The sequence below is a fragment of the Pezoporus wallicus genome, unplaced genomic scaffold, assembly GCF_028554395.1.
Source record: "Pezoporus wallicus isolate ANWC-B61680 ecotype Strahan unplaced genomic scaffold, APGP_CSIRO_Pwel_v1 contig_3858, whole genome shotgun sequence".
NCBI lineage: Eukaryota > Metazoa > Chordata > Aves > Psittaciformes > Psittacidae > Pezoporus > Pezoporus wallicus.
The window spans coordinates 1,293,546-1,437,724 of NW_026638754.1; the positions used below are offsets into that span (position 1 = coordinate 1,293,546).

At 37.5% G+C, this 144,179-nt stretch overlaps 1 protein-coding gene across 4 annotated transcripts; it reads right to left on the bottom strand.

Moving 5' to 3' along the window:
• Positions 1 to 40,240: 40,240 nt before the first annotated feature.
• Positions 40,241 to 101,648, bottom strand: TFEC (transcription factor EC). Of its 4 annotated transcripts, none has more exons than XM_057412188.1 (8): positions 101,521 to 101,648; positions 74,946 to 75,197; positions 72,181 to 72,276; positions 55,882 to 55,993; positions 54,969 to 55,022; positions 53,779 to 53,854; positions 46,019 to 46,166; positions 40,241 to 45,071 (listed from the first exon to the last, which is right to left on the bottom strand). In XM_057412188.1, the coding sequence occupies exons 2-8, from the start codon at positions 75,024 to 75,026 to the stop codon at positions 44,691 to 44,693; spliced, it is 948 nt and encodes a 315-aa protein (XP_057268171.1). In that variant the 5' UTR covers positions 75,027 to 75,197; positions 101,521 to 101,648; the 3' UTR covers positions 40,241 to 44,690. The 4 variants fall into 4 exon arrangements, with proteins under 4 accessions (XP_057268171.1, XP_057268170.1, XP_057268173.1 ...); XM_057412187.1 differs by having other exon boundaries at positions 54,969 to 55,025; XM_057412190.1 differs by lacking the exons at positions 72,181 to 72,276; positions 74,946 to 75,197; positions 101,521 to 101,648 and adding an exon at positions 66,241 to 66,353.
• Between the last annotated feature and the right edge of the window lie 42,531 nt (positions 101,649 to 144,179).

Here is a 144,179-nt window from a genome sequence, read left to right on the forward strand (position 1 = left end):
CAACCTATTCCAGTGCCCCACCACCCTTACAGGAAAGAACTTCCTCCTCATATCCATCCTAAAATTCCCCTGTTTAAGTTTGAACCCATTACCCCTTGTCCTATCACTACAGTCCCTAATGAAGAGTCCCTCCCCACCATCCCTACAGGCCCCCTTCAGATACTGGAAGGCTGCTATGAGGTCTCCATGCAGCCTTCTCTTCTCCAGCCTGAGCAGCCCCAACTTCCCCAGCATGTCTTCATACAGGAGGTGTTCCAGTCCCCTGATCATCCTCGTGGCCCTCCTCTGGACTTGTTCCAACAGTTCCATGTCCTTTTCATGTTGAGGACACCAGAACTGCACACAATACTCCAGGTGAGGTCTCACAAACTTCATTTGCCAGCTCCTTCACGACCCACAGTTGGATTTCATCATGTCCCATGGACTTGTGCACGTTCAGGTTCTTAAGATGGTCTTGAACCTGTTCCTCTCCTACAGTGGGTACAAGGTCTTCATTCTCACAGTCCATGCATCTGCCTTCCAAGACTTGGGTGGTTTGGTCAGAGCATTTGGCAGTGAAGACTGAGGCAAAGAAGTCATTCAGAACCTCAGCCTTCTCCAAATCCTGTGTAACCAGTTCTCCTGAAAACCTCCAGAGAGGGCGTACATTGTCCCTAGTCTGTCTTTTATTTCCAATGTAACTATAGAATCCCTTCCTGTTATCTTTAATATCCCTAGCAATGTTTAATTCTAACTGAGCCTTAGCTTTCCTAACCTGGTCCCTAGCTTCCCAGACAACATCCCTGTACTCTTCCCATGCCACCTGTCCTTGCTTCCACTTATTATAAGCCTCTTTTTTTATTTGAGTTTTCCTCAGCAGCTCCTTATCCATCCAAGGAGGTCTCCTGGCCCTCCTGCTGCACTTCCTTCTGGTTGGGATGCAACACTCCTGAGCTTGCAGCAGGTGATCCTTGAATACCAACCAACAGTCTTGGGGCCCCCATGCCCTCTAGGGCTGTATCCCATGGAACCTTACTAAGCAGGTTCCTGAAGAGGCCAGAGTCTGCTCTTTTGAATTCCAGGGCAGTGAGCTTGCTGCATGCTCTTCTCACTGTCCTGAGGATCTCAAATTCGACCACCTCATGATTGCTGCATCCAAGGCTGCCCTGGAGAGTCACATTTCCAACGAGCCCTTCCCTGTTGGTGAGCACGAGGTCAAGCATGGCACTTCTTCTTGTCGGCTCCTCTGTTACTTGCAGAAGGAAGTTGTCTTCTACACAATCGGGGAGCCTCCTGGATTGCTTGTGCCGGGCCGTACCATCCTTCCAACAGATATCAGGGTGGTTGAAGTCACCCATGAGAACAAGGGCCTGTGAGCGTGAGGCTGTTCCGATCTGTCTATGGAGTGCTTCATCCGCAGGTTCTCCTTGACCAGGCGGTCTGTAACAGATCCCCACAGTAATGTCTCCCATAGCTATATTCCCTTTAACCCTGACCCACAGACTCTCTGTGGACTGCTCACCTGTCCCCAGACAGAGTTCCATACTCTCCAGCCTATCCCTAACATAAAGGACAACCCCCCCTCCCCGCCTGCCAGCCCTGTCTTTTCTAAAAAGCCTGTAACCTTCCATTCCAACACTCCAGTCATAGGAGCCATCCTATGTGTTTATCAGTTGAAGCTGCAATTACAAGAGTGTAATGGATTCCTGTGTAAGTCTATACATCTCTCTCACTGATGTAGGTGTATCTTTGGTAATACTTATCATAGCTGCCACCATACAAGTGTCTACTGCTGTCTGAAATGCCCTGGATTACCTGAGACATTCAAGGCTAGTTAAAGTCACACTAGAGCTATTCTTCTCTAGATCGCAAAAGTATCAGATATGATTTTATGAAAATACCAACGTCTTCAATTAATGTGTTTTTTAGTATTGATGGAAGTGGTTCTTTCTTCTAATCTAAACCCTTAATTTTCATGTCCAAAAGCAGTGATTTCACTATTTTGCCCTGAGTAGGTCACCTCCACTGTAATTAAGGCTGTTTAACACACTGAAAATTAAATAAAAAGGAAGAATGTGTTGTAGTAAAAGGCTTTACATTCACTAAGGTAATCACTGTACTTCATGTGCTCCTTCTTAAAGTGCTTGTTCCTCTCCTTTGGAGGTGACCTGCAAGTAAGCTAGCAATAAGACTTTCAGCTTCATGCTTTGATCACTTAATAAAACATTTAATTTACTTGTTTCTCTGTTCTGGTATGTGATAGAGCAAATCAATTCCATGAAAGTTGAGGGACCTTGGCAAGCAACACGACTGTTGAAAGAAGGACTTAGAATAAAGCCAAGCTGCTTAGAAGTCAGTGAAGGCAAGGTCTTCAGAACAGAGAAAGTAGCTAACAAGCTGGGTAATTCCAATCTATTTCCTTTAGCAGAACTCTTAACTTCATTCCTTTCTCATTTAAATTAGGAAGCACTCTACTAGAGTCATCAAAGTTATACTAAGAAAACAAAACAAGAAAATCAAAATCAGATTTGGCCTTTTAATTGGCCTCAAATTGGGCCCAAAATTAGGTCCAGGGAAATGATCACTGGTCTTTGCACTGACCCATCTGAAAAATAAGTAATACCTCATTACAGTCCCCATGAGGAAAAAAAAAAAAAATTCTACATTTAATGGGCACTGGGACTGCAGTTCTGCTCTTAGTTTTAGATAATAATATGGAGCTCAGAGGAGTGCCTTTAAATTAAAATAGTTAAATGAAAACTTAATTTCCTAGATGTACAAACAAGTTACCAAAGGGTAACAAATTCCTGTGTATCCACTAACCTATGGTAACTACAGAAGTTCATGCCACTGGCCCATTCATGCACCATTACTCCCTTCAACTCCTTTTTTGAAGGTCTGATTTGCTAACGTGCATCATTCGCAGCTGTGCTGAGGAACAAACGCAGGATCCAAAATATGAATAGTCAGGAATACCTGGTTCAGTGAGCCTCTGTGCTTTCTCAAGGCATTTTCCTTTATGTACAGAAAGCACTTTTATATTTTAAAAGGTGATATACCCAGAGAAGATACACAGCAGCTCCATACATAAGACATGCTTCCCTGCCTTTCAGCAGCTAGTGGAAAACCTGGGGCTATGGTATTGGGAACATTTGCCCCAGCCTTTTCCACTGCTGTCATCTGAAGAAGACTATCCCTGCATGCAGGAACCGCTCCAATGGGAACAGCTGAGTTTTACTTTATCATAGGACTATGAACAAATCAAAGACAATTGGTGAGATTTCTCAGTTGTCTCTACATTCACAATGCAAAAAGTGTCTCATCAAAAGTTAACAGCTAAAACTCAGTAAAAGTAGTTAAATTTCTCTCCCGCCTACCTACTCACAGAAGCACACAAGTGCCACAATGTCAGAAGTCACACACCATTTTAAAAATAATGGAGTACATGAATCATGACAGCTGTGACAGACAGTTTCACTTGCACTGATGGGGAATTAAAAGGCTGAAAATATGTTTCTGTGAGTGTTTAATTAACAACCTTCCCCCCCCCCCCCCCCCGGTGCTTTTCAGACTAATTAAGGCATAGGAAAAGCATTGCTCCCAGAGTACACAGCACCCATGGATGCCTCAAAAATAACTGCATTCTTGACAGGATCCATAAAGAAATTCTCAGAAGTAGTGTCTGTGGAATGAGAAACAAACAGAATTTTGTCAAAGAAACAATCAGTCATTTTGATTAGAAGTTCTGATGTCAATCCTTGAAGTATCACTTCCAAGGAAAATATTCCAAAATCAAAGATCACAGCACCTACAAGTTCAAGGGCTTCTCATGGACTCCAGGAATATTCATTCCTGCTCTTATCTCAGTATCTATGACTCTCAAGCTCCAGTGCATGCAAACAAATACAATTGTTTTCAGAATCAGATAATTCAGTGACCTCATTTTGATCATTACATTCATAGACTCCTTTATTTGAAACAGCTTGACATTTTTTATTGCTGACCTGATTTCTAGTTCTCCATTGTGGGCCCAAATAGATTATACTGAAGGGAAGTATTCACTTTTTCTTGTGTCAGGAAGTCTCATGTGACTGCAGCTGTAAATCTGATCAGGTCTGGCAAAACTAAACCAGTTGACAAGACCATTTTCTCTGTTAAGATTAAAATTAAAAAAATAAATTTAAATTAACAAATCCGTTCTATAAGGTCATCTCTAAGATTTGTTAGATAATATATAGAGACTATAGAAGGATCATGCAGGGCTGGCTGTATATTGCTCCTTATATTCAAAGCACCAAGATAATGTTTAAACAATCTGCTTTATGCTGATTCAGACTGGACTTTAGAAAGTGATAAACTAGCACTTTTTTTTATTAGACCTTTATTGCATAAGCAAACAAAGCAGTTAAAAACTCTCTAGAAGACCAACACCTGCACATGCTCGCAGGAAGAGCAATGTGGCATGTTTTATTCCTTCCCTTATGTAGAATATCAAAAAGTTCCTCTGTAGTGAAAAATCTTAGGTTTTAATTGGGATAGAACAAAACACTTAATAAGAGGTAGTGACTTTGCACACGTAAAAGGGCAAATAAGGATTTTCTTTTATCAAAAAAAGTTTCACTGCAAAATGTTTTGGATTTTTCCATTGTGCCACGTTGTAAGTTCAACCAGTTTGCTGTACTACCTCACAGTAGGTCCTTGTGATCCAGCAGCTTTTCAAGTATTACCCTCCTGCTGAATAACTCTGTTTCATATTATCGTAATCTCATAATAGCTATTTTGTATTTTTCTGTGTTGATTCTCACCTATGTGAACTTATTTTCGCTGCATATTTCCTACCTCCACAGCCCCCATATTATTTTTCTGCCCTCATAGTCACTTGCAACACCTCTTAATTTTGTATATTTTCCAATGTGAACCCTTGTTAATGCCTTTTAGACGAAGAAAAGAATTAGACAGAATTAAATAGCCTGTATCTATAAAATAAAGCTCCAGGTTGTTCAAATGACTCCATACTTATGATAATGAGATTGAAGAGCAGAACAAAACCTCCTGAGTCCCAAATCAGATATATAGAAGGTGACAGGCCCAGAACAAGCAAAGCAAATTCAGAACAAGCAGCACTGTACCTTGAGCAATGAACATTTAACATCCACCACTACTTCCTCTTCACCACATCTTGGTGAAATAGTCATTTAACTGTCCAAGCACCAACCTGTAAAGATTTTTACCTTCAGCCCAGCCAAGCTGAAAAACTAGTGAGGCTTCCAAAGAAAAGTGGGCAGCTTCAGAGAGCTGGTTTCACAGACACAGCAGTCAGATATCATCCGTGTTCTAAACAAAGCAGCCCACAACTGAAGAAAGAGCTAAACATGTGACTCATTTTGAGCTTAGTTACATTAATAGTACATTGCCACGCTAGTAATTTTCAGCATTTGCTTTTCAGAAAACAATGTTATTACAAACGGTTTTGCAAAGAATTTAAAAGAGGAAAAAATGCTATTTCATTCTGAGACTGTAAATTGATTGCAAAATATTCAGGCAATAGTCAGTCTTTATATGCTGTGGTTGTTTTACTTAACATACTGTGATAATAAATATCTTTAGCTCAACTTTATACAAATATGTCTTTCCCTTTGGAAACAAAAAATATCAAAGCAAGTGAAAACTATCCCACAGAAGCACAGTAGTGTTTAAACATCAATTTGACAGGTACTATAATTTCCCTATTAAGGAGCTTGGAATATCATACAGGAGTATATTCCGGGAACACTATAAGAATTCTTCACAGAAGTCACCTGAAAAAGCAAAGTTTTAGTACAAGTCAGAGAAGGTATTGGAAAGATGGACTTAGGTTGATGAATTTCACTGATGCTCCAAAACCATGGCATTGTCTTATTTCCATTTAATGCACTGTTATTTTCACTAAACCACTAACAAGTAGAACTGAAATCAGTATGACACAGTAGAGTTAACTCTGTAACAGATTTACTTTAAGCAATGCTATGTCATCCACTTACATTTGTATGCAAGCGACAAGAATCTAAGCATGTTCAGTTCTAATCTATGCCTTCCTTACTATTTTATGTCTAGGGAAAAGATTACAGAGCTGTGTGCTACAGTCTTTCCAGGGCCCCCTGTAATAGAAGCCATGAATGCAAAAGGTGACACACTTTTTTAATCTTCTTTCAGCACCTTCTTTTATAATGTATTCACAGCTTTGCTTTTCCGTATTTAAATAGGAAAAAATGATTTGGACAGTCAAGAAGGGTGCGTGTGTGTGGAGACAGCTTTTAATTCTTTACACAAAGATTTTTTTTCTTGTACCTGAAAATGTTACCAAGAGAGAAACTCACAGAAAGACACAAGCATTTGCTTCTTCTGTAGCATATCTCACTACTGAAGGAATATGCCTTTCAGTTAGTTAATCTTCATCCTCAGAATACTCACCACTGGTGACTTAACATTTTTGTAGTATTATATATATATACATGCATGCCATTTATTATTACCAGAAATTTGAACTTCATGTTAAACCTTGAGTTTGAACCTGCCATAGAATGAGGCACACAGTAACTCCGTGGGCTTTGCTATTCTAAACCTTAAGAGCCAGGCAGAAACTGACAGGGTTTCTCCATAAACGGTCTCTTACTAAAGAAGGCAGCAGCCCATCTTTTTAGTCAAGGAGGTTCCCTGTGAAGACAACTGGTGATCTACTCTACATACTGGCACTCCCTATCCTAAGACAAAATAAATCCCCATCCTGACAGTTGCAGACTCCTCCAGTAAGTTGGCAATAGATTTCTGAGTGATTATGCTTCTCCTTTGGAAGAGAGGTTGTAAGCACTGGAAACTGAGCTCTTAAGTTATCATGAAAGATCCTGTGATCACAGGATTCACAATAATCATGTAAATAAATATTGGTTTTAGAAGAAATTGCACATAATTTTCCAATTCAACTGTCCTTGATGAACCCATTATTTTACACAGCTATACATCCATAGCTGAATAATGCACACAGACACACACACAAACTCATCAACCACTTCAGGACTGGGAAAAAAAGGACAAAAGAAACTAGGGCTCTTTACTTCTTTTTAGATAGCTAAAAGAGATGCTCAGAGACATATGAGCCTAAGTGCCTAGATGGACCAATAGAAGTTTTACAGAATCTAGGAGGTAGACTCACCTAGATAGATAATAAACCTGGTGTTTCCTCTTACAAGAATGGGACAAAAGCACCATTTAAAATGATACCAGACTTAGGTGAAATGTAGAATATGATGGTAGTTGCAGCCGATCGTGCTTTTACTTGCTTTTAAAAATATAGGTCCTGGAAAGAAAAAGGAAATGTTGGCTCTGATGAGAAATAACAGTTTAGGGGATTCCCCTGTAAATTGTCTTTCTGAAACTGGAGAAATGTTGCTGAGGACTGAAAGTTTTTAAAAATTCATTTTTTTTGCATGGTTGTGGGAACGAGTTACCATTCACAATCACACGTCTTTATAAAGCAGGCACTTGGTAAAATTAATATGATGCAAATGAAATCTAGCAATGTTTAGATTACATTTTAAGGGAAACAAAAAGTGAATTAGCATGGAAATCAGCTTCTAGTGTCCCAATCCCTTGCAAATTAAGACTGAAATATGCGTTTGGAAGATTATCTGGAAAGAGTGCTCTTCTGCATGAACTTCACCCAAGTTTAAGAGTCTTTGTTAAGCACCTTTCGAAGTTGCTAACCATAGACATGAAGGGGAATATCCCTTTAAGCCACTGGAATACTGTTCAAAGGAAAAGTATACAACATCTCTGTACTAGAAATTGTTTTTTGTTTGTGTCATTTATAATAATATGTATTTTTAGACTGACAATCCCAGAAGAGAATCTGCAGAATCTATTCAATCTTTTCCCAGTAGTACATCAGTCTGGAACACTTTGCTCTAGCATGACTTGGATTCCCTGAATAAGAGAAGAATTGATGACTCTGAAATATGGTTTAAAAATATTCCATTTTCAAGCATCAGGAAGGACCAGAATGCAAAGCTGATCACACATTATAGAATCATAGAATCATCACAGCATAATAGAATGGCTTGGGTTGGAAAGAACATGTTGCCCAAGGTTCTGTTCAACCTGGCCCTGAACACTGCCAGGGATGGAGCATTGACCACTTCCTTGGGCAACCTGTTCCAGTGCCTCATCACCCTTACAGTAAAGAACTTTTTTCCTTATATTCAGCCTGAACTTCCCCTGTCTAAGTTTGAACCCATTAGCTCTTGTTTTATCACTACAATCCCTGACGAAGAGTCCCTCTCCAGTATCCTTGAAGGCCACCTTCGGATATTGGAAGGCTGCTATGTCCGCTAGATATATGCAATATATATTTACACTCTTTTATTTTTTTCTTACTGTACTTTTATTTTAGGACATAAAAGTCAGAGAAGAACTTCCTTTTCCCTGGGGCATTCAGATGTCAGCACAGCTTCTGAGCACACTGTCAATCAACCACGAGTTTCCTGGAAGAAACACCATGCCAAGCTTCTTGCAGACAGTTTCTAGGTTCTTCAACTGATTAGGGAGAAAAACCAGGCTTTTGAGTTTAGGTTTGTGAGACTTTTCCTAAAGTAATACTTTCCCTGGAATTAGGATAAGCCATTATGGAAACATATCCCAGTAGATACATGGAAACTTTATGCCACAAATCATAAGACTTGTATCATATCACCTGCACCTAATAACTCAATGTTTAGAAGCAGTACAGAGCAAGACTAATTACCTTATAATACTTAAGAGTTGATATAAATGCTATTCCACTACATCAAAGGTGAATTCATACAGCAGTTAAGTACACAAATGACTTCTAATAAAGTGGTAATTTTTCCATACTGTATGAATGTAATCATATTAAACTCAAATCAGTGAAACGCTAATTCACTTTTTAATGAGCTCCTTGTTAATTTCTGATTTTTTAAGCAATTTTCAACTGGGTTGGTTAAATATAGTTAATAAGATTAAAAGAGTGGTTTTTAATTAACTCAAACAAAATATTCCATTGTATATATGTGAGTTTTAAGGCACTGTGAGAGAAGATGAGAATTCAGGTCTACACTGCTTCATCTGCTTGTGAGTTCTGAACTTTGAGCACAGATACCCAGGGTATCCTCTTTTCCAAACCTTGTGTTTCTGAGAAAGTTCTTAGTTTTCCTTTTGGATACGACTGAGTATTATTGACCAGGAGATGTTCTTCTTTCTGATCCATGAGAAAACAAAGTTATTGCAATCCTTAAACATGGTTATCTGATAAAATCTAAATGGGTCATTATGAGCTTCTGCATTGCCTCTGACATTGTGCAATTGGACAGGAAATTATTTTTGAAGCCCCTTTAAGGCCTGTGTCCTAATTCAGAGATACTCTGAATAAAACTGATTTCCCCAAAGCTTAGGAAAAAGAACTTTTACTCTACTCACCTCTGTCTGTTTGCTGTCTGCAAGCCTGACTAAAAGCTGGCCAGAATCAGTGGAAATCTTGAAGATGATTTCAGTGGAATATGCAATCAGGGTCCTTGAAAATGTGACTATATGACCATTATCAATCTAGCAATGGAAAAAACATGCTTGTTAATTCCCATTCAATAGACACAAAAATGCCTTTTCCCATATGCTATTCAGATCAGGCCTCAGAAGGATATTTACTCTTGATCTGCTCTGGTATAATTGAGCTCTTGACCTGGTCCACTACAGAAAGTGCATTGTGCAAAGCAGCTGTAGCTCACTCTTTGTTGTTGTCAGGTTACTGCTGTTGCCAAACATCTGAGGGCTCATTAGAATAAAATCAGGGTATCAGAGAGGCCTGACAGTGTGCGTGTCTTGCTATCTTTTATCCAGCACAACTCAGCTGAAGAAATATTAAAAATAAAATGTAATACGTTAGAGAAAAAAACTTATTTTTCCACATGCCTGATTTTCTCATGCCTTTTTTGTATTAAGATCTATAATCATTGATTCAATTAAGCTATAGCTTTTATTCATATTTTGCAGCTGTTGGACCTCAATCTGAAGTCCTCCCTGGTCACCAGTTAGAGAACTTTAATGACTGGAAGTTTGAATGAAGGCCATTATATCATATCCCATGTTACATTCAGGTAATAAAATTCTTTTCCTGCTTTGATTTTAATTGAATACAATCTTTCAAGTGAAACATGATATCAGAAAGTCTTGCTTTGTCTATATAGTAAAATAAATGTGACCAATTATTTGTCAATTTTACTGTCATTAAATGCTTTGTTACAGAAACTCAACATTGTTTCATTTTCATGCTCTCCAGAAACAGGTCAAAATATTTTGGAAACTCTTCAAAACTTGAAATGGTTTGCCTGCAAGACGAGAGTCAGGATTCATGGTTTCTTTACACAGCAACTTAACTTTGCAAGCCAGGAAACTTCAGTATTTTCACTGCTTCTCAGCTTCCCTCCCTCCTTCAATCCTCATAAAACACTTTGGGTTAAAAACTACCTTTCAGTCCAAAATGTTAGTCTTCATTTGTTTCAGATTCTTGCCTAATTTTGAACAGAGGGATATTTCATGACACTGGCAGTGTACTCATACCACTATCTGTAGAAAGACCAACAACTGTGATAAGAAGCTCTTCAGAGATGACTCTTCAAAGTAGCTCTTTCTGCTCCCACAGCCAGCTTACCCTTAGCATCTGTTCCCCAGAAGCACCCTGGCTAGTGTTTGGGTGGCACTCTTGAGCAGGGAAGCAGGTGGGATAACATGCTCCGCAAGCATCTGTAAAGTATTTGTCAATCAGATCTTTTGTTACCTAATACTTTTAGCTAAACCTCAAGGATTGACAGCTCTGAACCTAAGCCTATGACTTTGGTAATTCCACATCTACTTGATCAATAATGATGCAGAGGTACTTGTTTATTTGCTTATTCTGAAATCAGATCTTGCTTATTCTGTGCCCCTTTCTAGTCCTGATATATAACTAATTGTTGGCAGATGTGGCAAGTATCTAGGGCCAAGATATATTTGTTTGCACAGTCTGATTTTTGAGTCTTAACCAGTATCAGGCAGTTGCAGCTGGTTTTTATCAAGACTCTGTACACTGCAGACAGTCCACCTGGCAAAACAAGATCTGCCCATATGACCTTCACATAAAAGCTTTAAATACAGGAGTTCTACTGAAACAATATTTAAAATTTCTGAAAATACCTAATTAAATTAACAAATTGAAGTGAAACGCTAATCAGTGTTTATAAATGTAAAAATTGCCCTGTGGTTCATATACAATAGCATGACAGTCTTATTTGTTAGTTGTTAACTTTTATTTAAAATCTGAACCATATAATAAGGGTGCTAATTCTCTGAGACAATCTTTCCTTTCTGCAAGCTAGGCAGCATCTATATTTAATAATTTTTCTTGAAACAAAGCAGAAAGCTAACATGTGTCTCATGTTTGGAAGCAAAGGAAAAACAGCATCAGGATAAGCAGAAAACGGTATGAATCCAGCTTAGCTGACTAATATCACCACTTCTCTCTTTTCTGATGAGGATCTCACATTTTATATACACCCAGATTCCAAATCTTCTGAGTTATGACTTTCTTCAATTTTTAAAAACAAATAAAGGATTAACATTGGAACTAAATGTTTACTTTAAGCTGTAAATTCTCTGAGCCACAGTAGTACTTGTGTTTTCAACTTCGCGTGCCCTTCGAGAGTGGATGAATGTAGCTGAATTGCTTCATCCATCCAAAAATATTTTAGGGAATTATCACTGTGGAAGATTTTTTGTTTATTTGAAGTGGTAGTGAATAGTCTGCAAACTCTGGGGCTACATGGTACTCTTCTCTAATAAAGTAGAAAACCTGTATTCATTTGTTTTCTGTATTTAGTCTGTCACTGTCAAAAGCAAATCTGAGAAGGGATACAGGTTCTTTAAGATTATATCAGCTCACGGAGTGGAAATCCTTCAAGCTAACATGACTCAAAATATGAAATTTCTCCTGATTTTAATAAAACACATAATTTCAAATCAAATAAAAATATGGAATTCAGAAAGTATTTTCTATTTTTATCTTGTACCTTTGGCTCAGAGAACAGTCAATTTTTCTAATTTCACTCTGGAAACATTCCCTTTCTTTCCCCTCCCTTTCTTTCCCTTTCCTTCCGCTCCTCTTTCCGTTCTTCTTTATCCTTCCCTTTCCCTTTCCCTTCCCCTTCCCTTTCTCTATTTGGAGTGGAAAAAAAAATGGAACATGTTGAAATCAGAAAACACATCTTTGCCAGTATATCCCATACATTTCACAGCACCACATTGTGAAAAAAGCGTTATGGAAATTTCACAGGGTAGAGATCAGGTAGAAAATCAATTAAAACCAGGCTAACAATTTAGACTCTTTTTCAGTTCACCACTCTTTTTCACTGATTACACCTGCCTTATTTTTTCTCAACATTAAAGCACCACATAAAAGTTATGTTACTTTAGACTTGAGTAACTTCCTACACATCCTACTAGGTAGGTCTAGAGTGCATTAGGGAATCGTGATTTTTGGGGATGAGCTAAATCCCTGTAGACTAGTACTCAGTGCCAGAAAAGGAGGAGTAATCACCTTCTCCTGAGTCTAGTAGCATATCCTAACACATGGGTGTTTGCCATCTGCACACTGGAAAGTACAACCAAGACAGTCAAAAGGCCACAGTCCCAAAACATTACAGAATTTGCCTTGGGATGTTTCCATAAGATCATTCCCCAGGTAAAGGAGGTTTCTCCTCTCTCCTCTCCTTTTCACTACAGGGGAAGCAGTGGGTTTTCCCAGGGACCGCCCAGAGCCAGCTGGAAGCATGGACCTTTCTGCAAAAATAGGATACTTCATCATTGCTCCAAGACACCTGCAGCACCTCTGCTTGGCAAACTCATTTCCTCTGCCTCTGGGTTGCTCTGCACTTCAGCAGAGCAGCTCTGTACAGCATGTTCTTTGTCCCTTATGTCTCTTTCTCTTGTAGAACATCCTGTCCTCCCTGAAACTGCAATAAGCACTGATGAGCTGCGGACTGAATCTTTCTTCTGTTGCACACTTAACAGCAAAAAGTCTGATCGTCCATGATCTGCCATGATCTGCTTGGCGGCAAGCCCAGTGTAAGGGGAGAAATATTCTGAAATATGTTCTTGTTTGTGAGCATGTTTGTGAATACGATTCCAATATGACATACAAGAAGCTCCTGGACAAACTCAGGCGCAGAAAAGAAGCCCACAGAATATGAAAGCAAGGTAGCCTGGAAGGAATGGAAAGAAATTGCCCAAGCAGACGGGATCAGGTTAGAATCTGGCCAGGGACATCAAGGGCAACAAGGAAAGCTTCTATAGGTACCTCAGTGATAAAAGAAAGAGTAGGGAAAACGTGGGCCCTCTTTGGAAAGAAACTGGAGACGTAGTTACCCAGGATATGGAGAAGTCTGAGTTACTCAACAAATATTTATATATATATATAACAAATATATATTCTTCACCAGCAAGTGGTCCAGCCACACTGCTCAAGTTGCAGAGGCAAAGGCAGGGACTGGGAGAATAAATAACCACTTGCTGTAGGAGAATATCAGGTTCAAGACCATTTAGATTAGATATTAGGAACAAATTCTTTACTGTGAGGGTGGTTAGGGACTGGGACAGGTTGCCCCAAGAAACTGTGGATGCCCCATCACTGGAAGTGTTCAAGACCAGGTTGGACAGGGCTTTGAACAACCTGGTCTAGTGAAAGGTGTGCCTGTCCATGGCAGAGCGTTGGAACTCGTGGTCATTCAGATCCTTCCCAAATTATTCTATGATTCAATTGTATATTTTACTCCTAATCTGATATATCTGAGGAAAGGGGGAGAAGTGAGCTTCTCCTGGAGGCCTGAACACATTTTGGATATTTATTTGCATGTAACTCAGTTTACTCCTGAGTGGATTAGCATGTCTGCCCAGGAGTACTTATTACTAGACCGTAACACTAGTCTCTGTTGCTAAACCATTGAGTATGATTGTAATACCAAAGCATGTATCTTCACTTTTAATGTATATGTCCCATATATTTCAGCATGGTTTAGAGAACTTTCTCCTTCTTTGTGACTGAAAAATAAACTTGGTTCACTCTTTTGCTGGAAAAAAATAATACAAGACCTCAGTAATTAGGTGTCTGACCTAGTGAATTCCTTTTTCTTTTGTGTTTTGTCCACAGTCCATGAAAAATTGATGCTCTCTCAGGTAACATGCTTCTTTTTATCTACATGCAACACATTGATCCCCTTCTAATTTTGAGTTAGCTTGTTCATTCCACTATCATTCCCGAGGTAACAAATGATATTTTCATAAGCATGGCTAGTAATCAATATACACAAGCTACTGCCATTGATCTGAGTAAGACCCTTGATCTAGAAAATCATCAATTACAGCTATTTAAAACAGATTCAGCTGGATTAGCTGTAACCCAGAGAAAGAGTGTCTGGGCATTTTGCATAATGGTGTTAAAACTAAGGTGAGATAATATAATTAGATGGCATTAACAGAGTGAACTTTAAGTTTTTACTATCTTTAAACAAAGAGCTCTCTGAAGAGTATGACATATGTCTCAAAATTTTACTTCTGTAATTGTGCTTACTATTGTAGACAGGTACAGAAACCTACATAGAATGAGGTCTAAATTTGCTATGAGCATTTTTGATTTTTACTTACTACAAATAATTTAATTTAAACGTTGATATAACTTGATATTGCAACCTCATATACCAAGAAGTGTGAGCTTTTGTTTCAAGATTGAGCCTTCTACGTCATGCTACATTCTGTGTATTCTAGCTGCAGCTATGCTGCACACCCATAAGTTCCTTAGACCCTCACAGCTCAGGAAAATAGGACTAGACAACATATACTTCCATAACCTTATACAGCAACACAAGTTATGGTAAATCAGCTGCAAGTATTTAACCATACAATTCACACTCACTTTAAAGACCCTTTGCCCTGACAAAGATGTTTAAAGTGGCTTTAACATAGCAGTGAATCAAGCCCGGTGACCAGCTGTTGCTTGGTATTTCCAAGCTTTTATCAGTTTTCACCACAGCTTTCATGTTATTTTTAGAAGCTGGCTGGAATCACAACTCTAGCCTGAAGTAGTCTGGGTTTGCAGTGACTGATTTTAGCTCCATTTTCATCATGGTTGCAACTAAATAAATGCCTCCGATTCTGCTCAGGCATCAATCCTATCTTTCTCATATCCAGTGGGTTGCACACATTCTGCACCTATGGACTTTGTTCCAGGAAGGTTAATAGTCTCCATTTCATTCACCATTTACAGAAGCCACTTTTTCTTGTTTAGACAATAAATGGCTACAAATTTGGATGACACCTCCAGCTGTAGAGAGTTACACAGCTGGAATATCCATACACAGTATCCCCTACCTGTATTTCAGTACAAAAGAAAGGTGCTTTTGGATTTCAGGGATATAAAGAGACCACATAAAACACACAGCACCTTGTAAGACAAAGAAGGACCTTTCTGCAAAGAAGGAGAAAGGACTTGCAGGGGAACAGGCCAGTAGTTTTGCAGACTTAACAGAGGAAAGGAAATGTTTTGATTTCTCAGCATTGCAACAAAAATTCCTGCACAAAACCCAGCAACAGGGGCTTTTTGTAAATAGGGAAATTTACATACTCTCCCCCTTGAGCATTGTACTAATTCATTACTAGGGAGTGACCACTGCTGACCATGAGAATCTGACTGTGAAGCATGACTAAGGGAACAAGGAGGGTGTAAGAGTCTGAGAACTAATGTTCCCATGAGGCACTTGAAATATAAAGCAGATTGATATTGCCCAAAACAAACTTTTGTTTCTGGCTGACAATCTAGAAACAGTATTTCAGATCAAAAATGTCAAAATACTTCAGTCAAAAAGCTGCTAATTTAGGCAATTTTTTTCTGATTTTTTTTTTTATAAATCCATGAGGTTTTTTTCAGAAAACAGAAAGCAAGTAAAACCAGAAGAAATTATTCCACACCATCTTTCAACTGTCTTAGATTCTTTGACAACAGATGCTGCCTCTCCCATTTACTCTGCCTCTCTTATAGTCTTAAGCTATTACAGATACAACTGAGAGAAAGTTAAACTCAACTTCTTGACTTAGGCACAGGCACAAAATTTAAACCGGGTTGAACAAGGCCTACACGTTTCCATCCCGAAGCATGCTAAGGGGTTGAGAGAAAAACAAAAGGTATGCTTAGACTGCTTATGGAAACAACATGCACATTATGGGGATGACGCTCAATGTTCATGCAGGGCAAAAAGTTTTTTCTAGGTAAATCTGCTTGAACATTATCCCAAGTATTTTTACTAATTTAGTCTCACCATATCTGAATGAATTATATGTAACCACCAATTAATTCAAAATTCATGAGTTAACCTACCTCTAGAGATTTTCTGCAGCATGTCAGACTTAATTGTTTAGGGACATTGCTACCCAAACAGCCCCGTCTACAAGATGTTGAATTTCACTTTCTTTATTTCAAAGCTGTTGATAGGTACATTTGTTCTACTAAAAGTCGCCATCACGTGTTTGACCTGACTACGCTACTAGTGAGTTTATTAGCATGTCTTGTTGTTTCACTGACACCAATACACTTCCATTAGCAACGGGCAAGAAGTGTGAGAGGGGCAGATCAGCATCCCTTTCTATCAGGGCTGGATCATGCTGAGGATATAGCAATAGGCTGAAGCACACTGGTGCTCCCAATTGCTAGTTAGCTTGCATGAGTTTTCACTGGTGTGAGTGGGTAATTAAAAGAAATTTTAGAAGGCAATTTTAGCAAAAACACCAGTGCACAAAAGGCCTTGGCCTCTGGCTCTGAAGGAGGGTATTGGCATTACCGATCAAGATCTCCAAAGTTTTACTACATTGCAGTCTGCTTAGGCAGAAGATCTAATCTCTGAGTTTCCTTGACCTCATGATCTTTTACCTCAAGTGAAAGTCTGTGTTCCATTTTAGAAATGTAAACATTATTAGTGCATATATGAAAGACCACCTCTGCTCTACAATGGAAGATAAATAAATACAGAAGAAAAGACCAAGGCCTAGGCTGAAACAGCTGCATGTGGTGTGAGCAATCAAGTTACCAGAAAAAAAAAAATCAATTGCCTCTATTGGATTATATGAATACGAAGGAAGGAGAGAGTTAAATTTAGAACTTTGAATAGCTCAAAAATATTTTATAAAATTTAACCTAGATACGGGTTTCAAAAAACTCAAATGTTGATTTCACGTATTATGTGAAATTATATATATATATGTGCATATATATTTGAAAGTACATATATATATATGTTTGGTCTGTCCTACGTTAATACATTTATTGATATTTCTTACTGCTTCACTGACACTAATATAGGTAGGCAGTACATATATCTGTATGTGCATCTATTTAGCTATCTAGCTGTCCATTTACTGTAATATAAAGCTGACTGTTCTACATTTCTAATAGTTTTTATTTCTTTACTCCTAAATGCATAACAGCATACACATTCTGCTCATACCCCCCACAAATTAAAATGAAAAAAAAATCCCAAATGAAAAAAATTCTTAAATGAGAAATGAGAATATCTGGTCTCCCAAACAAGGAGAAACCAGTCTGTCAGAGAAGATGCATAGTCAGGGAACAGGGTCCTCAGAAAGTCCACTCACAGAGAACACCTCCCCCCCTGCCAGCATCCTACACCTGGAAGGAGATGTTTAAAGAGGAAAACAAAGGTGTCCCTCTCTCTTCACATCCATGCTGGCATCATGGTTCCATCCGTGCAGCACAGACATGTCAGTACTGTGTTGCTGCTTTCCATTCATCCGCCTGTAACTCCCATCCTTAGAGATCTGAAGTAGTTGACATGAGATAGTGAAACAGACCCTTGGCCGGAGAACTTGCTATAATGGCTATGCCCCCTTCGATCATGCTGAGGAGCCCTCAATATGCACATCACTGCAGCTCTTATGCTGGTAGTGGCTAGGTCATCACTCAGCTCAGCTCAGCTCTGCCAGTCAGATAAGTAGCCTAGACTTAGGCCAGATAGCAAACAGTGATGGAAATACCCATGAGTTTTCACATGTAGCAATATTTCCTATGGACTTTTTAATCCTCAGTTTGCTGATACTCATTTCCAGTTGCATTGCACTTACAATGCGTGTTGACTTTTGAGTAATGCTGTAAAGATTCCTAGCCATTAAATTAAAAAATGCCTGTATTTTTATACCATGCTCATCATTGTAACTACATGGTGATGGTATCTCAAATCATAGCATACGTCTGGCCAAACATCTCAGCCTGGATTTGTGCCACCAGTTTGAAATGGATTTACAGGGTCCTTTTTTCAGTTATGTTGGGAAACACTGGAAAACATGTAAAATACTGTAAATACTAAGGACACACTAAGCATCTTAGGTGACTGACCCACTCCAGATAGTATTTATAATGTACAGACCTTGCTCATTGCCACTTAATACATTTCTTAATGTATCATCCTGATGTTATCACAATTTCTGAAAGAATTGTTTAGGTTGAAGTAGCATGTGTATATTTAATTATGTCACATATCCTTGGTGTTTTTAGATTCAAAACTAATTAGACAACATATTTCACCAGGGTACCTTTCCTCTACCATAAAAATCTCTGCTAATAAAAGGCATCAGCTTGGGAACCTGAGAATGGAAAAATTGTTTTGGATTGAGTTTCTAACTTTTTTCACTTGAGAAATGTTAGGAAATTTCCAGCTGAAATATGGATTTAAAGAGCAGAAAAACTAACACAGTGGCCATTCTAGCTTATTTACTACCTCCAGCTCTTTTGTGGAAGAGACAAAAATAACTGTGTAAATGCAAAAGACTGCCAGCCAGGTAAACCCACAGCATTCCTGTTAAAGGGTTGATTTCACAAAATGTTTTACTCTTTCAAGCACTCTCTGTTCACTGGCAAGAACCAGAAATGTTGCATCTCTTGCATTTCATGTTAATGAAGCCGAATTCTTTATGTGTAGAGCAGTATGTGCTTTGAAATAGTTTGTAAGCTTAGCCCTGATACCCTGTGGTGCCAATTGAAACTTGGGGGGAGGAAAAGCAGGTTGCTTTCCAATTTTAAGACCTGGAAATGTTTTCCTGAAGTAATGTGTGGAATAAACTACTTACAATAAATTAGTGCAATACTGCAGGAGTTTTCACTGAAAGAGGAATGTATGTAAGCCATGCTGGCATAAAAAATAAATCAGCTTTGGCTTCAATTATTAAGTGCTAAAAGTAACATTCTCAGAGAGAAAAGGGTGGGCTTCCTGCTTTTTAATGATAAATATGTATGAAAAAGAGAAGTGTCACCATGGAAACCAAAGTCTTGCCATAGTTTTTCATACAGACAAATGTTATAATGGAAACTTGTGTTCATTGCAAAAACAAACAGTTCAGTTCTGAGTCAAAGGTAGTATCACAGCATTGTCAACTTTGTCAGCTTGAGCCCCTTTGCACTTCATTTTCTTTTACCCAAGTCTTCTTGTGTTTCCCATCTGGATTACACCGTCATACTTCAACCTGCTGTCTAAGGTGAAAAGTTTAATATTTTTCCAGTTCAATAAAAGAAAAGCTTTAATAAAGATGAAAGGAAGAGAAGTATCCAAAAATGCTTCTCTTCACCTGTGTTTAATCATAATGACAAAGACTACTTAAATCAATTTTAAATATTAAACAAAAAAAAAAAAGGACATGTAATTAAGGCAGTAGTCCTACAGGCACATTTCTTCATGAACTTAAACTCATTAATAACTTTACTATTGCAACTAGCCCATTTATAATCAAGTTGTTTGTATGAGTTTACACCAGCAAGATCAGGACTTGAATACGCATAGAAGCTCACTGGTGCCATTAAATAATATAATATACCAAGGTTAAAATACAAAAAACGCATCCCAGAACGCTGGCAAGGAATATGACCTCCTTTTTTTATACATTTGTCCGACTGAAGACAGTCTTTTTGGTAAACAGAGATGATAAAGCATGTGCTACTTTGGAAGTGGTGTACTGGAGTGGATGCCTTTCAGCATGTCCCATTTGCCAAGACTATATGCCACTTTGCCAAAACACTTTACCACAGCTGGGCAGCACAGTTTTGCAACATCTCATTTGCTTGGAGTCAAATAAAGACTTGGAGTCAAGTCAAGACCCATTGCCCACAAGCAAGAAACGCTATTCTCCTGAGGAGTCCCTTTGGTTTTAATAGGACTCATTGTGTGAATTAATAACCACAGAGGAATGTGAGCAAGAGGCTCAAAATCTGGCTGCTGAATCACCTCTCTGCAAGCCAAGAGGACAGCCTGGGTAAGTAAGGACCACTTCTGTCCATGGCATCATTCCTTACCCTATGAACCCGCATGCTACGGGGCCCTCCAAATATCTTTATGATAACCTGGCTGACTTGCTAGTATCAACTATTCTATTTCTTCCATACAGCACAGGAGTCCTTTGAATTATTATGGGCTATTATTTAAATGCATATTTAAATTCCTGTAGACAGGATATTTTTAACCCCAACGGACTACAACTGGTCCATTAAATCTGTTTCAGCATTTCATGTCTATTTGGCTGCTGCACATACAGAACAATCTGTGAGCAGTTATGAAATTTATTATTTTTAAAATTAGGTTGTGGGTGTGTGCGTGTATGAATGACCGGTTAGAAAAAATATTAGTTATCTGGCATTTTCAAAATAGCCCTCAACACCTCTCTGCTTTTTAAAGACTAATGACCTGCAAAATTTAATTTAAAAATATTTTTTAGGTTCATAAGATACAAAAGGTATCTAATATCACACCAGTCCTATATCTTTCATTTATGTGACATAATAATAGCTGAAACAATTTGCTTTCTTTTTTTTTTCTTAAGATCAGTTGCAGTTGATCCTACTATTTCATCCACAGAAAACTTCAGCCTTGAACCTACACAGTATGCCCAACCTTAATTCTATGCACTTAGTTGTTCCATTGCAGCTAGCAGGGCTACTGAAGCAGAGAAAGTTACAGTACTGCATGTGCAGCCACACTTAATTTCACTACCAGTACTGCTCTCAGCAGTCAAGTTAAGCATACATATATGTGTTTTTCTAGGACATGGGTATAGGGTTGTTTTACAGGACTGGACTCCCAATAGTTTCATCATAAAAATCTGAATCAAGAAGTTGTAAATGAAAAATACGATGCAAATGTACCGGTAGTGGCGCAAATGGCATCACCGTAGTGATCATGCTAGAGACTTTCAGGGAGCAAAACAGTATAAAATAATTCAAATCTTTCTACAGAGGAAAGAAAAAAAAGAGTTAATTGAATAAAGTACTTCAGAGGATTGTAGCCCACTTATGTTTTCATTTAAATGCACATTAAGATTTTTCTAAAAAGGCCAAAGACAGTTTTTGTAACACCACATATGGATGTCAGCAGCGTATGCAAAATGGAGAGAGAACAGTTCATTCTCGTTAGATTTACTGCCATGTTTTTCTAGGTAAGATCATCTGTAATTGTGGTATTTCATTATGATTTTGAACCATTAATTTGCTCAATAAAAAGTGCTGGACTTTTAATAAATGGAAAGCTCAGAATACATGCATGTTCATGGTCAAGTGCCAAGCATAATTTAAAGAAGGCTATTGTGAGTCTATTTTTATTGTTCTTCATAGACCACCATCAAATAGTGTGTGGCTTACAAAGCAATTAGGCATTTACAAAGGATTCTCTGCTGGAAAGCATGCTCAGAAACAAAAGAAAATCTGATTTGTAAAGAGCAAATACTCAAAGCAGGAATCTGTACTACAATTCCATGCTCTTAATAGTCCATAAAAATAGATGAAGGTTTATCATATGAAAATGAGAGTCGTTATTTCAATTTTCTTCAGGTCACATAGGAGTGGAAATTGTGTACTTCATTATATTATTTTGTTTAGAGACAAATTCCTGGTCTTTGTGCCAGCTGATGACAGCAGGAAAGATTTCATCTCCCTCACTTGCACTTCTCTCCAAGCTCCAACACCAGGCAGACAAAACTGAAGCCCAAATGCTCCTTTCTTCTGGTTGACCTGGGTGGCTGTATAGAGGAACACATGCTGCTCTTCCAAAGGCTGAACTACTGCATATCATTCATCCTGTCACTCCTGGATTTGACGGTCTTGGCACTCCCTGTTCAGCAGTTGCTGCTTAGCCAGAGCAGGAACTGTGGACATCTCTTGCCTGGTTTCCCTGCATAGCTTCAAAAGTGGCTGGGCTGCAGCCTCACTGTGCCTTTCAAGAGAACAGCCCTTTCCTGAACCAAAGGCCTTATTCTTCTGATGATACAGGCAGCAAATAAGGCATTTAACGTAGACCCTAAAGGTCATCAAAACCTAATACAGACACACTTTGCCTCAGGCATTACTGATAGTACCACCCTTATTCGTTATCACTGTCCCACACTCATGCTAGAGACTCAATCTTGTCCTACTGGAGTAATTTCACTATAAAGTGTTCCCATCAACAGCAATGCAAGGGGCATCCAGATAAATGCATGTACTACTAATGCCTTGTCAGGGACAGTGTTTAAGGTGAGGGCTGTACAGAGAGAAACAAGCCTTCATGATAACTTGGGCAGCCCGCGATTCCTGTTACTCTCAGTTAAATAAAGGAACTTTACTGTTTCTTGTAAGCAGAGACTTGGAAATACAAACTGAAGAAACAGTAATTCAAATCAAACATCCAGTCCACCCAGCTGAGAATATGCTCCAGCATACTTATTCTTTAAAGTCTTTAACCACATGCAGGCTGAAAGGACTGTTAGGGTCAGAATAAATATTCTTAAGGTGCCATAGTACGATAAATGGAATCAAGCTAAAATATACATGTGGTTTTAAATTATTTGTTTATATTCCTCTGAATTTAACAGAAAGTAAAAATTTAACAGGGAAAATTATAGCTGGAATAAATCTGAACAGTTTCAATGGCTGTTCTGATTTATATCAACTGGGGATCTGGCCCACACTATTGCATCGTCAAGAAAAACATGTTTGCTTGATTACTATACCCAACATACAACTCAGTATTTAAAAACATTTTTTCCTTTCCTTTCCTTTCCTTTCCTTTATTTTCCTTTCCTTTCCTTTCCTTTCCTTTCCTTTCCTTTCCTTTCCTTTCCTTTCCTTTCCTTTCCTTTCCTTTCCTTTCCTTTCCTTTCCTTTCCTTTCCTTTCCTTTCCTTTCCTTTCCTTTCCTTTCCTTTCCTTTCCTTTCCTTTCCTTTCCTTTCCTTTCCTTTCCTTTCCTTTCCTTTCCTTTCCTTTCCTTCCCTTCCCTTCCCTTCCCTTCCCTTCCCTTCCCTCCCTCCCTCCCTCCCCTCCCCTCCCCTCCCCTCCCCTCTCCTCTCCTCTCCTCTCCTCTCCTCTCAAATCTTTGTTGAAAATTTCCAGAAACACAAAATGCAACTTGTAAATAATTTTTGGCTTGGCAAGCTGTCATGTGCACTAACGGTTTACATATTGTTCTGATTAGGCAAGCTAAACATGGTACTAAATATGCAGACGTGTTTCAACTCACGGTGACAGCTTGTGTATGATTTACAGCACTGGCTGCTAAAGGCAATTGTTCTGGTTCAATATTCCTATTTATTTATGCCAGCATTTTGCTGTAAACAAAGCCATTTATGTATCAGATGGCTACCGACAAAGAGGTTTTAGAATGCTTAGTCCCAACAAATGCACAGGCGTACAACCACACTTTGAATAAGTGTGCTGGCATTCTTTATATTTTTTGAGGTTGAAATCAGACCAAAAAGAGATGTTTCTATAGCAATTCAGAGGTTGCTTTTGTCTGATTCTCTTTCCTCATAAACTGAAATTTAAGGTCAACCCAATAGACTGGTAATATCCCAAACATGAAAACAATGCAAATGTGATGGCTAAGGAGTCTCCGTAGTGCAGTTCATACTGGGAAAGAAGCCATTTCCAAATATTTCCTTTAAGACAGAATTACTGTTATCATGAGAATTTTGTTGCTTTAAACTCACAGTGAAACGGAGTTGAAGTACTATTCTGAACTACCTGTGCGGGCCTATACCTAAACTGACAGATAGTTGGTATGCCCTGGCCAAGTAGGGTTACAGACAAAGTTCAAAAGCCTTATAATCGGCTGCAATATCTGTAACTGTGACCAGAAGGCTATACTCCAGTTTGCATAGGCAGAAGGGGTAGCTTCCATTAATAATGAATGACAATGAAAAATCTACCTTAGTGAAAAAATTTGATACTTTCAGCAAATGGGATGACAATACATACTCTCTCAAGTTCTCAAGCTTTCCATGGGTATTGGATCCTGGACCTTTGATGGTTACACATGACCTATTTCAACTATTGTTTCCCAGGCAAAAAGTCACTATATACATAGGCTTTCTCTTTTCGAAGCTGGCAAATGTAAAGCTTGACCCATATCTCAATAAATCATTGATAGATAACTGATCTGATCCTGCCAAACCAGTGCAAGACCAGCAACTCTACTAGTCTGTGCAGCAGTGAGTAGGCTACCGGCTTGGATCAGAAAGCACTCAGCTTTCCCCAGAAATCTCCGGCAAAGTCATTGTGAGGTCCTACATGCAGAGAAACATCTCCCCAAAGAAGTCACATAAGATAACAATTTGTCTAGCACTGCTGCTAAAGAACATCACCTGTAAACTTCCCACTCTCACCGTGTATTTTTTGTCCTACATGAATGTAAAAATAAGAAAAAAACCAACCAATTCCCTTCCCCCCCAGAATCACAGGAGTAGTCTAACTGAAAGCTGTAGCTACTACCGACACCAGGTGAGGGGTCTGCAGAACAAGGACACTTGCAGATGTAATGCAGTCCTTTCTCATTTTCCTAATTTATAGCAATAGCCAAGCCAGAGTCCAGGAAAAGATGAACTAAAAATATTGGGGTCATGGGTCTATTTAATGCAGCAGATAGCTGCAATGGATTTACGGGAGAAACTAAGGGGGGCACGTACTCTGTGTCATGTACTCTGGGTCACAAGCTGAAGAAGATGCTGCTCTGTATCACTGCTACAACTGTATCCAGCTCCAGCTAAGGATGAGGCAGCCCTTCCCCATCGTTTACTAGGCTGGGATGCTTCCCCAGACAGGCAAGGCAAGGGCTTTCAGCCTTAGCTGTCACTTTGCGGTCCCTACTCCAAAGCAGTACTGGGGCTGCCCTGCCCCAGGAGACAGGTAGGAGCTACAAAGCTGATTGGGCAGACACTTGTACTTAATGCATTTCTTACCTCTGGCACATGCCAAAGGCAGCATAGCCCAGTGTATACACTGCAAATCGGGAAAACTGGGTTCTGCGTGTGACCACTCTGTCTCTCTGGATTCATTCCTTCTCCCTTCAGTGCAAATGAATAATGAAGCTGGTCTTTCTTTCCCCTTTTGTAAGCCCTAGCAGTAATGACAGCCCTCAGGCTACAGCAATCTGTGTGGAACTGCTGTAAAGGATGGAAAAATTAACTGCATTGAAAGCCTACCAGCATTTTGAAATAAAAATGGCCTCCTCATGTAGAAGAGGATGAAGAAACCTTCTTACCCCATGTTCCTCCTACATAATGGAAAGACATTTGCAGCTGCTGGGCTTAGAGGACTTCTTGGCCTCCCAGGATTTACACTAGTCCTGGAAGAAGGGACTTACCTCTTCACTCTGAGTCAAGAAGACGCTTATTGCTTGCAGGAAAGCTCTTTGATTGGGGATTTCACTATCCTGTGGGCTACTGGTTTTACCCTCAGCATTCTTCTCTCTGACTTCAAAAACCTACATCTTTCTTTCCTTGAACAACAGAATTTGAACACACAAGTTGGCGACTGCACAATTGCCATTCCCCTCTCATAGGTGAAACAATGGTGTCTCAGCAGGTTCCAGCAGCTTCCTTGAGGTAGACCAGTAGACTCACAATATGTATCAGCCTATCTGACATAGTCAGGGTGTCTGGCTCTCTGTAAGTCAAGTAGTAGGAGTATCATGGTCCAAGGTTTGGCCTATTAAACTTTTGAATAACATAATTATAGTAAGAATTATGACTGTATGATTTTCTACTACCTAGCACTTTCATAGCTTTATGTGTTTAGGCAAACTGAGTGACAAGATGCAAAATTATACTTACTCTGGAATGGTGAGAACAGTCAGGGAGCTGGAAATGGAAAATCAGGCCCTGTAAAATCTTTAGGAGAAAAAATTTTTCTTACTGAACAAGTAATTTGGAATCATAAAAGGAATACCGAGAACATCTTTGCTTTTTAAGACACTGTGTGTGATCTCACAGGACAGTAAAGAAGTGGTAACTCCACTGAGATTTCCAGCTACACTACAGTGAAAGTAGTGTAAGTGAAATCAGAACCTAGACCTACAGTATCATTTTAACAATCCCAATAAGATATTGCAGGGAGTATGTATTCATGCTGTAATTCCAGAGTTTGTTAGTAGGAAATAGGCTTCAGCCTGAATTCTTTCAGCACAAGCTGATGGTATGATTATGGCCCCGTACATTTCCTTACAGTGCTTTCTTGCTCAATTGACGATGATTTTTGCTATGGTATCTTTTTCTATAATTTTCTATCTTTTTTTCATCTTCTAATTTTGGCCAGGTTTTATCACCCTCCTAATACTAATTCAAATCCCTTTGTTTTCCCTTAGTGTTGCACAATGCCTACTTCTCTGTTTAACAGGGGGATCTCCTCCTTTATTCTGACTTCCTTCAGCACGATATTGGCATTGATTTGCATCAGTACATTTTTCTTTACCTCTTACATGCAACTCCTTGTGCTAAGAAGATGTTCTCCACCTGTTTTCCTGAACTGTCCTTGGATACTGGAGAATTCTTTCTATCTCACAGATATTCAGATTGACATCTAGCTGATATCAATGTTCTTTACTGTACTTTATTCAGATACGGTTTGCCTTGTTTATGGGGATGGGATTCTGTTTGCATTTTGTTCAATTTTCTTAATGTCCTTTGCTTTTATTAATCAGAAGAACATAACTTTACGTAAGTTGGATGATGTTGTGTTTCATCTGTGTAGCAAGTATAAGAGAAACAACACCCTAAAGGAGTTGAAAACAGTAAGATTATGGTAAACGAAGTTTGATGTGTTTGGTTTTGTTTGTTTTGTTTTTTTTTTTATAATAAGATTATATAAAAAGATGACTACCACAGTTAATATCGCATTTTTAATTAAAAGAAAATTGCATGACAAAGTGGAGGTGGTTATACACTACAACTTTACTATCAAGTCAGGTAGGAAAATATGCCTTTTTATTTTTTCTTTTTTTTTTTTTTATTCTAAAAAGAAATAGAAATGAATGTCACATTTGCAATTACAGGATCTAAGTATATACGAGATCCTAGGTGTCCTCAGGAGAGTTTGAAGTATCATGCTGTCTGTCTCTCGACAGCAAGGCACTTTTTATGATAGCATATTGTTTTATCTGGTCAAATTTTCAACCTTTGGGAAGCCAAGGTGAAAGCTCAAACTTCTTTGCTAAAGTATATCCATTGTGTATTAAAATATCCAGGATGATTCATTCAGTCAACCCAACATCTACTCATCAGCAGGAGAACAAGCTAAGGAGGCATTATATCTTTCTCTAGCACACCACTTAAAGTGAGGCATTCCAATCTAAAAGGCAGAATTGTTCCTTTGAGTAAAATAATTAACGAGCCCAGGAGCGGAAACCTGTAACGAGAGAGACCTCTAGTGGCGGACACACCGGACCCTGCCCTGGAGCGGCGTTATTGTCCTCGCCCAGCGCCTCCCGCCGCTGCTACTCGCTCCCAGCTCCCCGCCGAGCGGGGCTCCGGGCGCAGCGGGACCGGGGCCACAGCGGGGAGGGGGGCGCTGCGCTTCCCTGATCACCGGCGCCTTGCTCCTGGCCGAGGGCGGTGCGGCTAACCGGGCAGAGCCGCCTGTCTCTCGGTTTCAGGCTTTAATTTACTGTGCTGTGCAGCAGTGCGCTGGGGTACACGGTGTTACAAGTTGCGCTAAATCCCAGGAGACTTCGTTGTTGTTGTTGTTTTTCCTTAATAAATATAAAATATTTCAAGGTACAGAAAATTGGTTTTGTTTTACTGCACCTCTTGGTTGAGCCGTCTTAGACTTTACTTAGGTGAGTTATTGGGAAAAAAAACGCAGGATTCAGTGACACTATTTGTGTTCTTTCTAAGAAAAGTCTACCCTTTAATGTCACACCTTAATAATTCAGTATATGAACATCCCCTTACTTCTTTATGGAAAGTATCTTGTTTATTTTTGCTATTTCTATTTCATCTTAGCAGCCCAAACGTTGACTATTTGTCTCGAGTCATTTGCAGCTACAATCACTATTCAAAGCCTCATCTCACAAAGTCTTCTTTCTTCCTGGATGTAATGTTACCGCAAGTGGTCCCGTTGGTATCATGGTTGTTAGCACAGAGTCGTGGCTATGGGACAGCTCAACCATCGTGACCGGTGCTAAGAGTTTGCACAATTAGGCCCAAAGTTCATGAAATTTAGCAAAAAAAAAAATCAGAGTTATGTTTTTGTCTTAATAAGCAGATTCAAAATATGCAGGGGCAGAAAGAGGGGAGACATGCAGTGTGTATTAAGTGCAGGTTATCAAAAAGAAACTGTTTCTGGATTATGTACAGTTTCACTTGACTGAAGCTTCACGGAAGATTATGCTTCTTTTGTTCTCTGTGCTGTTTCACATAGATCAGTTGATGATGTGCAGAATAATTTTAACCACATATTAAACAGTGGTTAATCTAAGATAAGGAGATGAGCAAATATGAATAGCAAATAGTGTTTTTAGTGTTAATGCTAATTACAGATAGAGCAAGCAGTTCATCGGAAATTTAAACTCTTTGTGCAGGGTTCTCAAAAATATACGTAGAAAGAGAAGGCCTGTTTACTATCACAGTGTTTACCAGCAGCCTCCTGTATAGTACACATAATTTATAAAGGAATCGATCATTCCTTTCTGATTTATGGAGATTAATAGCACAAAGAGGTTTGACTTTCGGAACTGCTGCAGACATGGAAAATAAAATAGGCAGAAAGTGTTAAAATCCAGGACACTGTGTCAAAGAGTTGTGAGTATTAAGCTAGTTGGGTAGCATTTTTAACAGGAGAGGGAGGTGCAGTTGTGAGGTTCTGCAGCATATAAAAATAACGCATTGTATTCTCCTTAAATTATGGCATTTCCAAAATATTACACTGCAGACTTTTGCTAGCCACACAGGAGACCTTTTCAGTGCCTTTTTTGCTTATAAAGATTTAATTGATCTCTTTTGAGGATAGGAGAGATCTAACATTTTGCAGATCTATTTTTATTTTCAACTTTTGCCTTAATCCCCTTCATACACCTTTAATTTCTTCATTCAAATCAATTAAGCTTTTCTCAGATATATGAAGATGATGAGATTTCTTGACCCCATTCATCATGTAGGTTATTCACAGTTCTGTCAGGAATTTTACCGACAGCTCTCAGCAATTTGTTGAGGAAACCTGTTTGTTACTTGTGTGTTAGTATTTCAGCAAGCCCGTGAATTGGGACAACTGGAATTTTGCTGGGTTAAATGCTGGGAGAGCATTTACCTTTTTCAATAGACTCTAATAGCATAAAATTTGTTCATATAGCTTTGTTTTCTAGGTGACAATATGACATCACTAGCGAAAGGATAAGTACAAAGTAGTTTAAGTTAGCAATGACGTGATTGAAAAGGGAGAAAAAGCTTAATTCCTTCTTTCTGAATTCACCTTTCTTCTTCTTTGTTTTTTCTTTAATTGCTTCTTTTTTGGAAGACAAAAAACAAGTTATTGATACAGTTTAAATGATGTATTATCTCTCTCTGGTGTTGTGCTCCAATCACATTTGCTTGTACATGGTGCATCTCCCTTTATCTTTCCTCATCCTTTAGACGTTTATTGCATGAAAACAAGCCTTATCAATCAGTTCCTTGAATATATTGCTCATGGCAGAAGAACTGTGGGGGCTACTTTAGTGAATAACTTCATCATCTTTGCCTCATCATCTCTGATCAGATAGGTGTCTGAGCTCCTTTTCCCCTGTAGGTGGACTCCTCTCTAAATATTATTTAGACTATTGCTGGAGGTGGTCTGCTGAAGAAATGTGTTTGGCACTGTGATCTTTGTGCATAAAAATATGTGCTGATCTTTTAAACATGAAAAGATTCATTGCTAGTCCTGCAAAAAGGTAAGAAATTTGAAGAAGAGCACCATATTAGAAATGATAGGAAGAAAATGGTTAACTGAACGCGATTTACCAATCATTCCTATGAAGAGAGACACATGGTTTCAATTTTCTCACTGAAATTGAATTATTGGTTTGGGACAGGTTGGTGGAGTAAAACCATTTCATATGTAGCCATCCAATATTCCCTCCCTTTCTTTTTATCTCCAAATATATCTGGCAAGTCAAAAGATTGATTTCTGGAGACAAGGGATCCCAAACTACAGGATCTTCTCACTGTGATATTTTTTCTCACTTTTTATTTTTCATTTTCTGATAATACAAACAGATAGGACTTTGTAAACTCAAGATATCAGAGAAGTCTTTTCCCTATTTTCTGAACATACTTTTCTTAAACATCTGTAGAGGCAGAGAAACTCTGTTCCTATATCCTTCACAGGAGAGGAATATGTTTAGGAGTATACTTTTTGTTGGGAATTAGGTTAACCATCATCATTATTTGAATTATCAGGGAAAGCACCTAGGAAACATTTTGATCCTTTTGCCACCATTACAAACCACCAGACACAAATATTCCAGTGTAAATGTGAAAGAGTATCTCAGCAACGATTGAATTTATGTTGGTGTTATCTTGGCACATAAATTTCTCTTCAAATATCTTGGCAGCATTTCATGGCATTCACAAACCTCTGCTCATCTGTCTCCCACTTACATGCTTCACCTACTTGCAACATAGTAGTGAGACATTTGCTTGCAAGGTATCTGTAGCTGCTATTTCTGAGGCTCTTGCTGTTCACCTTCACTACAGACTCTGCAGTGCTTGACTCAAATGAACTTGCTTTTCCTAGCATTGGAGTCCACTATCAGAGGGAGCTGCTATGAAACCCAGAGGGTGACAACAAACAACTGAGTCGTAAATACATCTCACATTCCTATAGCTGCTTTGTAAAAAAGGTTACACCTATACACACATTTTCATGAACATATAACTACCAAAGTCATGGTGGTCCTTAGACAATCAAAGCATCAGATCCCGTCAAAACCATTCCTCCGTCCACTTAACCCACCAGTGCCAATTTAGCATGTATCTTTTAGTGCACATCTAAGTTACGCCAGGTGAGCTTGACAAGAAGACTGTACACAGTAATTCAAAGAGCAGTGCTCTGGGGGTTCTTCTGGGATGTCTGAAACCTTCATGGCAGTTGATCTGAAAGAGAAGCCTGATCTAGGGTCTTTTGCTGTCAAAGAAGCTAGGCTGCTCTTACCACTAGGCTATTATCCAGTGTTGAATTTTTTTAATAATATCTCCTGACTGATACAGTTTCATGTTCTATTAGAAACAAAACCAAATTTAAAAAAAAAACAAACCAACAAACACAAACAAACCCACAAAAAAGAAAAAAAAAAAAACAGAAAACAAAAAACCCCAAACATACCAAAACCCCACACAACTAACCAAAAAAAAAAAAAACCAACCAAAACAAAACAAACCCCAAAACAACAAAACAAACATCAGTTGGGAAAAGATAGATGCATTATTTAAAGTGTCCATCAGTGACACAGATTGAAAAAGTGCTAAGCCTGACAGTAAACAAGGGAAATAAGTATCTCAAAGCTAGGTCTTTTCCCTTGATTGACTGAGCCACTCTTGGTGAGGAAGGCTTGGTGGTTAAATCTTGTTTTGTATTTTCATCTAAATGTCACTAATGCCTCATGCCAAGGAAAAGCTAATCGCTGCAAGAAGAACAAAATAAAGTGCAGCACTCGTGCACACACAGAATTGTAGAAGTTCTGCCCTTTTTCTACCAGGTTTCTCCACTGTTGATTGGTTGGTTCTTGGTTCCCTACCCTGAGGTGCTTAATTCCCCTACGTCTTGTTACAGTGATTTTGAGCTAGAGTCCTGTGCACCTTGTTGCAAAGCCATGTGCTGGGTGCCAAGCGCAGAGGTGCCCCAGGTGCTGGGAGGGAGAGACTGACAGCTGCAGGGCATCCCATGGTAAGGGAATGTGGTGTTGTAGAGAGAAAAAATTTGCTTCAATTGATAGCTATGGCTTGCAATAAATTATGTGTGGAAGCAAGCTGAAAGGTCCCAGAGGAAAAGGAGGAAAGGCATTCTGTGAGAATGAACAAATAGTGAAGCTGATAAAGACTTCCCAATTTGGGTCAACCTACCCTGTAAAAGGAAAAGAAGTGGCAAATTTATTACTACACAGGGGTGCAGTGAGCACCATGACTTTATTCCCTGGCTTTCTTGACTTATCATGGCAAATGACATTACAGAGCTGGTGTTTGAGCTCAAGAATACAAAAAAAGACTTTCTTAAGAAAATAAAAAAAATAGAGCTAAGAGGAAAAGAGCATGGCTCACAAACATTAGATCAAGAACTGAAGAGCTCTTTTTTCCACATGGATTTCTTTATTAATGCCATTCCTTAATATCCACATGAACAGCTTTTTTTTCATAAGCTAGGGAGTGACTGATCAGTAACTTTCACTAATTCAGGCTGGGAGCAGAAACGACATCATTATATCTTGGTAAACAATCATTGCCAGGAAAGAAATTCTATACAGGTGAGGTAAAATGTGTGTGAACAGACAATTGGTTGAAATATGTTTTGATAATCAATATAAAGCTTGGGAATTACAAATGCCTTTGGAGAAACCAGGACTGTGAAATAATTCCCAAATGAACAAAAGCTGGGAACACATTTGTGACCAATTAAGCTATGTGATTGGTTCTAATATATATTATCATTTTCCCAGGTAGCTTTAAAAGTATGAAAAGATGAACAAAATGACCGTTTCATAATAACACACTTTCTTAGCACGATGGATAACATTTCTTTTTTTTCATCAAATACTTTATTAACTCAATGAATGCTTCCAAGTTCCAAAAATAACATTTCTCAGGGTAAAAATCTTTTAGACAAACGGTCTGAGAACAAAAGTGAAAGCAAGCACATTGAAAGTAGGTATAGAAAATTAAAGAAGAGGGGGGTGGTGAACACATGCGGGATGCTCTCCCACAGCAGGTCCTGCCAGTTCTATGAGCTGTTGCCATCACCTTAATGCTTTCCCTACCAGAGAGTCCCTGCAGGGGTTTCTGAGTGCAGGGGTGCAGATATGCCTTGGGGTGTGGTCCTTTTTTATTTTTAGTATTAGAAAACACTTTTTGCCTTAGCTAGAAGAATATATTTCTACACAACTCTATAAACATCTGTTATTTCTCTTGATTTCTGTGGGCTTTTGGAAACATTGAAGATTTCGTAGATAGCTTATACAGGTATATTAAAAAATTTTGTATTTTTTCCTGAATTGTAAAGTAGAGTAGCAGAAATCAAAACTGTTTGTAAATACAAGTTATAGTGTCTATTTCCAGTGAAACCTAGAAACATCATATATACTTGCAATATCTTGAAAAGGATACTTTCAATAAATGTCAAAAAAGTATTTCTTATTTTAACCAAATGTATTTTTGGTAGCATTTTTTAAATTGAAAAACACTTTATAATCCATTTGAACTGTGACTAGTATAAGTCTAAGTAGAATTTGATCTCATAAGCAATTGTTTGATTCATAAACTGTCTTGCTCATGGACAGGATGATACAGACAAATAAAATGCTGTATTCAAAGCATGAAAAATTAAAAGTCTGACTTCCAGACTGACCCACAGAAACAAAGTTCTGCTCTGAGACCTTTAAAGGGAAAGTGGCTGCTTGTCATATAACAATCATGAGTATTTCTTATTTTCCATCCGTTACTGAACATGTTTAAGATACTCATGAGCTGTTTTGGCAGACACTTATTGATGCATTTTAGGTCTTTTGTTAGATATAGTCTTTAGTCATTTTAGAATATTGAGAACTAATCTCCAAGTCTGTCAGTCCCATTTTGCATTACAAATCATTTGTAGTTTTATAACTGTCATTTCCAAGGACATCTGGAAAAGATGGATTTATGAAAGGTTATTGTGCATTCTAAGGAGGCCAGGAATTAGCATGACTTTGTAAAGGTTCTTGTAAATTGAGCAGCAGCCATCACTGGCAATAAGCTGTTTTCTGCTCTAGTCAAGTATCTTTATTTAAATATTAAGGAAGAGGTGTGACCTTTGGCCTCAAAGATGACTATGATACAGCAATAGCACAATCTATTAGCTGTCAATGAAGTATTATGGCCCTGGCTCTCTCAAGACACCTATTTGTGGACAGTGTTATAATAACCCTTCCATTAGGCATCCCCAAGGCAAATAACCTTGGCTTTAACAGAGTCAGTTTAAAATTCCTTGGAGTAACATTAAGAGAATATCTGGTTTGTGTCAGTTTAGGATCAACTACCAGCATTAGTCCCATTCTGTAAATTGTAAGTAGCTGTGGATTTATTAGAATTTTTTTACACATGCCCATAGGTAAATATTAAATACAAAGGATTTGAAAACTTAGATGTTTTCTACTTCCTACCTGGAGTATATATAGATTAATAGATACCTGACAGGTCTGAGTGTTTCAAAACAGGATCAATTTTCTGCTGTATACATTTCATTTCTTTTGTTGATGGAAATTACACAGTGACACTAGAATTAAATTGCACACACAAAAAAAAAACCCAAAACATTAAAGAAATAAAACAGTAAACATGATAAAAAGTAGTATAGATAACATTCCTATGAGTTGGTATGCTGTTCTATATAAATAATTAGGTGCAACTATAATACAATTAGAGGACTATCTAAAAAGCTGAGAAATTTTCACACGCTATGTCTCCTGCATTTCCTGCTCTTCAGATATCAGTAGATTTAATACTCAGAGTTAAGTCCAAGACGAAGCACGTACAAACTTGTGGGAAGTTCAGAACAAGTCTTTTCTTCAGGTCTCCTCTGAGCTGCTTTGAAAATTGCAACAGTTTCCCTACACATATAAACCCAGCAAAGTTCGGTTTTGCACTTTCTGCAAGAGAACAGCTCTAACCTCACCTTTCTTCAGACGGAACAATCAAGGTCAAACTCTATTTAAATAACTCTGAAAAAAAATCAGAGGTACCCACAAGTATTAAAAATAACCTACTAGCCTACTAAAAATCCTATTAACATTTGAAGTGTTTTGGCTAATGTACTAATTATATTGTTTCTTCTGAATCCAGCTTTGCTGTCTAATACAAATGGCTTTTGTTGCTGAAACACAGCAAACAACTGAATGTGCTTGCTCTTGTGAAATCAGAAGTTTGGCTGGTTCTGGAAGTACAACTTCATTTCTGTTTCTTTTTAGCAGTAATAGGGAGGAATAAAAACATTTCTGTGATGGGAAACTACATGACCTGTCCCTCAGTGAGGTTCAGTGCCTCCACACTGACTCCCTGTCCCCAGAAGAGCTTTGATGGAGCCAAGGCAGTGATGGATCCCCTCCAGCCACTGCCCCCAGGAGTCCTCCGCTCAAGGAAGGCTTTCACATTGCAGAGGAAGAAAGCACCTGAATTAAAATAACTCAGTGCTAAATTGGCCAGTTCTCTCTGCTTAGTTTTGAAGAGTTCCTGTTCCTCCCCCTCACTACCTGCAGTTCTTGTCCTTCTTAGAGGGTTTTATAGGAGGAAGACAAATAAAGAGAAAAAAAGCTGTGGCCATAGTCTACCATGCTGTCATCCACCTCCTAATGGGTGTATTGGGATTAATCCTTTTGCCTAACAAAGGGCAGAAGAGACAACTCCTATCTGGCTCAGGACAGCAAATACTCCGAACTGCTGGTGCAAACTCACTCTACAGCCAAGCGTATTTGGCTCCTGTACAAATGCCATAACTACCCCAGGCAATGAGAGCTTTAGGACCAATCTTTTCATCCAGGGAGCTCTGCTCTGTCATGGCCGCCAGAGCCTGGCAAAAGGAAGGAGCTCCTGAGTCAGATTAGACAACATCAAAATTTTGCAGCAGTTATTTTGAGCCCTGATGTTCTCACAGTTAGAAGCTGTGGGGACAAAAAGTACAGCATACTGAAAGGCGGCCTCACATTTCTTGTGACTCTGACAAGCTTATTTCAAACCAGTGCTAGGAAACTCCACGTAGTTTCAAAGCAAACAATTAAGTTGAGGATTACAGTAATTGTTTTCAAGTGTTCAGTTCCACATACTGCACACTGTAAAGACACTATTCGCTCTCAACAAAGGGCACTTGACTTTTGGTTCATTCTCCCTTTAGCACTCCTCTTACAGTGATATTGGATACAAAGCCATTTTCTTTCATAAGGCAATACATGGCAGAATCTAGGATGTAATTTAAGGGGCTCTATTCATATCATAAATTACAAGAAGTCTGCTGAAGCAGTTTATGAATGGCAGTAAAAACCTGAAACTGAATTACATCATTAGAATCATGAACCACATACATGTATTATTATTTATAATACAGACAGAAGTATCCCTGTATTTTATAGACAAGAAAGATACCCCAGGACCTTGTGCTAAATAAGAACAGAACTTCCACAGCCTTCTGCTAGCAGATGTGCTCCAATAATGGACTAGAAAACTGATGTTTATGAAGTTACTTCATAAAGGAAAAAAAAAAAAACAGGTCCCTAAGCTTTGGAAAGCACGATACAATTGCAGTGCTTTCTACAAGATCAGTCCCTCGTGCCACTCTCTGAGTAACACCTTAGTTCCACATACCAGCAGATTGAATTTGAGGAGGGCACTGAGGATCTCAATTATTTCAGTACGTAGAATCTGAGTCCATATTTCAGAGTATACACATAAATCTGATTTGGGCAATAGCTGTCAATTAGATCACTGTCTCTCTGCTTTTAAATTCTCTGGCTAGTACCAGCAACTAGCACAAGCACTTTAACAATACAGTTAAGCAAAGACAGAAAGAATAAGAAAGTTATAGTCTCACAGGAACTGTCTGTGAATGGTCCCAAATCGCTCTCCATTCACTTAAGGATTTAGTTCCCCAAAACAAAGTAAAGCATGCCCTGTATTCAGACTCTAGACATCCGCTTCAGGAAATGGGCTTTGAAAAGGCCAATTAGGCACATTTTTGCAAATATTTTTGCGTGAAATGTACTCACTTTGCCCTTTGCCTTTCTACACTGCCAAAATAGGACATAAGGCTGATAGGTGCGGTAATAACCATATCGTTATTGGCCTATGAAAAGGATAGTTTTGGAAGTTCAAGCATAAGCTCCCTTGTTTAGAAGAAAGTCCTTGGGAAAGCAAACTTGGTCCCACAAGTAAGGTTATCAAGAGCAAGCCACATGCAACCTCCTGGCAACACTGAAGTGCTTGGAGACAACAGCTATCTAGTTTTTGGGAGGCCTAAGGGAACCAAAGGAAACCAGGAAAGGACAGGGTCTGCCAGAGCCCAGTCTAGTACCCACTACTTTTGCCCTTGAGCAGAGATTTTCCTCTGAATGTGCCAGACCCTATTTGTGACATTTTTAGATAAAAGTGTATGTTCTTTTGTTGACCATGCTCCTTAAACTCAGTTCTCTCAGACTTTGCTTTCTCTTGCCCAAAGGATGCTCTACCCAGTGCAAAATAGCAAGTCAAATTTAGTACAATTTAGAGTGTAAATTCCCAAGTGAAGACAATGCCCCTTGAGTGTTTATTGCAGAAGTCACTTCTCCAGTCCACACTTATGGTTGACCATGCTTACTTTGCAGGAAGACTAAATTGCTTTGTGTCAGTTTGTTTTTATAGCAAGCTGGCTGTTTATGTTGGCTGTGCTGCAGTAGAAACAGTTTTCCAGTAGAAATGATGGAATGCTATTTCTGCAGTGACTTTTGGTATTCGCTTTAGTTTCTAAATGGCCCTGTAGCCATGCAGAACTTTTTCTTGGTGAGGTTCTTTCCCTAATGATGAGGAAAGGTATCCATGCCACAGATCAACTAATTGATAAAAAACATTATATTAAGAATTTTTAATGACACCTTATTAAAAAAAAATAAACACCAAACAAACAAAACCACAACATATTTCCTTTAACTCAGCCTACTCCTGGGAGAGTATGTAAAGCACTTAGCTAACAGATTTTTTTTTCCAAAATCTGTACATTAAACAAATAAATTGGAATCATTTGGTAACTGAAGGCAAGCCCATTACAAGTAAATACAAGGTACAAATTCATGTTTATGTAAAATGCTTTAAAAAAAAACAACAAACCTTTTGTTAATCACCATTTACTAAATTAATGTACTAACAGGGTTTGAAGTAATGAGATTGCTTGGCCTGAAATGAGCTTTGGCTGCGCTCTTCTTTAAATCTCTCAGGATCGGTGGGAGGAAGCCTGGGAGGTCTGCAGAGGAGCTCAAGCACATTGCCAAATCCTTGCTTGCTATCGCAGGCACTGGGTTGTGTAATGTCAGTTTTGTACTTGAAGATTTTGAACCTGTTAGGAGTTACAAAGTGAGCACGCTCTGGATTTGAGGCAGGAAGACCTCATCCATCTCTGAGGAAGAAATCCATGTGGAAAGTGTGACTGGGGATAGGTGGAGAGGCTTTCTAATTTGACTCTGCTGGTGGTGGGACTGGGTGCAGAAAAGAGTGATTGCCATCACTGCCATCTGTGTTGCACTGGCACACGGTGTTGGGACATCCCTGGGGTACCATCAGGGGTGACATAGAGCACAAAAATGTAACATGCCTAAAAGAGAAGGTAGATTTCTAATTCAGGGAGCAATTTTTTTTAAAATGCAAAAGCACTTTGGGGGAGCCACTGCTTTTTGAATGTTTCCTCTTTCGAAAACACACCTGTCTAGGAATGTTTGTATTTTGAATGTGTTAGCCGTGATCTTAGCGCTTGAGTACATATACTTAGGTACAGGGATCTTATCTGGGGGAAAAATGCAGTTTGGAAAGTAACTAATATGACATATCTCAAAGACATTTGAAAAAAAAAGGCATTTCTTCTGATTTGGGGCATTTCCCCTCATACAAATTGTTGCCTATCAAACTCATAAGCATATGAATTTCTTTGACTATACTATTGTTCAATCTGCCTGTTCATAATTCAGCTTCTTATTCCGTTACAATGCTTGAATGATTCACATAGAGTGTTTCCAATCCACTTTTTCTATCTTGTGAAACTTTTTAACGAAACGTTAGCATTTGCAGGCACCAGATGTTTTGACATAAGGAGAAGCAATATGTAAATTTTAATCCATGTTAGGAACAATAGCCTGGAGGCACCTTTTTCTTATTACATGAATCATATACTTAACCACAATGTGGTGGATTATATCAAAATCATCACCACCCTGTATATAGAACACTTGTCTTGTGGTTGCCAATTAATGAAACTGATATATATTTATCTTGATGGGTACCAGTGATTTAACCAATAAGCCTTACCATACTTCACTGATGCAGCCTCCTTTATAATTAGACTTTTGGTCTGATTATTATCACAATTTCATACATTTTCCTCTAATCTCCCATTGGTTGACAGTACCAATGATGCTGACATTAAATCTGTCTGCCGATTGCAAATATCACTACTTTTAATCAAGCAGTGTATCACATAGTGCTTATTTAAATCCCTGAAATAACTTTTGATTTTGTTTTCTGATGCTGTTTATTTAATCATTAAGTGTCTGAGTCTGCAACAGGCTTAGCATTGCCTTTCTTCAAAGTGAACTGAGGGCCCTTAGTCCCTCACAAAGAAGCTGAGTACCTTTTATGATCAAATCCTAAGTGCATAATAAATATGTAAAAAAAGCAAAGCTTCTTTCCATAGTTAATCATTGAACTTTAAATAATATTTATAATAAAATTCTGTTTTGATACTGATAGGGGTGTCTTAATGATTTCATGAAATAAAGAGCCTGGAGAACATCTTTGTTACAAATAGAATGTTTATCTGATGTATACAAACAATGAGCAATATTTTACATGAAACAAGGAACTATTACAAATAGCTGAAAAATATATATTACTACACAACTACTTTTGAATTATTTCATGCACAGAAAGCACCAAATGTGTTCTAAAGAAAGCAGCACTTTTTATATTAGGAATTCAAAATTTAATCCAAATCCTTACTTATTTCATTAAGTAAGAGTATCTTTTAGTGCCAAATGCTACCTAATTATCAGCTTTAGAAAATGTTTTACATCTTAAAATACAATATTCTGTTTATCCTAGATTGTCTGGGGAACATCTAGTACATTACAAGGTTTTTGTACAGCATCTTAGTGATTTAACTGATATCATCATGCCTGCTAGCAATTTTGCAACATTCTGAAAACACTTTCTATAAATCAAAGCCTTAGCAGCAGGCATAAGCAGATGGCAGGAGACCATATTAAAGAATGTATCAATTATTTTTATTAATGGGAGACTACTGGATCATGATGTATCATAATGGACTAAATGTTTAGCAGTTGTGAAGTGTTTTGCCTGTTAGGTATCTCAGATGTTCTTAGCGGATGTTATTATATTGTCTTGTGATGGCATTCTTTGAGGGATTGGATAGTGAAGTATCACAAGGGACATATAAAGAGGTGTTTTAATTTCAGTCCTTTAATTGTATTCATATAATAGATATAAAATACTACTATGTAGAAAATGTAATTTTAAAAAGATTGCATGTACAGTACATGATAAAGTACATTCTGTCTGCATACAATGACTTAGAAAACAAGATACTATATGGTTAACAATGAAAAATAGCAATTATTATAAAAATATTCTACAGTCTCATAATAGCAATGTAAATGCTTTTACTTATCTAAGAGACTTAACATAATTTTAAATTACAATAATTTTACATCCTCCAGTCATATATACAGCCTTATTAAAGTCAAAATGTATTATAACAATGTTCTTATTAAGATTAAATGACTGAATTATAGTTATTTTACTATATAAAGCAACTGTGTTCCTGTTTGTTAAAACTGTTTGCACTTACTGTAGCTTTTCACACTGTTCACGCCATGCACAATGAAATAATTTAGTTTTCTGTTCTTAGTATAGTGTCTATATCCATTTCATGAATTAAACAGAATGTTAATACTTCAGCACCCTTTCCTTTTGTGTAAGTATCAGTCTGCTGTTTTGTGTATTCTGTAAGAGTATGCCCACCAGCTTTGAAACAGCTGCTACTGAAAACAAGCAGGAACTCCTCATTTAATACATCTTGACAAAAATAGCCTGTTCCCCTCGCCCCCTGCCCTTCTTGAGGTCAGGCTCTGTTAAGTCTTTAAATTCTTGTCCAGGCCCAGAGCTACAGACATATTATGCATCTCTTTCATGAGATTTCATTAAACAGATCTCTGTAGGAAACAGCTAAAAAGTATGTTTTGCTTGCACCACATTTCAATAAAGCCCTCATGGACAGCAGAGAAATTCTGCATGAGGAAGGATGTCAGGATTTGGCCCTGTAGCCATGAAATCACTTTCCTCTGTGAAAACTGACAGGACTGTGCTTTGCTCTGCTCTGCTCTTAACAGTCCTCTCACATTAACAGCAGCCTTACCAAACCTGGGATGGGAGAGAGAGTGCTTACTCCAAGAAGTCTGGGATACGGTTACCAGCACACATACCTAAATAACTTTAATACCACCTATTCACACCTTGAATGTCCTAGATTACTGTTTCTTACACCCTGTACCACCATTTAATTTCAAGGGTGATGCTGTAATACAGGTTATGGTTAAAATACTAATTTATGATGGCTTCCTACTAGAAAAGTCATAATGGTAGTGAAACAACGTTGCCATAATACACACGCACAGGTGTGAATACATTTAGTGTTTTGGGCAAGGGGGGTGGGGAGCTTTGTATGAACGAAGACAGCTTGAATATGTTTAGATGCAATACACGTTAATACAACATATTGCAAAAGGAGCATTCACTGTCTTCTGTTAAGTTTCTCATGCAGGAAAAATAAAAGTCTGGTGCTTCAGACTGAAGCAATTGTCAGAAGAATGAAAATCAACTTTAAAAATTTAATGGATGTACTATAATGTTTTTTTTAGAACAGTGCTTATAAAAGTGATGAAATTCAGGTTGTTATTTAAAGTCAATATAGTTCAGAAGTATGGTCTAACTCCCATGTAAAAGTTCAATGGGAAAATCATGTAATACATTCATATTTAATTTCTTTTTCTCTGTTATGAGCAACCCACACTGGTGTATTTAAAACTAATGTAGTAGAAACTGCAGTACAAGGACAAATGGCATTTGATATCAACCAAGTATCCCTTCTTTCCATCCGCTGAAATGGACAACACACATCCTACACTAGACATAATGTGAGCATAAATGTTACTTTAAACTCATCATATCTTATATTCAAATGTCAATATTAAATAGTCTTTGGTAAAAGTAAGTGGTTCCTCTTTTAATGACCTTAAATTACAGAAGCAGCCAATTAAAATGCTGATCAATCTTATGTTCAGTTACCTTTGGTCAATATCCATTTGTTTTTCCATCCATTTCCTCCACGCTACTAAAGAAGAGAAAATTACAAGAACCTTGTTTGCTGTTATTATTTTTAACCATGCAATGGAAGCGTACAGTAGTCTGTTCTGAGGGTCAGGTGCTGGCCTGTCTGGGAAGCAACATTAATCATAAACAACAAGAAGATCAGTACTGTTCTGTTCAGTTTACATCTGAGTAATTTGCACAGGCTTATAGAAATCCTTGATTTTCCTAAAAAACATATATTCTTGTGAAATTGCATACTCCATCATCTTTCATAGCCATCCAGATGTAATTTATTATCCCACTGCTAAATTCCCAGTTAAGAAACTATCATGACACTAGCATGGTTGGTCAAGAATGGGCTACGGCCCTGGTGTAACACAAACCTCACAAGGACTGTGAGGAGGAGGTATCAATAACAAAAGAGGCAAAAGGAAGAAACAATTGTTCTGCTCTTAGATAATATGCTTAAATACATTTAAAATGTTCATGAAAACAACAATCCGCTTTAATCTCTTCTTACTATTTCCAATCCCATGACGCTTCAGGGGTGTGAGGCAGGCTCAGTGACAGCAAAATTAATGCACACTTTTGAAACATATTTTGAATTGTTAAAGAACTCCCTAATGTGATCTTTTGGCTTTGGTTGAGGAAGAGCTACGAAGAACCTGTCCCAGCTTATTTTCCCATGTCTTAATATTACAATTAGAATGAATGCACTTAATGTCCTCCAGGAAGATGTATCACTCTCCAGAATTTCAGTATGCACAGAAATGATATGCATTCTATCTGCCTTTTAGCTGCCAAGCCTTTACTGAGTCATCAAAACACATTTTCTGAACGCCCCCTCCCAGCAAGCTAGTTACAAGCAGCAGTGCATCACATCAACACTTCTGAATATCTCCTTCAGTTTGAAAAGTCTTCCTTTTCAACTTTTCTGTAGTGAATCCAAAGTCAAATCTGAAATTAAATTATCTTTGTTTCAAGTGTATGCAATGGGAATCTTGTAATTTCCCTCTATTTTCATATGGATAAAAGGCAAATGTATGGGTAAAGTAGAGTCCCTTTGGATAAACCTTACTGTACTGCCAAAGGACACTGAAAGCATTGCCTAGAAGCCCACTGCTGTGCCTCTGAATTCTGGTCTCTTCCACACAAAAAGGGACACAGTTTTAATATTCTTGGAATAAGCAGCTGACATAGCACTGTGACTAGCAGTGCTTGTTTTAAATTGTGTTAATTGTAACCCGGAGTATCTTTGTGGAGTCTTGTGCACCCATGCAGTCTTTCTGCTGAAATGTCATGCCCTTTGCTGTCTTAGTTCGTTTTAGTCTCTGTCATTATGTTAGTTTCCATTTTTCTTCTGTATTATTAAAATATATATTATAAGTCTGGGGTTTTTTCTACAAATGAAATTTAAAAAAAATAGAATTCCATGGAAAGCTTAATAGATTTTCTGCTTTTAAAGAGAAGCCTACACAGTTTAAATTTCATGCTCACTTCACTTGTGTGAAAGCATTACCATCTGTTTCTTTCAGATTTTAAAACCTGTAAAAGCTCTACAGTTCCCAGCTTAAATAGTTCCCTGTTGCTTCATGTTTTGTAGAATTTTTAGTTATATAGAAAAAAGAATTAAGCAAATTACTGAAACTCATGTTTATAGCAGAGAAAAGTGAACACAGATTGAAAAGGGAGTTTGAATACACTTTTGTTAACATGGGTATTCCTTTTGTGGCAACCATTTTTATAGTGCTGTAAAACGTCATGGAATGACAGTAAAAACCTTCCCAATGAAGAAAGATTTGTGCAAATGTCATCTGTGAACAGAGGGTGTAAATTTGGAGCAAAGTGATATGAGTTCATGTCCATCTCATTTTCCTGTGAAGTAAGGGCTGATTTAGCACCCTTGTCATGTAGTAACTTATCTTCACAGTGGCTCTCATTCGCGTATAAAATAAGCACAAACACCATGCTTAAGTACAACTAAGTCTTTTAGAGAAGTATGAGGACCTTTCTGATTTTATAAATCATCTCCATCATCTGTGCTAAAGCTGCTTCTCCTGCTGCTCTCTTTTGATGCAGCTGGGGATGTGGAGGACAAGAGTGGGTCTGTTCCAAATGGAGACACTGTATCATCCAGTAAAATTTCTTCTAGTCGTTGCTCTTCTTTTAAAGCTGCACTGAAGGATAAATCTGTGAAGTGTGAAAGTGGATCGGAAAAGGCTGTAGATCCATCACAAACATCAGAATTTTGCTCATGTACTAGAGGCATTTGTTGAGAGTAGTCTACAGAGCTCTCTTCTGGATAAGATTGTTGCTTGATGACCTGTGCAGCTAAATCAACAGCACTGAGTGAAGATATGACTGGAAGGCCATGTGCACGTGCCTGGATCTCTAGTTCCTAATATTTCAAACAAAAACAATTGGAAAATTAATTTAAAAGACAAAACTGTGTCTTCAGAACTACTGCAATAAGTATACATATCATACATGCAACTTAATGATATTTTTGTTCCAGTTGTGAGGTTAATTTTAAAACATGAAATTGCTAATCTATGTAAATTTGCTACTAAAAAGCGTTTTTATTTCTCCTCCCGTTGTTAAGCAACTGTCCTATAGGAACATTAAAGATAAGACAACCTCTCTAAAACTATTGCATACTGAGCCCAATAAAGGTGACAGGAAAATGTTGCAACTTTCTAATTAGTTATTCACAGTTGTCCAGAGAAACAGAAGATACTTTACTTGATGATGCTTATTATATACACATATATATGTAAAACATCACATAGAAGATGATTGATTTTGTGTCTATCCATCTCTTCTTCAAATGTGTCTATAATCAGATCCTGCATTTCAAGCCATGCAGGGCTATATTCTGCTGTTTCATGTCACAGGCAGATATAACATGGCACACTATACCCAAGAAAGTATGACATTTGAAATGATTACAGAGGGAAAATGAAAATGCTGAAGGGAATTTTGTGTCCAGTATCGATTTTTTTTTTTTTTTTTTTTTGCTGCATGGACGTACTTTTTTTGCTTCCTTTTTTGTCTTTCCTTGGCTCTAATGCATAAGAAACCAGGACAATAAGGAACTTGTTTCTACAAACACTTTATTAACTTCATTAACTTTCCAGGTATTCCTTTATATAAGGTCTAATTATCAAATGAATTTCCTAGAAATCTAAAAAGTACCCCCTCCCCAATACACACAGCAATAAATAGGGAAAGTCAATTTATTTTTAATAAATGCCATTTGGTGGAAAAGGATATAGGTTAATAAAATTTGATGAGGGATAAGTACTGAGAAAGCTTTGTAGTTCATGGCAATGCTCTTATACAAACCTGAATTCGAAGTAGAAGTCTTCTGTTAGCATGCTCTAATTTCTTTTGCCTGTGTTCTAATTCTCTGGCTCTCTGTTGTTCTTTTTGTAGCCACTTGATGTACTCCACTGATGCTTTTAAAATAGTTCCTTTGTTCCAGCGCATATCACTGCAGAATGTAGAGATAACCTTTTCACAATTGTGCATGTCAGCAGAATTCATAAGAACTTACAAAATCTTTTACATTAATATGAAATAATGATTTACATGACTATTATTCACTCTTAGATATTATTGCTTCTGAATGGAAATTTTAATAGAATAGTTAAGAAGCCCTTATATAGTAAAATTAATCCCAGAATGAAAATAAGTGTCAAAAGAAAGTAATAAAGTGACTTTTTGTGGGAGAGCTAAATGCAATATCATGATTCTACCATTACAGTTTTTATATTTTTAGTGAAAATTGCTTTTATTATTAACTCTAAGATTAAAATCTATGTGCAGTATTTCTGCATTAATGAACTAGGAAATATACATCACTGAGGACTTAAGCCTAAATTTTTAAAGATCATTTTGAATATACTACTCCTTTTACCTGACTTGCTAATGAGGTTGCTTTTATGCTTGTGGAGAAAAAAATGGTCTGTGCTGAATGTGACTCCTCATTGATGACAAATCACACTTGCATAACTGTAATGTCTATGGAATGACAGAAATCCCGTTCAAAAATCTTGAAACAATCTAAACCAAGTTAAAACCCACAGCTACATGCAGACCCTGACTCCATAGAAAAGCCTTGCAAAAAAAAAAACAAACATTACACCTGTCCATCATTCAGGAAATCGTGGTTTAATTCCACCGTACAAGCAGCCTTACTAACAGCAATACACTTGTTCAAATGGATCTCTTTCAAGGACTTTCACGTACACATTTATTAACTTTCCGTTGTATTCCTTTATGTAAGGTCTTGGAGGCCTTGGAACAAGGATGAAATTTGTTGAAAATGTTTAATTTCTAATAAAGAATAGTATTTTGTGGTACAGGATGAGCCTGCTGTGTTAAATATACAGAGAAAAGAGTTTATCCAAACTATCCACTTCACTGCAAGACAGCTTAGATCGAGTGATACTAGTGATAAAACTTTATGGATCTGATAGCTTTAAAGATGCTCAGAAGAATATGCAAAATTATTTGTGATAAAACATTAGTGTTAAACCACATCCTAGAATTTAAAATATTTGCTAGAGATTTGGGAGAACCAGCTTTTTGATCAGAGAAGGCTCAGATTTTCACCTCTGTCCTCTTTGGGCAGCACACTGGGACTTTCCCTTGTCTCAGTGATATAAGCCAGGAATGCACAGCTTTTGTGATTAGAAGGTGAGGAGGTCAGAGAGGAAATAATTATTGTCTCAGACCCTGCTGTCTGCAAAGCCAAAACATCAGAGGCTGCTTGCCAAAGTGGCCTCATGTAGACATTCCCTGGTCAAAAACCATTAAAGATGAGGTAGGTCTGGGAACCAAGAGCAGAACCTGTCTCCCTTATGACAGCTGCATCATCTCTTGGCAGTCTCTCTGCCTCCTCCCCCTCCCTGTACTTCTTGCCCAGGTGAGAGGACAGAACATTTTCCTGACAGCATCCCATGACCTCCCTTCTAGGAGAGGACTTTCTCCTCACATGTGGGATACCTATATTCAAACTGTAAAAGTTGAGGAAGTTTTTAGAGCACATGATATTTATTTTCTGGACAAACCTTTGACTGCCATCACATTATAACCTTGATTTCTTCAGACATCTTTGGAAAGTAAGGTATAATAATGAAAGGTCCATATTTATGCTTTCATTATACTGGAGTTTGAAGGCAGTGAGGTGCCTCTCTACAACAGAGTAGTCCCGAACAAATAGGAGCAGCTTAATTTTGGAGAACAACAACATTTCAAACTGGGAATCTCCACTGTCATCTCAGATAAGATCTATATGTGCTATATATAGCTTGGAGTTACAGTAGGGTTTTGTTTGATTTCAAGTGGAAACGACTGATTTAGGACATTTGCATGGCAACTTTGAAAAGTGCTACAGTAAGAAGAATACTTTCAGAATAAACTTCAGAGAAATACAGTCTGTCTAGGCAAGGGGGTCAGCTCCTCCTAGCATGTAATTAAGACAAAACTAAGCAAGTTTTGGACTGATTTTCTGAATATAAAGTATATCACTATGAAATTAAAAATTAAGCCATAGCTGGCAAAATGGAAATAATTAAGACATATAGCAGCAGGAGAAAAATATGGATATATCATCTATTTGGCAAATATTTAAGAGTTATTTCACAAAAAAAAAAAATCATGTCAGTTACAAAATATTATGAATTCAAAATCAAATTCAAAGATATTTTTTGTTAATTTTTCTCATTTACTTATGAATAAGCCATATATTCATGACTTTGTATTCATGAATATTCATTCTGTATTTGGAATCTTTTTGTGATGGAATACATTCATTGAAAAACTTTCTGATATTGCTTACTTTTAGACCCTGTTACCTCTATATTTTTATTCTTTACATATATGGTAATGTTTTGTTTTTCTCACAGGTTCAAATTAGTCTCCACTGGAGGGTTAATTCCTGGATTCAAATTGCCACAGAGACAGATCTCAGCAGCTTCTGCATGAGATATATATGGATAGACATCTCTTGTAGTAATATTTACAAATTTTAGAGGCAGTACTGTCATAGGGCTCTAGGATGCTGTGGCTACTGCTATAATTTAAGAGACTGTTATTTTATGTGTGTGTACATGTGCATATGCATGTACCCTGCATATTTTCTACATATCTACTTATATATACATATACTGGTTGTTGTCTTGTTAAATGAGGAATATTGAAGTTAAGTCTTTCAGTATCTGAAGGCAACACAGCAAAAGATCAGATGGTGACCTTAGAAGTCAACATCTTTTTCGCTCTGTGTCTCTCATTTATACAAGGATCAAAAGAAAATACTGAAGATGTCTGTGCTGGTTCTGCACTGCAGACACCCTCTAGCCATTCTATCCCAGAGCATCTACAGCAGTCACTGGACAGTGCTGTGGAGAAACAGAGGCTGTGTGCAGATGTGCAGGGTTGGGAGAGTAGCAGTATAACTAGTGAGGATGAAGTCAAATGGGGGGAATAGAACAGGGGAGTTGCCTATATAGCAATAGTCTGCAATGTATACAGCTCTTCTGTATACATTGGCTAACTCAGGATCTGAAGATGGATTAAATACAAGTACAGCAAGTGCATAGGAAGAATTTGAAAATTCCCTGATCAGTTGTTATTTCTCTGAAAATACTGAATTCTAAATTGGATGTAAATAAAAATATCCAAAAAGTTATGAAAGTGGCATGATGAAATCGTGGGGTTTTATTTTTAAAGATTCATATTTTGTGCTTGCTCAGTATATAATAGAGGCAAAATTTGAAATGACAAGGCGTACAAACCCATTTGAGAACATTTAAAAACTGAGCAACCGCTGGCAGTTGCTAGTCTTTTGACTGGAAACTACATTATAAAACCAGACAAATAGTTGCATTCATAACTGTTTTGAACATACAAAGTTAGATATAGATCTCTCTCTTTGGAGACAGAAGGAATCCTTTTTTTCATTTCACTCTTTCACTGCCTATTAGTTCCTTTCTTTTTGGGGGAGTGGGGGGGAAGGGTTTGTTTCTTTGCTTGCTTGGGTTTTTTTATATGAGGCTCCATCCAGTAAACACTGAAACACATCGGAAACTCTACATGAGAAACAATAGTATGAGAGCAGTAAGAAGTTTTGCAGGTCTAGTCATCAGCAATGATCTCTGCAAATGAAGACTGTCTCGTTGCGTGTGCATGTGATGCAACATTTTGAAATGTTTAGCAAGCTATGCATGTGAAATCTGGGTTAATTAGGAGAGGTCTACCACACATAACATGATTTTGCATGGAAAAGGAGCAAATAAGTAAAAACCCCCAAACTGTGGTTTATTAGTCTCTGAACCCTAGCTCCTCCAAATTTCGCCAGCTAAATCTCTCTACAAATCGCAAATGCTCAGACAAAAACATGTAACTGTCACCTAGGAGAGTTTCTCATTTAAGAGAAAAGAAGCATAGCCATTAGACTGATCTTCAACTCATTTCCATTGAAGACAAAGGAACTTCACTGGTTTACACAAGTTGAACTCCAGAGAGATGAGCACCTGATCATCTAAGACTAAAACTAAACAAAAAAAGTTTGGGAAAGGGTGATAGTCACTGAGATTTCCAGCCACAGAGCAGTTACTGATAACAAATACATTTGTGAAGTTGAAACTACATTTGTAGACCGTTTCTTTCCCTATTCTCGAGAAATTAGCTATAAGCTAAGCTTGAAGGACTTTGCACTTGCTTTGATGACCTGCACAATTACAAAGTGATTCTCTGGAAAGAAGCATCAAGTTTCCTCTTTATAATAGCAATATATATATATATATGTATATATACACAAGCTTTTCCTCTGCAAGAAATATGGGTTTTGCTGGCCACTAACAGATCTGTCCACAAACAACAGAGAGAAAGTCAGGCACTGGCAGATGCAGACAGCAGAGAAGAGAGAGTGAGAGCAACCCACTACTTCTGCCCAAATCCTCAGTGGTTCTCTTAACATCCCAGTTCTGTACAATGATTGGAAATCTTAAAGGAAATATTTTTTCTTCTTAGTATTTCTGACAATTCTAGTCATAAGACAGTTCTTGTGTAGGCATTTCCAGACTCTATCACAACGTGAAGTCCAGTTAACCACTTAAAAGGTGGATTCTGAAAGGCTGAACACAAAGGAACAGTGAATGGAAAGGTAGATATATTTAAAGGAGCAGGTTATATGCTTTTCAGCAAAATATGACTGCGTATTTTAAGTCCTTTTTTTAATTCTATTTTTGAATTATTCTGTATAACTGTTTTGCATTTCTGAATCATCTACCTCTTGGATATCTAAGCATTGAAATTAAACAAAAGAGTCAAAGTTCTTTGCAACTCATACTTATCTCCATTTTCTAATGCTGATGAAGTGAACTTGAAACACCCATTCATTTAAGCAATGCAATCCACACTTTTCATCATTAAATTAAAAAAAAAAAAAAAAAAGAAGAAAAAAAGTGAGAAGAATAGGGGTTTAAGCCAGTCAAAAGAAAGTCCCTGTGGAATCTCTGCAGGAGCCAAACAAGTTCACTATATAACTAACAAAACAGAAGTGAAATAAAAACCCCACACACCACTTCTAAGAAATATAAATCATAAAAGGTTTCCAAATAGCATCAAAAATGTCCTTTTCTGTTCCTGAGTCTGAATGTAATCTTCTTGAAGCAAGCCATCAGGGACAGGCATGCTAACCACAATGGCTTAGTTATAGTAGTATTTGCTCTTCAATACAAAAGCTGATTTGCTTCACTGTCATTAGTCCAAGCATCAGTAAGGTTTCTCCTTTTACAGCTAAGTTCCCACTAAAAGACGAATCTTCTAAAATCAATATATAAGGTGAAAATGCTATGTGTGGTAAAATGTTACAGATAAGGTATTGTAAGAGATGATACATCTCTTTCTTTCAAAGAAGAAGGGGGCAGATTGGGGGCACAGTAAGGTGTTATGAAGGAAAAAGCAAGAGCTGAAAGAGAGGGTAAGGACACTGAGTTATGATTTGGCAACACAGGACCACACCAGAAAGAAATAATAATATTGATCTGCTCAGCCAACAAAACAACATAACAAATTAATGTACTTCAACATACTAATATATATTTTTAAAAAGTGTTTACACTTCTTTGGATTAATGTAAGCTGACACCAAGATACAGAAAAGTTATGAGCTACTTCTTCAAAAGCATCCTGCACCTTTTGATGCCTCTTTTTTTTTTAAACACCAGCTTGAAAGATTCTAAATGAACCTATTTTCAAAAGGAGTACTGATTACCAGCCTTTTGAAGACAGCAGTCCTCAGAACATGAGACACTTAAGTTCACCTCCTGCTTTTGTAAACATGAGCCACTTTGGGGCTGTCACGCTGATTATTTCAGTCATGGGTTTTCAGACTGAAACAAGAAAAGGCGGTGTTTTCAGGTTCTATACCTGAAGCTTTTTCATCAATGCCACCATCAAAATCTGGGGGTAAAATCCATCATACACTTACTGGAGCAAAATTTAAGTTCGGATCATTCATTTTAAGAACTTAAGTGATTGCTGTAGGCATTAATATTTTGAGTAAGTTCACAACCTAAAGCTGAATCCAGACCAAAGCATGTAACTGACTCACCTCTGTAGGCAATCATAAATCACAACTGGATTTTATACCTCATGTCCATTTCTAATTGCAGTATAACTTGCTTTCAGTATTGCTTTATAGCTGCAAACCAACAGTGCCATCCACTGTTTTTCTGAGAAATCTTTCAATCACTTGCCCAAATGGTCTTGAATACTGAAAAATGCACCAGTAAAATTAAAAGTCTTCTACCACTCTGTGTTTGCAATGGATCACATGTGGCCAAAAATTTATTTAGGTACTTAAAGCCCTTTTTATTTTAACTCAGCAGCGATACCTAATTCTATATTGATAACAAGAACATGCCCATTTATCTAAGCTTGGGTGGATGCTGTTGAAGGAGCCAAATTTGAGAGTTCTCTAAAATGGATTTATGTTAACTTTCTCTCTGATGATTTCACTCCAGTGGCTTGTTATTCCAACCTTGCACTTACGTAAGTCTCACACAGCTTTATATTGTTGTAGAAATCCTTAATACACTCAGAAGTTTCTTAGTCCCAAGAAAAAGAAAAAAAACCCACAAAGGCTGAAATATCAATAGATATTTTCATTTGAAGTATCATGCAAGTCTTTATTGACATGCAAATGGTAAAGACAAAATCTTGTATAACCAATTTTATTCAAGTTAGAGTCATGCTAGTGCATGGTTTTAAGATTTCCCTGAGTAACATGAGAAATACAAGGCTAAGGATCAGCATTAAATATCACTCTGAATTGGTATTGCTAATCCTGCAATAGGCTTTTTTCATATTGATGACAAATATAAGCTTTAAGGGAATGCAGGTATCGCTTAAGCAACATGCATTTTCTATTACTGTAAGTATAAGCATTACTATAAAATTATAATATTGTAGCAATTATAGCAATTATTATTTTTATCCTTGCATTTTAGGAATGGTGTTTTCCCTGCGCTGAGTGGAGGACTTCTGAAAAGTGCTCAATCTACAGACTCAAGCTGATTTTTTTTTGTGTGTTTAGGCAAAGGGTATGCAGTGACAACACGCATTTTGTTTTATCCCACTAGAGGGCCCATGTCAAGGGCTGAAAGCATCACTCCTTCCTTCGGCAGAGACACCGCACAATTGCTCCTAGGAGCAGAGTGATGGACTTTCTGTTGTTTGGCTTATCTTATTTTTTTCCTATTTTACGTTTTGTTTAGATTTTGTTTTTTCGGGCTTGTTGGTGGTGGTTTTTTTCCTGGTGTGAGAAACACCTGCAACTACTTTCATTTTATTATCCTTTCACATAAGTTTTTCCAACAGGACCCAGAAATCTGTCAGAGGCTTGTTGCTTTAACAGCCTGATCTGAGCCAGCGACCCAGCATGGAAGACTTTGATTCCCATTACTCAGTCCTATAGTTAGTGTATGCAACTGTCTTTTCCCCATTCTTCCTATTTCCCCTCCTTCCCTCCTTCCCCCTCCACCACCCCTATATTTAAACTATAAACTTTATTATAGGAAAAGCTGTTGAACTCACGGATCATTAGACTTGGGGATGAGTGTGCCAAGCTCCTTGATTCGATAATTAATATTATACCTTCTTCTCCTCTCAACTGTTAAAAAGAAAGAGTTACTATTTTTATGGTGAAATATTCTTGGAGAAATTGAACATAAAACATTTTAATTAGATAAAAACAAGTCAGTCGATGTACAGAAAAAATCTTCCTCAAATAAAAGTTCCAACACGATCTCTTACCTGCCTCTGACTTACTCACAGGACAAACTCCATGATTAGTACTATTTTTTTATTTTACCCTACCTAAAGGTTTCTCCCCCATTTACAACTAGACTCCTAGAAAATGAAATAGTCACATATTGTCTAAACATGAACTAACACTTCTTTTTTTTTTATTCTGATGTTTAGGTATCCATTTTCCACTCTGTTTCCACACAAGGGAGTTTCACCTTAGTGGAATTTGCAGATGACTTGAACAGTGCTCATTTTTAATATTTAGACACTGAACTATGAATTTCACTATGTTCTAAGCCTAAAGTGCAGGAAACTATTCCTCTAGAACTGCAATAGCTAATATGTGTGCATGGCCGCACTGTTCTTCATAAAGGAAAGAGAAGTGTATCCCAGCCTACAGCAGCTGAGGGGCTTGTGTATCAGAGCAAAGTCAGCACTGTGTGTCCTGCCCTGATCTCCTTTGGTGACTTACAATTTCCCCAAGTGTAAGTGCTCAACTAAGTGTCTAGAGATTGCTTGATATCCTCTGCAAATATTTTTGCTTCCCATCACCCTTAGAGAGATACAGCCTCTCACTTGGGTGCTTCAGCAAATAAGGTGTGAAGAGTGGATTTTCACTGCTGGTTTTTTCACCATCTGCCTCCTTTCTTGTCTGTTTTGCACTGTAATTCTTAGAGACAACATAAAGTAGAGTGTGCAGGTTACATGTACAACTTTAGAATAAAAACTAGTAGCAGGAGATGATACGTAAAGAAATTAATTACAATAAGCAAGTATTTTGAAAGTCAAAATTTGCAAAAAATTAATTTCAAGGAAGAAATCTCTGTGGTTGGCTGTGTTTGCAGACGGAGTTCAATTTGATTACCCTGGTAAGTTGCTGATGTAGAAGAAGAGCAGAGACATGGCAGCTAATGTATTTTATTTTTGTATTCCTCATACATTCCATTTAATTAGGTGGAAGATGAACATATACTTACTGAGATTATGGTTATCCTTTTTTTGTCTCTCCTTTGCCATTGCTCGTGTATCTGCTTCTGACAGAAAGTAGCATTTATTAAAACAGTTCTGAAGTTGCACTTTCAGTACTTTCACATTTTCAAAATGGCCTCTTGTCGCAAAGATCAGCTTTCCAGTCTTTTTACTTCATTACTCTTTTTGTTATTATACAAGATCATAAGCTAATCTATATTCTACTGGTACTAAATTTTGAGTAAGTTTGGCAGGTTAAGGATTTTCTATTGCACATTTTTTATTTAAGAATATAGAAATGACATGGTGGGGTACTTTTCTCCAATTTACTGTATTTTACATCAGGATAAAACTTACAAAACACTAATGTGAGTATGAATTTGTATATCCCATAATGCAAGAGTTAATCAGATTTGTAAGATATTGAACAAACTCACTGTTTCCACTGAGCGACACTAATAAACTGTACATGGTTGTTAGCATTCTTTGGATTAATTGAATGTAACTTTTAAAGTTGTTAATCCATTAATATAGATTTACCTTGAATAGCCTTATTGTAAGGCTTTAAAAGAACCATTTGTTCTACCCTGGAACAAATTTAATGGATGATAATTTATTTATACCATCGATCAGGAGCCAAATGTGGAAGAATCCACTATGTTTCTCAAAATAATTAGTTTTATTAGAAGCATGAAGTTCCTAAAAATCAGGGAACAAACATGTTTTCTGAATTTCTAAAGAGAACAGAATAAATCGTTTCTCTTCGGTCTTTGTTCTTTTCCTTAAATGAAACTACAAACTGCAAAATTCTCAGGAATTCAGTTATGGACATCTATTTCATAGGTAAGATTTATTCAACTTCTAAGAGACAAACCATCTCTTCTGCAATTATAAAATACTAAAATCTCAGACTTCTTTTACCTGTGAGTTCCCTTTTTACTGGTAGATTAGCTGGGCAAGCATTTGTGAGACCCATGTTAGCTGGTGCCATTCCCTGGTCACTGTTATATATATCCAAAATGCTGCTAGATAGCTTGAGGAGTAAGGGGAGGAAAGAAAAAAAATATTAAATAAGGTAAGAACTTGAAAGTTTTAAAGAACATAAATACACGGAGCAAATTTCTTTGAATATGAGTCGTGTTAATTAGAAGGAACTGTGTATATGTGTCAAAAGGGGAAGTTTATGTAGTATTAAGTAAAATTGAAAACAAAGGGTCATAGCCTGCCACTGTTACATAAGCAGCTTTCTAAGTGCCATTTCTGTGGGTTTCAGATGCAGAATGATGGCAGGATATGGCCCCAGTGTCTGTTTTTCGATTACTTCCATACCTTATTTTCCAATAACAGGATTAGCACAAATGCACTTCAAACATCAATTCGGATGAAAGTGAAAATAACCTTGCTGGTTTTGACCTACTCACCAGTGAATTTTTAACCACAACACTAAACTCTGAATTGCTACTTCACACTGCGCCTGGTTTAGCAGTATGAAGATTCAGTGACCCAGTTAGATGTAATAGTTAAAATTAGAGTGGACAGAATATCAAAGAAACTGCTTTAAGGAAAGAAATCGTGCTGTTGTTAGGATAGACAGGATAACCTAATAGTTTTATGATCCGTAACATGTAAGATCATGTATACCATTACCTTCAGAAATGTAATATAACATTATTTAAATAAACCTATAGAATGTGCTTAAAGAGAAGTAGGGCTGAAGTATGTGTCTGTTGATTCCAGATAATTATCCAAATATTACTTTTACTTGAATAATTTTACATATCTGAAATAACTGTAAAATTCATAAAAGTTCAGTAAAGAACAACAGTTCAGGCTTTGCACAATTTCTATGACCATATAACCAAACTTTCAGCATTGACCATTGTCTTATGCACATATAATTTCATGTGCAAACAGCTGTATAATGAAGTCCAAATGGAGATTCATGCAAAAAAAATTTTGCATTCTTATTGCCTTCTGTGCCAATAACAGCAACACATCTTTTTCATTTTATCATGCGTATAATGTTTGTGCTGAAAGTTTTTCTTTTGCAGCCACCACACAAGGGCAGAGAAAGTGAGTTTGGTGCCTCCTGGCCAAGCAAAAAGGAAAAATAAAAAGGAAGAAAAAGTGATAAAAATTGGGGGTAAGAATACTGATATGAAACAGCATTTTCTTTAAGAAAATTGTTTTTCATAGACAAAAAAATATGTTTTTACAGATATGCTCTGCACCCATGGATCCTGAAATACCCCGGAATTTTTCAGACAGCTCGCTGAGACGCCACCCATAGTTCTGCTGGGAACCAGCTTTTTTTAGACTCTGATTATAATTTTACTAAATTATCTGAGAACCCAGATTGTTTTAAATTCTCACTTGTATAAACTGCAATGAACTGAAGCAATCAGGATTCTTTTTTTCATACATATAAGTAACATTAATTTTTAAGATAGAGGTTTATTACTTAAGAGAGCTGTCAATTCTTAAATACCTTTAGAAATCACAACACCAAGTCAATTTTGAAAACCTGCTTACATATTTGATCTCTCAATGAAAATACTTTTTAAAAGAATGCTTGGAATTCAGTGGAGTATTACTCAAGAACAAGCTATGTTTAATATGTAGGATTTGAATTCTAAGCGCATTCTCACATTAAGCGCCTTAGTTTCATTCCAGAGTGGTAAACTGACAAGTAATACTGAATTCACTGCAGCTTCACCTTTGCATTTTCTTTCTTCCAAGCATAGTACAACTACATTGTACCTGTTATTTATGAACAGAAAAGGAATTGTGGGTGATGTGGTGTTTGGAGGCTGTCATGGGCACAGTGATCATGAGATGATAGCTCTTCCAACTCTTGGAGAAGTAAGGAAGAGGGTCAGCAGAACTGTTATCTTGAACTTTTGGAGGGCAGATTTTGGCCTGTTTAGGAGACTGACAGAGTCCCTTGGGAAGCAATGTTGAAGAGCAAAGGAGTCCAGGATTCTAATCACTAAGAGTGTCAAAACCAGCATCATTCTGTCATACCATTAAGGAGAAATTTGATCTAATGCTAACTGTCCTAAATTATTCTTCAGAACTTGGACATTGGAGAATAACCCTATGCAACAGCTCTGTCACAGACTGCATGCAAAACTCTCACTCATTTCCCTATCTTGAAAGCATTAATTTCTAAGTGTCAGAATCACAGGTATGACTAGTAGAACTGGTTTTAATAATCCATACTTAAGATACTTTTGAGGAATAGTGAATGGTTTGACTCTTAAGGCTGTCATCACCTCAGTCACCGTGCTGAAGGATTGGAAAACAGAATAAACAATTTACTCAGCTGGCCATAAAAAGGACACACACAGAAAAAGTTTCTGTTATTGATACCTTTATCCCTTCCAGGTCTGGGTTTGCTGTCTCCCTTCAGCATTTGTCTGGATGATTCTGCTCAAAAAAAGTTGTGCTAATCACACTACTTTCTTCTGTGTATTTAGCAGAAATCTCAGGTATATTGTAGTGGCCACTATAATGGATAAGTGGTTTCTTTATGGATAGAGTAGAGCCACTGGTGATCTCCATTTGACGCACTGTCCTCATTCTCAGTTAGCCAGCATAGCATTTTCACACTTGCAGTAGGGCAAATTGGGTATAAAGCACCAGTAAATTAGACTACCTTGACAGTCACTTCTTTCCTACAGCTATGGTGACACATTGAAATATCTGCTATGAATTAGTGCACAAGGAATAACTGTCAATGTCAGGATTCGGGATCAGAAGAAGAAATAGGAGGTGATTAATCTGACCTGTCTTGGACACTTAGAGTGAAGTGTAGTGTATCACCTGCATTTTCTTAACTCTAAAGAAAGCCAGGTGTGACTGTTGCAGGGTTTCTCCTGCATGTACCTCCTCATGACACCTCACTGTGCACTGAATGTGAAAATTTGCAAATACACTCTCATTTTAAAATCACATAAGAACAAAGCAAACCAGACTGGATTATTCTTGAAAAATATTCACATTTCTGATTATGGGAGAGTTTTAAAAATAAAAAAATATATCAAAGTCCTTTGTTGAAACTGAATTTGCCCTGCATTGATAACAACCATGGAAGATCCCAAGCAATTTCCTTGCTAACATGACTGAACACTGAGAACAATCTTAAAATAAAAATTGTCCAATTTTGATACAACATTAGGAGAGATACTTTTCTTGTCTGTTATAGCAGGAAGCTTTTTTACAAATACAGACATCTGGGAAATAACTAATTCTGAAAGTATAAAATTAAAATATATAGCATAATATATTATATAGATTGTGTATCAAAGTTCATCTAGATGTTTGGACATGGCATATAGACATAATGCAATGTATTTCTTACAATGTCATGTAAACAGGGATAGTCTTTGCAGCATTCAGGCTTCAAGTAGCTTCCAGTTCTACATTACAAGATAAATAAGTACATTGACATTATCTTACAAAATCTGATACAATCTTACTAAAAGTACAATTTATTTGCAATTTGTGATTATATCATATGTGTACAATGATAATATTACAAGTATGCAGAACTGTCACACCTGATGAACCCCAAAGCATATTAAACTTCAGATGATTACACTATGTCAAAAGCATGTTCTTGCTTTCAATTTAGAGATATGGAAACATTTAGGTATGAAAAGTTCTGGGAAATAATCTATTTACCCTGCAGGTGTCATGAACTGCATTAGGTCGCACCTGTGTTGTTCTGAGAAGTCCTGGTAAGTCACATAATTTCCAGCCTTTCCGTTCATGATACTCATATTTATGTATGTGTGTCTGAGAATGTAGATACAAGTGGCTCAGAAGGGGTGAGGACACACATATTAAAAATAGCAGTATATAATTAGCTTTTTTTTTCTAGTTCTAAAATACAGCTAGCTTTGGACAAAAGATTAACAACCTTTAACACAGTGAATGGTTAAATGGGAATAACCAGTGACAATGTGGTACAGGAAGAGAATAATACCATATCTAATTAAAACTGCAAGGAGAATTAAAGAAAGCAGACTGTAATTAACAAAGTTAGCATTTGGCAAGGACACTGGGGTTAACGTCCCTCCTTTTGTATAAACTGTCAAGGGATCTTCAATGCCTGTGTGCAGAGACTGGAACATGAGAATTTCCATTCATGGGGCTCAGTCTGGAAAGATGCTCAACTTAGAATTTAGACCAATTATAAATGACAACTTCAGCTGAAGAACCTGAGTAAGTACCTGGCTTCAGATCAGCAGCATCTCACAAGAGCCTGTGACCATGTGCTTGCTGGCAATTTCCAAGACAAGTACTATAAAGGTCTCGTACAGAGAAGCTTATTATATTCAATACTTGGGTCTGAACTGCTATGCAGGCATCATTGTCTGGAAAACATTAAGGGTTCGTTACCTGCATGGATGTTTAGCAATGGACAGCTGTAATCACGCAGCATGGCAGCCATTGGTAAATATGTAATTTCAAGGAAGACTTAAACCAAACAACATTTCTATATCTTCCAGGAATGAAAGGGAAAGATTCTCAATATGGTAATAAAATATTTGGATACAGGTTGTCTGTGCCTGTTCACCTATAGTTCCTAGATATCTCAATGTCACAGTAGTGTCACTTACATGATCACATACTATATTTTTTCATTTTGGCTAATTTTCTCATGACATGTTTGTCTTATAGTAACATTCAAGTCTGTAAGGATCATGGCTTTATCACTGTCAATGTTGCACAGCTAGAAAATAACACCCTACCCCTCTTCCTAAGTCAGCTAGATTTTATTTAATTTAAAAATTTTGCTGAATGTGGAAATATGCCCAGTCTGGAAAACAGTTCCTGGATATTGTGTTCATTTAACATATCATCGCATAATCCACTTCATAAACCGTTAATGCTCTGTCTAAAATCAATTAGATTTCATATCTCCAATATCTTTATTTGGAGTATGTTCCAAAAGTGGAAAGACTGCAACTTATTGTTAAAAAACTTTCTTTTTATTGCCATTCACAGACAAATTTTATTTTATCTCATAACATCCCTATGTGATTATTTTGAGTGACCATAGATCTCTTAAGTCCTTGGTTTGCAAGTTGAACTGGCAATGCCTCTTTAGCCAGACTTCCCATGCTATGATGTGTCCTAATGGGCCTCTCTATCTTTCCTGCTTCGGGTTAGTTTTACTGAAGAGTGGACACCTTTATTTGTTTACAGCATTCTAAAAGTTTTGTATCCAGTAAATTCTGCAGGGTATATTTCCTTCTGTCTCTTGGAAATCTCTCTCTTGATGGATCCGAGGACGATATTTATCTCCTTTTTGTAGTCTCATCATTTTGACGGCTTATAGTCATCCTCTGACCAACTAATGTAACCAGATCTTTCTCTGTCATTTCCAGTTAATGAGCTCTCAGCTTACTGCAGACATTCCTGTTATTAGTATTTAAATGAATGACCTTGCACTCAGTACTATTACATTCCTTCCATTTATACTATTCTGTCATCACAGTCATTCTTCCTCTATGATACCTTCCTTTGTATTGGCAATAGTTTCTACTTTTGCTACCTCTGTAAATTTCATGAGCATAAATGTATTTTTTTTGTATCAAGGTCACTAATGAAAATATTAAATAAACTGAGGCTGATTGATTCTTGGAGCATTTCATTAATAACTTATCTTTTAACAAATTCTTTATCATCTCTTTAGCTTCCCCCTTAACCTGAAAGGAGCCTTGTTCAGATTTTTCTATGCAGTCTGCATTGCATTTTATTAATACACATTCATAATAGAAGGCTACAACCAACAAACCCTGGATATGCAGGACTAGCTCAAAAGACTAATTCCAGTAGCAAACAACTCTCCATACATCCAAAAGGATGTCATTCATTGGAATTGATGGAGGGTATGTACTTTTTTAAAGATCAGACACCTGACATGTTCTGGTTGCCTAAAATGGCTAAACCCTAGAACAGCAAGAGCTTTTTACCAGAGGCATCTGGACTGTCCTGACAGATCAAAACAATTCATCAGCTAGTCTGCTTTCCCTTGAGGGACCTTGGGACAGGCAGCAGGATGGACTGTCATAGAATCATAGAATAGTTAGGGTTGGAAAGGACCTTAAGATCATCTAGTTCCCACCCCCCTGCCATAGGCAGGGACACCTCACACTAAACCATGTCACCCAAGACTATATCCAACCTGGCCTTGAAAATTGTCAGGGATGGAGCAGCCACAGTTTCATGAGGTAATCTGTTCCAGTGCCTCACCACCCTCACAGTAAAGAACTTCTTTCTTATACCTAACCTGAGCTTCCCCTGTTTAATTTTAAATTTCAACTTTTCCTGTCTGCTAGCTGTCTTGTTAGTGGAGGCTTATTTCCAGCTATCATTTGTCCCAGAGTCTTGTTTCCTCACAGTCACATTCTCAACCCTTAGTGTATGATCAGAGGGATCAAGACACCCCCCACCCCCCCCCCCCCCCAGGTTGCTGCTACCAGAGGTTTTCATTCTGCCCAGGTCAGAAGAGCCCATGAAGAAGAAGGCAAGCGTGCAACAAGCTGCAGGAATAGTCCTTCCTTTGCTACCATCTTTTACAGGGTTAATAACTGAAGACATGCAACTCACTGAGGTGTCTACATGCTTATATTTCCTGTAGTAATAGAAGTATGGCATACATCCAGAGTAGTTCTGCCAAACAGACAGTTCTGAGAATCACACTTGCACTAATACACGTGATCAGATTGCCTGGACTGCACCTACAGACTTGGCAAACTGAAATAGCAGGGAAGCATAATGCATGCTGCTCTATTTATCACAAGAAGAAACTATGTAGTTACCTAACCTGAAAGGTTGAGCACTATATCTGCAAGAGAAAATTTGTTTCTGTGCTTAGTAAAAATTAGTACTTGCTCAGGCTGCATCTAGAATGAAGTGTTCTCATGTGAGTTTTTAAACAACACTTTATTCTTTCCCACCCGTAAATATATCCCACTTAAATCATGTTCGCATGAACCTAACTGATAGCATCACTTCCAACAGCAGTTCTGTAAAATTAGGGTGCTTCTCCTTCTTAGCCGCAAAAAATGTTAGCACCCATCCATTTGAATATAGTTCTTGTTTATTCATTTTAGTTAAAAAATCAAAGCAGGGATTTTACAAAGTTTTTACACTATTACTGCACAGATTTCCAAACGTAGAAATCTAAATTTGGAGCTGTGTCTACAGTTCCTTTTAAAAATTAAGTAAAACCTTGCTCAGCATTTGTATTACTGGAATACAAAACATAGAAACCACATACTTAATTTCTTGTCATTCCTTTCCTGCTTGTTCATGACAGGTTAAAAAAAAACCTTTTTTTAGTATCTGAAGTTTTCAAATTAACTTCAAAATGGGAACCAAATTTAGCCAAATAGTGAGTTCATCAATAAGTGTATGATATCCCAGTCACTGTAAATCCATCTTCTAAATAGTAATATCTGATATACTGTGTGTTTCCAGTTTTTGACAATGGGAAAACAGGCATAATTCTTGTATCTTCAATGTGTGCTTCAATAAACTGGTGACTTTTCATCTAATTCAAAGGTATTGCAGACAGGATGCATAATCTTGTGGCTCAATACTAGTCATACTCAGATGATTGGGGTTCAATCTCTGGCTTTCCTTTGCAACTGCTATGCTGCTTGAAGAAAGTTAAACATAACCTATGATATCCTTTTTCTTTGTAAATATGTATTTACACTGTCAACTGCCAAAAAAGTTGTAGTACACTGGTTTTAGAGAAGAACAGGAAGATTCCATTCGCAACTAAATGTTTTAGGTCCTTTTCTAGTTGCAATACAAAATGCTTCTATTTGAAAATAAGCGTTCTTTAGTAATAACCAATACCCAAATGTTCCAGTTCCTCTTTTTATTGTCTAAAGAGAAGAGCAGAAAAGCAAATGCTTCCCTTTCAGACTTGTTTTCCTTTGAACAAATTGTATCTTCCTATATTTATCTTTAACATGGTTCATAACTACACATTCCTCAACCAAAGACTTAATGTTCAAATATATTATATTACATATTATATATTATGCATGAAAATGGTTCATTTTTTATCTTCAAATAATGATCATCAAGCTGGTTCATTATTCATCAGAGAAAAATGAACTCTGTTCATATTCCCAGTTAAAGTACGTTCCTGCCCTGATCATATACACAGAATTCCATTGTCCAGATAAATGTCTGATCAAATATGACCAAGCAAAGGAATTTTCTGGAGAATCAGCCTTTTGCAGGACAGTTCTGTTCCTTCAGTTATCTTTCTTAATTATATGTTTCAACTGTTCTTGGCTTTGTTGGCTACAAAACTAACAACAGGCATGAACCAGAAGTAATGCTGTGATACTGTCATCCAGCTTGCAGATGGAAATCAAACATCACAAGAGTACTGCCCTACTAACCTTCAGGGTCTGAAACCCAAAGATGACAATTAAACCACAGCTCTGATAGCTGTTTTACTAAGACTATTTCACTAGTAGCACCAGCTAATGCACTAATTTGTGGTTCCATCCAACTTACTTCTATTTCTCTGGCTACCATAGGTAAATGCATATATCAAATTCTTCCTGTAAAGACAATGAACAAACATCGGTACAAAACCACAAGAAAAATCAAAAATAGAGGCTGAGGGGCAAATGAAAACCAGGGGGGGTTGCAAGATTAGAATATGGGTCATTTTCTCTGAAATATAGATGATAACATCTCTATTACCAGTATTTATATCATATCTTCATACATTCCACGTATCACCTAAGCATCTGAATACACTGTAGTAAGGTTTTTACTGATTTCTGTGATGTAGTGTGTTCAGGTAGATTAATTTGCACCATGCAGAGTTTCATTTTGGTTGGAATTCCTTTCTCTAGAGGTTGATTTTAGATATATTCCCAAGTGTTTATTTCTAGTGTAAATATAAACGCATAGTTAACTACTCCATAAACTACTGTACACATATAACGAAGGTCATAAAAGGCCTTAATTAATGGAGAAGCAGGGGTTAAGAAAAAAAATGTATTTTCAATTTTCAGGTGGTCTTTTTTTCTCAAAATGGTCATTAAGGAATATTTGTATTTTCTGCAAGTTAGCTTTGTGTTGCAGTAAGAAGCTTGACTGTGCCTGGAGAATGATGTAAGTGCCACTGCTGTTGCCCTAAGCAAAGAAGTCTTCTATTTACCCTATGTAAATGCGATTGGCAGAAATTCGTCAAGTTTAGCTCCAGAAGCAATCATAACCTGTACTCTACAGACCCCAAGGAGTTTAATGTAGCCTTCTTTATTATCTGTCATCTACTAAGGACTTCAGGTCTTGTATTGCAATATTGTATGCAGACAACAGGAGACATGAAGCAAAGGATGTGCAGCAGGGCTTTATGTTGACTGCCTGATGGCCCCAAACAGCAGGAATGTGCTTGCAGATCCTGCTGCTCAGGGACTTAGAATTAATGAGAAGTACATATTAGAAGAATTAGAAACTTCATTTATATACCTTTTTCTCTTACCTCCATTCAATGTGTGTTCAGCTCTAAGGTAAAGACCTTGCTTGTAAGAGGTGCTTACATACAAACAACTGTAAACTAATACTTCCATTTATGTCTATTTACCTTTCCAAAAGAGAAAACTGAAGAGGAATAAGGAACTTTGCCTTCATTTCACAGTTATGAAAAAATTTACTCCAGTTGCTTGAAGCTTGAGTCTTAGGCTCCCTTCAGCCACAGAGATTTACCCCCAAAACAGAGAAAAGTTATTAGACATAGTGCTTTTGCAGTGTTAGAAACAGAGCTGAGCTAGTTGAGCATTTTGCACAGCTTCTGAGTGCTGCAGCAATGTAAAAGTGGACCACAGTTATTCTGACCCAAAGTATTGTATTCTCCATGCTGTAAAGACCTTTTCTATTGTATTCTCTATGCTGTAAAGACCTTTTCTACAGAAGGAGGTAAATTGCAAACACTCACACCCAATCTATTTGGAGTACTTAGAACACACAAGATAGCTGTACTTTGCCCCTTTCATCCTCAAACTATTGTATTGTGTGAAATACTGAAAACAAACCCTCATCTGGCAACTGCATGGCATTCAAAACAGCAGTGGCAGTGCTAGCAAAAGACACCTTCAGCTGCTGAAAACAGGCCTGAGAAGTTCTCAGTTTGTGCATTTCATTTTTAGTTCTCTGTAACTGGAAGACACAATCTCCTATCTAGCACCTTTATACTATTGAAGAAAGACAAGGAAAATTTTTGCTCACCAGTTTTATTTTTGAGGAGTCTATTATTTCCTCAATAGCTACCAACTGTTCCTTCTCCTTCATTTTTCTTTTTCATTAAACTTAGAATGGATACCAGGGAGTGCTAGGCAGAAATTATATACTTAGGTGAACTTTGATTCTTCCTTGGACTTTAAGACTAATCTAGTGTAGAATGTGATTGTCAAAGCATTTTCATTGATGTTGTGAAGTCTTTTCAAGTTACCCAACCTAAGCAAATGAGGTTGTTAATGTTTACTCTAGCCATTTCTCTAAAATGGTTTTGAACTTTAGCAGATTTTATAAACTTATAAAGCTTGCCAAATGACATCAGTATTCACTAAATAAAAAATACTCATGTTTATGCAGCAGTGGGCTGCCTAGATCAGCAGTGCTATATCCACCTCTAATAGAAACCTGGTTTTACTTCATGATTGAATAATCACAGCAATTATTGAACAAAATACATTGAAGGATACCTACTTTTTTCTTTATGATTTCTGGGAATGGGTCAGACAGCAGTTTTTGTCATGCACCAGATACTAACCATCAGTATTTGACAAATAATTGATACAAATGCAAATTATTAATGCCATGATGAGAAACTGTGACCTCAAAGACCTTGTAATAGCAGTGAGACTTTGCAGGCAGAGTGCACTGTGCTTTTATCAATAAACAGCTTCTCCATAAAATCAAATGGGGAGTTAACAGATTTAATCAGGACTTTATACCAGCTGTAGTTAAGAAAATCATGAAATTTAGAGAAGGAAAGCATCTACCCTGTCCTGTCCTGATCTAACCTCACATTCATTCCTGTACAACGCAAGATTTCTTCAAATGCCAAACGAGCTCAGGAAATACAAGTGAGCCACAGGGCAAGTGAGGATTTTCTCCATAAGCTGTTTTCCTGAAAGAGTGACAGAAGTGGAGCAATCCCAACTGACTAGACTCCAAAGCAGACTGGAAGCAGACCACAGCTCCCAATTTAATGAAATAGGGACTATGAATGTATAAAATGAAGTAATGAAAATGCAGCAGTGAAGCTTCACAGGATCCTTTAACAGGTGACTTACTGCAAGGCAATGCCTTCACACAGCACTGCCCTACCCACTTTGCCACCATTCCTCATGCCTGGCTGCAACCCTGGCTCAGCCCTGCTGCCTAAAAGCTAGAAAAACCCCTGCCTTTCAGCATGCCCAGGTGCTTTTGCTTCTCCTCCCTGTTAGTGATGTAATTCTTCTTTTCCCAGAATATAAATACTATGTACATCAAGTCAGATTCAAAGGAGGACTGAAGAAATTTGTTTAGCTTCCCAAATGAGAGAAGTTCTCAACAACAGATTCATTGCTTGTGGCAGTTCTCAGTCTCTGAGGTGATGTGAACTTCAAAACACCAATGATACCGTAATGATTTCAGTATGCAGTTTGAGCTGGAACTGTTGGAGGAATTAATGCTGTTTCAAATTTTCAGGTATTTTTTACTCTTAAAGGAAAGAACCATTTTGGAAACTATTCTGGAGAATTTTTCTAAAATTAACTTGCTTTAACAGATATCTGCTCCAGCTTTGTCTAGGACTACCAAGGCTATTCTATTCCCTGAGTAAGAAAAATTATTCATATATAAAAATAAAATCTGTTTTTTATTGGACAGAAGCCACTGCTTTCAGGAAACATTCCCATTGTCAAGCTCATTCAGTGGGATAATCAAATCGAATATTTCTTAAATATAACAAATAAATCAACATAGAAACATTCTTTCCTTAGCTCTGTTTAGTGTTTCACACATTAAAATCTCAAGAAAAAGGTTCTCCTTGGAGAAGCTTTCAATTTTCTCCCAAGCAATCTGAAAGGAACTGCTCCATTTTGTTTAGTCATTCGGTATCCAGAACTCCAGCAACAGTGAGCCCAACTGACTCAACAGTTGGACCACTGCTGGTGACCTGAAGTCCAGTTTTATGGTAGTGCGCTGCCACAAGCACTACTCTGCACTCACTACTCATTAGGTCTCACCACTAGCAATCTCCCCAGGCTTCTTCAAGATTACTTCAGAAAGCTCTTGTTTTCTGGTGCACCAGAAAAAAAAGCCCCCAGAAACTTAGAATCCTTGGAAATGTTCTCAAAATTAAATTATTTTCTTTCTGGTCCTGCCCAGCATGGTTCCAGAGAAGCCTCTGCCCTTGCAGAACATTAATATCTTCTCAGGTTATTCTCATTCCAAGCCAGTCAGTCTCCTAATGCTTTTGATGCTTTAGTGGACTGCATGTCAAGTAGAGGACGTTATCCCAGCAGCTGTACAGTGATTATCTGGGTGACCACAGTTATTTCTGAATGAATGTACTGGTAAAACGCCAAAAGTTTTCATAGAGATTACTGTTGTGTTTGCAAAATTCCTAGGTTTTCTGGTGACTCCTAGGGCTGTATACATATATTAGCAAAACACGCCAACGTTTAGTAACGGGTAAAGGTTCAGTATGTCACACACTGTCAAATCACACCCTGAAAAACACAGAGAACCTATTTTTCAATTCTGCTCTTTTCTGGCTCTCTCCGCTGTGGCTGATGCTCTCCATATCTGCCTTAATACAGCATTTCTTAAACTTTCCTTTTTCAGATACTAAAAAGAATGTAGACCATAGCTTTTTAGAACTTGCTTTTAACTTTTAATGATAGTGTCATATGTGCTTTACATTAACAGACCTGTACATCTATATTTCCTATGTTCTGAACATTGGGAAGTTAATAAACTTTAAATTCACTACAGAATGTTGAATAGACTGTGAGGATTTTGAATAAGAATGAAAATCTGATGAAAATTAAAAATATTTACTCTTTAAATGTCTGTCACATACATGACATTAACTCACTTCTAAAACTCACTCATGTCTTCTTTGTTTCATTTTTTTAATTATTCCTATGAGGTCAGAAAGAAACCTGACCTCATATATGATAATATAGAAAAAAATGTTGCTGTCTGTTAGTAAACAGTTTCATAAAACTAAATTATTATAACAGTGAAAAGTGACTTTAAATTGGTGTCATCTTCAAGAAGTTTTTTTTATTAATCTTGCCTTTTCCATGGTGAACAAACAGTTGTCATCAAATGATAGCTCATAAAAATATTTACAATTTTATTTCAGCTACATTTTTCTGGACAAAGATATAACTGGGTTTATAAACATTTTCAGAAGAATTAAGACATCTTGTATATAGGGAGGACCAACTCATATTTTAACTGAACTTCTAAAAAATTATTATAAAAAGTAGGTTTCTACCACTAGAGTGCTGCTAAAAGCAATAGAAACACAGCCAGATGACTCCCTACTTTGAGCAATTTTTAAGTTGCCAACCCATAGCCAGAAAGTTTTATGAAATTATGAATTTGGGTCCAAACACAATAAAAGTCAGATAATCTACTCTTCAGAAGCTATAATTATTTTAATGAGAGATGGAGGAATGTTCTGGCTTTCACTTCTCTGATTCTACTAATACATGACTGTAATTCATTAATTCAGGGTCAGACAATGAGCCTCTGAGCAATTATTCACATGAGTGGTCTCACAGAATTCAGTGTCTTCATTTAATGTGCCATTAAAATGGTATACGGGTGCATCTAGCTAAAGCAAACATTAATTCACTACACGACACAACAAATAGCAGTGCAAAGTACCTTACTTCAGCCACTCTCTGTTGAGAAAACATCTTCATGAGTTTGGCTTGTTGAAGAAAAGATTTTGCAGAAAAAGCACCCAAACCTTGTACCACATTTTGAAAGAGAAGGGAGTCAGATTTTGTCAGATTTTTTTTTTTTTTTTTTTTCACTTGGGCAAATCCAAGACAATGGCAAGGAGGGAAAAATAACTGGAGAAGTGTAAAGAGAATGCAAACACTGAATCAGCCAGGTACACAACCAGCTCAGTTTCACTTCTAATTTCAGTCTCACTATGTTGATGGTAACCGCCACAGCCAGGCATCTTGTGCAGAAGTAGCTAAGAGGTATTATGAGTCTTTGTTCGAGTACAGCACAAACCCAGTTCCTCTTCTCTCTCATTCCTCATAATGTTTCCTCATCCAACGCTGTTGTACATACACATTTTTAACTTAGATAAAGAAAATGTCATTACACTTAGTGTGATAATGAAAAACTGGATCTTAAAAGCATATTTTCTACTGCCTCTCTATCTTTCTCTATAGCACTAATTATGATCAAAATTTTACAGGCAGATTTAGGATGTTGCCTGAAAGATGCCATAAAACTGTGAGTTATGACCTAAATGCCAAACATCACCTCCTTATGCCCATTTCTTTCATATATATTTGAGTACGTATTGCCAAAAGAGAAGACAGAAGAGGTAAAGACACTTCTTGATTGCTTCCACACTGGTGCAGTCCGCATGACTTTTTGAAGGCTGGCTTTAGTTTGCATAGTATTGCACAGAGAGATTTGGAAATACACACCCTGGCTTACCTAACAGCCTGGTGATATCCTCAGCACAAACAAAAATATAAATATCTGGCCCACAGGCATTGCAAGAGGGTCAAAACTTTGCAAATAAGATACCAGCTAGGCCTAAAAGTCATTGCATATTTCCTTGCTTGTCAAGAGTAGGGTATTCAATACTTTTCAGAAAGATATGTCCTTCACGGCTGAAGATAAAGGCTAATGAGGCTGGAATTAGCATAGATTAACATCATCCAGTTTTAAAGGGTGTTGAGGGAGTATGACTGCAATCCAAAACCCAGAATTCATGCCTCTCATCACTATCCCACAGTAGCCCACCTGGAAGGATCCTCCCCTGCCTCATGTTAATTTGAGCCAAAATATTAATTCACTCCCCAGGGACCATTTCTTTGCTATGTTCTGTACTGAGATACATATAAATCAATCTGACTGTATTAGTTCTGTAAGTGGCATACAAATGCCAGGCATTCATGGAATTATTAATTGCCATTAATGCTGAACTGTTTAGTGGGCAACACAGAGGTGTAGAGATCTTATCTCCTAAGGTATTTTGGTAGCCAGTGATGTTCTGTAGTCAGAAAAAGATGTTCCTCCAGAGGGTGATTAAGAGCAAGCATCTGACTCTGTATTCTGAAATTAATTTTGTAGACTGTCAAAGCCTTTGAAAATCCTGCCTTCACCAGAGTGAAGTTTCCCTATCAGTAACCATTTTAAGACCCTGAGTACAAAATCTGCGGAAAAATGGTTCCGATGATAAATTAGGATTGAGAGGACAAAAAACATCCCTTTTATAAAGGTCATTTTTGTGATTTTCACAAACAATAAGCTCTGTGTGTTCAGTCCAGAAAAGGTCCATTCTTCCTCTGCAAATGTGTAACATATATGGAAATGTAAGTAATCTTTGTAATGATTCTGTAATGTCTTTTTGTAATGACAGAGGATTAACAATGTGTTATATTTATTGCTAGAAAGCATTTAATCTGAAAAGTTACATTTCTCTTCTTAGTCCCTGAAATTGTTCACCTAAGTGCAATTTGCCTTTATGAAATCAACAAATAGAGCCACCCTTGCTTCAGCATAGGGCACTGGAAAAACTACTGTACTGTAAAACCTATTACATGGGGAAGCTTTGATTTTTTTTTTTAGATAAGGTAGAAAGATGTTTAAGCAAGACTTTAAACAACCTTCTAGGGTTCGGAGACTTCTCTTACCCATAGTCCTGCATGGGAATTAGTACTTCCAATGGGTTATGCACCACACCTGATGCTGTGCTAGAAACCCAAATGCTAATCAGACCACTTAAAACAGTTGTGTCCCACCACAATTGAACCCTTTCCTGTAATATTTCTTGAAGACAAGCAACCGTAGAGAAAGGAGAAAAGTCCACTGACAGTACTGCTTTATCTTCTGAATTGTATCATGTGCTTAAATCACTCAATGCAATCCTTTCATAAATAGCAAGATGAAACTCCGCTGAATACTTACAGTTCTTTGCATTAGTAGAGGAGTTTCAGAACAGCCTATCCCTTCATCATTAAAACTTGATTCCATATTGATTATGTCTTCAATTACCTCTTCCATCTGATAAAATAAAATTTTTAAGACTAATCATTACAAATAATAATGGAAAAATGTTACTTTGAAAATACAGAAGAATTATTCTTGATTATTTATTACATCAGTAAAACTGAATTTCAGTAGTTTATATCTTAAAATTCAAATATTTGAGGTACTTTTACACAATATTCATATTTTCTGCTTCTTGTGGAAACAGTTCTTGTGGCTTAGCAAATCACTTCTTTCCTCCCAAACACCAGCCCATTCCCCCTTTTTAAGCCGTTATTACAACGCCAAGATCAGATGACAAGGAGGGCATTCCTAAGTTGTAGCTGTGATCTGTCACCTTCATCAAATGTGTCAAACCCACAGGGTTTGTTGCACTGGTGCAGGAAGGCTGAAAGGAACCTGTGGTTCTGCAACAGCATGAGTCACTCAAGATGTGGCATTACACACCTCTCTCAAGATTCAGGAGGCAGAGGTTTGTGTTGAAGGGGGTTTTAGAGATGCTAGGGAGGGACTCTTCATTAGGGACTGTAATGATAGGACAAGGGGTAAGGGGTTAAAATTTAAACAGGGGAAGTTTAGATTGGATATAAGGAGGAAATTCTTTCCTGTAAGGGTGGTGAGGCACTGGAATGGGTTGCCCAGGGATGTTGTGAATGCTCCATCCCTGGTAGTGTTCAAGAAGACCAGGTTGGATGGAGCCTTGGGTGATATGATTTAGTGTGAGGTGTCCCTGCCCATGTCAGGGGGGTTGGAACTTGATGATCTTAAGGTCCTTTCCAACCCTAACTATTCTATGATTCTATGATTTGGCAATACACTGGATACTTCTCCAGAGAGCCTTCTGGTCCCACTTGTGTTCTAAGTTGAAAGAAAAACTACTGAAGCAGATGGAACAGGTGGGATGAAACAGTGAATGATTTGCAGACGTATATAGATTTGGACAAGGTACAGCATGAGTTCTCAGTGATAATTTTAGTCTGGTTCCATTCACAAAATAACTTTGGGAAAGAGCCCTCAATGAATGTGTCACTGTTAACTCTACCGTGTGCAGGAGCAGTTGGCTTGTGCTCTGAGGCTTTTCAAGAGGGTCCTATGCAATGAAAGACTTTTCAACACAGGCTCTTATGCCACGTGGCCCAGCACAGCTTATACGTGCACTCCTCTCCCTTTCTAAATACAAGACGCGCTGTCCTAGCAATTGTGCCCAGACTTACCCAGCAGAGTGTTGTCAGGACCAAAAAGATGCCAAGAAATTCCCAGCAATTAGACAATGTGAATGACTACAGTTCACTGCACTAACCTGTGTGTTGGCTCTACGTTATTTACTAATATAACTATAGCCTATGCTGAGCCAGAGGGCACATCTGCCCTAGGAAATTACACCGTGTCAGTTATTTCCTGAGGCTCTGGGATGGGATTATTCAAATCATTGGTAAAATGCCTGTGAGGATTTTGGTCAGTGCCAACTACAACTCTCCCAGTTGTCACCAGGCATAGTTCAGGAGGATGGTTTACAAGCAGCCATCTTGCTCTCCAGGTGATAGAATGGTACAAGGGCAAGCACCAGCTATTCCTGGCATGATTCCCAAAATCAGCCTGAGAATGGTTCCAGCACGCTGCACAGAGCTGATCACAGAGGCCTACACAAAGGCCATCTATTATAATAATCTGTGCAGACTAGTGGCATCAGTAATCCATAAACCTGACATAAAATGTCAGTTGTCAATGCAGAAGGAATGGAGGGGCCCCAGATGAGCTCTCCAGGAAGTATCAGGATTATTTTTTCCAGTTCCCTCATGCTTAGCTGCATTACATCCAAATGTTCAAATGAGTCACAGTGTATTTGTAAGATTTTTCTGTTCTGTTAAAGCCCAAGGTGTGATACAGCATAACCATTTCTCATTTCTATAGGAATTCCCCTTTTACCTAATAAGCAGTGTCTTTTGAAATCTATTGAAGTATTAAAGGCCATAATGATCTACATCTCACACTGGCTGAGAATCTGACATCTTATAATAGCTCTATCTCTATTAAAATCAATGGTGGTACTAAAGTTAGCATATCTATGTCAAGTTAACCAAGATAACCCATATATAAATGTATCAGCTAACTGAAAAATGAATGAGTGATTCTTTCAGTTACATCTTTAAGGTAATTAGCATTTAACTTTGTTATGCAGCTAGGATAATGATTTCAGACAGAAATAACTCTCATTTAAAAAAAAAAAAGTTTTGCATTGCAAAGTGCATATTCAAAAAATGTACAGCAATATATGACACGTAGATAAAAAGATGCAATAGTACATTTTAACTGGCAGAAATTCAGAAGCCTGATCATGTAAAAAGCTATTAACAGGGATTCAAGGGAATCATTCATGTAATCCAAAAGGATTAAGGGAACATGTGCTGCAACCAAAGGCCTTATGAAAGTAAAGAAAGTCAGGCCCATCCCTGGCAGTGTTCAAGACCAGGCTGGATGGGGCTTTGAGCAACCTGGTGTAGTGAAAAGTGTCCCTGCCCATGATAGGAGGGGTGGAAGTCAGTGGTCTTTGAGGTTGCTCCCAACCCAAACCATTTCATGATTCCACGATCATTTGCTCACTGACAATGCAAGGTGGTTATGTAATGTTTTTGTAGCAGAACCCAAAACCCATTTCCCCTTTCCTTTCAGCAGCTCTGCCCTACCACATTTTCATGTTCTCCGCCAAGGGCCAGCAGCTTGGTAACAGGGCTTTCTGGTGTGCCAGTGTCGCTGACGGGAGGCATGTGTCCGTTTCTTAAAATGGAGCTCACTCCCACAGGCTGGATTGTGTGGGAGTGTGACAGGGAGAGCGTCTGGCTGGACAGCTTGGTATCGAGGGTCAGGTACTGCTTCACCTGGTGCCTCTGGCTTTGCTGTATGTGGTACCTAGACTGATTTTCCAAGTGTGTTTGTACCTGGGAAGGAATGGAAATAATTGTTTAGTTTCAAGTTACTAGTGCCAGTATTTGCATGTATGATTGCTTAAACATCAAAACAATAGATTCAGCTTTAATAACACTTGAATTATTATTAACCTTTAATCTTTATTTTTCAGGTTTACACCTTACACATTTCTTATATGTGTGTTGTTTACCCCTAACACAGCTGAACAAACCTTCTGAATAATTATCACAGAAAAATAGAATTAGAAAAGATAAACAATCCTGAGGAAAGACCAGAATTATGATACAAATTTTTCTCTCCTTGTTAAAGTATGATCTCTGTTAAAATTACTGATCATTATAATCAATCTACAGGCATATATGTACTCAAATATTAATATCACAGTTTAGTAACTCTTTTTTACTTCAAAGAGTAAACAAAGGCATAAAGAAAAGCATAATCCAACCAATTTAAGTAATAGCAGCACCAGCAGACATTCACTCATACCTAAATCCACACTTGGCTCACCTTGTAATAAGTACAGTCAGTCAAATGAGGCATTGCTGTACTTTTGGAATAAATCCCCAAACAATAAAATAAAGAGTCCAAGCTATAGCCTTGGATGACTGTTCACTATTATCAAACCGCAAAGTCTTCTTGAAGTGCCTCTTGAGGACAGATCACTTTTTGAGTTGGTAGGACTTTATAAACTGAGTGGTCATGCCAAAATGGCTAATTGAGTACTACTTTCGGCTATCTTTTGAATACAGAGATTGACAGTTGCTACTTCAAACAGCTCCCGTTTCAGATCAATGTTACATTCCTGCAATTTAACTACCAGAGGAGCACTGCATACACAAACCTTACTGTCATTTCAGCCCTGTGGCTTTCTCCTCTTCCTGTGGCATGACTGGTCACAAATTTCTCATAATAAATTTTTCTCAAGTGGCCTCTGTGTAATGCTTAATATTAGTCAAATACTAGCAAGACTCGTTTTGCAGACCTTTTTTCTCAAAAAAAAAAAAAAATCAGTCATTTATACAAACTTCTTTTTAATTCCCCTAACATACATAAGCAGAGACAAATAGCCCATAAAAGGGGCTTGCATTTAAATTAGCTATATTTTTTTACAATATTGCAATATCTACTTTATTTTTAATCATGTTAGGGTGGCATGTCTAGGATTATTTTAATTATGTTTCTTTAAACTAATTTTCTAGTCATACAAAAAAGATTAAGTCATGCAGTAATGAATATAATATTAATTACTTTGATGTAAGCCTTAAAGTTATTAAATAATAGTCCATCAAAATATTGATATAAAAATTTAAATATACTGTTTAGATTTTCCAATATTATGTTAGAAAGATGTGCATCCTATGTAAGGTTTTAAAAACTACATGTCCATTTAGGATTTACTTAAATCATGATATTACTTGTTTTAATTGAGATCTTTGTGTTGGTTTTAGAAAGTGATTAATGTACTGCTAATTTAAGCCTTGATTTATCATGTGTAAAGATATATGTAAAATTGTCCCAAATCATTCATATATCTATTTACTCCTTCAGACTTAAGCTTATATTCAATGTTAGAAACTCAAGCAGTTTCTTTAATTAGAATTTAAACATAAAATCTACTGCGTGCCAGTTTAACCAGACTCTTGATATTGGGCATAATGCAATGTGCTGAGGGAAAGAAAATATGTCCCATTTTATGGCCAGAGGAGGGCTTTGCCATGCACCCTTGTTTTCTGCTGCTGTTTCAGAAGCACTCTCTGCTTGTGCTGTCCTTCAGGGTTACTGAACAAACCCACACAAAGTGAACTGTTGTCTTAGAAACTTTATATGCCTACCTGAAGTATGCAATCCAGAAAATCATGTCTTCAAATTAAATGGGAAACATGAGAAATCTGCTGTGTCCAAAGTCTATACAACCTTGGTTTAAAATTTTGTTTTAATGAATTTTAGTAAGGAAGTGGGTTCTGCCACAGAATGTTGCTGAAAAGTCAGTGGTTTGCTTCCTGCTTTCTCTGCACTTCAGATTGCTAGTGGCAGATGGAAATCTCTGTGCAGCCTGATTTTCTAGTAAACCACTGAAAGACCATCCCACCAGGCAAAGGGAGGATCTGTGAAAGATAATCAGCTAACTGCTGTCTAAGTTAAAAATCAACTTGATCAGGAGTGCTACCTTTCAATGATATTCTTTAAGTGCTTATATCCTGTCAGTACTGTCCTGAATCTCCACAAACAGGAAAAGAATCTCGTACTTTACTGATGGGATCTGTTGCTATGATTTTACAAACCTTTCCACCCCTTTACTGTGCCAGTTGCAGTCATTACAAAACAGAACCACTGATGTTATCTATGGCCTGATTTTCAAAAAGTACCTAAATTGCAATCCCTGATCCTTTTTATATATCTAAATAAGTCTTAGAAGTCAATCCTAATAATAAATAAAGCACTTTTGAAAGTCAAACCACTTTGTAAAGACAAAGCAGAACTGGAATCCTTTTTTTATAATCATCCTGAGAGTGTACAATAAATGGGGGCAGGGAAAAACTTGGTATGCTAAAGGAATACTAAGATTGCAAGTCAAACTCTCAAAAATTAGAAATTACTGTTAAAACTGTTCATGTAACATGTGAAATAGTAGCAGAAATTAATTAATTAATTAATTAAAGACTTAGTAATTCTATGTAGCAGTGTTAAATACCAAGCACAATCTGTTTAGCTTCCACTTGAATGCTGGATTACTTCTATTATCTTCTCCCAGTAGTATCGAACTAAGTTTCAGTTTAGGTTTTCAGAAAATTTTAGGTGAAATAAATTCCTATAAATAACTATTGCCATAGTTACAAACATTAAATATTGACTTGATTTTCAGTTTCTTTTTAATGGTATAAAAAGAGTGGATAGACACTGGCACAGGTTGCCTAGAGATTGTGGAACCTCCATTTCAAAACTTGACTGAACAAGGCCCTGAGCATCTGGGGAAGGAAAAGAAATCTAGAAATAGCCAGGAGGAGAAATTAAAAGCATCCTTATTTTGCCCAGTAATCCCAGTTTGGTATCCTCCAGCAGGGTTTGGAGACTAATTTTCTAAATCCTTGTCTTTTGAGGACTTCTCATAATCTGTAAGAAAATTTTGTTACAGGCTATGTAAAATTCTAAGATGAAGGCCTCTGTAACTCTCCAATTGAGTCCTCCTATATATAAAATAATTAAATCTTCTTTGGACCAAGAACCTGCAATGTTGATGCTGACGCACCTTTTACTGCAACAACAGTCTGAATATAGAGTTACCTTCTGTTTTTTTCCCCTCTCTGAGGGCCAATGAATTAAACACATTTAATCGTGTGTTTAAAGCACAACAGCTGTAAAGGAAGACCCTGACATAGTTTTCAGGGTAGAGCATCCAAGAATCAGGAGCCTCTGTGGAACCTGGGTTCTCATCTCTGACTCAGATTGAGCTGTGTGATTTGACAAAGCATATCTCCCATTCTCAGCAGACTTCTTTCTACTAAATATCTCCATGGCTTTCTTTTTGTTTGTTGGTTTGGTTTTGGTGTTTTTTCTGGGGGAGAAGAGGGTCGTGAGATGGATGACCTTGCTTGTTGACGTGCCCAATTTCTGGGAAATGGGCACCCAGTGACCACCTGACAATCCAGATGCTGACTCAGCCCAGGACTTAGTGTTGCCCTACTAGCCCATTGCTCTAGCTCTCAGTATAGTCACTGACCTGACCTCTCCTGCCACGTGCTCCTGAAGTTATACAGGCTCTTTTGATAGTTGCGTGTTTAGGGTGTACCAAGGTGACAAATTTGCACAGATTAAAGGCTGGTTCTCCTCCCAGGCATTCTTTTGCAGTGGCTGTGGTCCCGTACTTTAAATGTTAATTATTTCAGATTGAGGAGTGAATGAGAGTATAAAGTTCAACTGTAAATACAATATCCATTCCCTTCTAGCACTGCTTTTGTCTATTATCTGGCTTTCTTAATAATGGTGAAATTAAAGCCTATTCAGAACCAGAAGCATCAAGTATGCAGGGAGCCAAATGTTTCCAGCCCAAACTCAAACATTATAATTCCACCAGAACAAAGCTAGAATAAAAACTAATCTGTCCTTTGAGATGGATTTTGTAATCCCAAAGTATCCCAATGCACATGTAACTGACTGTACCTTTTTCTATTTTATAACTCACTGACAAGCCAGTTGTACAAACAAGAACAGCCTTTCAGATTACAGATGCATACTCAAACTTCTTCAATTGCTTTTTCTAATTTGAGCACACATCATCATGTTGCAAAACTGCGGTAGAGTTGTGTAACATCTTTTCCCACATTCACACTCATTTTACTTTCATTTCTAATATATTGCACAATGGCATAACAAGTCCTTTAGTAGTTTATTTATATAAACTCTTTTACTTCCACATTTGCTGATGAGATTTATATATTATTTTTTCCATTAGTAGGAGAACACCTAGCATTCCAGAAGTATGAAAGAAGGCATACTTAGGGGAGGCATGAACAATGTCAATGATATTCCAGTAAGTAGCAGTGTTACATCTTGTATTGGTATTACACTGAGGGCAAGTAGGTGATACCTGTACCCCCAAGCTGCTTAGAGGAGCATCAGCGTTGGCAGAAATAATTGGAAAACTAAAAAGATATTTAATTAATTAATTATTAAGAGGTAGGAATATAATTAATGCCAGTCAACATAGTTCTGTGCAAAATAAGCCTTGTCAAACAAATCTACTTCTGCTCTTTGATGAGATTTCAAGTTAGGTTGCCAAAGGTAACGATCTAGGTATAATAGATTCCATGTTTGCATGCCTTTTGACTTAGTATCATTCAATATTCTAATTAAAAATATAGCACTACACAATATCAACAAAGCGTGTTTTAACTGGCTTAAGAATTGGCTAACGAACATGCATAATAAAGTAGTCAGCAAAGGCTCAGCATCAAAAAGAGGGGCTCTTCAGTTTTGTACTACTAAATATTTCCATCAGTGATTTGGGACTAATGAAAAAACAACAAAAGAGGATAAATATTTCTTAGAGTAGCGAGCCCACTGAAATAAGATGTGTTCTTATTCAGCCAAATACACATCTGCATATGCTGTAGAAAGAAATACAGGGTGCAGCACTGGAGAAGACTGAATGGAGAAAGCACCAGAAGCAATGATTCTGTAAGGAATTTGTAACAAACCATCGACTCGACAATAGTGTCCAGGTGATGCTATAGCAAGGAAGAGAAAATAGCATAAAGAAAGTAATGAATAGGAGCTTGGCTTTACTCTGCTTTTATTTATGGCTCAAGAGAGATCAATAATAGAATCCTAAAAATATTTCTACCTAAACATTTTTAAAACACTATTGAAAGATTTGAAAGGATGCAGAAAAGAACTATGGAAGTAATTGAAGACCAAGAAAAGGGTGTTTCAGCAGAAGTTTAAAGAAACTCAGCTATATACTTGTCGTCAAATTGAAAACTGTGACATTTCTGTGAGATGCTGAATGTGGCAGGGTCTTTCAGCTAGCACAGAAAGCGTGGCGAGAGCCACTGGCCACGGGATAATGTTAGACAAGCTCACATTGGAAATGATGTGAATAAACAGTGAAATACTGAGAAGGAAATGGTCTAACTGCTGTTTTCTTCAAACTAAGGGTCGATGACTTCCTGAGAGAGATGTAAGAGAGCCAAATCCAAGATACACTTTTATCACACACATTCTTGGACTCAAAGCTGAGTACTAGAATAAAAAGTAAATGGAATACGAAGTCTGTGATTTCAGAGGAATTTGAATTAGCAGTCTAATAACACTTTCTGTGTTTCAATTTTATGGATTTTTGGATGTGAAAACTGACTATTATAATTGCAACTTTGATGAAAATTCACTCCATATTAATAAATATTTAAATCTCTGCTATAAAATAATGTGCTTAAATATGGTCATAGTATACTGGACAAACTCAATAGACTTCATTACAGTTTGCCATTTATATGGGATGCCAATTTGTTCTAGTGTTTTCAGTAACTTCTGAAGTAAAATTTCTCACTCTGATGGGATCACATCACCCATCATTAGTCCTGAACAAAACATATCTTTGAAACTGTTTATGTGGCTTCATGTTCTTTTCAGCCACTGTCCCAGAAAATAAGCATCTAATTATGAACATTTTAATTATTGAAATGTTCTGCAAGTTCTAAAAAAGTCTATTTCCATTTTAAGATAAGAAACACAGTGGCAACACAGATTATTTTAGCTCTATTTCTGAGGACTTTCAAATAGATTTTAAGGGTTAGGAAAAAAAAACATTTTTACTGATGAATTAATCCTTTTTAACTTCTATTACAAATGAACATCAGTTGTTTGTTTGTCCTGCTTTTTCTATGAAACTCTGAGAAAAGCAAATTTGTGAAATTATTTAATAATAAAATGAAATTTCAATTTAATTTAGCAATTATATACTTCTGTTCTATCTTAAAACTTATCACCAAAAAATTGTAGCTATTCACTTTAATGTTTAGGTTATGAAAGAGTGTGTGATTATGTCAATTAATTACTTAAACTAAACACAGTAATTAATTTTTAAATGCGAATATTTTTCTTATTGGGACTTTGATCTGACTAGATGAGACCTTCTCCATTAATATGCATAAAGAAAGAATACAAAGCAAAAGACATCTAGTCTGGCAACTCACAGCTGTGTTTAGTAGATGCCTTACAGTGGCTTTTAAGTTAAGAAAAAATTCTCATGTGACTCTAATGCACTATTTTTCATCTTATTTAACCTTTGACATCATATTCATCAGGAACGTGTGAATGCTCTTTCAAGGGTGAAGAGACTGAAGAAGAAATATTTTAAAGTCCTTTGACAAAGGCCATGTCTTCAACAATGACTGCTGCTTCTGTATTTTGATATCTCAGTGTCTAAAAATAGCTGATAATTGTTAAGTGTGGGGTAGGATGGGAGCAATTGGAAATTCTCCATCACACTGCCAAACATTCTGAAAAGCAAGAGGAGTGTGGGAGCAAAAAAATGCAGAACAGACTTTGCAGAAACCAGTGCTGGGTGAGAAAACTTTCTCTGCACAGAATAAGCAGCAGAACAGAGTTTCTCTCAGGGAGAAAAAGGCAGCAGAGCTCTCAGGGCTGTGGCTGTCAGAGGCTAGATCTTACAGCTAGCCATTTCCTGTCAATTCTCCGTGCAGACGCAGGAATTTTGATAGCGTTTCCCCATTGTGGCATTCTCTAGCAGTCACTGAACACTGATGGAGCTCAGTCCTTTCAGGTATTCCTCTGTGCTAACCTCCTTGTGCAATCAGAAATGAGTTGGGGGAAGCCAACTACCTGCACTGAGCAGCTACAGAAACGTTATCAAAAGCAAGCACTTCTATTTGTGCTGCTATACCTGAGACACTCTTGGCTTCTTAATTGAACTCCTGCAGTTAAGATACACACAGCTCTGATGGCTCCTTATCCATCACCAGCTTGACTTCTGAAGAAAGGATCCCTAAGGTCTTAAGGCCAGCTTGTCATGTTTTAAAATAACAATGAGTCTCAATGACTTTGTGGTCTTCACTGGCAGGAAAGACTCAAGTTTTAAACATTGCACTATAAAAACAGCCTATAAAGTTAAGCAAAGCAAACTACGGGAAGTATTTTCACAAAAACTATCCCTTTGATTTAAGTTCAAGTTTAAGCTGAAAATCTAAACTGAATAAAACCAACCACTACAGTTAATAGGCCACACAAGCATAAGAATGGACCACAATCAAATTATCAAACCCTAGCTAATATCGTCACTTTGACTCCATACAGTGACCCTGTCCACTCTCTCACTGATTCATGACACCTCTGAATACAATAAATCTTTAATGTTCCAGTTCCTCTTTATTGTTAGTGTTATTACAGGACAGTGAATGTGACTCCTGCATCTGAAGAATGGAAAGAAACTTTTCTGTATGGCTAGCTATGCTTAAAGAGCTAGGTCCTGATAGATTTACTTAGCTACTTGTCTCTATCTCCAGAAGTTATTCAAATTAGGTCAGTTAATAAGATGCTATTAAATGCAGTAGAGGGTATCACAAACGTAGTCAAGGAAAATCAGTTTTGAGAATGGCAAGCACAATAATCTGGGTTTTAGTTAAAAATCTTCTGTTAATGAACTTCCATCAGTACAGTTTGTTCAGTCCTTGTAGAAATAAAAAACCTGCAGCATTAAAAGTTCCTCTGTACTTGTCAACTGCAACAACTAACACAGATTCATACAAATTACCATTATAGCAGCATGGGAAATCCATAACTAGAATTATGTATTTTATTCAGAGATTCAAGACTTTCTAACAAATATCATGCATCAGAAAGAAATCTACTTCAAAATATAGAATTCATATAATACAGGATGATACAGGGATTGGGAATGCTTTGCAGACATGATACAGGTATTGGGAATAACGAAAATGCTTGCAGCCATGAAAGTTTTTATTTTAATCTCAGTATTTTTAACTATTTAAGTCAGATGAAAGTGCTTAGAAGAGACAAAAGATTAATGCAGTATGAAGATCCATAGAGTCTATTTTGTTATCCATAAGTAAAGTTTGGAATATAGATTGAACATTGGAGAGAAACAATAGGTTAGTGTACTGCCTTTATGCGTGGATGAGAAAAGTTAAGTGGGTGAAAGTCAGAATGAATGAACCAAAAGAAGAAAGAACACTCATGTGATGGCTACTTTAGTAAAGCCCTGAACAGTTTCAAAAAAATCTGGTTTCTTCTTTGATTTCTAATTGTTTCATGTGACAATATAATTTTCTCACTTGTATCTCACTTTGAGGGTTAAGAGAACTCAGAGAGGTCAGCCTTAAAAAGTATGAAGAGGAAGTGTGAAGTAAAAAGTTTCTCACTGCTTCCTACACATTTTTTTCTGGTTTCCCAGGTGAGCAGGCACTGTATAATTTGAGATGCAATGATGACAGTAATATTCCTCCTGTTCAGTTACAGACAGCAAAACTAGATCTAAAAAAGCTAGATCTAAAAAGCTAGATCTAAAAAGTATATTTTCCTTGTATGTAAGGATATGGACATCAAATATTATGTGGAAAAAAGTACTGGTGGTAAAATTATAAAGGGGAAAATAGTATTTTGGCGTTTGAGTATACTGATATTTCTGAGGGAGGGGTATGTCTTTTTGTCCTCATTTCTTCATTCCATTGGACAAGTAGAATTTGCACATGAATAATATTTATAACATGCTTTCCAATAACTTTTTTCATGTTTTGGCATCACAAGCTAAAGAAGAAAAAGACCTGAATGTAGTAAGCCGATGAGACTCTCTCTGGTGTGCTATTCTTCAAAAATAGAGTTCAAAAGGTTCAGCAATTTTGGATAAAACCAATGGTTTTGCTTATTTCTATATGAAAGAATTGTGACTCTATGCCAAGGGGACTACATCAACTTCCTCAAAAAAGTGAAAGCCATTGGTTGAAAAGCACAATCAGTTTGTTTAAAGTGGTAACAATTTCACCACCAGATGACAGCACTGCTTACTCCTAACCTCTTTTTGTGTGTTTCAATCCTCCCTCATTTTGAAAACAAACTGTACCAAGGTATGCACCCCCCAGCCCATACACTGCAAGAACAGAGGAAACAAAGACGGTGGCATAAGGTGGTTTGGTGAGGTAGTCACATCAGGGAGGCTAATGTGTTGGACAAGTTATTTTAAGTCTGTGAAGGGTTATAGCTTCTGTAAAGACACATACAAAACCAGATTCAGCCTAAGAAATGTGCTTTCTATTGCTTTCCTCAGTCTCAGAATGATAAAGAGGGCAAGGGGGGAAGATTTCAAAGTAGGCATCTCAGGTTCAGCCTCACAACACGAGTTTTGTGAAATCAAGGCAGCAACATCATTTTGAGCCAGCTTAGGATCTGGCCACAAAGTATGCTTTCATACAAGGGGAGCATATTGGGTTAGCTGACAGCAGTAGGTGACATTTCCATCAGAAACAAGAATGGCACATCAAGGATAGCTATATGAGAAAAAAGTAACAAAAAATATTTCACATCAGTTGTTAAGAGCAGTTTTTTAAAGTCACCATATCCATTTTGTGCTCAAATGTGTTTCAATGGCTGTAAGCAGCAGTAAGCCTGACCATGTTCTTGCTTTGGGATGCTGTTGGCATGCTGTTCATGGGGCTAGCAAATGTACCTTCAGTAAAACACACTCAACAAATCAGTATACTCTTTTGGCAATACATTTCTACTTTTGCTTTGAGCGTAGGAAGAGTGGATTTCCAGTGCAGTAATTATGTGGCCTTTGAAATATTTCAATAATTTCATAAGATTCATATTTCGCATTATTTTTACAAAAACAAGTTAAAACAGAGAGCATTGCTGTTAGTGAAAAAAAAAACACAAACCAAAAATAAAAAACCAAACCACCTTATATTACCAAAAATTCCAATGAATATAATTTTTTACTTAAAATTGTGTAATTTATTTTGAGGAGTCATTTCTGAATTATAGTTTTGCATGTTTGAGTCTGAAAAGATATTTTTCAGCCTAACATTGACAAATATCTGCTAAAGAGGAGATTGGAAGCTGAGAAGTCTTTCAGAGAACACTTATAGAGTGCAAGGCTCCAAACACATGTTTTGCCATGCTCAGCAGTTAACTGGAAATCTCACAAAAATTAGCATATTTGCCACTTTCAGTACTGAAATGAGCAATCAGTCTTGCCTTTTGATGTGTATTCAAACTTATTTCACAACATGCCACATTCAGCAGTAACAAAATAAATTTAAAAAATTAAATTAATACCATTTCTAACGTACAACAGGTCAAAATTCAGTTTCTTTTATAATTACTTAAATTCTGATATCAGTCTTAAAAAACCTTTAGAACAGGAACCACAATAAAACTGCGATAAATAGAACCAAAAGACAGCCTAGCAGAATCAAGTGCATGTCCTTCAGTGATAGAGTTGGCTTTCCAGCATTTCCATTTCAATTCAGGTACAACAAACATTGTGCACTTAGTAGACACTACAGAAAAGGAGCTGGAAGAGTGATATTAGGGTAAGCCCAAACTACTCAACAGTTTTCAGCAAATATACACTAAATAAAAACATATTAATTAACAAACAATGACTGATTCTAGTGGGATTGATGAAGAGAAACTCCCATTTATCTTAAATGAGAGTTCTGGGTGAATATGGAATTAAAGATTACTATTAGTAAGTCATTATTAAGAGCATTAATTATAAGCTGTATTGTACAGAGCAAGTCTTTCAAAAGCAATGGTCCTAATGTGGAAAGGAATGTACAAGTTAAAAATAAGAAGGCTATAATTGCCTAGAAAAATGATTGTCACACCTATGTCTCTATGTGAAATTTGCCTGTCTTCAAAATTAATTTTTTAGTTGAAAGTAAGAATATTCAATAAGGCAAACACTACTTTAAAGTCTTCAGTATGTTGCCACATAACTTTCAGCAGGAAAATATGTCACAGTGTTTGTACCTCAACAAAGTAGTGGGCTCTGAATATTAACACTAAGATTTTGTGAGTTTATTAGCATTAACAAATTTCTTTCATTATCTAGTGAGTTAATATTTATGAACGTAATCAGTAGGCCATGCTGCAGAAAGAAGGCAAATGGTAGTCTTTTTGGTCTGTCTTAAGAAGATGAGAGATAAAATTGTAATTCTGTCACACATGTAAAATAAAACAAAAACTGATTAACCGGATTTTCATCACACAGTTAAATTCAGTAATATTAATTTGCCAGTATAGTTACCTACCAGCAGTGGCTGGATATCTATCAGTTTGATCATCTCTACACAATGGCATTGCCTCAGAGCCCACGTACCTGAACACAACAGGGCAAAGAAGAAAAGACTAGTACAAATCTGGCCATGAATTATACATGTAGCTGTTTGTGCATATCCAATTGTTTTGAGGGAGAGAAAGGAGAAGTGGTTTATGAGGGTATTTCCTTAACTCTGGCTGGAATTTCAGTTAAAGAAGAAGAAATGATACAGCACTTTTAAGGAAGGAAACTTCCTATTTGTGTCTTAAATGCAATATTAACTGAAGAATAGATGCTGAAAGAAATCAATAACATAAGAGTATGGCCATGTTAGCAGTTTCCTACAATAAGTTTTTCTGTCATTACTCTTGCCATTCAAATGGCCACAAAGCACAGAGGCAAAATTATTCCTGTTACAGTCTTTTATTATTATAATCTACAGTGAGCTAGCTTCAACATCAAACACTAGGGTTATTCTCAACCCAGTTCACAGTCCCAGTTTATTCAGCGCTGTTTCAAAGTTGTTTAACAACAGAATTTGCTGAGAATTTCTTGTGCTCATCACCTTTTCCTTAGCTGTTTGCAGAACATATATATAAGACAGTTATACTTTGGTAACATCCTTTTTTTGCTCAGTCAAGTCCAGACTTTATCCTTACTTTGGTGGCTTTCAGTACCATCCCACTGAATTAATGGATGCATAAATGCTTGCTGAAGTGGGGAAGGCTTTCTTACAGAAAACTGATAGAAAGAACAGCATAGGTAAAAGTGGCATCAAAATGTAGCTGTGCTGGTCTCTGAGCTGTTCATTTGCCTTGTCCCTCCTTCTTTGACCACAGCTGCATGAGTGCACAGCTCACTGTTACAGTCAGGATGGTCTCTAAAATGGGCAGTAATATTCTTTGTTAAAGATTACAAAATCTCACTACTGGAAGTGCAGAATTCCTGATGTCCCTCTCCACAGCTGGAACTTCAACAGAAGAATTTAGGTTATACATTTATCCATGAGTCTCCAGCCTAACTAAATTGAACCTGCAGTTTCAGTTCCTGAAGCAAGATTTACATGTCAGCCTCTGAAATCTTATTTTCACTTCCAAAGGTACACTTTACATTATTATAGATTTACTCTCTTCAAAAACATTTATAATGCAGTTGAGTTGAAATTTACATTTGACAAGGTAAGTAAAAATGTCCTTTTCAATTATATTACCAACTCCCTTTACACCTTCACAAAGGTTTCTTTAAAGCTTGAAGAAGAAACTGAGCATAGCAGTATCAAGGGAGAATATCTAAGTCACCTGAGGTGGGCAGATGGCATTATCCTCCCATTTGCTACAAAGTTTTGAGGTAATGTTCAGAGTAATTGGGAGAGCAGAAAATACCTACTCAAGATGAATAGGTGGAAAACAGGAACTAGTTTTAATATGATTCTGAAAGAAGAAAACACTATGATTAAGGAAAATTAGAAGTTAGATCAAATGGCTAGATCAGGCTGATAATGCAAGTAGAAAAAATAGAGCTCAGTAAAAAGCTGTCAGAAAACTAAGCATTGCAAAGAACATTAAGTTCAGTTGCTACTTAGAAGGTATTTTGAGTATCTCTCTATTTCTAGCCACAATATGTGAAAGCAAAACCAAAGAACTTCACCAAGAAAATAGGTAGAATAAAGCTCTGAAGGAAAAGAAAGGTGAGTTTGTCATTATAAGGAAAACTAAATAACCTTAAAAAAGGAAAACAAGGCAATTAGATTAGCTGAGTAGACAAAACCATAACAACCAGACAACACTGGAACATAATAATGAGCAAAAAATTTAGACTATATTCCAGTTTTCTAGAGGATAGTTTACTTAGGCAACAAGTAAACTTTAGGCAACTGGCCCTGTCAGTAAGCAGCGCAAAGTACTGCTGCCATAATAAACATAAACATGGAAATATCCTGGGTGGTTATATAGAAGAAATGTTTAACTATTGAACAAAAGAAAGGAATAGAATGTGTTCAACATGAAAACAAGCTTGGATGCAGAAAATCCTGGTTAGCTCACTTTTCTGTATTTGCACAGAATAAAGGGTCCTGGTTGTTATACCTGAAGCTGAAGAGAAGTACATCAGCCAGGATATCCTTTGCTCATGTGGGCTGGGAATCATGCAAAAGACTACCAGCAAAACAAGAAACAGCAATACTCCCAGCAGGAGTTTTGATCATTTAATGGATCCAAAGTAGATCTGGTTGTTTTGTTGCTAGTGTTTTCTTCAAGACCGTAAATTCTAAACCACACAGTGAATAGGCAGGCAAATAACTTAAAACTTTAACTGTTTCACTACAACAAAACGCAGTCTATCCTCCCTCATAGACAAGAAGGCAACACCAGCAGCAGAGTTTCAATGTTTCAAGGATGTATACAGAAAACTATTTAAAATAGCTTTTATGTCAAAATGTGCAAGGGGTGTATTCACTGCGCAAAATCTGGCATGGATAGGAGGAGAAAGGTGCGTCATGGAAGAGCAGCCATGGGCAACAGCTGATTTTGATTACTAACCATACTTCAAATACTGAGAAGTGAAGGACATGGGATTTTTTTGGTTTCAGTATTCAGAGGATTCAGTAAAAGCTACAGAAAAACCCACAGTAAGCATTTATTTTCTCAATACCAGTATACAGATCTCAATTTCAGTGTATAGAATGTGTAATTCTAGGATTTAGAAGATATTTTAGAATAAGAGATGAACGTGGATATTAGTTTCCTAAACCTACCTTTAAAACTCACCATCTGGGAGGTCTGATATAAGACACTTCTCAAGAATCATTCGATTCCTTGCAATTTTCTGTTCCTCTAGAACTTTTTATGGCTGCATAGGTTTTGATTCCACAGTTAAACAATTTTTATTTAACCTACTAATTTCCAAATCCCAAATTTTCCTTTCATTAAGTAGGAGCTCATTATGTGTCTACTTACTTCCATCTCATGAAGGGGGGGCAGGGTGAAAGTGGGAGGACTGTTTGTTTTTGTTTAATCTCTGCTTATTGGTATAAGAATGTCTTTATCTTTGTTGATGCCTTTCTAAGCCCTGATCCTGCAACTACCTATAGTTTTCTCATTTTATTTTATGAAGGCTTTCACTGATTTCAGGGAAATATTTACATGGGCAATTGCTTTTAGGACTGAAGCTTTAAGCAGTATTTATCAAGGGCATCCTGCAATGAAAAAAGTCCTTAAGAAGTGAACCATAGTTTGGTTGTGCGACAAAGTAATATTTTATGCCTATTTACATTACTGACAATTGATAAAATTTTCACTAGCCTAAGGATACGTATGTCTTGGAAGAAACAAGATGACAAGCTGGCATTTCTTGGCTTAACATTCTTTAATCGCCAGACCATGTTGTGGCTCCACTACACCGGGTTCTTCTTGAATGCAGCAAAACAGTCATGACATTCATAGCAAAATAACTCTTTCCACACATCTTGCTAGTAATTTAAATTACAGTGGATTGGCACTCAGAAGTTGTGTGTATTCAATCCCTGCACTTGCTACATTTTTCCTATATGGCCTTGGGCAAAGTATTTAATCTATTTTTCTTGATAAATGTGAATAATATTTATTTATCAATATTATTCTATCTTTTTCATTCTGGAAAATCTGGGGCAAGGATTATTTCAGTCCCATTAGGACAATGGCACTACCTTTTCTTTAAGACCTTTTGTTGAAACAACTCTTCTTCTATCCTACTCTTCTTCTACTACTACTACTAGTAATCATCATCTTCATCATCCCTTACTTATTCCCAGTAAAAAACAGACTACATGATTTTACCTTTCAAGATAAGCAATACAGCTTTGAAGCTAAATATAAAAACTCAGTCTTTTCTCTTGTATGATAACCAATTAATCCCTGTTAGTAGACTGGTAGAATAAACATACAAGTATTTTCTTACCAGCCTAAGATTTATTGTCCCAGAGTTGTTATAACAGCTTATTGGAAAATGAATCGTTGCATCACAAGAATATTCATGACAGCCTAGGTTGTGGGTTTTTTTTTAAACTAGTGAAGTATGTTTGCTCTAGTATATTTACAATGAGAACACACAGGCTATTTTTTTATCTACAAGGGCTTAAGAAGAATATAAAGAAGTCTGGCTATACCTTCTCATTTTGTCCTTTTACTGATAGAACTTGATGTTTCTATCTTTAACTAGAAATGTCTTGGCTGCTCATGTTTATGCAAAACAGATTTTTTTTGGAAGAGAAGAAAAAGAAGAGGTACTGTAACATCAGAAGGAAACATCAAAGACTAGTGGCAACATCTTAAGGCTTTTATCAAAGTAGTGAGGGAATGCATTAAAGCAACAATATATGTAGCTTACAAATGATGGGACTATCAAATTCAACAGTATGTCTGATGAACATAGAGGACACACTTTTACATGCATTCTTTGTTTTAAAAGAAAGACTGAAACAGCAGGCTTGCTTTCCAAACTATGAGAGAAATATAAAAAAAAAAAATCAAAATTCCGACTCAGGTCTTTAGGTTGTGTCAGTCAATGCAGCTGCACTGGAGTCAAAGCTGCCAAGCCCACTTACAGCTGATGGACAAGTCACATTTTTATATTTTTTAAAGTCAGTGTCTTCAACACCAACAAAACGTGTATGCATTTTGGGCTTTTTATTCCTCTACACTTTTGTACCTGTATGAAAGTTGAAGAGCAGAATACTGGGATCCGGCCTAATGAATAAGAAGTGTAGATAGTTCAAGTAGCTCAGGAAAAAGTCTGTTATGAAGTGGTAAACAACGTCCACAAAATATCTTTCTGAGAAATTATTTCAAGAACCTCTATGTTGACTTCACTTATTAGGAAAATGTTATTTGTGGTTTCCTATTTAACCCTAAAAAAAAACCCTTTTAAAAAGCTTTGTTTATACAAGTAGCAGAACAACTACCATGCGAAAAAGTCCAGATCTGAATGAATTATACACAGCCTTACCTCGATCCTGACCCCAACCCTTTGTGGAGCAGAGCTGCCTGTTCTGTTCAAATTTATGGCTTTTGCAGCCTGCCATAGGAAAAACTACAGACTATGAATCTACCAGAACACATGGCTCCTCTCCCAGTCCCAGCTAACCCCAGACCCAGAAAACGAGACTTGTGATCCCAGCAAGTCCACCAACTGCTCCCAATATTTCACTAGTGCTCACTACCATTAATATGTAAAAGGCTTCATTTGCTGGAGGATAAGAACTAGTCACCAGTTTTACAACTAAAATAATTGGGAGTTCATATAAAGCTAGTTCAGCTACAGCTGGGATTAAAATTTAGGCCTGTGCATATTTTAAAATGTATGTGTATATATATTTAAAAAACCTAGTCTCAGACACAATGTCACACAGAACTCAGAAGTAACCCTGCCCCTTATAGCATCAAGACAACGTACAGAGAGGGATAGGAACAATTAATGTCCATAATAAGAGATCTGGTCATTTAGTTCCTGCAAACAGTACATGTAAAATATGTTCTGGGCCTAGATCCTGCAAATTGTTCCTGCTGGCAGCAGTTACATTTTCTGGAACCACTAAACCCTGGTCAAGGACAAGGAAGAAAGAACAAATGTTCACCATCACTATGTTCACTCTGCAAGTCTGCTTCACCCCTCAGCGATGCACTGTGTGTTGCTCTGTATAGGGTGATGTAGGGGTGCTAAGCTTTCTATTTGCATCTCTTACAACGTATTATGTTGACCTGCAGGCTGTATGTTCAAAAGCAGCTACTAATTCACGTGAAAGTGAAAAGCTATGGATAAAAATTAGCATTGGAACTTGGAAATAATGGACAGAATCACAAGCCTCAAGAGTTTTATTGCAAAATACAGAATTTAGGGAAAAATATGATGATTGATCTTTACTGTGTCATTTTTATTTGCTTTTGAATACAGGCACTCTCCTTTTCATGATAGGATGTGACAGAATGTAGGGTGTATTTGAGGCTGACAACAATGCCTGTATGGCCAGAGAGCAGAAGACTTTCAGGTCAGGAGGCCAAAATTCAGAAAGTAGTTATTATTCTTGAAAGCATAACTCTGAAGTTCATGCGAAAACCAAGACATCTGCCTATATGCCTCAGGTCCCCAGACTGATTAATGCTCACTACAGTGACATTTATGGATTTTTCTTCCTAATAGCTCTTCCATGAGCCAAATACATGATGATTTTTGCACATCCTAACTCTCTCATCATAAGCTCTTCACCCATTTACGCTAAAAAAGGTCACCAGGCCAAGTTGTCCATTAAACCTTATTGTTATTTATTTATTGCATTATAGCAGCAAAAAGAAGTAGCAGTAGAGCACAAGCAACTAATGAAACAAGGTTCCAGTCCATAATAACCATTTATATCTACCTCCCTTCATCTTGGCAGGCCAGCACCTGCAACCTGCTTGATGCATGCAGCTGCCCTGAGCGGACACTCAATAGCCATGCTGTTCGTAAGAGCCTGTGGTACCCCAGAAATGCCTCATGCTATATAGCCACCAGCATTACAATGTGGCAGATTTCTTGCTTTTTGAACATGACTGGAAATTTTTGAGCTGCTGCAGTGCAACTCTGATTTTGGAATAAACTCTGAAAGTGTAGTTTCTGTAACACTGGTAAAAATCCAATATATATAAACACCTGTTAAAACTGAGTCAAAAGGACTGAGAAATTTGACAAACACCCATTTCTGTCTGTCTATTCAAGTGCTTGATTAGGACCTCATAGATTTATGAAAGAAGTAATAATAAATACAGCTCTGAACTAAGAAGAAAGGGAGCAGGAATGAAAGACTGGGAATACACATTCAGTGCCTGTTAATTGCCTTGCTATATGGTCCCCTGTGCTTGTGGGAAGCCATGTTTTAGAAACATTCATGGAGATATCCAGCAGAGAGCATGATACTCCGTTCTGTAGGCTTACTCCTACACCTGCAACAGCTAATGAAATGTCAACTTTTTATGAATATTTAGAATCTTTTGGTCATAAAAAAAAAGAAGGCATTATAATAGCCAGCATTATGTAGGCTGGCACCAAATGTTCAACATTTCAAAAGATAAAAGTAATTGTGTGTGTGAATTGTTTTGCTCATGAAAGTGAAACAGCTGTGGGAAGAACGCAGGCAGATAGAGCAAATGCTTGCTTACCACCTGGAACACCAGTTATCCAATTACCAAGGCTTACCTCTACAACCTTATGCAGCATTTGCACAATACGACTACATGGCTAAAGGACTAGTTAATATATGCAGCCAATTTTTCAAAAATACAGCACATCTGTAGACCTGAATCTCTCATTGTAGGAATTCTGAAACAGCAGCAGTCAGTAAGATCAAGAGCAACAAAAATTAATAATGTTGTTCATTTATGGGCTAGTTTAGATCCAGAATGTTATGTAACGTTTTACATTCCCACAAGTATGTCAACAGGGATAGAGTTTCTAAAAGTATCTAGGAGTTATGGTAAACATACAAAGGCACAGTGACTCCTAATTCAGTGTGGCTCCTATCTCAAAACTATCCATGCACTTGAGTCGCTATGTTATTATACTACTCAAACTTATTATCTTCAACATGTATTTTTCATACCCTGAAATGAAAAAGTGATAAAAATCAGTGTGATGATTACTGATATTCCTACATCAGCTTTCTCCTCAAACTGAGACAAAAGTCTGCCTTTTTTGTGTGTTTTAAATTATGAGTTTGGTTGCCTGCTCACTCTCACCATTGTGAATATCCCATTTTCCACCACTGTGAATGTCTATTTAATCCTGTCTTATTAATTAAATATATATAGAAACATCTCTAATCAGAATTTGGTTTGGTCATTTAACCTTGAGTTCCTATGTTTTTGGACAAATCAAGCTTAGTTCAGGCAACTTAAGCTAACTTAACAATGAGAAAAAGTAGTCCAACTTATATACTTGCCTCAAACTGTCAGTTTTCAGGTATTCAGGAAAGGGAAGAGAAATTACATGATCGTGAGAACAGCCATACAGACAATCCAAATAACGATGAGATTCACTGAGCTGAAAGTCAGTGACTAGCAATTTCAAGCTGAAAGTTAGCGTTGTGTTTTAAACTCAGTCAGCCACACAGCCCTCCTGGGTAACTCTCAGTTACCTCCTGGGCATGACGTGCTCTGGTATGGAACACCTCTTTGGCTAGTTTGGGTCAGGTGTCCTGTCTCTGCTTCCTCCCAGCTTCCCTTCCTCCCTGGCTAAGTATGAGCCTCACAAAGTCCTTGGTCAGACTAAACATGACTTAGCAACAACTGAAAACCGGTGTTATCCGCGCTGCTCCCAGGCCAAAAGTCAAAAACACAGCGCTGCATCAGCTACTAAGAAGGATTAAAAATGACTGCTACTGCTGAACCCAGGACAGTTGGTGATGGTGAAATAGAAAGTTCTGAATAGGAGCGCTCTGAAGACATTTACTTCAGTGTTCCATAACATTCAATTATGAATAATCCTCACTTGCACAAAGTCATTCATCTGTAGTGATGAATCCCACAGGCATATATAGTTATGTTCAAAAATCTTAAATAACAACAATGTTTACACAATATTTTAATTTCATTGACAAATTTCCTTGCACCTGTTTGATTAAAAGGAGCAAAAAAGCAATGGTATTCCCAGCCTTCAGTAGCTGCTGAATATGTAGTTTTGAAGCTATCTTATTTAATTTCATTTAATAAAGTTGTTGATATTTTCCAAATATGAAATCTTGATTGTCCTCATAGTCCCAAACTTTTCGCACAGCTCCCTAACATACCTAAGTAATATAATTTCTCCTCAGCTAAAATTTAAAATAAAACCTAATTGAAATTGTATGAATTCAGAAAAAGCAATGTAGAAAAAATTATGAAGTTAATACAACTAACATGAAAGAAGATCTTTAAAATTAAAGTCCCATAAAAAAATCTGAGAGAAAAATGTTTGTGCATAAAAATAGTCAACTTTTAACAACATTCAAACAGAAAATCAGTTGTTTCAATAATTTTCTGTTATAAATAATTATGGTAATTCCAAAAATTGAATTTACAAGAATTAAATTTTATTATTATGTATGAGTTTACATTATTAAATGTAACAGGAAACCTACAGTTTGGATCTGACCCTGTTAATTCTTTTTAACCTTTTGTCATTTAAATATGATTTGAAGGAGGGGGAGATCCTCCTTCCTGTTACGGTGTTAAAGTCTGTCTTTAACCCTTTCAGCATTTTGCAGAATTAACAGGAGCCAGGAGCATCAAAGTAAAAGATAAATATTATTAATTAAGTATGATTAAAATGTAAGAGTATTTTAACTTGCTATCATTTCAGTAACTATGAAGATAAACTAAAATTCCTGTTGCTGTTTATAATAGGTTGGACATTTTTTTTCCAAGGACTTCAATAGAAAACACAGAAGCTGCAGACCTAATCAAACATCTGTAGGCAGTAAGGCAACACATGCATTCCCTTTATCTGTGGAAGCCACAGGCATTTCCAAAATGACTTACTCCTCAAGCAAGAGGAGTAAAGATACTGGATAAAAATACTGGAAGAGCCAGTATTTAGGTTCTGTTTTTTTCTCAGGGATTCTTTTAAGAAAGAGTAACTTACTTTCCAGGTGCTGAACAGATCATGGGCTCTGAGCAGCAGCCCCACCACCATCCACTCTGAGAGAGAGCAGAAAACACCACAGGGGCATTTGGCACACGTGGCAAAGCTAGTCCCAGTTGCCTGTGGCTCCCTAAATAAACAGACTAAAACAGCATCTCTTGCTGTGGCCAGCCTCACAGCTATCACCACCTACTTCAGGGCACCCCTCTTTGAATGGGGTCTCAAGCACCCAAATGCCAGCAGCAGGAACTACGCTACCCTAAAGATCCTGCAACATTTATGAAACCAGAACTTGAAAATTTCCTATGCCGCAATGCTAAGGCTTTGTTTTACCATCATTATATATATTAATGCTAATAAGCTACAGATGCAGTCAATTATGTGGTTTTGGAGTTCTCTCACATGAGGAAGGTAAACAATGATCCTTATCTTTGTATGCTGGTCACAGTGGCTGTGATCATGACTTGCTATAACTCATTTCATTAAATCCTGAGATAAAGTAGCTAAGTATCTGGATCTCTTTAATTAAAGTTTATAATGTATCATAATTTATACAAAAAAAAAATTTGAGCTGTCTTTACCAAAGTTCTGCAAGACAAATAGCCTAATATTAGCAATTAAAACTGAACAGAGGCCACCCTTAGTCTGAGTTGACAGTGGATTCTAAGAAAAAGTAGTCTGAGTCATGCCATTATTGCTCAAAGTCATTATATTTCACAGCCCTATTTTTAGACTTTTTTTTAAATAGATGTCAGGCCCAGAGACTGAAGAGTAGAGAAAGCTAAGATGAAAAAGAACATTCATGGTTTTCATTAGAACACTCACATTAGAACAGAGAGGGGAAATCTACTTGATTCACAGGTTAAATTTCGTTTAAGTAAGTATCTGGAATAGTGATGTTTCTAAATTTTATCAGCTTCTTTCATTTCATTCTACAAATAATTCCTAATTCTCATCTTTTGAGTCTGCCACATCTCAGCCATGTTTCAGTTGGTTAGTGAATTGCCTGATTTTGAAACTATTTTGTTTTTTTTCTGCTTTCCTTCTTTTTTTCCCAGCATGAGACACATCTAATGTTGAAGACTGTCATCATAGTCCACTGACACCTTGTGTTTACATTCACATAACATCTATGATGCTGCTAAAGCAATCACACTTCTGAAAAAATACCCCAAAACTAGACAAGTATTTCATGCTTATCAAGCGTATTTATTACATTTAGCCAATAGAAATTTAGAAAAGAAAAACTGAAAAGTGATCCGAAAGGTATTTATTTCCATATTTCCAACCCATAACACATACGCTAAAAATTGTGAATTTCCACTTATAGCATTGTCATCATCAATTAATATATTAATCAGTAAAAATAAAGTTTCTAAATTTTATTTAGCCATTTTAAAATCAGAACAAGTGAGATCAGCTGCATAAAGTCCATTGCTGAACTGTTTTGCAATGGAACTGTGTTTGGCTCACTGCATCCATTAAACGGGCTCTGAAACTGGCTGTAAAACAGGCTGGACTTTTTTTGAGGGTCTGATTATCTTGCAAAACTTTCAGCACTTCCTTTTTCAGATTAGGCTGTAAAGTGGGAGAAGTCTCTCACCCTTCCTTCCCTGCTTCCCCACCCCACCCTCAGGCTTTCAGCTGTTGCTTAAGACTCTGACTTAACCAGGAAGTTCAGAGGAGCATGACAAAATTACTAATATACACTAGATTAAAATAGATCCAAGATATATGGTGAAGAATTTTGTCCCGGGACAGCAAGGGTGTATTCCCATCGAATGACCAAGGGACTGGGTTGCTTTGGCTGATTCCTGCCACCTCTCTGCTGCTCTTTTGCCTGCCTTTCCCAGATAAATGATAAATTCTTCAAGGCAAGCCCTATTTGTTGCCATGCATTTTTGCCTGTCAGAATTCATCTTGCCCGAGTTTATACACTTCAAAGTTTGACACGTCTACCTGAGAAAACTCCAGGATGTGATTTGTTTGACTAGCCATAGACTAAGTAGCTGAGAACTTCACATAGGTCTCTAGAGCTCTTTCCTCTGCTCCATTTGTTACAAAGGCAAGCTGGCATTAGTAACTCAGGCTAAGACATCCAGCTTCTGGCCACAGACATGAGAGCTGATGAAATCTCTCTAATGCAGCCTTTGTGGCCATTTAGATACTTAATGCAAGCCTAAGTAAATTTTTATCTGAATTTGGTTGGATTTGTTTTAGTTGAGCAGATTTACTTTTCATTTCAAAGTCACAATTCATTAAACACACAAACAGGGAAAAATTATTTCCAGCTGCAATATCTCATTTCATCCCCTGAAGCCTTTGCAGCATATCCAGCCATGCAGGGAGATGAAGAGGAGGATTCCATTTATTCATTTATGTTCAGGTGGGCAGCTCAACACCCCCTGAAGTAGGGAGGCTGTGAAACATCGTGTGAAACTTAGGAAAAAAAGTATCACCTATAAAAAGTGTAGCCTGAGATTTGAAAAGTGACTTCTCCTTAGCCCACACTTAATTTTTTTCCTGAAAGAAACATCAAACACATCTATATAGTCTCTGCTGAGACGAAAAGTTAGTAGATCTCAATGGGTACGGCTGTTTGATAGCAAGGTTATTTTGTGCTTGGCTGTGCCTGGGTTTGCAAGTGCTCCTTTACTGAACCATGGTATAATTATTGCTTGTAGGAAAGAGTTTGCTCAGTTCCCAGCCTTATGCTGCTTCCCCTGCTTGCATGACTCAGCAGAATTCGTGCCCTTAGAATAAGGCCAGTTACATGCAGATGTGACCACGTTACCCAGACAAGATTGCCTATCTTCTAGATGGTACAGTCTCAAGAAGCCTCCAAAAATAACAGAATGACTGAAACAAATCCTGGTCCTCTGACCACTTGCTCACCACTTACTGCTTCAGGGTGGCTTGCAGCACTCGAGTAAGACAACACTTCGATGCCTGTGTGCAAAAGGATCGTCACAGAGATGTTCCCTTTCTCATTTGGTGCAGGCAAAACAACTGCTAGAGAAAATGTAGTCTTGTACAGTGGCAGTACAACTCTATAAAGGTGAAGCAACTTAGAGTGATGGATTAAAACACAACACAGCTGGTTAAATCACAGCCCAAAGATAACCTTGCTTTTACTGACCTGGTTTAGAAACTTCCAGTTTGCATTTTCTTAAATGTATTTTTATTTACAATTATTTACACCCTCACATCTGCATCCATCCAACACAATCAGTTACCCTGGAGTGGACTACATAAGTGCATCTTTAGTAAGCAAGTGTCATTTCCCAAGACTGATGGTCACATTTGTCTTCTCCCACTCAGCAAAAATGTTGGGCACTATTGAGATTGGGGAGTATTTAGTAGGTTTTCAAATCTAACTTTGTTACCATTTTCTCTTTTTTTGCCGTTTCTTCTGTACAAATGCATGGTGATTCCAGAATACAAGTTTCAGATGAAACTGGGGAGTTGTGTCCTGATTATATCTAAAACAGGTGGGTCGATGGTGCTATGACCTTGCTTCTGTGCAATGACAACTGGCTTAGCCCAGATGTCAAAATTTCAGAGCAACTTACAAAAGATAAACTAACTACAAGCAGCTTGTCCTGGGTTCAGCTTTATAATACACAGCATTATAGTACAATCTGGGATAAATAAGGATGGCTTTTTTTTCATTAACCCTGATTTAAAATTAGGCATCTAAATTAGTACTCGGTCCTGTCAGTTGCCACAGTACTACAAGAATACCTTTGTGTGTTGCTCTCCAAAACTCAGTTGCTCCCCTCAGCATTGCAGGAAGCATATTGACTTTGATGTGAAATTATACATTCAGGATATTCTTGTGAGAACCATGAAAGTGACTCAAGAATGCCAGTCCCCACTGATGTTATTGTAGACCATGTTTTTAAATCACTTTCAGGCTTTGAAATTTCATCTATATTTTTGACATTCAGATTTGAGAGATTTTTCCATGACTGTGGAGGCAAAAAACCACGTATGATTAAATTCTTTAGATACCAAATAGCAATTATAGGTTTGGGGGACAGAGGGACATTATTGTTTTTTACCTTAGATCAGTTGGTTTTATTTTCCTTTCCCCTCGGTACAAATTGTCTACATCAATCAAGTTTTTTCTGGTGGAGAGTTTAATTGTGAGTGAATATAGATGCCTATACATAGACACAACATCTGTACATACATGATTGCTAAAGTCCCCATAGTTCTTTCCATAATTTCATTATTAAATATAAAATGGATGAAGGGAAGGTGTAAGCTGCAAAATTGACAAATAGGGTGTGATATGAATATTATTTGAATACAGTCTTGCTCTGAATTTGTCAACAAAACTTCCACTGAACTCAACAGAAGCTTTGTGTAAATAAGCTGTAAAGAATATATAGTGTTTTATGTAGTACAACAAATTTAATTTTATATAGCAGGGAAATGAAATCTTCTTATCTCCTCAGAAAGCAGTTTATTAAGTTAACAGTCTAACTTAAACCCGGTCAGCTATGCTGCAATGCTATGGCTATATAAGTACAATAATTTAATTGTAATGCAGTCCAAATCCAGATCCATTGAAAATATCTTTTTACCCAACCAGGTCCTGACACAAAAATACACTGCAAATTCAATGGCAGTTAAAACACGAGCATTAAAATCAATTATTAGTGACTACACAATTACGCCCTGTTGTGCAGTTGCTGCTCTCACACGCCCCTGCTGGGAACTGGAGTCCTGCCTTTCAAGCAGGGATGGGCACTCTGGCTCTCCCCAGGGCTGCCACCACCAATGCAAGGCCCTGAACCCTCTCCTATTGTCCCTGAACCCAGGTTAGACTCTGACACCTAGTTGTCCCCACTACTAAGGAGCAGAATAATCCCTGAAGGCAGGTCCTTGCCTGTCCCTGTACTTACCTTTGCTCCTTACTCATACTGAGGGCAGCAGACATGACTGGCTGGCTGGAGATCAGTAATGCTGAGGGAAACGAGCACCCAGAGTTTTCACAGAACGTGCTTTCCTTCCCATGAAGGGTGGGGACAAGGTTCTCTTCTCTCCTCTTAAGGAACTACTAGAAATGTGGTTCTATATTTGACTTTCGATGGCTGTTAAAGACAATTGCTCAGGGCAAAGTTTGTGTAACACCACTTTCACAAATGAAACCTGTATTTTGGTAGTGAGGTGGAAATTTGAGCTATTACTTTAACAGCTTTAAAATTCTCTGAAATATATGAGAAAACCTTCCCCAAAAGCTATAGCATAATAAGATTCTGTGTACTGAGACAAAATTAATACGAGATGAGATGATACTTTCATCACAGCAGGGAGACTCGAGAAAAGAAGCCCTGAATATGGATCAAGGTTTAGGGTATTTAAAAGGGCAACTCAGGTGTATGCGATGTTGAAGATATGTTTACCTTAGACTGAGATTAAAAAGTTCTGTAATCAGCATAGGCTTTTGTAATGCAATAGTTTCCTCCAAATTATGAATAACTTGAAATCACACTAAGTTCCCTAACCCTTTAATTTCTTAAAGTGGTGCCTATATGTTAAAGCCTTCAGGGGGGCAATTTTGTCTCTTTTAAACCCAGGTTTTGCAACTGTTGCAAGTGCTATGGGCATATTTGAATCTTCACATCAAATATTTTCAAAGGTGGGATTTACATCCCTGAGTCCTGTTTGGGAAACACCCTTTTTATCTCACACTGTATCATTCTCTGTAAGGTCAGAGTAAAAGGTTCATCTAACCCTTCGCAAGAGACAAGAATTAGGATCCATGAGCAATGACAGATGACCTACAGCTAGCATGGTATTTTCCTGTTTTAATTATTCTTCACTTGAAAGAAGCTAAAACATTTGTGCATTGCACAAACCAAAACCAAAGGGGGCTGAAGTTCAAAAAGCAGCTCACAATTCTTAGTAATAATACTGAAAAAAAGAGGTAATAGTGCCTCTGATCTCACTAAGCAAGAAAGAAGTCCAGTATATCAAAATGTTATACAGGGACAAAAACCATTACACAGAGATAAAACACTTGGACTTGTCCACCCCAGATGCTGAAACAGAGCTGCTTTCTCTTAAAACTGCTGAAGAAGTCATTGTTATTCTCACAGCATTGCAAAACTTAAAAAAAAATAAAAATCACAGACCTGCATTTGATTTCACTTGAGCTCTGCTCTAGACGGGGACAGCCCAGCTCCCCACGGGACACAGACACTTGGAAAGCTGAGATGGATTCAGGGCTCCATAAACAAGATAATGTGCACAGAAATGGGGGGGTGTGCATTTCAGCAGAAAGTCTATTTGGACCTCCAGCCAGAGAAAATTCTAGCAAGTGATGTAAAAACATCATGGAGGTCAGGATGACCAAGGGGATGGAAATTGAAAGCTTGGCCTTAGGGGAGAGGTGGACTAGTCACGCTCTTCTTAGCTGGCCAGTGACATGTTGGCAGATACAATATCTAATACATTCTCCTGGAGTGTTCCCTGTTGTTTCTGGCTTCCACCCCACTGAATTCCATCAGAAATAGCTGATCAGAACTATCTGTTCAGCATCCCTGTGCCCTCCAGCATCCTGCCACCCATTTCCCTGAGTTCCTTATTCTTTTTAAGAAATGCACTTTCTCCAAAGTACAAACATCTATAACAGAGGTTAGCTCCCTCCCCTCCCCAAGCTATGGACATTCGCTTTTTTCATTGTTAGAGAAATCATTACATTAAAATGTCATTATTGTAATATTTCCATGCTACATAAACCTTTCACCTAAGAATCTCAGAAGGCTTTGCCCTTGTAAATATCATCTCTTTGAGAGGCTCGGTAATAAAGTTAGTATATGACACACCTTAGAAATAAAACTCAGAAACAAAGTTTGCACTCCTTCAGTCTGATTCTTGCTGTTCTATGCTTGTCCCTTTCTAGTAAATAGTTTTAGAAATACATGATTTTCTTTTCCAAACCCAATTAGGCCACTTTTTACTGATAGTCCTGTTAAGGCAGTGTGCAGTGGATAACAGGCCAAGTGAAACCACACCAAATGAAGATAAAAATTTATGTCTAAAAGGAGTCTGTATTTTGCCAAGTTTACAGCCTTTGAGATATTCAAGCACATAAAATCAGCCAAATGACCGCCGTGCTTTACAAAGCATATGGTGTTTAGTCAAAGACACCTAAGGGTATGCTGAAATGCCTTTTTTTTCAGGTAACACTGATTTGAATGGAAGCTCAGCACTTCTCTGACTGAAGGCCAGCATGGATCCAACCCCTTGCTCCCTTCCTATGGGAACACTAGGCAGCGAGACCTCTTTTCAAAGGAGGTCAGCCTTTGAAACAGGAACTGACCTTCAGCAGCCAAGGCTCCCCTCTCCTTTGCAGCCTTCATGTACTTTTTATCAGAAAGCAATGCAATTGGGTATATTCTAATTCTCATCTGTTAAACGTCCTTAAAAGCCTGGAGTTGTTCCTGTTCTCACTAAAAGACAGGAACTTAGTGCATTTGTGAGACAAGTCTGGCCCTCAGCTTCTCTTCCTCTGCCTTTCCCTTATATGGTAGTTCTGTTATCAAACCCAAACCATTTTTTAGTGTATAAGGGTAATTTTGATCACCATGGGTAGAAAGTATGTGCTTCCCGTGTGTTTCTGGGAAACCTTCTTTGGAGTAATAAGGTCCAAACAACTGCCCAGGCATGTTCAGCTTGAGGCTGTTTCTCTGGAGAGGAGTGGGTGCCGGGGCACAGCTGCTTGCAGAAGAGAGAGAGCAGGGAATACCATTTCTACCTTTCTACCATTGTCACTTCCAGGAGAGAGGAGAAAAGCAAGGGGTACCTTCTGGAAAAGATGACTTCAAGGGGGCCCAGGTCCCAAATTGCAGCCTGGGATCCAGATTTGTATCCAGCTGCTACAGTCAGAACTCCAACCCTAAATGAATACAGGCTTTCTTTCCCAGTCACATAAAGGGGAACTGTTTAGATAAGCCCTACATCATAAATGCATTGTGATACCCAAAGTGAGAATACAGCTTTTCCCTGCAAAAGCTGCTGCTCTTTTGTGGAGGTTGAAAGGTGAGAAAATGGAAAAGTTTTACATTTCATTTAAAATTGAACCACAGAGCTTTCTAAATCAATATTAGTGCCCTCAAATCTCAGACCAAAAAATACCTGTCAAAGGAAGAGAATGACTGTTCTCACCATTCTAGCCATCAAAGTTATTTTGATCAAGTCTGAGTGTATTTTTAATAATGATTTTCCTTCTCCCCCAAAGTCTTCTTATTCACTTGAAGGTAAAATTATACAAAGAGAGGAGCAACTTTCTGAAAAAGTGTGAGAACCTCAGGGACCACTATTCTGTTAACTCAGGATCTTGAATAATACGTGTGTCAGAAGGCACTGTGAGTATGGCTCTTCAAAAACAAATAATTTTAAATATTCATCTTAACAACATAAAACGGTGGCAAGACTAACATAAATCACAGTTTACCGTTTGCTTGCCATCTTTAACATTAATTACTGTGGGGATGATGTATTTATGACATCCACGCCCTAATGTGAACAGTTGGAAAGACTTCCTCAGTGCTATAAAAAGCCTCCATAAGTACTTGAATTCAAACTTAAAAGAACAACAATCCTGAAATTGTCTCAAAGCATTTCATATATTTTCTGTCATGCTGAGATATACGCTAAAAACCTCTACTAAAACCAGCTGGAATCAGGGAAAGAGGAAAGAAAACATTCTGATTAACAGCTTTGTTACACTAGGCTTGTAACACTGTTTCCAGTTCCAAGCAGTGTTCTACTACAAATATTTAAAAGTTTTAGCAAATTCTAAGAAGTGTTACTTAGAATTTATAAAAAACAGCTATTCAACTTAGAATATATGCTAATAAATCTTTTCCAGAACCTGAATACTTTTGTCCATGGCACAGACAAAATTATAGATAAAATATATGTTTTAATAGAGGAATCTACATGACAGAAGATAATAACAAAGCGCACAGATCTGTGACAACAGTATTTCAAACAGTATGAGTGCTTTTAAAGGCAAGGGGAAGACTGCTGGGTATGTATCATATTTATAGCTGTATTTACACACTGGTAAATCATACCTTTATTTGACTATTTCATACATAATTGTTATTCTTAGAAACGTGACTCAGATAAAAATGAAATGCCACGAGTTGTGCCAGAAACATTTTATCTAACTTTATTAAGATTTTATTTTATGATTTCATTATTTAAAAATATAGTCCTCTTGAAATGAAATTCTACATACTTTTTTTTTTCAAGCTATATCAAAAAGGCCCTCATATAATGGAGATCAGAATCTGACCTGTAAGACTTAGCCAATTGCACCAGCAGCTGCCTCCTAACAGACTTGTCAGAGATAATGGGAAGTTTTCAGGTTGGTTTCCATAAGAATTTGGAGCACGCTTTGGTGTTTAAAATAGTTACACCATTTTGTGTATTTGCTGTGAGCCCAAATTCCTAATAACATCTCTTAACTTAAAAAAAAAAAAATTTATACACCTTTGTGCTCACAAACATGTCTTTTTGAAATAATTCTCAAGTTTCTCAAATACTAAACCAAAAGAGCAGTTTCTAACTGTAAATGCAATAGTATTTAATGTGATGGTAATAAAATAACAACATATGCTATAACCTGTAAATAGGGAGAAACAATCATGGCAAAATTAGACAGCAGAGCAAACATACACATCATTCGCTCATTGAAGATGACTGCTCTATTATTCAGGTCTTCTCCTATTCTTTCTGAAAAGCTATTCTAATTAACTAAATGCCTCCTCATCAGCTAAATCAACATCTTGCGACAGGAAAACAGAAGAGTGGAGATTTCATTTCTGATTTTGGCAAAAAAAAAAAAAAATCACCCCTCACAAATAAAATTGTAAAATCCTACAAATCAGGAAGATATTTTTACAGATTAAAAATAATAAGTTTTCTTTTTATTTCAATGCCACCAAAATGGGGGGGGGGGAGGAAGGAGGGAAGGAGGAAAGGCTCTAAACTGTCTCCATTAGTATGCAGATAATGTCACATACATGTGACATATGATGTCAAGAATTCTATTTCAGTTCTTACAGCTGAAGGAACAGAATATAGATACTACTGCTGCAATAGGTTTTGAAGCAGTCATACATACCTGCCCATACCAACTGTATTCCAGCATTGTAACCTCAGTGAACACCAAGTCTTAGAAAGCTCAGAGCAAATTCTTGAATACGAAGTGTTTCATGTAAGACAAAGCCTATGACTATGCTGCTACTTTCCTTTTCAAGGGAGTGTGCTACAGTCTACAACTTTTTACTTAGCCACCAGCACTGCTACAATCATAGCTTTGTTGAAGTGTTGTGCTCTTGCAGCTAAAACCTGTTGATAATGAACCTGAACCCATTATTTTGAGTCAATGAATTGAAAGAAATAGGGCAAAGAATGAAAGCCACAGGGCCAATTACCAGCATTCTTTGATGTATTACTTGCTAGCACCCACCAAATCACTTTGTGTCTTTGTCTTGATCCCCTCTGTTATTCATTAATTATTCTGGAAGGGTTAGAGTTCAGATAGCTAATTGCACAGACAGTCTTACTTGGTGGGGATTCTCCCTACACTGACACTTTCCCCAACTGTGCCCAGCCACCTTGTATTATGCCAATTAATCCAATTCTTGGCATTTTTGTACAGTCCTCCAGGTTCTTTTAAAGCTTTGCCTAAAATGTTTTCGCTCAGGCTTGTACAACAGAGGCTGAAGAATATTTGTGAACTGGAAAGATCATGTTTTACAATTGTCTTCTTCATTCTTTGTGGAGGTCACTGGTCTTGGTGACCCCGCATGCTTGCGTCTTTATTTACAAGAATAGTGTTTAGTACTTTTATTGCATATGTGCAAATAAGAAATATTTTGTAATATGTCATTTTTCCTCTCCCTGTCCCTCCCCACCCTTCATTTTTGTCAGAAAGGATCTTTCTTGAAATGAGAGGTAGATATCACTTTATATCTTAAGGGACAATTTCTAGGACTAGTTTTGTAGTTAACAAAAAGAAAATATCACATTTCTTTGTCAATATTAGTGCAAGGAATACTTCCATGTCAAAAATGTCATAACAGAAAAGGAATAAATTGTAATCATGTGAATACAAAGGAGAAGAAAGAAAAAAAAAGGACATAAATACTTTCTGTTCAGTAAGGTCAAAGCCCAAGCTCCTGTTTGCAAAGTCAGTAACTGTTCAAGGGCTTCCAGTTCCAGAAAATGCACGCTTAGGACTCTCTTCATTTTCACCAAGAATTAGAAAGATGTCTGCTTCCTGGGTTTGGGCACTAATTCTATGTTTGTTAATCTGCTACCACAGATACCTACATTCCTGCTCCTACAACCCTCAAAAATTAGGAATTTGGAACAATAGTTTGGGGCCACAAATCAGAAAGGGCACAGTCAGGACCATGCCTATTCACACTTAGGTATACCCTACTTTTTAAGTAGTTCCACTGTAGACGATGTCAGTAATTTTAGGTCTTCATAGTCACTGCCATGTGGCTGAGTACTGTGAAATCAATGACTGCCTGAAAAGCTGGAAGCTAAAGAAAAGATGTAAAACTGGGTCCTTGGAGAATGCTCCGAGTTTCAGTATGCACAGACAGGATGCCCTTTAAGAAAGTAGTCACTGAAATAACCAGAAAACAGCAGCCACAGAGAACATGCTCTAATTAATTTAAATTATTATATTAGGTACATAAGTAATTATTTTTTTAGAGATACCAGTTAGTTTCTAACATTGTACTACAGACAGTGCTCAGTAAACTTTTACAGCGGGAATGTCATCCTCAAACTGCACCAAACAGATATTGCAATGAGTTATAAGTGAATACTGAAGTCCAAGGTGGGGGGGGGGGGGGGGGGGGGGGGGAGGGAGGGAGGAGATTTTGTAATAAATCTGTTTTAAAAAAAATAGCAGTGTTTTAGTGCTTCAGGTGATCTGACTGCTAATCTCCATTTTCAGATAACAGAAATCCAATATCCTTCAAGCAACCAGGTCAAAAGAACAGCTCAATAATTACAGGAATCTTATATAAGAATTTGTAAAACACCCAGGAGCATAGGGCAGTTAAGGAAGATCAAAGAAAGAAAGTTTGTTTATAGATTTCATTTTTCTGCAACAAGAATCTAAATAAGCTTAAGGTGGTGTTTCTTTCTGTATACAAAGTCCAAACAAAAAGTTATTAATCACTATTCTGTGAAATGGGTTATACTTTGCATATGTATTCAGAATCACCCAAGGTCCATCTTCAAGTGAATGGTGTGCAAAATATTTCTGTTAGTCCAAACAAATTACGAACTCTGGCTTCACTTAGACTGACCCGTTGGCTGGACTAATGCAAAGCTCATCACCCATGAATTCATACTTATTAAGCATTCCACTTCAAATTTGGCTTCATAAGATGCACTAGTATCAAAACTAAACCCCAAAGAGTTTTATAAGTAACGTATTTTTGCATGGTTGTGCCCATGCATAAAATATGGATCTTTTGCACTCCATGACTTGACATTTTTTCTCATTAAATAGACCAAACATAAGGTTCCTGTCTCATTAATATGTAATTAAGATAAACCAGATATCAAGTCATTTCTCTTCAAAAAACAGTTTATAGAAATAGGAGAATGTTATCTAACTCTTAAGCAGGAAAGTACCTTGAGTGAATGGCACAGAGTTGGTCTTGTTCTACTGTAAAGTTAAAAATTCAAAAGGATAAAATACTACTAAAGAGTTATTCCTTAGAGAGACAGAGATTTACATCAAATCCATAAAGTAGCCTCTAATTTCTGAATCCCTTGATAATGCCCACATAAGAGGGGAAGCCACCACATATTGTGTGATCAGTCACTGTGCTGAGGACCTTCACCAGGCAGAGGAGGCTAGGAGGACCTCTGGTTCTCAAAGATCTAATCTCAGAGAGCTGCTCAGAGAAGACTATGCAGCTCAGCAGGTGGCTGCTTTATCCCACTGCTTTCTCCTCTCTCACTTGAGAAGCAGGTGTCATGACTACTTATACCGCTGTTGATTTAAGGTACTATCATACAATGTCCAGTTGTGGGGGCATGTGACCACACAGGTGGATGCCTCACCCTCCTGAATCACATCATATCATTTCAAGCAGGGATGAAATAGCCCACTCGGGACAAGACAGGAGAACTTGGAGACTGTGCACCAGATAATTTCTATACATCAGTTACCCAAATTTCTAAATACCGTTTTTCTATACTGAAGGAAAAATATTTTGCACAGAGTCCTATTCTTTAAGGAGAATTTAATTGTTACAGAAATATTTCAGGACTTTCCAGAACCCCCGTCCCCATTTCTTTAAGTGAACCCCAGAGCTGAGAACAGCTCTTTATTTCAAGGAGCAGTTCTTTATTTTGGATATAGCACCAACTACTTTTTTAGTGTAGAAAAGTAACGCATTGCCAATAGCACGTAAAAAAAACATACAATTTAAGTATCTGTATTGAATGATTACTGCTGTCATCTCCACATTTGTCTGTATTCCTGGATTTGACATTGAGACTTCAGAAGTCTAAGATGTGCTTTCTGTCAATAAAGCCCTTTTTAGCTGTAAGGCCCTTAAGGAAGTCATTCACTATGTCTGTATAATGCTTTGCGCACTGGGGCACTGATCTGGTTGAAGAAACCAGAATTGTCCAATAACTTCCGACTACAAGCTCCTTCAGTCACAGCTGAGGCTTCTGAAAGTGCTCTATTGCTGAGGTCAATACCTATTCTTTACAACTTCCACAGGAGCAGCCCAGTGCACAGGTCTTTCAGAAGTCCCATCTCCTGTTTGGTAGCTAAGTATGGATATTTTCTAGACTCCTTTCTGTATAAATAAAGTGGTATTAAATGTAAATTATTTCCTCTCTGAGTAATAAGGAAGAACAGAAATTCATATGTAAATAGGCTTATTACAGTTTACAGATTAACATTTAACTTCTAAATCAGAACACTTTACTAAAGGACCTCCAAGAGCCATGATGTAAATTAAAATTGCACTAGATACGGAGTACAGCAGAGAACAGAAATAGGGGTTAATTCCCTACAATAGCAATTGATTTGAACTTGAAGAAAAGTACAAACAGCAACAAAATTGCTTGAGAAAATTCTTAACTGTATGTAAATTATATTGCCCTGGTGGACTTCAGCCTGAGTAACTGAACCTTGTATGAATTGAGCATCATTAGTCTAAAACCACCCGGTTTTCCAAACTGGAAACAAATATCTTCTCAGTAATGAAATAAATAAGATACATTAAGAATTATATCAACCTTCTTCTTAAATTCGTTTAAAATGCTGCTGTCCAAAGTTAGCTGTCTGCTAAATGCAACGAGGATTTTGCATGATTCTGAATCTAGTCACATTAATGCATCTCTTTCCTTTCAGTAAAGAAATTCAGAAATTGAGCTTTTCCCCAGACAAGTGCATCTTATTTTTAGATCTTCTCCCTTAGCTAATTAGCAGCTTATTTTATTTAACACTGGCAAAAACCTACTATTCTGCTTTTAATTTATTGTCACTGATTAGGAACTTTGCCTGAATAATATTTACAGGAACTATTATTATTATTACCATTATTATTCTTATTGCTATGTATTTTCCATGAACTTTCTGCATTGCACAGGACTCTGATGAAGTAAATGAGGCACTTCAAGTATTCAGAGGAAAAGGATATCTATTTTCATATGTGGAACACTGTAAGCATCACAACTAAATACAAAACCTGGTTTGAAAAAACACACCAGACAAAAGCAATGATTTGTTACACTACGTTAACAACCTGCAGTACAAAAATAGATACAGACTATCAGCCTCAACGTGAGTGTGAGCTGAAGAAATTTGGTAAATAAAATGCAGCAGTTTTCCCTTTTCTCATGACAATGCTACATATACACAATATAATTTGAATGTTTTATATTAACAAGCTAGTCCATGAATAGTGAAATCGGTACAGTGCTGTTTCCTATGGATTCTATTATATTTCCCTTCAAACTTTCTTTCACAGGATTCTGTTAGCCTGTTTTGGATTCTCATGGTTACCACACCGCACCTTCCAAGGGCTGATCCCATCTGCTGCCTGGGAAGGGAGCTTGCAGCACACTAGCTCCTTAGCCAGAGCCCCATGTAAGCCCAAGAGCCCACATACACCAGCTGCCTTTGCTCATGACTGCAGAGCCGTTAAGAGCTTTCCTTCTCTGTGGTATGATTTATGCTTTTTTTCCCTACCTGTGGATTTCCATGCCACCTCAAGGCATGTCTGTTGAAATTGGCCTGCAAGTTCAAAAACTATTGAGGTGGAAGGAAGGAAAGTTTGATGATGAGCAAACAAATGGCAACTGTCATCAAAAATTAGCACATTTCTTCAGGAAGCTGAAAATGATCAGATATTGATGACTTGGGATTGAAGACACTTTGAAACTCAGCCTCCCCATAAACTGCTTTATAAGGCATATTCAAAAGTTTCTTATTTATTTAATAAAACACAGCCTGAAGAACCACCACAGACTTTATCCCCATGGGAGATAACAGAAGGAATATACTATAGCATAATATACTTCCTTACAAAATGAAAATCAAACATAGTTATTGAATCTAATTTGATAGAAATTTAAGATTTATTTTACCCGAAATACAAAACTCACAACTGACTTCAGAGAAGTTACAAAGTCACCATGGTATCCATTGAATCCCAGAAAAGCTACAATACCACATTGTTACAATGATATGAAGATGAGATAATACGGAAGTAACAATACTTTTTAAGCAAATATTATTATTTTGAAAAAACACTGCATTTTTGCCTAAAGTGAAAAATTATTGTGGAACAACTCCCAAATGTTAATGTTAACTGAAAGGTAAGAATTGATATGATTAAGAATATGATTTCAGAGGTTTTAATATGTAGTAAATAGCAGTCAGAAAATTTAAAAAATATTTTAGGCAAGGTCATGTACAGGAATAAAAAACTGTTGCAGTAAAACACTGACATTAAAATACTAGAGAAAAAAAGGAAAAAAACTTGAAAATCAGGTATGAATCACTCTGCACTAAAATGGATTTCAAGTTGGTGAAGAAAGGATCAAATCCTTTTATTAAGTTTCTGAAGTATTAGGATGTGTTTAAACATACTGTCAGTGTCTTTTATGATCTAGCTGCTGACTGATATCTAATAATAGGAATTATACTAACTTGCTTACTGAAACACATTGAATTAAAAATATATATTTGTTGAAGTCTTGAAGGGCACTATATATTACTTCACTGGGGAAAATTCTTTTTTTAAATGAGTATTTCAGAAATACTTTCTGCAAAACTAACATGCATGAAGAACTTAAAAGCTGCAAAGAAAGCTAGTGAACTGAACAGCTCCATACAGCCAACAGTGGTAACAAGGAAACTGCATAAGAGACTAATACTATATTTAAAGAAAAGTCATAGAATTTTAGAGAAAATCCACTTTCATCTTCCCGCTATGAGAGAAATAAATGTAGAAAAAATAATTAGTAGTGGAGTTCAGGTTTACTACATGAATGTTGTTGACACAGGAGAGAGATCTAGGTATTGTTGAATGAATAAAATTATATATTTGACTGTTTGCTGTATACTTTGGCATTCATTAATAATTTGATGTCATGGGGACTACATTTCTAAGTCATTTAGGCCTTTTGAGGATCTCAGCTTAATGTGCCTCATGTAAGCATCTGATCTAGACATATCTGGTACAGCTTAATTTTGGATGTCTACCTTCTGCAACAATAACCAGTCTGTCAATTCTAGCAACTAGCTTTCTTGTTTTAAATAAAAGTGTGAATGTGGTGAATTCTGTATCACAATACATTAACAGCCATCATACACTCTTTGTTTGATACCAGGTACTATGTGTGAAGGAATCATTTTTTTCTGTAATGAAACTTGCTGATCCATTAAGAATAGCCAGATTAGACTCTTAGGTAGCACACATTGACTCCTCCTGTGCACATTTACTGTGCCTTTCACAATGGAGTGATGATGGGTTACCCCTCACAGCTTTTGACTTTTCTATACACTTCCATACATTCACACATACATATACAAGATAATTTAGGCAGATATATGTATACATGAAGGGGGATGATATATATATATATATATATTTAATAGTTATGCAAAATAATGAGGAAAAAATGATAGGCAAGAACCTACCTCTTCAAGTAGATTCTCTTTTTATTCTTTTGCCATTTTTGAGAATAAATTCCAGTTAAGTGTCATTTCTTTCAAATCCATGTTCCACAGAGAAGTGTTTTACTATTGTTTTTTGAATCAATGGGCATAATGCAGAGAAAGAGGTTTCTATCTGTAGAGGGTCATCACATTTTTAGAAGTAATACTGCTGTTATCACAAGAGTGGCCGATTAACTATACTGCAGCAGTGAGGGAATCACTCCTGATATGCCATCAGCATTTCTTTCAGTAGAAAGTGTGCTTAGAATAGGCCTGTACACATGGAGTCCTCTCTTTGTATAAAGATTTCAAATAAGAGTACAAAGCATTTTCTGTAGATTTGTTTGTTTTTTTTTCTTCTATGTGTTCAATTTTCTTAACATAGACATGGGGCTTTAAAGAGCTAGATTCCCCTTAAATTTTATTACCTATGATCCAAAATAATACCTTCTGTGGTATGCTTTTTTAATAATGATTTAAATACAAATCAGCAGAATGTTTGATCAGCATCAGTGGAAGTATCAGTGTCTGGAATGGTTTCAAAATGTTTTCAGAGTTCTGGGTTTCTTTTTTAACAGAATGATTCTTTTTGTAACCCTAAAAATGCTGCTTTTGTAGACTGAAAATAAAACTCAGTAAAGTAAAATTGTTTTCAGTGGGCTTTGGAATTAGTCCCAGATCTTTCAGTTTGCTAATGGCAATCTTTAGCCAGTCTGCAGGGAAGCTGCAATTGTTTTATTGCAAAGCTACTGTAGAAAATTTTTTTATATTCTGAATACTCTAGATAATTATAACACAGCATCTAACATGAAATCCTTTCTATTAGATATTGGAAGACATCAAATTTACCAGTTCATCTTGTCCTACCAATGGACAGCACCCAGAGAAGCAAGAAGAAAGGCCCAGTGGTTACCTACTACACAGAGACTTCCAAGAGCCTGGTGCAATGGGTCACTGGATAATGTTGAGCATTCATCACAAGTGACATTCATCTCTAAGAGATGGTGTTATAGTTCACATTAAGAAAAAATTGTCTTTGGACAATAGTAAGAGAACCTCAACATAAAAAGGACATGGAACTGTTGGAACAAGTCCAGAGAAGGGCCACGGGGATGATCAGGGGACTGGAGCACCTCCTGTATGAAGACAGGCTGAGAAAGTTGGAGCTGTTCAGCCTGGAGAAGAGAAGGCTGCATGGAGACCTCATAGCAGCCTTCCAGTATCTGAAGGGGGACCTACAGGGATGCAGGGGATGGGGACTCTTCATTAGGGGCTGTAATGATAGGACAAGGGGTAATGGGTTAAAACTTAAACAGGGGAAGTTTAGATTGGATATAAGGAAGAAATTCTTTCCTGTTAGGGTGGTGAGGCACTGGAATGGGCTGCCCAGGGAAGTTGTGAATGCTTCATCCCTGGCAGTGTTCAAGGCCAGGTTGAACAGAGCCTTGGGTGACATGGTTTAGTGTGAGGTGTCCCTGCCCATGGCAGGGGGGTGGAACTAGATGATCTTAAGGTCCTTTCCAACCCTAACTATTCTATGATTCTATGAAAGGGCCTCCAGAAAGTGAATCATTATATAAAGGCAGGATTTTAATTTTTTTTTTCTATCCCTGTGGAGGTGCCTATCTAATCATTCATCAAACAGGGAGACTTGGGCAACTAATTTTAATTAAGCACAGATTACTTACATGACTATAAAGCTGGATCTGTTTAGGTATTTGTTGAAGCTAAGCCTTATGCTGTGAGAAGCTGAATTTGTGTCTCTATACATCTTAAATTTTCACCTGTAAAATGTGCCAGCTTCCTCACTGTGAGACTGTGGGGGCTGTAACTTCAAAATCCCTATGATGTTGTCCAAATACCAGTGGGGGTCAAAAAATTGCATATCATATATAGATAGAAGAAGATGCTGGAGGCAATGAACGCCAACACCCAAAAGGTATGAACTGAATGCTTGTATTCCAATGTTGTTGGTATTTTTACTAACAAAAGGAAAAATCTGGCAACAGGACTAAGTTTGGAATTTGAATAAAGTGGATGAAAATTCAAGCACTCTGCATGAAATATCTTTAACTATTAATATTACCACTTAAGCCACAAAATCCATATTTTCAGTAATGGAGGACATTGCTTATTTGTATTCAGTCCCACTGAATTTTAAAAGGCAAAATTCTCACTAAGTCCATTGGATTTTGTTGTAACCTTCACATTTTTTTCATTCTCTATGTGCTAGATGCCACAGCTTATCTCAAGATCCAATGTAATCAATTTTTAACTCTTCACACCCTTTAGCCTGTAACTGTGATCTGCCTCTTTTGATATTAAAAAGGCAGAACACAGTGCAGTTATTTCTGGTTTAAATATGAAGAAAATGTGGATTCCATTCTTTAAAAATAATCCATGATTTGTAACAGAACTAATGAAAGATACAAGCTTATATTTATCATGTGGTTCTAATCCAGGTTTAGTTTCATAATCTTTTCTCAAAAGAAAATTCATAAAAAAAAAACAAAACAAAAACAAACCACCAAAACCTAAAAAAAACAACAAACCTTCTTATTTACTTTAGAAAGCAATTGAGATCTGTTCTTCATTCTTCATAAGAAGTTAGTTATGATGGTAGTTGTATTATTGCACCTCACAAAGTTACTAAGACCCCAGGTTTAGTCCAACCTCACAAAGTATTTCAATACAACAAACTGCAGTTAATTTAAACTAAAGTAAAATAAAACCTGAAAAAAAAATGTATAGATAGACAAAGCTTTGGTTATCTGTACCTTGGTCTGAAAACATAGTGCACAGAACAAGTGTTTAGAATTAAATATCTCACTTTGAAACCTGAGTTCTCTCTGATCTCTGAATCTTTGCTACCACTACATTTTGGCCAAATAAGATGTTTGGACTATCTGCAGAATTCATGTGATGGACAACAATTTCAACAGAAAAAAAAAGAACAACTATTATCACATTTTATTATACCTAGTGTAAGGTGAATGTTGGAGATATTTTCACCTGTGTCCTTTTTTGCTCTGTTACTTTCAGTGTTTTTCTCTCTGCCTAGTTTTTCATCTCTTCTTTGCTTCCTTTTTATGTTTTGATCTCTTTGCTTGTTTACTCTGACTTCCAGCATTACTTCTTATCATTTTTCTTCCTCTCAGGCACCTTTTTTGTTATTATTATTTTATTTTGTACTTGTGATATTTCAGCAAGATGCAGTTCTTAGAAATGTAGTTGCTACTACTATGCTGCTGGAATGATTCCTGTGTTTTAGTCTCTATCAAGTTTGACCCCTAATCATGGACTATTGGGAGGAACAATGGTGAATATGCACTATGGGTATGATTACAGCAAAAGCCTCTAATTCCCAATGATAAAAATCAGGATAATAGAGAAAATAAAACTTAAATAAATTCTTTGTTAACCGATTTTCCAAATATTCTTTATCCAGGGGGTAAAAACTATTTCCAAAGCCACAAAGTCAGTGGCTCTTTTTCTTATAATTTTTCTGACCTTTGAACAAATTAAGCATTTTTGTCTCTGAACAACTGTACAAACAAATGTACTTGTTTAGGGATCTGAAATCAAAGGGGTGGTCTTTGTCCTGGGTGGTCTTTGTCATTATTTGCAGTCATAAGCAATTAATCCACCACTGTGTGCATATCTTATGAGACATTCTGCTTTAAAATCACAGTAATTTAAAAAGTACTCAAATCCAAAACATCATATAAAACTGGCATGCTTTCCAGTTATCTGCAGAAGGCTAAATGGAAGATTTGAAACAGCATAGCTCCTGGGTTAGAATCTTGTATGCTATATTAGCCTTGAGCAAAATTTTACAGTGCAGCTACTTAACCTACAGGCAAAATTTCATAGTGGGAATACTGAGAGACCTGTTGCTAAAACCAGTGCTACTGGGCACCGGTATAATATTTCATTTACACTTCTTACAAAGCAATTTTTGTTAATCTTGCTGCATGAATGAAAAATCTCATCCTATAGTCTCCAATTCACCACCCGCATGAAGGTCTTTAACCACTGCAGTGATTTTCAAGTGGAAATAATAAAATGGCAAGAGCTAAATATTAATATTCAGTTCCTGCATTGTGCCTTTCTTTGATACCAATTACAACTTGAACTTCACCTAACTCAAAAAGACTGCAGACTTCACTCAATTAGCAGTAATAGGATTAAAACATAGCTTTGGAACTGAAGATTTAAATAGGAGAAAAACCTTGGCAAATGTACACTACATGTACCAAATTAATCTCAAAATAAATATGCAGCCCTGGGTGAAATAAGTGGAATGTGGAATGCTAGAGGTGTGGGGATTATTGTGGGTTTTTTTTTGCTTTCTTGACAACATCTGCATGTGTCATTGCTTTGAAAACTATCATGGCTGTAGAATAACAGTGCTCTTTCTTCATTTAGGTTTATGAACACTACAAAAAGTTGCTGCCATTCACAACAGGTATTCTTCTTTAAAGAGCACCAACCATTTCTTTCTGTTACACTTTTCTCCATTACCAAATTTGTATGGTTCTTTGCTTTGTGAAATTTAAGCAGTCCCACAGATGAAAATTCTTGCATTCAAATAGCTGTCTACTGAGAAAGGATAAATATGCCCATTTACAGGTGAAGTGTCATGGAGACCAAAGCTATGGTTCTACACTATAGCTTTGTACAGCAGGCAACTGAATTTGTGGAAGAGAGTTCTTGTGTTACTTTACTCATGATGAGTTGTAAGTGGTTTACTTTCTGTTTGCATTTGATAGGCAATTAATCACTTCATTTCCACTGCATTTTTAGTATCTGCCTCTACACTGTATGATGCAACACCTCAAACTGAAGATGCTTTCCATTTTAGGGAGTACATTTGACTTCCAGGATAAAATTGGAACGTCTTAAAGTTCCTTTCCAAATCAAAAATTATTTGACCTCAGTTATAAAAAGCTGTCTGTACTCTTTCCTCAGAGGCAAATATTAAATATTTACATCATGTTTTACTCATCAAAAACTCATATAGCAGGACCTCTGAAATATAGCTCAAGATCCAGAACCATTTGTAAGTCAGGACATATGGAAGTGACACACTTAGCATTTTTTTATTTCCTTCAAACTAGTGGAGATATCAAGCCCAAGATTTGCCACATGTTTCTGTTGACAATAACCGTGTGCTCACTTCTGGAAAAAATACCAGAGAATTACTAAATGCCCTCTTTCAAAATAGTACCAGAAGATGCTACATAGATTTGGAAATGAGCATCAATGATTACCTGTTTCCAAAATCTGACCCTAATATTATGGAAGATGAAAACTACACAAAAGAAAGAGTAGTACTTTTGTGGGTAAAGCTGATTACTCAGAAGAGTTGTTAAAGATTCCTTTTGTATTTAAGTTCACTAATAAAAGAATTTCATGAGAGTTGGTATAGCAGCAATCTGTATGAACAGAGACAGTGTAATCAAGATCACAACATGACAGAAACCAAAAAGGATTTAGGAGAAACAAAGTTGGCAATAAAAGGAGATGAAACACCATGATGAAGATACAGAGAGATGCCTCAACTCATATGGATTATCAATTGCAGCAACCCGGAGTATTGCAGCACCCCAGAGTACCAAGAAAATGGTCTGTTCAGCTCCAAACCTCCAAAATAGGGGAAAACTGTGTGATCTCTTGAAGCAGATTGGCTTCAGCCTCTGTTGTTTTGCTGGACTGCAGGTAATCACATATAAATCATGACATCTTGACACTATTTCAATTGTATTTCAGTTTGATTTCAGCTACCTGTAGAGGCAATCTGGATTTTCCATTCATTTCAATCTCTGCCTCTCACTCCAACAAAAGAAGTTAACCTGAAATCAATTGATCTGTAAATTGCAAGGATTTGGTCTGGGTTTTGTAGCAGATATTTTTAATGTCCTGTCTCTGAAAAAGTATTACTTTCCTGAGTTTTGAAGTGCTGGCCTCCACAGGTCCTAGATCTTTGCTCAGAAAATAATGTACAGAAGCTAATTAAATTGCAGTATAGCTTTAAATGAACCTAACCCTGTCTAACCCTGCTCAGAAAGTAGATAGGTCACTTAATTAAACTGGATCATCTGCCTTATGACATTCATAAACATACTGAACTTGAAACATATGAAACACTTCAAGTTTTTTCATATGTTTTCTATGAAACATGAAACATACTTAACCATATTGAACTTTTGAGGGATGGTTGAAAATTGATTTAGGAATTGATTGAGGAATGCCATCCAGAAGGACCTTGACATGCTTGTGAGGTGGGCTGATGCCAACCCGATGAAGTTAAACCATGCCAAGTGCAAGGTCCTACACCTGGATCAGGTCAATCCCAGGCACAGCTACAGGTTGGGCAGAGAAGAGATTCAGAGCAGCCCTGAAGAGAAGGACTTGGGGGTGTTGGTTGATGAGAAAATGAACATGAGCTGGCAGTGTGCACTTGCAGCCCAGAAAGCCAACCGTATCCTGGGCGGCATCAAAAGGAGCATGACCAGCAGGTCGAAGGAGGTGATCCTGCCCCTCTACTCTGCTCTCGTGAGACCTCACCTGGAGTACTGTGTGCAGTTCTGGTGTCCTCAACATAAAAAGGACATGGAACTGTTGGAACAAGTCCAGAGAAGAGCACCTCCCGTATGAAGACAGGCTGAGGAAGCTGGTGCTGTTCAGCCTGGAGAAGAGAAGGCTGCGTGGACACCTCATAGCAGCCTTCCAGTGTCTGAAGGGGACCTATAGGGATGCTGGGGAGGGACTCTTCATTAGGGACTGTAGTGACAGGACAAGGGGTAACGGGTTCAAACTTAAACAGGGGAAGTTTAGATTGGATATAAGGAGGAAATTCTTTCCTGTTAGGGTGGTGAGGCACTGGAATGGGTTGCCCAGGGAGGGTATGAATGCTCCATCCCTGGCAGTGTTCAAGGCCAGGTTGGACGAAGCCTTGGGTGACATGGTTTAGTGTGAGGTGTCTCTGCCCATGGCAGGGTGGTTGGAACTAGATGATCTTAAGGTCCTTTCCAACCCTAACTATTCTATGATTCCATGATTTGAATGAATGTATAAGATTCACTACCTCATTTCAGGGCTAGTAAATGGCAGCTGGGTTAGCAAAATTCTCCTTCTTCACAATATAGCCCAGAGGTTTCTAGTATATCTAAAACAAAACCTCACTATCTTCTTTCCAGAATTTAGTTTAAAACCCCCAATTATAAGCGGAGAATCATCTAATCACCTTCTCCAATCTGTTCAGCTACAGAAGTGACTAACACATAAAAAAGGCTGCAGAGGTTGATCTGGACAGATTTGGAACCAATAAATCCTACCTTGGTGAGGTGCAGAAAAGGATGGGATGAGCACACAACACAGAGACTACAGCCATTAGAGATGGTTGTCATTCTTCATGAAGATTAAGGGACTTGTAGATCTGCATTCCTGTATTAATCCAAACACCAGCTATTGTATAAGCTGCCAAAATACAAGCTTCAAAACTGCACTTGTGATCAGAGCCTTGAGACTCTCGTTTCTATGCTGAATTTTTTCTGGCTCTGCTATGTCAACTTTACATTGCAGATAAATAACATTGAAAAAATCTTTAGAAAACCTTTGAGAAGAAAAAGAGCAATTAATGAGGGCTTTTGAAGAGGAGCAAACTGCAATGGCCAGTTTACTTGGGTATTAGAAGAATGTAACCATATTAATATTTTTCAAAATGAGAAAGCTCTTATAATAAGAGATAAGATTCAAGCTGTCGGACAACTTGTACATCTGATTTGCTAGAGGATATCTAGGCAAACTGCAGAGTAAATGAACTAAGGCTCACAGAATAATGCATGAGGACACAAGTTGGGTTTTTTCACTTTTAATATATTAATGCAATTGAAAAGGAAACAAATAATCCTGAATTTTCTAAGGAAGTAAGGGAACCATAAACACTCCTGGGACTTTGCCCCTAGCATCCAGTGATTTACATACTTTTTATAAAAGTCAGAGTTGGTTTAAACTCAGAAGAAGTAGACCAACCACTGTTAAAATGATTACTTTTTCCCTGTTATGTCTGGGTCAGGTCTATACCATCAGAGTCTCACTTTTATGAGCAATATAAAATTCAGGCACAATTTCCAGTTAAAAAGAAAACCACTTTTGTGGGGCTTCATAACAACTAACAGTTTCTTCCCACCCTCCCCCCCTTTTTTTTAAATTCAGTGACAATTCTGATATCCAAAGTGGCAAGTAAATGCACTGATAATTAAATGGTATTGCCACAGCACAGCCTTTATGCATTTGTCCTAATAAGTGTAAGATTAAACTCAACCGCTCACTTCAGCAGATGCTAATTTAAGCTGAATATCCCCCTATTCAGGGAGAGAATTTTTGATTTAAATATGATTAATTTTGCAAATGAATTGTGGGCTTCCTTCCTATAAGAAAGGCCATTGGTTATTCATTAAATCTGAATTATAGTTTTAACAAACACTTGCATAAGAATCATTAATATCATCTCTTGCGTAATTACTAATCAGTGTGTAATACTTAATATCTCTGACAGTCAGGTCTCTTCAAAATTCAATTACTATAGCCCTCGTTATAGCGACTAGCACTGCTGTTTCAAAGCTCTCTTTTCCCTAGTGACCCTTCAGCTCGACTATTTCTTGCTTGGCTGCCATTTGTCAGTTCAAGAATAGTATGACTGTCAAGTCAGGTCTACACTTCTGTCGGACTCCTAAATCCCATCATGTTTCCTGCCTTTCCAATGAAGTCAAGAGGAAGCTGGGAGTCCTGTTATGCTTTTAATTCCGGGCCAGCATTTAAAAAAATGCTGATCTGCTTTGCAAGTCTGTGAAGCTGATTCATTTTCTCTGTTGAAGTTGACAATAAGCTGAGACTCCTTCCACTAACACTAGAAAAGCCTGCACACCCTCAAGGTAGGGCCAGCAGTGTTTGCACTATTCTCTACAATTTCAAAACCTTTGTTAATTCCAGTTGGGAGCTATTAATATTCCCCAAGGAAAAAAAGAAAAATAATACATTTGCTTATCTCTTCTTGTAAATTGATTCTGCTCTTATTTGCACCACCCATTTTGAAATTTACACTGACAAGCATATGACTGTCGAAAGAGGAATTTTATAAGCGGTTCTCAAGCTATAATTTTATTCATAAAATTTATATGATTGGGAATATAGGGGGCACTGAACTCCAAAGTCATGGAAGTGACAATATTTATCTCAGTAAATCATTTACCAACTACAAGAACACAACTATTTGGAAAATACCAATTATGAACTGTTCAGGATCTTGTAACTTCCAAATCTCAGCGAGGATGAGCACTAGCTGGCATAGGCCAAAACAGTGCCAAGAACTTTTCTAAGAGTGGCTGAGGGGATGGCTGCCTGGACATATCCTGGACATATCTTGCACATACTTAAATGTACAAGTGTGGACAGATAGCTCACTGCTGCACAAGGTTCTGAGCTGAGAATACATGGGAAGAAATCAGGACATCCTGTGATTAAAGCATGACTATTTTTCTTCTTAGACATGTCTTCCACATTTCCTGGTCTCCTTCATACAAAGAATCACAATGCTCTTTAGGCTGAACCATCCTAACAGTAGACAGCTTCGAGTCCTTAAAGAATTGTTAACTGTGATTCTAATTTTGAGTCAAAAATCAAATTTTGACCCAGCATTAATGCTTTCTTCATCTGATGAAGGTGATAGACCTGCTGAACTTACTCAGTAGCAGCGACATCAGTGATTTCCACGCTACAGGAGTTATCGCACAGAAGTAGGTCAACAGCTGTGCTCAGATGTGAAGAGGTGTGTGCAAGAATAGTCACAGCAAAAATAAAAAGGTCTAAAAAATTACAAAAATGACGAGGTATATGGGAGGAAGAATGGAGACTGTGGACTTTGCACACTGTAAGGTTAAAAAGATGAAGTCTGTGATGTTTGAAAAGGAGAAGAAAAGAAGAGATATTATAAAAGTCTACAAAATAATGAGTGAGCCTGAAGATCCTACACAGATCTCTCTATTTATTTCCCACTTACCCGTATATTTTGGTCTCTATTCTGCTCCTCCTCTTTCCAGATCTTCCAAAGCATGTCTTGCTTTCCTTCCCATTTCCCTTTTCCCTCTTATTTCACCTCATTTCCACCTTTTTTCTACTCTATATGTTCTTTTTCATGATACAAATATTAATAACCAATATAAGAATTTTATTGATATCGCTAAATACATTACATTAAAAAACTCACATAATAGCTCACAGAAATTAAAAGCAACATATTTTAAATGACTGCCATGAAAAAAAAATCTATGTGAATGCAGTAAACACACAAGACAGCTATGTTTCTAGAAGCTGCTTCAGCAAACAGCTCAGGAAGATGCAAAAAGCACAGTAACTGCAATTACTTGTGATAATTTGACAGAAAATTAAATTTTAACCCTCATGAGCTAATTCTAAAGCAAAATACATAGAGGTGGAATTCATTTGACTGTATGAGGAATTCTTTTGTGTGTGAGAAAATGAAGATGCCTACATCCAAGTTAATCATCTAGACTTTTTTTTCAATCAGCAGGGAGAAATAAGATACTTCAAGAATGCAATCCATCTTTCTTGAAAACAAACACCTAAGGTAAACCAGACAAATTGGATCTTAAAAGGGCCTGCTTGCCCCACTGCCTACAAAAGGTCACTATGACATCTAGTTCAGATTTAGACACTTGTTTCAGAGAGGGGGATATCCCAAGGAAGGCATTCTGAAACAGATTGTTGATCTATATGTACAGCAGATCTATTCTGTCTTAAGTATTCTTATATTTCCGTGTGCTGCTAATGTCATTTACACAGAAGTTGTGGTCTGGAACAAAGACCTAAGATAGTGTTACAGAGCCTACAGAGGCAGAGGAGAAATATTTCTGGATCCAGAAAGGGTCTTCTTGGATATATCATGCATCTTCATGCTTTCAAATAATATATTTTTCTGGGAGTAGTAAGACACTGCTGTTCTGTTCTCCTTTTCTTACTGTCTTCTAATCTGTCAAGTGTCTATCAAATTATGTGCCAATCCACCAAAAAACCAAACGCTTTAGGAACTGATTGCATTGCTGTATAAAGTGTGGGAGTCACTGCAACCAACAGAGGACACTGGAAAAGGAACGGGAGTCAGTCCAGCAGACACTGGGAAAATGAGACTCCCTACATGGGAGGCAAGGCAAGACTTAGTAGAACAAATATTTTTGTCTTTCAGAATACTTTAAAGTATTCTGAAATTCAGTATTCAGAATACTTTAAAGTATTCAGAATACTTTAAAGTATTCTGAAATACATGAAATACTGAAAAGTATTCAGAATACTTTAAAGTATTCTGAAATACATGACTTCACTCTAGCAATGTCTGCACTGGACCTGTTCTGTTTTTAAATGTAGAATTTGCCCTAAAAATGTTCTAAAATATTAAATATTAAAATTAAGCCCCATCAGCTTTAAAACACCTATTTCCCAAAGAAATTTATAGACATGTTTGTTAGAAGCTTAACTCCAAGCTTCCCCAGTGTCCCAGGTCACTGCAATGGTATTATTCTTCCTAGCTACTCATACAGAATATTGTATTATGATGGAGCTTTTAAACTGGTTGAAAGGCAGACCATTATGCACAGCTTTTCCCATTATATGCAGACAAGCATCACACTGCCCTCACTGCAAGCTATGGGAAAATATTTATCAGATACTTACCTTGAAGGTACTTGAAATCAGGTGAAAAGATTCTTATCCAGGGACTCCAGCTTCAGCTTCCAGCCACCGTCCCCTGCATACCTCCCTTGCATATACTGCAGAGCCTGTTCTCAGAACTTTGGTACCTCTACAGCTGTTGGTAGATTTTCTACAGGTTGTCTTTAAACTATTTTATATTAGTTAAACAGATAGGGTTCCCCAAATTTTTCATTCTGATTTAGATCTTTTTATACGTTCATAATTTGCTGGATTCTCTATCTAGTCCTTACACTCTTACTAGTTTTCTACTGGATCCATAGAGATCTGAATGGACATAGCACCCAGTAATGGTCAGAAAAGCCCCAAATACGCAGGTAAAGCCAGTATCCCTTGTCCTAGTCAAGGACTATTTATTTATTTATATAAATGTTTAGATATACAAATTTGATTAATGATTTTGCTACAGTTCTGCTCTGGCAGCTCATTTTCTAGTTGATCAACATCTCTGACTACAAAGTCCTTGACAAAATTGCTGGTTCCCAAAAAGGGAATTCCAAAAGGACAAGAGGAAATGGCCTCAAGTTGTGCCAGGGGAGGTTCAGATTGGATATTAGGAAAATTTTCTTTACTGAAAGTGTTGTCAGTTTGGAAAGCACATGTTATTCTGTTCTAGTGGCATTCTTCTGCACTCTTTTCCACTTCTTCAGCAAAGAAGGGACATGAAAACTCTTTTCAGTACTAGATAATATATATCAGAATCTATTCAATATAGTTGATAATGTATTTATGTAACACTGGGCCAAGGACTCGTTCTTGTGCTGCTCCAAAAGACTACGCTGCAATTGGCATTTCCAAATCCATTTTGACATTTGTCAGTTATTTAGTTTATTAATCCAGTTTTTGCCTGGGAAGTTAATTTGCCGTGGGTACTAATCAAACACCTTCAAGAATTCTAACTATGTTATGTTAACAACCTAACCTCTATCAAACAAACTTGAAATCAGATCAGAACAGATACAAAGTTATTTTGACAAAATCCATTTTCCATAAGCTACATTAACTTCCTTTCATTCTTTGTTAAGTAAGTCCCTTATCAGCCATTATTTTTCTACTTGTGATGAATAATCTGTGAACTCTTTTAAAATGCTGCCATAACAACAGAGTTCTTCCAGTCACAACAACTTTTCACCAGGGAATATATCTTGCTTTGAATATTTGTATTATTATTTCTGGGTTTAGAAATGATAATTACTATAATCCTATATTGCCCTTTTTTGCCTAAAATTTGCCAATGGTTTGTAACAAAGGACATGCACAGGTCTGAACTTTCAAATGCACAGTCTATCACCGACAACAGAGAGGCATGCCATGTTGAAGGGAGAGACTGGAGAAGAAATACATATTAATTATGTAACTTAACCTCCACTCAAATGTATCCATTAACGGATGAGAGAGGGAACAAGGTAAGTGCAAATTGAAATGCCAAATATTCAGTTTCTTTTAATTGCTTGAAGAATAAAAGACACTTCAATTTCCACCAAAACTAAAATTTGATAAAACTCAGTCCTACAGAAAATAAATTTTTCTTCAAAGGGTGTCCTTAGGCATTATCTAAGCTGAACTCTAACTAAGATACCGGAACACTCCTGAGAAAAGGGCAGCAAGCAAGTGCAAACATGGAGAGCAGGAACCTGGCCTTTGCCCACTGAAGGATGGCATTTCTCACTACACATTGCCCTACACCTCATCAAGCATTTATTCAAGAGCAGAAGTCACGCTTTTTAAGTTACAAATTGCACCTTATTTTACTCTGTATTTTCTCTCAAAACCTTCAATCCAGATGTTTGCTAAAGCCAAAGTTTCTTAACTTATGGGGTTTACAAATATGGTACGAGAAAATCTGGTAGCTCTTCTACTGCATCTGGCATTTCTGTAGTTTAATCTGCCTTCCTGGAGAGTATAGGTGACTGTCCTTGATCAACATAGAAATTAATTTGAATCCAGGTTTTGTGTCACAAAAAGAGGACACAGCATGAGGCCTTAGACTTTGAACTTTCTTTCTTAGGCTTTTGTTTCTGTTTTTCTAAAATACCAAACTAACCCTTTCTTGCTACATTTCCAGATCCTCGATCTCAAGTATGGTTTTCTTAACGGTATTTTACGGTAAGTCTTCACTCAAGATGGATTCCTCGTTAGTGCTCGCTCTGGTCAATAAAAAACTGCTATAAGATTTTTACTGTTTCCCTGCCATGCAAGCGTGCTACACCTATCAACACCAGAACTTTCGTGCATGCAAAGAAAATGTGGGACTTTCAGAGAGGTCTGTCCTTACATGCTGTTAACACCAAGTTCCCCCCTTATACTTTATAACCCCTCAGAGTTTTATAATTCTTCTATTCTTCCCAACAAATCCCTTTTCTCCTTCCAGACAGCCAACAAAGGACAGATTGGATTCATTGTGAAGCCTCTGGTAGAAAATTTACTCAATCATAAGCCTTGCTACGGAGCAAGGACAGTCTGTGCTTAATGGTGTGCTAGCAGCCCACCGTTATGGGTGAAAAGAAATCATGCCTAGAAGCCAACCTGTCTATAGGAATATAACTTAAAACACTGCTGTGTAATTATGGATTTGGTGTGATTTCTTGTCTAAAACCTGCCTTTGAAAAATACCTCTGGTGACCTGATCTTCTTTGAGACCTTTTGGAGATGTGGCTTCTTGTCTTCCCTGACTTCTGCACAGGATTATTTTTCATTTTCTCTATTTTTTTTTCCTACTTCTAGTATTTCTCTCTGTAATATATGACTTTCCACATCTTTTCTGTCATTACTTTATGGGTTTTTTTCACTCCTCTTATTTAGTTTCTCACCATTTTTCCTCAGTATTCCCAGTTCCGCCATCCCTTATTTCTTTCACCATTTCTGCCTCCTGTCCTCTCCTTGCTCTACTTTTCCTCATCCCCCTCCTTACTTTTCCTCCACCATTTCCTACTTCTCTTTTCCTTGTGATTTCCAACCTGCTATGAAGTGCTATCCCCACAGGCTCTTCAGCACCATTTGATCACTTGCTAACCTCTGTAAGCCAGCTCCTCCAGCAGCTCCAACCGCCCCAGTTAACCCAGAGACTCCACAGGGGCTGAGAGGAACCTGCCTTCCAGCAGGAGTGAAAATAGGATTAGCGCTGCCCTGAAAGCTGAAGCAGAGAGGGTCAGTTTGCCAAAGTAGGGAGATAGGCAAGAAGACATGGTGCCACTCACACACTGCCTTATTTATGTTCCCCCAATTAAAGCAGCCTGTAGGGAAAGTAGTGTGCCACTGTAGTGCACCGGTGTACTGACCACTCTGAATGCTTGTTAGCGCTCGCTGTAACTCAGCATTGCTTCTCACTGATTGATAGGATAATAAGTGTGTCTACAGCAGAGAGTAGATTCATTATAGCACATTAGCCAGACTGAAAGACAAATGCCCACAGGGGCAGAAAAACTGTAAGGAATAAATAAAAACTTTACTATTTTTCTTAAACTTATTTTCCCCAGGCTACAGTGAGGAATACCGGAGAGGCAGGAGAGGGAAAGGAGATGAGAAGAGAAAGGGAGTGGCAAGAAGTAGAGGGAAAGTACGTTAGCAGTCAAGGAAAGCTTTAAAATATTCATTGTTGGATTCAGAGTTTGGACAGTAGCTGAATCTCTACTTCTCTTTTTATTTTCCTTTCCCAGTGCTAAATGAGAAAGAAGGGGTCAGTGCATCAGATACCAAGCTAGCAAAACTTTCCTCGTGCAACATCTCTGAAATGGCTACCTGGCTGCTCCACTCACTGAAATTAATCATTCCTGAGTTTTGAAAGTGAAAACCAAACTAGTATCACCCTTTATCAACAGCTGCCACCATGTGGTGTCTGAAATTCCACAGTTACTTCCCATTTGAATAGAGAGAAATATGGTGGAGTCATCTGATCCATCAAGCGATGGATTTTAAGCATCCATTCTTACGATGTGCTGCAGCTCTGCACCCCTCCACACACCTTGCTGAGGCCAAGGAATGAGCAGCCTCTGAGATATTGACCCTGACACTGTGGTCACTCTACCAAATCACTTCCCTACCACTTATCCTTGGAGCTGGGACACTAGGCCAAAGCACAGGACTGCCCCAGGCTGCCAAGAGCCATGCAGGGAAAAAGTGTGTTCCCAAATGGCTGATGCTAGAACCACACCTGCTGGATGCAGATTTACCAGGAGGCAGCATCCTCTCTCCCCGTGTCCTGAGAAGCAGCCTATGCTACTGTAGGATGAGGGAGCAAACATGTTGCTCCTGGGTCCTGTTCCTGCTCCCCCAGCTTCACTGGACCTCAGCCTGTCTGCTGCCTGGAAATACAGCATGATGTGGAAAGAAAACTCCAGAGACATTCCATTATCCTAAGGGAAGACGGAATGTAAATTGCCTGCCCTAGATCATTACAGTTGATCTTAAGATTAAAGACTCAAGGAGCAATTTTTGGGGCAGCATGGGGACAAGACCTGGTTAGTTAATGCCCCAGCATTTGCTTACTTGAGCCCTACATATTTTTCAGATATTTTAGATGTTAATTCCATCAGCTTCACCCCTCACCTCCCTCCTGGATTACATTTACATGCACTTTGAAATGAGCTAATTTTGTTACAATTAAGAATACCTTTCTGCAGATAGCACAGCATTCAGAAATCTGCTTTGTAAATATCTGTTGGTAATATAGGTACCTCTGAGATTGCTGGAGCTTTGTCTGATGAAAAGTATGTTCCCACTGGAAAAGATCCATTGAACCCAGGATACTGTGAAACTGGCATATGACACTGTGAATAATGTGCTTGGGCTTCTTCTCGAGGGTGCTTGTCTGTCCACTTTTGATCCTGTAGCTTTCCTCTGAGCTGAAACTGTAGTCCAGTCAGTGCCTGCAGCATTGCTTTATTTCTTCCCTTTCCGCTATTAGCAGAGCTGAAAAAATCACTATAAAACACACACACAAAATAGAAGCAGCAATTTAATTTCTTGCACAATGTACCTTTACTACTGAAAAAAATAAAAATCCTTATATATAAACCCAAATGAATGTTATGGTTACAGGGCACCCATAAGGACACAATCCCTAACATGCTGCTGGAAAAAAAAAAAAAAAAAGGATGAAAAGAAACAGTTGGCATTCAGTTAACAATCATGTTTGGAGGTTTGCGACTGACTTTGTTATTCCAAGGGAAGCCAGGTACCAGTCTCTTGGGATTAGGTACAAAGGCGAGAAAAAAGTAGACATGTATGAATCTCAAAGGTGACTGCTGGGTTAATAAAACAGTCTGTTTTCTGTTCACCCACTCGTCCTCTCAGTGTGCAAGTACATTAAAATATGTCAAAAGGAAAGCCATTTTCTGGGGAAAAAATAATTCAGCTGAAAGTCAAAATTTCCAGCTGATGTATTGCCTTGGTGTGTGCAAGTGCACTAACAAAGTGACCCACACATCTCACTGGATGAAAGTTGGTATCCTCATTAAAGTAGAAACAAACACTTGAAAATAGGAACAACTGCCAGTTAAAAAAAAAAAAAAAAGAAAAGGGACCACAGCTGATATCAGAAGCCTTCATTTTTCCACATTGTGTTTCCTATTTGCTCTATAGCAAATACGATATATATTTAAGTAACCTCTTGAAAGGTAATGAAGGTAAAACTGATTCTGTATGCAGTAACCGTTCCCATTTGCTGGAGGATTTGTGTTGCTAACAACCATCCACATTATCATACTATCTTTAGAAGAAGAAATATTTTCACAGTCCAGTTTCTAAACTGCCACATGCAACGCAAGGATTGGTTCCTGCCAAAAGTAACCCTTTCAAAAGTGAATAGCTCTGGGGAAGAAAACTTTATATCAGAATTACTCCTGCTAGAAAGGGTTTGTAAAATTAACCTCCAACCCTTTAAAATAAAAGCACATTTATACTGATGTATACTGCCTTTGCCCCCAGGAAACACAATGAGGCTTGAACACCATCACTAATTCACTGCAGTGTGAGCATTTTTTGTCATATGAACAGCATGACATATTAGATCTTATTTTGCTTAGCACAGGCCCTGGAGAAAGTGATATCAGATAAACAGAAAGGGAATGGAAGGAAGTGGTACACTGTGTGTGAGTCAACCTTTGTTTATGAATGGCACGATTTCCTATGGGGAAATAAAAAGAATAAAAAAAAAAAAAAGAGGAGTAAAGAAGTTTTCAAGAGTCTCTAATGAGCACAGCAGAGTATATTGCAATGAACCATCTGAACCACAGAATGCCACCGTGGGTAAGGTTGGAAAAGACTTCTGGGGACCATGCTCAAAGCAGGGTCAGCCACAGAGTGTTGCTCAGAGCCATATTGAGTTTTTAATACCTTCAAGGACGGAGATTCCACAACCTTTTCAAGCAACCTATGCCAGTGCTTGACCAGCCTCACAGTAAAAAATGCTTTTCAGGGGAACTGAAATTTTCCCCATTTCAGTTTGTGTCTATTGCTTCTCAGTCTGTCATTTGGTACCACTTTGGCTCTACCTTTTTTACTTACCCTTGTACACATGAAGAATTTCCTCCTGAGCCTTCTCTTCTCCAGGCTGAACAATGCTAGCTGTCTCATCCTCTCTACATAACTCACAAGATCCAAGCCCTTCAGCATCTTCATAGTTCTTTGCTGGACCCATTCCAGTACCTCCATGCCTCCCCTCATACCAGGGAGGGCCCAGGACTGGGTCCATCACTCCAGCTGTTCCCTCCCCAGCTTCTGAGGAGAGGGGAAGGATCACACCCTTAACTTGCAGGTGTTACAGTACTGCTCCTGGTGCACCCAAGGAGAGAATATTGGTCTTTCTTGTTGAAAGGGTGTGTTGCTGGCTCATGGTCTACCATAATGTCATTGTAGAGGCCTGTCAGATTGGTGAGGCATGATTTTGTTTTTTTTTTCTAAGTCTATGTTTTGATGTTGATCTATCTCTAGAAATCCTGCATGATGCCATTCATGTCCCTTTCCAAATTCAGTGCCATAAAAAACCCAAACAACAGCCTTCAGTCCTGAAGCAGCTAGACAGTTGGACTAGATGATCATCCTAGGTGTCTTACAACTGAAGAAAGAATTCTGTTCCATTCCATACTATTCCATTCCATTCCATTCTGCTCTATTCTAATGAAATGAAATTTATTAATTTAGTCAGTGTTTCAATGTATATCAACAGGAACTTTTAAATGTGTGTTATGGTTTTGATGCTTAGAGTTTCTTCCCTATTATGCAAATGCCTGCTTAGGGTCTTTGTAAAATGCATTTTACAAACCTGCTTAAGTATAATAGCCATTAAGTAGCTGTTATGAGCTAAGATGTCAGTACATAATCCAAGAACATAACAAAAATTTTACAGTGTTTTGGTAGTGCCAGCAGCAGCAGCAGAGAAGAAGCCTTGTAGGTTTTTCCTTTTGATCAAGGCTTTTTCAATGTTTTTCTTTCTGGCTAATATGCACTAAAGAGGGAATAACTGTAAGTAAATAAAAATGCAAGTTTTAACAGTCCAGTATCATCTCTTCTTTTTCTTACAAAATAAACATCACTCTGAAAATTTATTCCAGTAATGCTGATCCCTGAAATTCTACACAGACCACTGCTTGAGTGTCCAGAACAAATGTTAGGACGAGGATCTGAAGAGCATCTTCAGCTGAGGCTCTGATGTAAATATATCACAAAAGCTACAGCAGTTTCCCACAGCAGCCTTTTCTAATAAACACAAGCAAGAGGGAAAGCTGAGGAACAGTTTAGCTAACTCACCTGTGCTGATTCAAACATAAAGACCAGAAATGTGCTACATCTCCTAATTGCAAATGCTGCTCCTTAGCCATAGAGTAAATGGTTAGTCCTTTTGTACAGCCTTTGAACCATTATGCCTGGATTAATTACCTGATTTACAGTACTTGCATAGTCAGCTCCATAGTAAAGCTCAGCAAAAAACAAAGTCTTTCCATGCTACTGAAAGGTCACCTTGTACTTGTGTCTGAGCACAGGGCTACCTCAACCGTGGGACCATAATGTTGCTTCCTAGGTGTTCAGCAGAATGAACTCTTCCTTCCCTCCCTGGCCTTTTCTCCTGTTTTGGCCAAACCACTCCAATGTGAATACCTGCAAAATTCTGGAATATGAAAACTGAGAAGAGGGCTGTAACTGCCCCTTCCTGTTCACTTCAGTCTTATCCTCATTTGCTGGCTTGCATACTAAGAACCTAATCTTACAGTCCTTTTGCAAACAAAACTCCCCATTGACTGGTATGTCTTTGTACTAAAAAAATTACTGGATATGCAGAGCAGCAGTTCTGAAAAAAAGGAATTTAGTAATTTTTCTTTTAGTTTTTCCCTTCAGAAATGCCCTAAGGCAGTCATCTATTTCAGTCAATGGAAGGCTGAAAATGTTCAATCAAAAAGAAAAATCTATTTTTGAGCAATAGAAACATAAAAGACATCTAAAATCACAAATATTATTTTTGTACACATTGAAGACCAGATTTCTTCACATTTCATTGACCTTTTTGTTAACTCTTTCCTTGCCATTTTTTTGCTGAGAGCAACTTCTGACAGTGACGGAATCTGTGTTTATAAAGTAATGCGTACTTATGATCCCTTAGTTATAAATCTGGGGGGGAGGAGGACAGTCAAATACACAAATGTTATGTATAAAAGTCATACAGAAAGGTCAAGTATATTTCCATTTAGAAAAATTTCATATATGTCAGAAATTTTGCAATTAAAAAAGTAGAATAAATCAATATTTTTAAAATGAAATCAAATTTAACTTTTAGAATCATAGAATCATAGAATCATAGAACAGTTTGGGTTAGAGGTGACCTTGAAGATCATCTAGTTCCAATCCCCATACCAGAGGAAGAAACACATTCCACTAGACCAGGTTGCTTCAAGCCCCATTCAACCTGGCCTTGAACACTTAGAGGGGTGGGGATCTGCAACTTCTCTGGGCAACTCCTCCAGTGTTTCACTGCCCTCATAGTAAAGAATTTCTTCCATATATCTAATCTAAATACACTCTCAGTTTAAAGCCATTCCCTCATGGCCTATCCCTGCAGGCTTTAGTAAAAAGGGCTTTGTGCAGATTTCTTGTAGACCCCCTTCAAGGACTGGCAGACTGCTAGAAACTTTTCCTGGAGCCTTCTTTCCCCAGGCTGAAGAAGCTCAACTTCTTCAGCCTGTCTTCATAAAGGAGGTGCTGCAGCTCTCTGAGCATCTTCATAGCCCTCCTCTGGACTCATTCCAACAGGTCCACATCCTTCTTATGTTGGGGCCTCTGAGTTAAATGCAGTACTCAGGTGAGGTCCCACCAGAGCAGAGCAGAGGAGGAGAGTCACCTCCCTTGACCTTCTGGTCAAGCCCCTTTTGATGCAGCCCATGATATGTTTGGTTTCTGGGCTGCGAGCACACACTGCTGGGTCATGTTGAGTTTCATCAACCAACACCCCCAAGTCTTTCTCCTCAAGAGGATTACCCTGACCCAGGTGTAGGACCTTGCACTTGGCCTTGCTGAACTTCATGAGTTTTGCATTGTCTCACCTATTAAACGTGTTAGGGTCCCTCTGGATGACATCCCTTTCCTACAGTGTGTCACACAGCTTGGTGTGATTGGCACACTTGCTGAGGGCGCATCAATTCCACTGTTCACGTGGCTGACAAACAGTGCTGGTCCTAATACTGAGCCTTGTGGTATGCCACTTGCCACTTGTCTCCAATTGGACATTGAGATGTTGACTACAACTCTTTGAGTGTGGCCATCCAGCCAATTCTTTTTCCACCAAGTTGTCCATCCATCAAAAGGTTATGTTTAAATAAAAGGTAAATATATACTGGTTTGGAAATATCCAATGAGCTTATTCAAAGAACCTTAACTCTGATCTGTGCCAATGCCAAGCAATAAATGTATATTTATGCTGATAGCAGTTTAGACTGCAGCTTCAGAAAAGATTAAATTGATTTTTTTAATTTAATACAGTTTATGCAACTCAAAGTCCAGCTTTTTTTTTAAATATTATTACTTTAAAAAAAAAGAAAAAAAATTTATAGCTTTACATTTTACAAAAGTAAGTAGGATGCGTTAGAATACTAAATGATGAAGATAATGAACACATGGGTTTACTGGAGAATTGGAAGGATGATTCACTAAAATACAATTTCAGTAGTGTGTAAAAGGTATATTGGTACAATAAAAAACAAAAATGAGAACTGGTCAGAGAGCTTCATTAAGCTATAAAGGCCAATGCCCAGGAGATTTGGAATTTCATATCCAGGCACATCACATTATGATGCAGGCAAAAGCCTTGCTGTAGAACATTAACACCTGAAGTTCAGACTTAGAATAGTCTAATGAGAAATACATATCTTTTTGAGCACCCTATACCAGAAAGATGAAAAAAGTGGAAAGAAATTAAATGAAGGTAAACAGGAAACATTGATAAGGGACTTAGGAGATGAGGTGTGGAGAATGCTGGAAAGAGTTGCATGAAAAATACAGCACTTTTAACATGATGTATATAAAAAATATGAACACCAAGAAAAAACAATTATTATAAGAAGCAAATAAGTTATCCTTGTAATTTGGTGGTATTAGGAATATTAAGTAGAATAGCATAACAATTCTTCATAGAGAATATGAAGCAGCAGGGATATATTGTCCCAAAGAAAGTGGTATAATCCCCATCATATGATTCATTTAAATTGAGACTTGGCAAAACATTAGTGGAGTTATTGTACAGTAGGTTATGATCCTGTATTGGCAGGGGATGGACTAAGTGACCTAGCAGGCCTATTCCTTCTCAATCTTCTTTGATTCTGAAAGTCTCTAACTCAGATGTTTCTACCATTTGTCTTCAAGATTAGCAGTGCCCAGAGCTACCAGAGGGAGACCTGTAAGGGTGAGGGTGAATGTAGACTTGGCTAATAAAATATCAGAAGCCCGTAACAACCAAGAAATTCTTTCTCCTTTATTGTTATAAATATATATATATATATCTTATTTTCAGGGTTCAGTGTGAATGACTGCAGAGAAAACTAAATTTTAAGACATCGAAAGGCAAAGTAAGTGTAGAGGTCATTACTGCAGAGGGATCAGGCTAGAGCAGCAGCAAAAGAAAAACTACAGTCCCCTGCCATCAACCTTTTGAAAATGCAGGTCTCAAAGGTAAGGTGGCAGCAGGATTTCATGTATAAACTTTTTTTTTCTTGATTACCATTCACACAGAAAGAAGTTTTTGAAGGAAAGCTCCTACAAAAAACTTTATTGCTATCTATGCTGTTTCCAGGCTTTCTTTGACAGCACTAGAAAGTAATGTTCAAGAAATACCAAAACCTCAAACCAAAGAAAACTATTTGATTTGAAGGTTCTCCAAAGATTCAATACCCTGATGACAATTAGGGTTTCTTGTTAAGAAGGCAGGAAGGAGGTGGTGTAGGACATTCCTTCCAACCCTTTCACCTGCTTTGTTGCCCTCCTCTGGAAGCATTCAAGGTCCTTCACATCTTAAATTATGTGCCAGCTCCAGAAGGGCACACATACGGAAGTGCTCAAGGTGAGGTTGCGCCAGTGCACCAATGCAGAATACAGCAGGATAATCACTTCTTTTGACAGACCAGAGTTTGATGCACCCCAGGATGTGGTTTGCCCTCTTAGCTGCTGCGGCATGCTGCTGCTGACTGCTATTGAGCCTGCTGCTGACCAGTACCCCCAGATTCCTTTCTGCAGGGCTGCTCTCCGGCCGCTCCTCTCCCAGTCTATACTTGTGCCCAGCGTTACTCTGTGCTAGTTGCAAAATCTGTCATTTCAACTTGTTAAATTTCATCCCACTGATGATTGCTCATTTTTCCAATCTTCCTAGATCCCTTTTTGCCATTAGAAAAATCACATAGGTATCACTGGATTTTCCAAAAGTTCAGAAATAGTCTCTAAAAAATGTAAAGAGGAAATTAGCAAAATTTGCTGGTTATTGAAGGTATTATAACTGAAGGGTCACATGACATTGACTGAACGGTTAAAAAACAGCAGATGAAATTCACTGCCAGAAAAAATTCTGTCATATACTTGGGAGAACACATTTTTAACTTCATACATGGCAGAGGCTCTAATGGAACTAGTTGTATCACTTAGGGAAGGGCTTTCAAGCTAAAAAGTTCTCTAAGATGGCAAATGCAATGATCAGTGTCAGTCAAACTAGCAGAAGCAATACCAGAAACAAATTACACAGAAAACAGGGTAACATGGATTAAATTCAGTGGATTCATACCTCAGATACTGTGTCCTTCTTGTCTATCTGTGTAACAACAATACTGCATAAATGGACAGGTGCTAAAAAGAACAGCAACTGTGGCTGAACATATACCATGACTTCATGAAGATTGAGTAAAGACAAAATTCTCCATCCTGGAGAAAAGATACCTAAGACAAGATTTAATACAGGTATGTGTAAAACATGCATGGAGTGAAGAAGGTGAAAGTACTTCAAACTTTTCATTAGTTAAGTAGGACTGCCATGTCCATGATGAAATGACCACAGGACAAGCTCAGAACAAACAGAAGGAAAATGTTCTCACTTTTGTCTAAACTGTGGCACTTTTTGTGAGAGAGATACATAGAAAGGAAAAAGCTACATTGCTTTGAAAAGTCACGGGGTCTACTAATGGAAAAACATCAAGGTCTGTAAAGTACGAAGACACCATATTTCTGACTCAGGAACTACTGAGCTACAGATTGCTTGAAGCTAGGATTTTTTCCTGGGAGAGTATGCTTGCTTTCTAGAGATGTCCTTTGACTCTTATCTATGCTTCTACTACTACTAATTGCTGGAGATAGGGTACTGAGCCAGAAAGATGCCTGGTGTGATCACTATGGTCAATCATTACTTTCTTAGGAGAGAAGAGCATATCTGGGGAGATGGGATTGCTTCCTGTGCAGTGTACATCACCAATACATTTAATGATCAGCCAATTGTATAAGGCCTCACTGATTCACAACAGTACCAGCCTTACAAAAGCTATTCATATAACCTAACAGCTCCTGAAAACCCTTCAGGTACCCAGTTGCCATAAATTTCATTCAGCTTTAATAGTCACATTAAAGGTAGGAAGAGAAAATCATTTGGCTTCTATTCCAGAATGTTTTTGTCAGACCTGAAGATCCTTAGCAAGCTATGCAGCTCTCACGTTCTCTGTGCCATGAAAAGGAGAGAATAGGTTTTCACAGAGCTTTCAAAGACCAGAAAAATTGTTGCACAGGAGTCATTGAAGCAGAGACAAGCTAAAAATACGTTTTTTGACTTGCGGCGTTAATGGTTAGGAGCAAACAACAAACACATCAGAAGACTAATAGGCATTTCAGCTCAAGAAGACATCCTTAAATGCTTCCAAAAACATTTATTTTGGGGAATTCAGTAAGGGTGGCTTCTATTGAGGATAATGGAATCTACCCCCACCAGAATTTAATAACCTCACAGAAATCTTTCTTTGACCTTCTGTCATAGCTACTGCATGTCATTATAATCCAAAGGAAATAGCATGCAAGGGATAGGTGACAAGAAACAATGAAGGCAGCTGGTAACCAGTTATAACATGGTGCAATACATAGCAGGTTTTGGTGGTTGTTTTTTTATTTGCTCGGTTGGTTGGTTTGTAATATATTTTTAATAACGTTTAAAGACATTTCAAAGTTCTTATGTTTTGCAAACATGCAGTGTAGACTTCAGGGCATTTTACTAACCCCGATCTTGCAGAGACAAAGGTATTGCAGGTTAGACTGAACATGGAAATTACTACATAGGATAAAACCACAAAATCTTTTGCAAGGTAACAGCTACTTTTTTTATTTTCTGATGTATAGCAACTAGATATTGTTGTCTTATTAGCATTATCTAAATAAGAAATAACCCATACACACTTGTATTCTATGGTATTGTTGTCTTTGATTTTGGTTGTATTTTTTGGATGTGTATTCTAACACAATAACAAACATCAGAGACTATAAAATGATTAAGAGGGAACCTCAAATTACCAGCTCTGGATACCCCCAGCTGACACAGCACTTGCCAGTTTGGAGGGTGTTCAGAACCTCACAGGAGTTTTAGTTTCCTTTTCCCTCCCTGAGTCTTTGATATTAACCCATTCGCTGGAATATCCAAAAAAAAAAAAAAAACGAGTATTTATTTTCTGGTTTTTTTTTGTTTTAAATCAAAGACTATCTAATATTTTAGCCTGAAAATTGTGCTAAAATGTCAACATTTTATTTTTTTTATGTATTTTCTCTATTTTCTTCAATCGTGCATCTGCTTATGTGGTAGTTTTACAATAATTTCATTAATCACTCCTTGATATTTTAAAGACTAACAACAATCCACATTCATAACTGAGAAACACTGCCTCACAGCACTCAAAGTAGAAATTAAGACAGCACATGGCCAATTAGTTTATTAAAATGTCACTTAGCATTGTCAATTTTGTTAATGAAAACCTTAGGGACCCTAAGTATTATGTATAGGTAGCTCTTTAAAAATATTATAGCTGTTGTAGCCAGTCTGAATACTGACATTGTAGTTTGACTTGAAAAGTTTCTATTCAACTTGTGAGGGATCTATTTGTATTCTTAGATTTAGGTTTCCAGCCCACAGATACAAAACCAAAAGAACTGGTAACTACCAGTAGAATGGCAACTCTTCTGTGTGAGGGCTGTCAGATCCCACTGTGCTGGGCAGTTCATTCATCGGGAAGGGCCTCCTCAGAGCTATTTGCAGGAAACAAATTTCACCAGCAAGCTAAAGTCCAGAGATGAATAATGTAGCTCTTCAATTTAGTTTATTATTTTCATTTCTATAACTCACTAATCAATATATTTATGTTTGAAAATATAAAAATGTGAACATTAATAATACAGCCTATAAGAATACATGTTTAAAGAACTGTTTAACTCCGTAAAAGAAACTAATGCTCTCCACCAGCAACAATAAAGATATAAACTAAACACACAATGCTTTGATCGAAACACAATACTGTCAAGAGAAGAGTGTTCTGTCCAACCCAAACAAATGGAAGAAGTAACCTCTCTTTTCTGATTTGTGGCACCACTTTATGAAGTCCATGATTCAGCATAGCAGCAGGATTAATTTATGTTAAATGCCTGTGGCTTTATATGGACTAGAGATGGTGAGCTCCACATGGCCCTCTCCATTCTCAGAGTTTACCTCACAGTATTGTTCACCTTTGCTGCCAGTTAAACTGAACCCTGATCAAAGTTATGTGTATTGCCAGAAAACCTGTTTCTGGATCCCTCTGGCAGCTGCTTCACTGCCCTAGCCAGCTATGTATGACCTTCCCAGCCCTCCCACAATGGACACCACTGCACTGCAAGCAGAGTGATGCACTAGCACAGAAGCATCTCATTAAATCAAAATGCGTGATGTGATACCTTCTGGAGTTCCCATTTCCACCTAGAAGCAGTCACCCTTATGCTGGTGTGGATGTCTTAACACCACAGGGACAGCTGCTTCCTTGCCCAAACTGCAGTCCCTTGAGTGTCCCTTCAGTATGAGCCTCAGGACTTACTAGACAATAAAATGCAATGTTCTCCATGGTCCGTGTTAGAATAAAGGTCTTTTTGAATGAAGAACAAATTCAAGTTTCACAGAGGATCTAATGAAAATATACTGTATCCAGTACAGAGTATGCTTTCCAATCAGGTAAGTTTGACAGTCTTTCCTTATGCAGAGTATATCTAAAACAGGGTTATGAATCCATTGAGTTCAACAACTGTACAAAAAAAAGAAAAAAAAAAAAACCATGCTATTTCATTAAATATTTTTTTTAAATCATAGTTGGGGTTTAAGCTTCTTAACTCTTCAATTCTTTTTCAGTCTCAGTAGTATCTGTATTCACACAACTTGAGTGAGTAAGGCATCAAGAAAAACAGCAAAGAGCATAACAGGAAAAAAATACTTTAGGTATATGTACAGTTACACTACTTGTTAGGGGCTGCATTTCTGAAGAATAGATCTGGTTGTGTTTTACATCCAGTATTAAACTCTTAAGGCCATCAGGCTCTAGACCATGGGCTGGCCTGGCAGCAATGAACCACAGAAATTGAGAGCAATGCAGAATCCAGTTATTCTTGCAGTTCCACTGAGAAATCTGTAGCAAGGTGTATAGCAGACCTGCTACCAGAAGCACAGTTGCTACATATTAAATGAGATGAAGAGCAAAAAAAATTCCTCCAGCAAACAACTAAACTACCTTGTGAATTACTGCTGGCCAGTTTTAAGTTCCTGACATTTCTCAACTTTTCAATAGCTGACTTTCCTGCTTCTATATTCTCCATCTCCCTCTCTCCGTACCAAGGGGAGCCCTGAAAATGAAGCTGGAGCATCTCTTTGATCTTCTTATTGTGACCTGCAGAAAGCAAAAGATCAGCTGTGCAAAAACTGTTCCTTAGTCTATGCAACTACATGCTGGAGCAATGTTCAAAGGGATGCAAGAATTTTATTGCTATAGTTTAACAAAATCCAAGAGATCACATGCAATCTACAACTATTGATCTAATAATCTGGGATTTTTATTTTTTTTATTATTATGGGTATTTTACTTGTATAAAAGCTTTCTGATCCTCAATAGCTTACCAGGCAAATGTAAAGTACCATCTCCACCTCATGGTAGTAAAATTGCTTATCAGATTGAGAGCTTTAAGAGGTTTCAACCTGATGGATTTTTTTTTCCATGACCCTCCTCTCATAAAAGATAGTGTTTTTACTAGAAACATGCACACAGACGTTTGCTGGGGGCAATGTCCAGGAATGAGAATCCCTCAACTCAAAGACTTAATAGTTCAGAAACAATCAAATGGTTAACAATTTTAGACAATCTAAAACTAGATGCTGCTGTCAGGTTCACCAGAACACATGGATATTTAAAAAAAAAAACAAACTTTTAATGCAGCCCAAGTATTTCCTCCTGTAAATCTCAGGATAATTTGTATTCTAACATAACAACTTCAGGCACTGAGAATAGTATCAGTCTCTAAGGGCGCCCTATCCTGACAAATACACTTATTTGTGATATCTTGCTTACTTGCTCAAGATCTCTTTTCCCCCACGGTTGGTGCTGGTAAGACAAAGGAGGTAGATGGGTAGACAGTGCTGAAATATGTTATGGAGTAAAGGCTGATATATACTTTGGCATTCAGAGCTCACTTCCCAGGACACTTGATCTCTCAGAATTCTACTCTGATCAATAGTGCTAGAAAATGATATATGTGATTTTGCAGCTTCCTTGCTAGAAACTTAGAACATCTGCAAAAACTGTCAAAATTTAACCGGGACAAGATTAGAAATATCATTTTGTGAATGCAGCAAACTGCTTTAAAGAAAAAGAAAAAATAAATAAAGAAAGAAAAACCCTGATGATTTCACCCTCCTTTTGTTACACATGCTTCATTTTTGCTTTCTCAAGTCCAAACAGTCATGGCATATGAATCGAAAAACACCTCCCCAGGTATCTGAAAAGGTTTAAGAATTGTGGATTTTATACACAGTTTCTTATTACCCATTTTCAAAGCTTGGAGAGTGAACAAGAGCTTACATGCAAGGCACAAATCCCAATTTTAAAACTAGGATGTGTCTGTAAGTCTGAGAAAAAGAGAAACAGAAAAATGTCTGAAACTTTAATATAGGTAGGACAAGTGTTCTGAAGTTGATTGGAAAGAAGTATAAGCAAATGCCATCTAACTTCTCATACTGAGTTGTATTGATATGATGTGTGCAAGGCATCAGAACTTCTCTCTCAACCAACCAGCAATCACATATGGAGTGAGACTTAAAATTACTAGAGAAGAGGATCAAAGCCTCTGCGTACCCATAGTTACAACCATTTAAATGAGTTCTAAGACCAGGATTCTAAATCTTAGTGATGAGGCTTTAATAAATTCCACTACTGATGCACAGTTACTACATTTAAGCTACCAGTTTGAGTATGAAATTGGAAGAATCGGACTAATAACATCAGTTATAAGAATCTTGTACATTCTTTATATGCCTCACTATTTGCCTTCCCTTTGGGTCTATCTCTTCTTTCTTATTATTCTCTGTTAGTAATACTTTTCTGGCTGGACTGACAGAGATAACAGGCTGATACTTTTTACTCACATAGTTTCCTTCTTGTTCTTCTTGTGGGATACAGTTTATTTTTCCCATGACTGCTGCAAAATGGAAGTTTGGCCTCCTAAATTACTGTATCTTACAACAGACAAGAAGGCCATTTACCTTCCCGTACCAGGGTCCCTTCAAGCACTCTACTGCCCTTGCTTCACTGCACTTTGACTGTCTATTAGGTTGCTTCTGTTACATTTCTGAAAGATTTTCTCCTCTTCTCTTTCACCTTTCAGTCTTTGAGAATGAACCTGCAGGGCTGCAGGGAAGGAATGCAGAGGGTCCCAAGGACAGGAATTATACTTGAGAAGACTAAATGGCACCCAACTGCTCACTGCTCAAAGCAGTGCTCTTGTCTTGGCATTCTAGAGACCTTGGACCTAATTAAG

Excerpts from the sequence above, each read along its gene's own strand:
- TFEC (XM_057412187.1), bottom strand. The coding sequence starts at position 75,026 with ATGCCTCCCGTCAGCGACACTGGCACACCAGAAAGCCCTGTTACCAAG. Across the intron at positions 55,994-72,180 it reads CTCTACTAATGCAAAGAACT|CTATCTAGCAGCATTTTGGA; the intron begins GTAAGTATTCAG and ends TTACTCCTCAAG. Across the intron at positions 55,026-55,881 it reads AGTAAAAAGGGAACTCACAG|AAGCAGATACACGAGCAATG; the intron begins GTAAAAGAAGTC and ends ACTTTCTGTCAG.